The 121,265-nt window shown below is 56.6% G+C and overlaps 8 protein-coding genes across 17 annotated transcripts; 5 read left to right on the plus strand and 3 right to left on the minus strand.

The window, feature by feature from the left end:
- Nucleotides 1-4,052: 4,052 nt before the first annotated feature.
- Nucleotides 4,053-9,755, minus strand: POLR3D (RNA polymerase III subunit D). 2 transcript variants are annotated; one of them, XM_037152788.2, is made up of 9 exons: nucleotides 9,629-9,755; nucleotides 9,226-9,395; nucleotides 7,839-7,882; nucleotides 7,125-7,276; nucleotides 6,839-6,963; nucleotides 6,200-6,368; nucleotides 5,573-5,838; nucleotides 4,978-5,130; nucleotides 4,053-4,807 (listed from the first exon to the last, which is right to left on the minus strand). In XM_037152788.2, exons 2-9 carry the CDS (start codon nucleotides 9,388-9,390, stop codon nucleotides 4,685-4,687), a joined length of 1,197 nt encoding a protein of 398 aa, XP_037008683.2. In that variant the 5' UTR covers nucleotides 9,391-9,395; nucleotides 9,629-9,755; the 3' UTR covers nucleotides 4,053-4,684. The 2 variants fall into 2 exon arrangements, with proteins under 2 accessions (XP_037008683.2, XP_037008682.2); XM_037152787.2 differs by having other exon boundaries at nucleotides 9,619-9,755.
- Nucleotides 9,756-16,977: 7,222 nt separating this feature from the next.
- PHYHIP (phytanoyl-CoA 2-hydroxylase interacting protein) lies at nucleotides 16,978-28,776 on the plus strand. Of its 2 annotated transcripts, XM_037152823.2 has the most exons (6): nucleotides 16,978-17,072; nucleotides 17,999-18,273; nucleotides 21,702-21,895; nucleotides 23,028-23,202; nucleotides 24,953-25,070; nucleotides 26,672-28,776. In XM_037152823.2, the coding sequence occupies exons 3-6, from the start codon at nucleotides 21,731-21,733 to the stop codon at nucleotides 27,204-27,206; spliced, it is 993 nt and encodes a 330-aa protein (XP_037008718.1). In that variant the 5' UTR covers nucleotides 16,978-17,072; nucleotides 17,999-18,273; nucleotides 21,702-21,730; the 3' UTR covers nucleotides 27,207-28,776. The 2 variants fall into 2 exon arrangements, with proteins under 2 accessions (XP_037008718.1, XP_037008719.1); XM_037152824.2 differs by lacking the exon at nucleotides 16,978-17,072 and having other exon boundaries at nucleotides 17,935-18,273.
- Nucleotides 28,777-33,928: 5,152 nt separating this feature from the next.
- Nucleotides 33,929-72,203, minus strand: BMP1 (bone morphogenetic protein 1). Of its 3 annotated transcripts, XM_037152638.2 has the most exons (20): nucleotides 71,767-72,203; nucleotides 64,185-64,307; nucleotides 61,810-61,974; nucleotides 61,568-61,685; nucleotides 61,075-61,253; nucleotides 60,388-60,493; nucleotides 58,783-58,907; nucleotides 58,121-58,236; nucleotides 50,515-50,617; nucleotides 48,691-48,807; nucleotides 48,321-48,466; nucleotides 47,997-48,192; nucleotides 46,949-47,074; nucleotides 46,092-46,252; nucleotides 45,523-45,703; nucleotides 41,669-41,794; nucleotides 38,611-38,738; nucleotides 38,005-38,218; nucleotides 36,203-36,453; nucleotides 33,929-34,444 (listed from the first exon to the last, which is right to left on the minus strand). In XM_037152638.2, exons 1-20 carry the CDS (start codon nucleotides 71,918-71,920, stop codon nucleotides 34,310-34,312), a joined length of 2,970 nt encoding a protein of 989 aa, XP_037008533.2. In that variant the 5' UTR covers nucleotides 71,921-72,203; the 3' UTR covers nucleotides 33,929-34,309. The 3 variants fall into 3 exon arrangements, with proteins under 3 accessions (XP_037008533.2, XP_037008534.2, XP_037008535.2); XM_037152639.2 differs by lacking the exons at nucleotides 61,810-61,974; nucleotides 64,185-64,307; nucleotides 71,767-72,203 and having other exon boundaries at nucleotides 61,075-61,290; nucleotides 61,568-61,683; XM_037152640.2 differs by lacking the exons at nucleotides 33,929-34,444; nucleotides 36,203-36,453; nucleotides 38,005-38,218; nucleotides 38,611-38,738; nucleotides 41,669-41,794 and adding an exon at nucleotides 41,801-42,429 and having other exon boundaries at nucleotides 71,767-72,202.
- A 703-nt stretch (nucleotides 72,204-72,906) lies between these two features.
- Nucleotides 72,907-75,572, minus strand: SFTPC (surfactant protein C). Its single transcript, XM_037152798.2, has 6 exons — nucleotides 75,516-75,572; nucleotides 74,645-74,803; nucleotides 74,176-74,298; nucleotides 73,807-73,917; nucleotides 73,278-73,425; nucleotides 72,907-73,083 (listed from the first exon to the last, which is right to left on the minus strand). Exons 1-5 carry the CDS (start codon nucleotides 75,555-75,557, stop codon nucleotides 73,288-73,290), a joined length of 573 nt encoding a protein of 190 aa, XP_037008693.2. The 5' UTR covers nucleotides 75,558-75,572; the 3' UTR covers nucleotides 72,907-73,083; nucleotides 73,278-73,287.
- Nucleotides 75,573-80,830: 5,258 nt separating this feature from the next.
- Nucleotides 80,831-88,188, plus strand: LGI3 (leucine rich repeat LGI family member 3). Of its 2 annotated transcripts, XM_037152706.2 has the most exons (8): nucleotides 80,831-81,210; nucleotides 82,078-82,149; nucleotides 82,947-83,018; nucleotides 83,327-83,398; nucleotides 83,534-83,605; nucleotides 84,257-84,426; nucleotides 84,588-84,752; nucleotides 86,139-88,188. In XM_037152706.2, the coding sequence occupies exons 1-8, from the start codon at nucleotides 81,005-81,007 to the stop codon at nucleotides 86,954-86,956; spliced, it is 1,647 nt and encodes a 548-aa protein (XP_037008601.2). In that variant the 5' UTR covers nucleotides 80,831-81,004; the 3' UTR covers nucleotides 86,957-88,188. The 2 variants fall into 2 exon arrangements, with proteins under 2 accessions (XP_037008601.2, XP_037008602.2); XM_037152707.2 differs by lacking the exon at nucleotides 83,327-83,398.
- Nucleotides 88,189-93,070: 4,882 nt separating this feature from the next.
- REEP4 (receptor accessory protein 4) lies at nucleotides 93,071-96,720 on the plus strand. Its single transcript, XM_037152779.2, has 8 exons — nucleotides 93,071-93,595; nucleotides 94,423-94,495; nucleotides 94,861-94,937; nucleotides 95,030-95,150; nucleotides 95,523-95,636; nucleotides 96,048-96,183; nucleotides 96,322-96,476; nucleotides 96,561-96,720. Exons 1-8 carry the CDS (start codon nucleotides 93,564-93,566, stop codon nucleotides 96,624-96,626), a joined length of 774 nt encoding a protein of 257 aa, XP_037008674.1. The 5' UTR covers nucleotides 93,071-93,563; the 3' UTR covers nucleotides 96,627-96,720.
- A 4,248-nt stretch (nucleotides 96,721-100,968) lies between these two features.
- HRURF (HR upstream open reading frame) lies at nucleotides 100,969-103,727 on the plus strand. The gene is made up of 2 exons (XM_053668175.1): nucleotides 100,969-101,064; nucleotides 103,294-103,727. The coding sequence occupies exon 2, from the start codon at nucleotides 103,623-103,625 to the stop codon at nucleotides 103,725-103,727; it is 105 nt and encodes a 34-aa protein (XP_053524150.1). The 5' UTR covers nucleotides 100,969-101,064; nucleotides 103,294-103,622.
- A 93-nt stretch (nucleotides 103,728-103,820) lies between these two features.
- Nucleotides 103,821-118,577, plus strand: HR (HR lysine demethylase and nuclear receptor corepressor). 5 transcript variants are annotated; one of them, XM_037152792.2, is made up of 19 exons: nucleotides 103,821-103,906; nucleotides 105,106-105,756; nucleotides 106,436-107,225; nucleotides 108,497-108,647; nucleotides 108,725-108,912; nucleotides 110,302-110,469; nucleotides 111,151-111,240; nucleotides 111,416-111,531; nucleotides 112,376-112,457; nucleotides 112,832-112,995; nucleotides 113,092-113,331; nucleotides 113,518-113,683; nucleotides 113,854-113,923; nucleotides 114,111-114,241; nucleotides 114,361-114,480; nucleotides 114,578-114,693; nucleotides 116,492-116,656; nucleotides 117,031-117,159; nucleotides 117,340-118,577. In XM_037152792.2, the coding sequence occupies exons 2-19, from the start codon at nucleotides 105,145-105,147 to the stop codon at nucleotides 117,400-117,402; spliced, it is 3,561 nt and encodes a 1,186-aa protein (XP_037008687.2). In that variant the 5' UTR covers nucleotides 103,821-103,906; nucleotides 105,106-105,144; the 3' UTR covers nucleotides 117,403-118,577. The 5 variants fall into 5 exon arrangements, with proteins under 5 accessions (XP_037008687.2, XP_037008690.2, XP_053524149.1 ...); XM_037152795.2 differs by having other exon boundaries at nucleotides 110,305-110,469; XM_053668173.1 differs by lacking the exon at nucleotides 103,821-103,906 and adding an exon at nucleotides 104,879-104,884.
- Nucleotides 118,578-121,265: the final 2,688 nt, after the last annotated feature.

Genomic DNA, 121,265 nt, shown 5'->3' on the forward strand with positions numbered 1-121,265 from the left:
ACCCCGGGGGCTGGTGGAGCAGAGCTGCCACACGAGCTCATACCGTAACTCTTCAGGTTTTCACAAGAGAAAACAAAATAGTATCTGTTAAAGTCACTTATTTGGGGCTTCTATTTCCCATGGCTGAACCTAATCTTAACTGATATTTTGGAGAAAAATTTTTAACAAAAAAAAACCTGTATCTGTTTTAAGTATTTTCTTTCAATTGAACACTTATAAATGGTCGTGCATCCACCGGTCTTTTGTGTAGGGACAGTCCTTTTCTCTGAGTGTGGCTCCTCGGACTAATACTCCACGGAAACCACACACGCCCACAAGGCACTGCTAAGGTCACCAGTTTGGAGTTCTCCAAAAGTAGAATGAGAAGCAATCTGAATGCAGAATTGCCCTGGATGTTTATGATTTCCACATCTTTACATTTATCTCGCCTAAACTTAATGCCACAATAGTTTTGAGCAATTCACTTTTATTAAGTCTCTCCAAAATACTGAACCTTAGTTTCCACAGAAATAAGAACTTCCATAAATTTAGCACTTAGTTTATTGACTTATATATTCAATTAAAATAGGTATTTATCTCATTTTCATCAAAAATACTTTCTTTCTGCCCTCATATCTTACTATTTCATACAATGTTTTCACTGAACTATGCAATTACGATCACGAATACAACCGGGAAATGCGAGCCTGGGAAAAACACACCCGGCTTTGGACAGCACGCGCTGACCAACTGCGGGAGCAGAGCGCTTGTTGCACGTCAGCGCCTCTGAAGTCTGACAGAGGGATGAGAGAGAACACTACCTATCTCTTCAGAGGGGTCAGTGAGTACAGGACAGGCCTCCTACTCAGCATCTTTTTATTCGATGCATTTATAGTTTAAAGACAACGAACATGGTGATGACACAGCTACCCTCTGGTGCAAGAGCAACTCCTACACACTGTGGACGGGCACGTGAACTGGGGCAAGCAGTCTGGAGGTGAACTGTCACAGGGTGTGACTCAGCAAAGCTGTTTTTAATGAAGAATCCTAAGGTAGTAATTGAGGATACTGGCAACAATTTAACAATGAGTGTTTATCACATAACTTACTAAATAGTGAAAAAAAAAATATGGGAGAACCAAAGCGCCCCGAGACTGGTGATTGTGGGGTGAAACCGGACAGTCCACAGGTGGACTCCAGCGGAGCTGCCACTGCTGTGATGTACAGCGCAAGAGCCATTCCTGACCATGTCCACGATTACCCCGCCCCGGGGGAACGTCTGAGGTCAAGTGGTTCAATTGGACCACATGGGGAGGTCAGTAAGAATTAGAGGACGTGGTCCCTTTCAGCTCGCTCACAAGCATCTGAAGTGCAAGGTGCTCCTTAACATGGGAGCCCTGTTATTTTGGGGTGAGATAAGGCATGATAAAACTATCACGCATAATATACAGTTTTGGAGTCTGAAAGAATGTGCGCTAAATGTTAAATCTTGTTTTATAGAATAAAAGGTAATTGAGCGTTCCCAAACATTCTATCTAGACACACTTTGATGTTACTGCAATGACAGTAGTTTCTGAACTACTGAATCACAACAGCTCTCATGGACTGTCCATCATCCCTGCTTCTTGCAGACGAACAAAACCCCATGTCAAGCAGGAGGATGCCCAGTGACAGGGGAAAAATGTGGTCCACCCGTCCTTCTTTGCCGGTGCGCTAAAGGTGGGTATGAGGCTCGGCTGTCAGGGAGACACAGGGGCAAGTCCCTTTGGGCTTCTGAAGACTATTCCTCCCTAATAGGGTCACAGTGGGAAAAATTCCTTTACTGCATTTTGCTTTTTTTCCTGCTGTGACTTTGGGCACTGTCATTGGAAGAAATAATGCTGGGCTGTAGCAGCCACTTTGCAACACCGAGGATGGCAGAACAAATGGACCCAGGAAATTTTGTATTTTTAAAAATCCTAACCTGAGGACATTTTTCTCATTGCTTCTAGAGACAGGAAGGGGTGGGAGAAAGAGAAACATGGATTGGCTGCCTCCCACCCCGCCCCACCCCACATGCACCCCAACTTGGGATCAAACGTGCAAATCAGGTATGTGCCCTGACTGAGAATAGAACCTGAAACATTTTGGTCTAGGGGACGATGCTCCGACCAAACCACACGAGCCAGGGCAGATCCAAGAAAACCTTGATGAGGATTTGGCTACTAACCAATTTTTTGCAACCACCTACCTGAAGACTTCTCGTTACATGGGGTTATGAAGCAGCTGATGTTCCCGTCAGCCTGGTTTCCTGTTACTCGTGCAGACCACATCCTGATAGGAGCATTTTTCTGTCTGGCACCAAATAAATGCTTTAAGCCCACTCTAATTTAAAAGCAACCCTATTAAAAATGCTGCTGTTATCTCATTTTTGTGGAAAATAAACTGAGCTTAGGGAAAGTAAGTGGTTTTCTCCAAAGTGACTGGTAGAGCTGGATTCAAGCCCAATCCTGACTCTACCACATCATTAAGAAATGATCAAGCCTATAGTTCCCCCTTGCGGTGTCTGAACGAAATGTACACATGGACGCGGGAAGTAATACTTTTGCACCCACATATGAATGTGGCTTTGGGATTTTTACACCCGTTATTTGCATTCATTTGTTGGTAGAAATGTACGTTTCAGACTCTCAGCCAAGAAAGCAGACTTGCCTTGGACTTCTTCCACACTTTTACTGACGACATCCGATGTGCGTATCAGGGGACAGACACAGGTCATGCAGACCTGAAATGGCGCAATGGTGAGGATGAAAGTGGCACATACTCCTGCACAGTTTTCTGGGAAGAGTCAAGAACTGAAGACTGAAAAACACCAAACATCTAAGGAAGCTGGGCCTTGGCTTAGCCTAAGAAAGCAGAAGAGCTATTTTTGAACCACAGAAACAGGAGAGAGGACTACGAGAAAAGCCCCACCGGCAGGGGGTTAGCTATTTAAAAAAAGAAAGCATCAAAGACCAGGGAACAACAGCAGTGGGCTCCTCATAGCTCAGCTTCAGACTGAACAGGGCTTCTACACACCTGTCTGCAGGGAACCTCCGCTCTAGTCCTCTGCAGAGAGGAGCCCAGACCACCACACCAGTGCTCCTGTGAGCTCTCGGCTACAGAAGGAGAAACGGGGTGACTGTTCAATCCCCTCACAGCTGGCTAGGCAGCTTAAGGGGCTCCATGTAGGAAAAACCCCAGCCATGACCGATGACACTATTGGCAGGCATATCCATCCAAAACCCCTGAGGTTACCTGTAAGGCAGGAGGATGCATTCTTATTGTGGCCCACCTGTTCCCCAGGCGATCTGCCAGGCTCACAGCAAGGGGAGCTGCTGCTGTAGGCTTACCCTAACCACTAAGATGCCCTGCTGAACCAGGGAAAAACCCCGCCCTGTGGACAATGTGGGGTGGAGAAGGACCGAGTATGATGACCTGGTGAGAACAAGAGCACATACCATGCACTAAAAGGCCAGCATGGCTGAGGGGCCTGGGATCCAAGCCAAGCAGGCAAGCCTGGGGGTGTTAGTGCAGGAAACAAGAGGTGTGCCTCTCAAGGATCAAAGCTTTTGAAGGGGGAGGTCATGTCAAATGCCAGAGGCCATTATTTAATACACCTGACTTCTGTCTTGCCAAGGGCTGCTCTCCAGCAGTATTTGACTTAGGGTAGTGATAACTCCTTAAGAGAATGATTAATTGCTCTTTTGAGAAATACTTCAGTGGAAGCTAGAGTGCTGCTACTTATTGCAGAGGTGCGGGCAGGGGAAACAAGTCCTGGGACCACTGTGTCACCTGAAGCGTGCTGAGAGGAGTCGCTGACTTCTTATTGTGGTAGAACCGACCTGCAGCCAGCACCCCACAGCAATGCACAGCAAGGACTCGGCAGAGTGCTCAGGAGGGAAAGGGCATAGAAGGATGTGAACCTGCACCTTCAGTCTCAGGCCTGGGGGCAAGTGACTTAAGGAAGAACGTGCAGACAAAGCCACTCTGTTCGCTTCCTCTAACAGATTCTTAGAATCTCTATTTTGTTTGAAAACAGACTCAGGCAAAGGGAAGGGAAACGAACATTTATTGAGCGTCTACTGTGTATGTCTGGCCTTGTGCGAGAGCTTTCATCTACAACATTCCATGTAATCCTCACACAACATTCCATGTAATCCTCACACCAACCTCATGAGGCAGGTATTATCCTCGTTTTAGTTGGATGAGGCATACGAGGCTCAGCAAGGTTAGGTAGTTTGTCCAAGGTCACACAGCTAGTTACTGACAGAGCTGGGCCCAAGTGTGGAGTCTCAGACATGAAGACTCCCTGCTTGTTCTGTGCCCTCTGCCACTGCTCTCAGCAGGGAGGAGGGAGCGAGAGCAGCAGCAGCAGTCCTTCCACCACTTCCCACCGAGGGAAGGAGCCTGTCCTCCTCCACAGACCCTTCCCCTCCCCAGGGGAAGATGCAATCAGCTGAAGAGATAAAACATAAATATAAAAATAAATAGAAGGGACAAGTCCTCCAGCAGCGAGGACATGCAGTAACCACACTGTGGGAAAAACTGGGACAATGGCTGCCAAAGACCAGAGTGAGTGGGTGGGCTGAACAGGCCCCTTCTGAGCGACACAGATTTTACAGCAAAACGTCTGGAGCACACAGCAGCCTTGGGCATGGCCACCAGCATCCTCCATCTGCTCTTCTTACCGGTGTTTGTGATCCAAGAGGGATTCAAAATCGGGGGAACAAACAAGTTTGTGCTTTATGTGTCCCAGCACTGTCATGTCCCCAGTCCTACTGTCTCCAAGGCCCACGGACACCAGCTCCTGCCAATCCACAGAGAAGGTGATGAGAGCCAAAACTGCCACACAGCCCACCACCCAGTCCCAATTTTAATGTGATAATCTCCAAAACCCTTCTCCCTCATTCAGCACTGATTATTCAACAAGCCTCAACCTCTTAAAGAGCCTCCGCCCTTGACCTTATGGGCTCTCACCTGCAGGAAAGAGCAGGCAGTTCCCATCGTTACATCCAGAGTCACCTTGCCCAGGAGCAGCTGCACCTTTCCCGACTTGCGGATCAGCAGCTTACCAACCTGCCCCTCTGTCAGGTCAGCCAGGGTACAAGTATTCTCTGCCAGCCTGGCCTCCTGGGAAGAGTCAGGGGATGGAAATGGGGTAAGGAGCTGTTTCCCCATGCTTCATGAATGAACCCTTTCTCAAAGGGATCAGCAGCGAAGGCTAGTATGAGCTTCTCAAAGACAGCCTTTCCCTAGGGCTGCTTGCCAGTGGTTAAAAAACAAACCCCCCAGCAAACCAGTAAACAAACAGACAAGATATTAGTAACTGCTGGCACTGGGTAATGACACTTGAGGGTTTCCTCATTTGTGTGTGTTCCAGTATTTTACTGTAGAAAGTAAACACACATATAATGGAGGCTAAAGCACAAAGCCCTTAGCCCTTCATGAGGAGAAAGAACAAATACCTATTATTCTTGCAATTCAGCCTGGATGGCACACCCTACAGGTCTCTGCCTCCCTTCCTGATCGACTGTCCCACACACAATTTCACAGAACTCATTCCCGAGCATACCCGGTCTTTCTCCTGCTTCACAACCATCATCTGTCCATCCTCGCTCTGCACCTCTGTCTTGACAGGCTTGACGTCCTGAGTTGGCGGCTGGCCCGGGAGTGTGTCTGGCAGCTGCAGGAACAGCAGCTCGTCCTCCTGTGTAAGGCTCAGCTCCCTGAGCAGCTCTGCCACAGATATGTCCTTCGGGAGGCCTGGGGTCTTTCTGGCTGCTCTGGGAGGAGCCTTCATCTTGGCCTCTTCCTCTTCATCTTGTGGCTCCTCTTTCACTGCCCGAGGTAACACAAATGGAAAGGCTATTAAGTGGCCACCTTCAATGTCATCTCATTGCACCCATCCGTTCACCCCCGACTGCTCCACTGTCACTCAGCCAGGAAGCTGGAGAGAAACACAGGTTGCGCAGAGGAGTTGCGTGACTTCTGTAATGAGGGGTATCTGTGGCTAGGCCTACCAGTACCTGTCGGCATGAACCTTCTGAGAGCGCAACTTTAGCATCTTTGTTCAGGCCATGTATTTAACAGCTGGAATGGGAGGGAACCTGCTTACCAGCAGTAATCCACGTGACCTACAGGCAGGATGGGGGTGGGAAGCCAGAGAGAAGGAGGTGAGGTAGTAACTGACACAGAGTACCTTTCACAACAGGCACGTCCACCTCCATGTCGTCTTCCTTGGAGCCAGCCAGCCAAGGTTTAACATCTGGTTCTTCACTGTCCTCCTTGAACAGCCACCCGGAGTGAGCCAGAGGCAGCTGAACAGGCATGTTTCGAGTGTCATTCCTCAACCCAGGGTCATCGATGAACTGCCAAGGAAGTCAATGGTTCACATGGCCTGGCCAGCATACACACACACCGGGACTGCACTTCACCTCAGCCCGCAACTCTGTTCTTATTTTTAATCCTGACCCAGGACAGGTTCATTGATTTTACAGGGTGGAGAGGGGGAAAGAGACAGAGCTGGGGGAGAGGGGGTGGGAAAAATTGACCAGCTGCCTTCCATACATGCTGTACCTGCCCCCGATTGAGGATCAAACCTGCAACCTGGTTATGTCCCCTGACTAGGAATCAAACCCACAACCTTTTGGTATACGGGATGACGTGCCAACTGAGCCACCCGGCCAGGGCCACTTTAGTCCTTTGTTAACTGAAGATTCCTGCTGCTCACCAGGCTTCCAGGGTATCAGAGAGCAATTCTTGCCCCAACCCTGGCTTCCTTGGGCCCTTTCCACCGCCACGTAGGAGGCCCACTCCCCCTCAGTCTGCTGGTACCTACATCATCCTTCTCCAGCATGCGCAGGATCTGTTTTGTTTCTTCATCTGTCTCTCTCTTCTCTTTTTTGATGTTGATGATATGAGAAGGCCCCATGTCCGACACATCCACCGTCTTATCCCAGTTCCCTGCAGGAAATCACTCGGGTCACCGGGGGTAAGGAAGAGGACAACAGCAAGGAAAACGAAATTAGGAGCAAGGGCTATCCACTGCCCTTGCCCTTCTTCTCGGTCAATCTGAACTGAAATCCACTGAGCCCTTCCTCCCGGAGCCCCAGCGGCTTTTGTACCCTTTTTCTTCATCATTTCGGCTGGTCCCTGCTCAAAGATAGAATGGGACTGGATCACTTCTGGGCGACCCCGGCCCCGCCCATGACCCTCTCGCTGTCGGTCTCTGTCCCTTTCACGCTTTTCCTTCTTGACGGTTACTTCTTCCTTGGGCCTGGAAAAGAGAACGGACTAAAGAAAACCACTCACCCTGCCTCCCACAGCGTTCCACTACACCTGAGCCAATAACTATTGTACATTGAGAGAAACAGAACCTGATCCTACAGCTACCACCTTTTTCACTCCATCTCTGGACAGTCCTTCCACTTTGCTTTACTTTACTTTCTTGTTTGAGAGTCTACATTGGAACTATGACTCAAAAGTTGAATTCTACAGACTGCCCCAAAATGTTTTTTCTTTTATTGATTGAAAACAGGAAGATTGTACTGTAAATGAACTTAAGGGAAAACATGGTAAGTCTTTTTCTAAACTACTGGCTCTCAACTGTGACTGAAAAAGGCAATCACTCTGTTTCATTAAAAACAAGTTACATCACAATTTCTGGGAAGGACTCCCAGGCATTAGTATTTTTTTTAAAAACTTGCACATTACAATCAGCTGGGAATGAGAAGAACTAAATACACAAATTTCAAAGCCCTATACCTAGTTATTTCCCAAAAGGCCCAAATTCAGAGCAAGTAAATAAGGGGTGAGTATTCACAATACCAGCTACTTACTCTTCTTTGATCTTCCGACTAATGATATTTGGGGTGAAGGTTTTCTGAAAGTGAAATACAGGAGTCACTGATTTGGTAAATTCTCATCCCAAAGCACAGAGGAAGAGGAAAAACTCCCCATGGGAATCTTTTTTTTTTTTTAAGATTTTATTTATTTATCTTTAGGGGAAGGAGGGGAAGGAGAGAGGGAGAGAAATATCAATGTATGGTTGCCTTTTGTGCATCCCCTGCTGGGAACTGGCCTGCAGGGAACCGGCCTGCAACCCAGGCATGTGCCCTGACTGAGAATCGAACCGCGATCATGTGGTTCGCAGGCCCATGCTCAATCCACTGAGCTACACCAGCCAGGGCCCCATGGGAATCTTTTACAGACCAAGAACACCATGCCACTCTTTTGCACATTCCACACTGGAATCAGAAATTTATACGGACAGGTAGGTGCTTGAGAAGGTAGAACGGGACAGTCATGGTGACAGCAGTTACACACACAAAGGGGCACCAAAGACCATTTCAGCAGTAGCCTCAGTTTCTGCCCTCTGAAAGGAGAACCCTCAGGCCTTCTAAAAGCACAGGTATTTAGCTAATCTCTTTTCTTTTCTCCTCAGTCAGTAACATAGGGAAAGAACTAAAGTAGAAAGACAGAGATCAGCTAGGACTCACAGATGACATGTTAGCCTGTCACCAGAATTTAGGCAATTAAGTCTTTAAAAAAATTAGTGGCCCGTCCCACCCAGGGATGCTCCACTTTGCTCTGGCTGGTGTGGAAAATTGAGTGCCCACCTGAGAACCAAAGGGTCACTGGCCCTGATTCCCAATCAGGGTACATGCCTAGGTGGCAGGTCAGGTCCCCAGTAGGGGGAGCATGAGAGGCAACCACACATAGATGTTTCTCTCCCTTTCTCCTCCCCCACCAAAAAAAAAAAAAAAAGCCTGCTTTATGCTTGTCATCACCCTCCTTCCCCACTTTAAGGGTTACTCTTCACATGTACAGTCATAAACAGAGTAAGACTCAGAGCCTCTAATGTCATGCCTAGAATTTGTTCCACTCTAGACCGGAAGTGTGCGCAATGGGATCCCTGACAAATTGGAACTCTAAAACTGACGGCGGTGACTTTCATAAGTTTCTGAACACTGTCCAAACACAGAAAGTTAATAAACACTGCTCAAGTTGCTTTTATACTAATTAGAATTCTCTGCCCCTCAGCTGTCTCAAACAACCATGTCAACAGCTTGCAGGCAGCATCTTCAAGGTAGGACGGGCTCCCCGGAATGTTCAGGCAGAAAAGTCTGGGGGCTAGATTCGCGAGATGCAACACCAAGCCTGGTGCACGTGAAGACTTAACATGGTCTCAACCCCAGCGGCCTGGAATTCAAGGTAGTCGGGTACCTTCTTGACTCCGCCGAGGGTGAGGTCCCTGGAGCGGATGGAGGGAAGGCGGCCGGGGGTGAGGGGAGGCGCTGGCCGGCGGCCGATAAGCCCCCGGGCCCCAGAGAGGAGGGTTCGGGGCCCTCCTGGGGCGCTGGGCTCACCGGTAGCGTTGCCTTCCGACATGTTGCCTGGGAGAGAAGAGGGAAGGGGGAACAAAGTCAATACAGAAGACGGGCACGCACACCCCGGGCAGATCCCCACCCACCTGGCCGCCCGCCCCCGAGTCTGTGCGTCCCACCCGCGGAGTCTCAGCTCCTCCCATCCCACGTGGCGACTCCCAGGACCATCCCGGCCGAGGCCCTTGGAGAGCCCTCTTCCCAGACCTCCGCCAGGCACAAAGCAGACACGCACCCCAACGGACCCCGATTCCACTCAGCGCGAGTCACAACTTCAGCTCCAGCGTTTTCCGCAGCGTGCCCTGGGTCTCGGCGTGGGGCGGAAGTCTGCGTGGCGGGGCCTAGGCGCTGCCATCTTGCCGCCGGGCGGAAGTGAGGTAGGTGGGCGGGGCGGGCTACACTATTTATCCGGCGGCTTCTCGCTCGCCTCCGCCTTCTCTTCCCGGTTCTTCCCGGAGTCGGGAAAAGCTGGGTTGAGAGGGCGAAAAAGGAAGAGGGGACAGGTCATAGTTATGCCTCAGGGGTCTTAGGCCGGGGCAGGGAGTGTGTAGGGGTCCAGCTCAGGCTTGGGGGCCTCGGCGGCCGCCATCGCACAATGTGAGCATTCTCTACGGAAGAGCCGTGGGGCACAGGGGTCGCGGCTCGCAATGGGGAGAGGGGCGCCCGCCAGAAAGCGGGACTCGGACCCACAGTCGGGGATCCCTGGGCGACTGGAAGCTCGGTGGTGACCTTGGAATGGTCACTATATCGCTGAGCAAGCGGCCTCGCCCTCACTCGGGGTCCTTTCCAAGGATTCTAGGTGGGGTCCTGGGGTGACCCTGTGCTGGCAGCGCTGGAGCTTCTGTAGCGGACCAAGCGAGTACTTAGTGGTACCCGCGCTGGGCTCAGGACTGCGGGTCCTTAGGTGGGCTCTTGGTCCAAGCCTGCAACCTGAAAAACGAAGTATACTCTACTGGAAGGGACGAATTTAAAGAACTTTTATTGTTACTACGACATTTGTAATTTAACAAAAAATATCCTTTACTGTTCCTCTCCACCGCTCCACGCCCCCCACACACACAAATACATACCGTGAAAACCATGTAACAGGAAAGGTTTGAGGGAAGGAAAAAATTTCTGCTAGAATGCCACATGGAATACTATTAAAACTTGTAATATTTTTCAGTCTTCTTTACAAAGCTGTCGTATTGTACTACACAATTTTGAATCCTCCCTTTTCTAATAACATTTCTTTGTTGCTGTACCTAAAGACTGGGTAATTCTCAGGTGGCTCTGTCATGATCTGCCTATTTTCCTGTTTGGACACTTAGAGCATTTATTTTCCCTCTTGTGAATAAAGTTGTAGAGAACATCTGGTGCACTTGACGTTTTTTCTTCAAAAAATTATATCCCTAGGATAAATTTCCAGACTTGTGATAACTGGCCAAAAGAAGATGTACTTTTTTCTTCAGTAATTTTTAAAATCTTACCTGAGGGTATGTTAATTGATTTTAGAGAGAGAGGAAAGGGGAGAGAGGGAGATATCGGTTGGTTGCCTCCTGTACGTGCCCTCACCAGGGGTGGATCTCTTAACCTTTTGATGTGGGGGATGATGCTTCAACAGAGCCACCAGGCTAGGGCTGAACATGCACATTTTATATATGTTTGTCCATGTTGCTAAATTACTTTCAAAAAGGGTTGTGTTAATATTGCATCATCACTAAGAATGTACATGTATATGGTACATAAGAATATGTATGTTTTTCCACGTACTTAGAATAGTGCTCTTAAATTTTTTGACAATAATATATTAATATTTTAGGGTTTCTAACCAGACTTTTTTCAACTTCTTCTCTTCTTACTGGTTTTATGATAACCACACCTAATCGAAAACCCTTCCCACCCCATGCAGAACTGCACACAAGGGGCCTTTCGCTTCTGACTGGAGCTCTAGATGAAATTGCTTTGATTTCATTCTCTGGGGTTTGAGGTCCACCAACCTTGTGGCAGCTCCTCTTTTTTTGTTTTGTTTTTGTTTGTAGAAAATTTGGAGAATTTGCCCTGGCTGGTATGGCTCAGTGGATTGAGAGCTGGCCTGAGAATCCAAAGGTGGCAGTTTGGATTTCTAGTCAGGGCACATGTCTGGGTTGTGGGCCAGGTCCCCAGTTGAAAGCATGCGAAAGGCAAGTGATAGATGTATCTCTTGCACATCAATGTTTCTCTCCCTCCCATCCCCTCTCTCTAAAATTAAAATAAAATAATAAAGTCTTTATTAAAAAAAGAAAATTTGGAAAAAAATTAAAAGCACCCAGAAGAAAATTAAAATCACTTATTATTATCCCATCAACTGTTTTGTATACTTGAAGTTGTTTTTCTATGCATGTAGAAAGTTGAGGTATTTTGCATATAGTTCTACAATCTTTTTTCTCTTAACAATATACTGTAAACATTTTATGAGTTATTAAATATGTTTCTAAATCATGATTTTTACCACCTTTTTTCCTGTGATGCTTATTGGTTCCCCCAGGATTTTTCACCCAAAAAGGATAACAGGAGAGAAGACTTAAACCAAGTATTCCACCTTTAATATTTGGGGAGTTACTTCCTTATAATGATTATTATAATTTCTTTTTAAGAAGATTCTTCAGCCCTGGCTGGCTGGTATAGCTCAGTGGATTGAGTGCGGGCCTGCAAACCAAACAACCATGGTTCAATTCCCAGTCAGGCCACATGCCTGGGTAGCAGGCCAGTTCCCAACAGGGGACGCACGAGAGGCGACCATACGCTGATGTTTCTCTCCCTGTCTCCTTCCCTTCTCCTCTAAAGATAAATAAATAAAATCTTAAAAAGAAAAAAAAAAAGGAAGATTCTTCAGCCCTTGCCAGTGTTGCTCAGTGAATTGAGCAGCAGCCTGTGAACCAAAGGATCGCCAGTCTGATTTCCAGTCAGGGCACACATCTGGGTTTAGGGCCAGGTCCCATGTGTGAGAGGTAGCCACACCTCGATGTTTTCCTCTCTTTCTCCTCCCCTTCTCCTCTGTCTAAAAATAAATAAATCTTTAAAAATTTTTCTTTTTAAAAGGATTCTTCAACCTTTCCTCTCATTAGGCTAATATATTTTCAGCGCCATTCTTTACTTGTTCCAACACCTCCCTTTCCATTTTCACCCAAAGAGTGTTCATTCATTTAGCCTCAAAAGAAACTTGTAAGTCATTACTAGTTGAACCCCATATAATCACATCTCTGATTCTAAAAGATCTCAATTTGTTATTAACATTTTATTTTTACATATTTTACAACAAAAAATCTCATTTTTTTCTGGTGACTTAATGAAACTGAGAAACTTTTGAGAAGGGTCTAAGTGCAGGTTTTCAGGAGGTATAAAAGTTTCTGTCAAAAACCTGTTCCTGTGAATTCCTGATGGGCGTTGCAAATACTAAATGAATAAGGAACTGTTTTGAATACATATCAGTAGAGTAAGAGGAATGTGTGGTATGAGGATGCTATCCAAGTTCAAGTTCTAACATGTTCTCTATGAGTAATTTGTCCTAATTTGTTGCCACTATTTTGCAAGCCATTTATTTACAGGTTCCTCCTCATCTCCTTGAGCTCTAAATATTGGAGACCTCTAGGGTCCAGTCCTCAGAACTCTTCCCTTTTCCCTCCCTACTTAACTCCCTAGGCTGGGGGGGGTGGGGAGGTGGAGGGTGGGGTTCAGTTTCTCAGCTTCAGACCTTGCGCTTATCTCAGTCTGGGCCTCTCCAAACTCCGGGAGTGTATCCCTGCCCATCCCACCCTTCCATTTGGATGGCTGTTCTCATCCAAACTTTTGATCTTCCTCCTCGAACTCCTCAAAGGTTCCTTATCTCAGTACATGGCAACTCCATTCCTTTAGTAGTTCAAAGCAAAAGTCATAGAGTTACTCTGGACTCTCTTTCTCTCATGTGATACATCTGTCTGCTCTTTCAAATGTACCCAGAATCTTGCCACTCCTCACCACCTTCATTGGCATCCTGCCTCATTTTTTGCTGTGATTATTCTAACAGCGTCCTAAGTGGCCTGCTTCCCCAGGTGCCCCCGCAGTCTGATCCCAACACAGCGTGATTAACAGGTCAAATCTTTGCTCTAAACCTCCCAGAGGGTTCCCGTTTCAGAGTGAAAACCAAGAGCTGTGGACTGGCCTACACAGTCCTGCATCATCTGTCCATCCGCCCACGTTCTCTCTCCTTGGCTCTTACCCTGCTTCCCTCGCTCGTGCTGCTGCGGCCACACTGGTCCCTTTACTGTTTCTGGAACAATCTGATGTGCTCCCACTTCAGGGCTTCTGTATCTGCCGCCTGGAACACTCTTCCCCCACATAATTCTGCACGGCACCCTCATTCCATGTAGTCAGGTTTGTTTTTTTTAATCCTCACCCAAGGACATGGGTATTGATTTTTAAAGAGAGAGGAAGGAAGGGAGAGAGAGAAACATTGGTTGCCTTTTTTATGTGCCCTAACTAGGGACCAAACCTGTAACCCAGGCATGTGCCCTGACTAAGAATTGAACCCATGACCTTTCAACAACAATCCAACCAACTGAGCCACACTAGTCAGGGCCACTCAGGTGTGTGTGTCCCCCAAAGTCACCTTTTTGAAGGAGGCCTTCCCTGATGGGCTGTATTGAAGATTGTAACCTCTCACTTCCCCCACAACATTCCTTATCCCTAGTTACTGACTTATTTTTCTCCTTAGCACTTACCATCACCTAACAGAGGGTATTTATTTGTCTCTCTTTCCCTTACCAGAAGGTAAGCCCCGGAAGAGCACACATCTTTCTCCTGCCCCCACTACAGTGTCTTCATTGTCTGACACAGTGCTTGAAGCACCCAATAAACTTTGCTGAACGAGTGAATTCCTGTTTGTCATAAGACCAAGTCATAAATCTAGATGCGTATTGGAAGAAGGGCGGCTTGTTTCCAGGTGGATTGCATCACTAATTTAACTTTGGCACCATGGATGGAAAAGCCATCTCTGTGTTGTATTTTCATATGTCTTCTCCATAGGTTCTTCCGTATGCAAGTCTCTGAAGAGGGGAAGTGTGGCCAGTGCTGTGTGAGTGGGGGGAAGCCTTTCCAACGTTCAAAATAGGTGACTGCTGAGGGCCATAGGATGTCTACACATAATTTCAAAAAAATCAATCAGCATTGAGGAATTCATCATTGCTCGCTCCTGTCAGTGCTGGCACGTGTAAATGCCCAGGCCGGTGTTTCTGGGCAGTCCGATGTGTGTGCACTCATGGGCCGGCGGTCCCCACACTCAGCTCGACAGGAGGAGATGAGTGCACACAGTTGGAGTCTATGAAGTGCACAAGCAGCAGTAAGACTGTGAATCTTTTCCACTGACAGCCTCATCTCTATCATGTCAGACTCTGTGCTTGCTCTGCGCTCTTCTACCATGAAGAACCAGCCTTTGTGCTCACACCTGAATTTAAATCTAATTTTACTTCTTTTCTAAAAAAATATTTTATTTTTAGAGGGAAGGGAAGGGAGAGAGACAGAGAGGAAGAGAAACATCGATGTGTGAGAGAAACATCAATTGGTTGCCTCTCGCACACACCCCAACTAAGGACGCTGCCTAACACAATCGGGGCTCCGATTTTACTTCTTGTGGACTCAGTCTCACTTTCCACCATCAGCCTTTTTAAAGTAGGGTTGATGGCTCCCCTCTCAGGGTTATGAGAATCGCATGCCCTGCACTGTGTCTTGGTGCTTAATAAATGCTTTTGTTGTGATTATCATCATAGCTTGGCTAAAAATATTTAATATGGAAACTTCTGAGCATGCACAAAAATGGAGAAAATAGCTTTTTGAATCTCAAAGCACCAGCTTCCACAGTTACCCACTCCCGCCAATCTTGTCTCCTCCATCCTCTCTCCTGCTCCCCTCAGACAATTTTATAACAGATCACAGATACCATGCTATTATCCACAAATGTGATATAAATAACATAATCTGAAGGATATTCTTTTAAAACAATAACCATAAAATATCGTCAGAGCTAATAGTGTCTAAATATTTTCAAATATCCAGTTAGTATTCAAATTTCCCGATTGTCTCACAGGGTAATTTTTTTTCCTTTGGTGACAATTTGTTTAAATCAGTATTCAAATATGGTCCATACCCTTTAATACTTTACTGGAAATTTAATTAAGGCACAGGAAGAGGTTTTGCTGTAAGAACATTCATTGCAGCACTATTTGGAATGGCGGAAACGTCAGGTAGTACTCACAGAACAGTAGGGAATTGGCTCCCCGGAAAAGGGCGCCTGACCTGACAGTAGAACACATACGGCGACTGCAAACAATATTGTGGGGAGACTTTGCAATGAACAGAAACAGTATTGGTAGCTGAGAACAACAGGTTATAAAGCAGTATTGCTACCTTCTATTTTTGTTATAAAGCATATAGTTCACTTGCCTATATCCGAATAGTAAGGACATGAGCGACTTTAATTTTCTCTTAAGCTTAGTGTTAAATCGCATCATTCTACCACGATTGCATACTTTTGTGCAATAAAAAGTTACTAAAGGTAAAGACGCAGCAGCAGCACCTTTTGGCAGTGGTCTGGCTTCACATGGAGCGAGCTCTGTTTGGCACACTCGGCTTTCTTCCTATCATGTGTTTCCTCATGTGACCTGCTGAGAAATCCTCTGAGGCAAGAAGAGGCAGAACCCCTGAGAGGGCTGCGCCTTCACCTGACGCCCGCACGCAGCTCTGCAAAAGCGCCCTCAGAGGGCCATTGTTCACTGCTCGGGACCCATGACCTCATGCGCTCTCCACATGCCATCCGGCCGAGGTAGGAGGCAGGGACATGTGGGGACTAGACTGCCTTTCCCAGAGGGGGAAACCGAGGTGCCGAGAACTTGACCTTTTCCTCACACCAGCCATCAGTGTGGTCCTAGGGACAGAGTGTGGCCCAGCTGTCTGGTGCCGGCCATCACCATAAGATTGTTTGGCATCTCTGCGGAGTTTCAGCATCTCTGTGTAGGTTTGGCTGAGGGAGGGCTGAACCTGCCTCCGCGTGACACACCGCACCACATTCTGTGGTTCGGGATCTGACCAAACCTGCTTCGGTTCTCCACACCCATTTAGGGTGGGATCGGCTTCCACTTGTCTCTGCTTTCGGTGAACTCTTCACTCTCTGTCCACTGTCACCACCTCCAACCTGCTGCTGATGTCTGCAGCCCCCAAGTCCTTCTCACTGTGTGTGCCTTATGCTCAGCTCATGCCTCCTGCAGCTCCCTGAGGCCCCCACCAGGGCCCGCCTGCATAGGCTGTTGTCTCCTGACCGCGGTCCCAGCGCCAAGCCCTCCCCGCCCACCACCCTCCTGCTTCCACAGTCTCTACCTGGCTTGGCCCCACCTGTGCCCTGGAGCTGGTCCTGACTCCTCCATCTCAGAATTCTTGTCTGTACCCTGCAATTTAGTCGTCTACTTCTTGTTTCCCAATCATGTCTCTAAATGTTCATCTTTTCTCCCCTAGGAGACTGTGGGCTCCTCGCCGGCAGACACTGTCAGTAGGATGGCACTGATAACAGCGCTGCCAGGTGGCCGGCACTCCTGGTGCACCAGGCCCAGAGCTGAGTGAGCCACGTGCTTGTCTCAATCAGGGATGGCAATAAACCTGTGTAATGACTCCATCTGACAGATGAAGACACTGAAGCCCTGAGAGGTTGAGTACCTAGTCCGAGAGACTGTATTTTAACTGTATCTGTCTGCAGAGCCCACGCTTCTCCACCCTGCATGTACTCCCTGTTGGTTGCTTGGTTCAGATTTCCCTGAGTGTTCTGCATGGCGCCACCCACAGGGTCCTCATTTCTTGGTGGTAAAAAAAAAAGCCTCCTGCAGATATGACAGCAAACAGTGCACTCTCTCCCTGGCCAGTGTGTTCAGGGCCGGGCTCCTCTGAGTCCAGATGGTCGGCTAGAATACTACCACTCCAAGCTGTGCATGTGCCTTCCACCCCCACTTCTGTGCCTCTGCACACCCTTCCCAATCCCGAAACTTCTCTCTGTGGTCCCTTTTCCCCCGGGGGCATCTAAGCAGCCAAAGGGCTCGCCCTAGACCACCAAGGATCCTGGGGCTTCTGTGTTTTATGTCTTGATAGAGTTGATAAGAAAAGGGAGCACCCAAAGGTAAGAGCCCAGACCAAGACAGACACTGCCTCCCACCCCACCCCAGCTCCCAAACCTGGTCTGGATCCTGCCTCTTCATGGCCATCCCCTTCCCCAATCAGAATCTTCGCTTGAGGTTCCTAAGCCCTAGGGCTAAGCCCCACCCCTCTCCCAGCATCCTAAAGTTTGGGGGCTACATTCCACTGAGAAATTTCCAAGTAGACGTGTGTTGAAGGGACTTCTGCCTGGGGTCCGTGTTCTGGGAAACCTGGGGAGGGCACCGCCACCACCGCTGTCTCGGAAGACATCCACGTAGCTCCCTTGGAGACCTTCTGCCCTTTCCCCCTCCCACCAGCCCAAGCGCACAGGGACCAAGCTTGCTAATCGTCACCTGACGCTGGGCAGCCACTGATCCCATTGGTGGAGCCAGATTGGGTCTGGCTCTCCAGTTCCTTCTCGCCTTCTCTGCCTCTCTCTCCTCCAGACCGCTTTGATTCCGCTCTAGCCTCCCCTTGCGCTCGGCTGGGAACGTCGCCTCTCCCGGAGCTGCCGCGCGCGCTGCGGAGCAGGCAGGGGCTGCCTCTGGGGCATGGAAGCAGCCTCCTCGGCAGCTGCGAAAGGAGCGAGAGGAGCCAGCGAGCGCTGCTGCCTGTGACCCAGGCGTCCCGGTGGCTGCCCCCAGCCCGGGAGCCCATCCGCACACAGCCCTCTCCCTTCCTTCCCCTCCGGGTCTTCCTCTGCAGAGCCTGGTGGAGCCAGGTGAGTGCTCTTCCTCCCGGAGCGTCCCTGCTGGTCATCCCGAGGGGGACTCCGCTGGCCAGGGGCTAGGAGCTGGGGGCCCGGGGTCCTGCCGCTGCCTGTGGTGCGCGCCTACAACGACCTTGTCCCCTTTCCCCCGGGGGGAATTTGGCCAAGGGGTTAACAGCTGGATCCGATCCCCGGGGCACCACAGCCAGGCACCCCGTGACGATTCTGCTGCAGTCAGCAATGCCAATGGGGACAGCGGGATGGGGGCCGCTTTTCCTCTGGTGCGTGGAGGCTCTTCTGGATGGACACGGGCAGAGCGTGTTGTATCAGTGTGTGCACCACATATGCAGGCTTGTGAGAAGACTGGAGGTTCGCTTGCGTAGATAGTTCTGTCTGCGCGCACTCATGTTCAAGCGTGGGTTTTGACTGCTGTGTGGCATGTGGGGGAACACATGTTTCTTGTACATGTGAAGCACATGTGTCGGGGATCACTTATCTGAGTAGCCTCTCGGTACATGTTGGTGGGGACAGTGTGAAGCAGTGTATTTATGGGGTGGACATATCCCTTGTCATGTGTGTGGGAGTGGATGATGATGGACGGTTTCTATGTGGCAGGTGCGACTTGGAGCAGGAGAGGGTAGGTAGGTGGAGAGGGTGGGCAGAGCTGTAGAGGCTTGCAAACCTGTTGGCATGCGGAGGCTCGGGCTGGCGGAGCACCGCCAGAGACAAACACATTTTCAAAGGCTGTGTCCTGGAGCCTAGAGGAGACTCGAGAGCAAATACCAGAACACGGACAGAGGCTGATGTGCATGTGAATGTACATGGGTGTGCAAGCAGGCCTGTGGGTTGTGAGCCTTGTGTGGAGGTGGCACACATGCATGTTGGTGCCTGCGGCTTTCCTTTCCCCCAAACTGTGGCTTTGTGAGAAGGTGTGACTGCATGTGTGTGAGCCCGTGGACGTAAACATGCGTGGGTCTGTGTCGAGGTGGCAGCTAGTGGAGGGGACTGCGGGACAGCCTGACAATGCGGAGGGTGGCGGAGGGTGGCGGAGGGTGGCGGAGGGTGGCGGAGGGCCCCTGACTGCGCAGGGGAGTGTGTGGGAGCGAGAATGTCCAAGGAGGCGTGTGCAGCCTGTGGGTAGCCACACTTGGTGTGTGTGTGTGTGTTCGCATGTGTGTGCCTGCCTGCATGTGGGTGTGTGAATGCTGGTCTCGGGGTGGATTCGCTCAGGAGTCTGGGTGTTTCTCAGGTGCTGTCTCGACCTGCCTCTCACACCCTGCCCCTCCTCGGTCATCCAAGCTTGCAGAGCTGGGGTTCGGGCCCACCGCTGGCCCGCCCCGCCTTTACTGCTCTCCCAGCGCTCCCAGCATCCCTCACGGCCACTCTCCCACTCTCACGTGGGAAGCAGTCTGAGCGCTCCTCGAGGTGTGCAGGGGAGAGGTGGCCCAGGTCCTGGACACTTCACCAGTGAGAAGGGCTGCCCTGCCTCTGGAAGACTGAGGGGTCCTGGGCAGGGGGAGGCGCCCCCGCCCTCGGGGTACATGGGGGGCTGCACCCCATGTGGGTGGGAAGAAGCCCCTGAGGCCCTGCCCAGGGCGGGAGTATGTCTGTGTTGGTGTGTGGGGTGCATGTGTGAGTGTGTGTGTGCCTGTGGGGGCACACAGGTGTCTCCCTGGGCACTCCTCATGGGGACTTCAGGGGTGGCAGCTCCCCACTGCTCCATACCTGTCCTCGTGAATCACAAACTGGTGTCCTGTATGGTTGTTTCCAGACACCCTGTCCCGTTCTGTTTTATTTCGTGGTGTACCTAGTAGCACCCCTGTGCTTATTTACTGTAAGATTCAGGAAGCCACTGGTGTCTGGCCGAACCTACGATAGGCAGCCATGGGCTTTAGTGTGGGAAGCTACGATGTAACAAAGGCTCGGGTAATACTCCAGGACAGGGAAGGGCCCTCGCCCACATCCTTCGCCCTGCGCCTGCCACCCAGGCAGCCCACAGGTTAATCTAGAGGTGCCAGGCTCCAGAACAGCCTTAATTGACAGGGAAGTGTGGGTTGGAGCTTTTGGAAGCTATAAATAGAAGTACCTGCTTTCGGAGGGACAGGGTACCCTGACCCTTAGTGTCTGGGCGAGGAGAAGAGGGAAGGAGGAGAAAAGGAGCCAACACTACAGAAATTTGAGGCGTGCTGCGACGGGGCTTGAGGAAGACCGGGGGGCGTGCGCTCTGCCTGGTACTGAGCCAGATGCCCTGGAGAACGTCCCGCCCACACGCATGCTCTTGCCCCAGAGAGGGTCCCTTCCCTCCCCTCTCACCCCCCAGGCCCCCACCCCACCCTGTCTGGAGCTCCAGGGAGCCAGGCTGGAGTGAGGGCCCGAGTCAGCACTTCCTAGCTGAGCGCAGGTGACAGAGCCCGTGCGCTCACTCCTGGGGGGGCAGCCAGGGGCAGGGGCGAGCGGGCAGCTGGGAGGAAATGCCGTTGCTTGAGAGAAAAGGACCAAGAAGGAAAAATAAATAGTGGTGAAACCATGTGCACCTATTCGCACACATGGCACACACGTGACTCACATGACACATGCACGGGAACACAGCCTCAGCCTAATGATGAAGGGCCTGAGCGTCCTGGAGTCAGACATACCTGAGTTCAAATCGTTTCCCAGCTGTGACGTTTGGCATCTTAGTGCCCCCACCTCAGCTACCGCGTGTGTAAAATGGCAGTAATGACAGTGCCCACCTAACAGTGAGCTCACATGAGATGACCTTTGTGAAATGGGCACTTAGTCAGCCTGCAACAGCTGTCAGAGCTAAAACCAATTGCTTAAGCGTCAAGCGACAGGAGATGCTGGAAGGGAAAGAATAACAGTGGGAAAGTCACAGGTGGGAGAAGGGCTGCGGCTTATGCTGCCTGCCCCCCACCAGTGGCTCTGCGGCCTTGTCTTCCCAGCCCTGCTGAGTCACCCCAGCGAGGAGGGACCCCAGGGTCCTGGCACCCCGGCCCCTTGGCTGCTGGTGTCCTCCTGCCTGTACCCGCACGCCCATCTCCTCAGTGGGTGCTTCCTGTCTCTCCTACGCCTCACAGCATTCTCTCTACCCCACTCCCTTCTCTTTTCACGCCTACTGGCTGAGGGCCCCCTCCTCGGCTCCATCTGCTGCCAATCTGTCCCGCCTGGCGTCTGCAGCATCCCCACTGCCTCTGCCACCTGTCAGGTGCCGTCTGCTCTGCAGACCCCTCCTAGAAAAGCCAAGAGCCCCTGGGGGGGTGCCCCATCCCACCTCCATTCCCATGCCCCCAGTCTTCCCTGGTGCAATCTTTCCATCAGATTTGATGAGGCAAGTACAATCAGTGGCTCCTCGACATTCCACCTCGCAAGGGATGTTGGGAGCAAGATGTTCCAGAAAACACGGTGAGGAGGAGGGTTGCTGATTCTCCCTCTCCCCTTAGTCCCCACAGAAGCCAACCCGCAGGGGAGCATGGAGCTGCTGTCCACGCCCCACAGCATCGAGGTGAACAATATCACCTGCGACTCCTTCCGCATCTCCTGGGCCATGGAGAACAGTGACCTGGAGAGGGTCACCCATTACTTCATTGACCTCAACAAGAAGGAGAATAAGAACTCCAACAAGTTCAAGCACCGGGTGAGTGAGGGGGCCCGAGCAGTCTTCCCCACCGCTGCTCCTGAAGGAGGCAGAGAGCGCGCACCGGGAGGCGACAGGGTGGTGTCGGAGAGGCCTGGCTCCGGTCCAGGCTCCTCTCACTGTGTGATCTGGCTGGAGTTACCCAACCTCTCTGAGCGGGGAATCATAATAATGCCCGCCCCGGTAGGCCTGTCGGAGGATTCTGTGGGGTAATGTCTGTGTGGTGTTTGGCTCGGGCCCAGCACACATTGAATACCGTTACTGTGACTAGGGTGTCGGAGGGGCGGGAAAACCCGGGGCAGGGCTGCGGCAGCACACCTGGGGTCGCCTTGGTGACCCGGTGGGGGCTGTGGGCCACGGGCAGGGGTGGAGCTCGTTGCTGGGTCCTTCGGGCCCCCGAGGTCTTCCCTGCCGCCTGGCCCTCTGGCCTGTTTGCTGGGTTTAGAAAATGAATGTGAGAGAGTCCCCTGCTGGCTGGGGTGTCCTTTCCCTGGGTTAAAGCTGGTGTGGGGGTGGGTGGGAGGAAGGCTCCCATCTTCCAAGCTGGCAGAGAGGCAGAGGGAAGAGTGAGGGGGGGAAGAAGCTGGTTCCCACGACGACACGCCATGTGGGTTACTCACCCTCTCTCTCTTTGGAATTGGCTCCCCTGATCTGGGTGTCTTTTGGCAGGCCAGTTGCCACGGTGACGTGAATGTTCAACACCACCCCCTTAACCTCCTCCCAAAAGAATAAGGCATGTTTTCCCTTCCTCCCTGGCTTCTCAGCATTGGCCGTTGCCGTGGAGACGGCACTGCAGTGTGCAGAGCTCTCGAAGTCTCCCTCGAAAACGGAGGTCTCACCGCCCTCAACTTGGTGGGCCTCCACCCCAGTGGCCTTTCTCCTCAGTTCCCAAGAGAACTGGCGTCAGGGAGTTGGGAGGGGTGGAGGCTGGGATTGTCTGGTGGCCTTGCTGATGGCCACCGCTGGCTTCTGTGGGAAAATGGCGGCCAGGACACCGCACCTAGGGTCACTGAGACCCTGGCCCCCTCAGGAGGCGTGGGGCCACCTGGACAGTGGGGTCTGAGGGAATGCCAAGATCGGGTATGACCCCCCAATGTGACTCCTGGCTGTCGGTCTGCACCCCATGTCTCAGGATGTCCCCACCAAGCTTGTGGCCAAGGCCGTGCCGCTGCCCATGACAGTGAGAGGCCACTGGTTCCTGAGCCCCCGCACGGAGTACAGTGTGGCCGTGCAGACCGCCGTGAAGCAGAGTGACGGGGAGTACCTGGTGTCCGGCTGGAGCGAGACGGTCGAATTCTGCACCGGGGGTGAGGCCCTGCCGCCCTGCTGCCCGTGCGCCCCTGGTTCGGTTGTGGTCGGGAGGGGGCTCCGCCCTGCCACGGCAGACGCCGTGGGCCTGCGGTATGCCAGCTGCAGGCTTAGGCCTCCCACCGGGGAGGCGCATGCCCACGAGACCCGCCCAGTCCCCCAAAGCCTGCAGACTGGTGACAACATCACTTCCATGACGGGACAGAGTCACTTTTCTGGCCTGGGGCTAGCATGGGTTTTGAATTGTGGTAGAATACACATAACATAAAAGTTACCGTCGTAGCCATTTTCAAGCATATATAGTTCAGTGGCATTAAGCACACTCACGTTGGCACGGAACGTACCTCCCCAAACCGGAGCTCCGCACCTGCTCGGCAACAGCTCTGCTCCCCTCACTCCAGCCCCTGGCAGCTGCAGCTCGCTTTCTGTCTCTGTAAACGTGACCACTCCTGGCACCTTATGTGAGGAAATCACACAGTGCTGTTCCTCTGTGACTGGCTCACTCACTTAGCAACTCAAGGCCTGTCCACGTGGTAGCCCGTCTCAGAACGCCTTCCTTCCTCAGTGGAACAGCAGCACAACCCGCAGGGGATGTTGTGCAGCTGGACCGCAGTTTGTTTATCAATCACGGGCGGGTGGACCGGTCATGGAGCAACCACATTCTGCTTGTCCTGAGCCTCCAGTTAGCCTGGAAACGCTCCTTGTTCAGTGACCCCACAAACTCTCAGAGAACTCAGCTTGGAAATTCCAGAATGAGCAAACAACACCAGGCTCACACGTACTTGTCACTGATGATGCAGGTTCTGTCCCTGCTACAGGCCATTCTTTTAATGTCCGTGGTGAGAACTGTCCCAGATCTCCCTCTGTCACAAGGGAGGGGCAGGGGACATTCTTAGCCCCAGGCCTCCCGGACTGCTGGCTCCACCCTCGGCCAAGGTCTGTGCCCTCTGCTGCGTCCTTGACCTGTTGTTTTCTTTTGAGTGCCACCCTCTGAAGGTGCTCCCTCTCCCTATGGGAAAGGCTGAGTTTACCCCAGAGCTCCGGGTGCAGTGGAATTTACTTCCAACAGGAGAACCGGGGATGGCTGCATTCCAGTCCACATTCCTCTGGCCAAGCCCAGCATCCTGGCTGGGGCCGCATCAGCAAGGAGGAAAGGGCACCTTTTTCTAATCTGTGCAAAGGCGCTGCCTAGGCTAGCAGCAGCCCTGTCCCTGCCCCTGGCCCCGGCCCTGGGGAGGGTCGGATTTCACTGCCCTGTTTTCCAGGCTCCGCTGCTTTTCCTGGGATGCTGGAGCGCAGTCATCGCCCCAGACCTGGTCTGCCCAAACGCTCACCTCAGCTAGAGAGCTGAGCCCCCGCCTGTGATGACAGCTGGCATCCCTGAGGGTGGTGCGGGCAGCCTCCAACCCGGTGGACTTGAAGGCTCTCCCTGAAGGGCCTCAACATCTCCCCTTTCAGTCATTCTTACAAAGATGAGGACAGCCTGGGATTGCAGCACTGGGGGGGCCCTGGCACGATTATATAACTAGGCAGCCCTGCCCCTGTCTGAGGCAGAGGTCCTGAGCCTCTGGCACAGAGGGCGCAGAGGTGATGAGGACAGACAGCATCCAGCTGGCCCATTCCCATGTGGTCCAAGGTGCTGCTGATGTTTGGTGTCCCCTGCAGCTCTGAGCACAGAGGTGGGTGTGGGAGGGGAAAGGGGCTGTGATCCCTGCCTAGCCCGCAGCTCACTCACCTGCTCTCTTGCAGATTATGCCAAGGAGCACCTGGCCCAGCTGCAAGAGAAGGCCGAGCAGATCGCGGGGCGCATGCTGCGCTTTTCTGTTTTCTACCGCAACCACCACAAGGAGTACTTTCAGCACGCCAGGTGCGCGCAGACCTGGGTGGCCCGCCAGGCCCCGCCTGCCTCCCCCACCTCAGCCTCAACTGTCCAGGCTGTTTGAGGTCACCCTGACCTTCCGCCACAGGCTGGCTTGGGACTGAGCTCCAGGGAAGGAGAAGGCTCTCCCCGTGGGGCTGCCTGGGGCTCCTGGGTGAGCACGGTCCCAGTGGGATCCTCCCTGGAGGGGTTCCTATCACTGGTTCTAAGGTGGCAGGCCAGCCTTCTCTCCAGCTCAGGGCCTGGGTCAGAAGGGGAGAGAGGAGGGGGCACAGAATGGAGTGGATGCTGAGCAGAAAGGGTGTGGTCTTCACACCATCTGCGGGGGAGCCCGGAGGCTCTAGGGTGAACGTCAGGCAGCCCTTGGGGGTGCTGAGGGGTTGCTGAGGAACACTGAGGATGCGGCTTGGTGGACCTCACCCCCATTTAACCTGAGCAGCTTCAGTTCTATTGCCTATGGCCCGTCTGTGTGTAATTCCCTTTAGGAAGAAAGAGAGGGGTTCCACCCCCCAAAATTCTTGATCCCTTCACTGATGTCATTCAGCACCCTCAGCAGACACATGAGGAGCCTGAGACCCAGAGGGCCAACAAGTCACTAGTCACCTCAGGACAGCCAGGACCAAGGAGGAGGGAGACTGGATCAGGGGCTGCCCAACCCCCTGACTCCACTCCAAGTCCACGACCTTCTAAGGTTGGGCCAGGGCAAGCCACCGCCAACACTGTCTTCATCACTGCGTCACTTTGACTCCACCCCAGGGCAGTGGGGGCCTGGAGGGTCTTTGGTGTTTGCACTAAAGAAGAGACGCAGTGAGCCGAGTGGTGAGGGCACCAGCCCAGTCTGGGCTTCTGTCTGAAAGCAGGAGACACAGGGAGCATGCGTGTGTGCCGGGTGCAGAGATGGGTGAAGGCAGGGCTCCCCCCAGAAAGCTCAGAGTCTGTTGGAGGGCAATACTGATAGATGGAGGGTGGTAGGTGTGTGTGATCGCTGAGTAGACTTCAGTGTCCTGCACGTAGTAGGCAGTCAAAAGTTTGTTGCGTGCCAGGGCCTGATGTTCCTGGAAGGTGTTAAAGGGGAAGGGACACCAATGCCGGGCCTTGAAGGGTGAAGAGGTGAACCTGTTGCAGTTTGCCAGGCCAGGTGGGAAAAGGTGGGGAAAGGTGGGGAAAGGTGGGAAGGGTGGTCCAGGCAGAGGGCAGAGCACTGCAAATGCAGAGGCAGGAAAGAGCTGGGGTGGGGCTCCCACTTGGCCGGAGGGCGTCACCTGCGGGTGTGGGGGAGGTAGGAGGTGGAGCCAGAAAGACCAGATTGTGATGCCTTGCTTGTCACTCAAGCTCCACCGAAGCGTTTCATGCTGAGGAACAGCAGGTTCAGGCCTCTCCGGGACGAAAGAGTGGGCTGGATCAGCCTATCTCCAGGGCCCTCCCTGCTCTTGCATTCTGGAATGTACTATTTGTGACAGGTGGAGGCGGTGGCTGGTGGGAGAGCTGGGAGCTGGGCTGGCTCCCTTCTCACCACATGTGGCAGCCAAGCCTCAGCCCAGCTAACCAGCAGCATTTTCTCCCTTTTGGCCCTGCCCCGGGGTGGGTAGGACCCACTGCGGGAACATGCTGCAGCCCTACCTGAAGGACAACAGCGGCAGCCACGGCTCCCCAACCAGCGGCATGCTCCAAGGAGTCTTCTTCAGCTGCAACACGGAGTTCAACACAGGCCAGCCCCCACAGGACTCCCCCTACGGCCGCTGGCGCTTCCAGATCCCCGCCCAGCGTCTTTTCAACCCCAGCACCAACCTCTACTTTGCAGACTTCTACTGTATGTACACTGCCTACCACTACGCCATCCTAGTGCTGGCCCCCAAGGGCTCTCTGGGGGACCGCTTCTGCCGAGACCGCTTGCCCCTCCTGGACATTGCCTGCAACAAGTTCCTGACCTGCAGTGTGGAGGATGGGGAGCTGGTCTTCCGCCACGCCCAGGACCTCATCCTGGAAATCATCTACACCGAGCCCGTCGACCTATCCCTGGGCACCCTGGGGGAGATCAGCGGCCACCAGCTCATGAGCTTGTCCACTGCCGACGCCAAGAAAGACCCCAGCTGCAAGACCTGCAACATCAGTGTAGGTCGCTAGGGACTCCAGGGGAGCTGGGGGGGCTTAGGGAGAGATGGCTGGCAGAGCGGTGATGGGTAACGTAAGTTCAGGGAGCCAGCTTTCTCTCCCCTGCCCCTGGCCCCCTCCATGCCATGCAATTCCCCCTCCCCCACCCCTCAGTTTTAGAGGCAACAGAGAGTGGTCCCCTGGGTAGGCATGGCCCACCCAGGCCTAGTAAGGCTCTTAGCTTCAGTGGGGGGGTTGGACTTCTGGAGACTTCCCCTTTCCTCTGGCTTCCCTGTCCCGCTATTTCCTGCTTCATCACAGACCCCCATCTGATGGAGACTGTGCCCTCCAGGCTCCCCCCCGGGAAAGTCTCTCCAGGCCGCAGCCCACCTGCAGGTCACCTGCCTCCGTGGGGGACCCAGAGAGCTGTGGGGTGCTCTTCCTTAGCCCACCCACCCCACGCAGGACCACCACAGGCTGCCCCTCCCTGCTCAGCTGGGCCTGGGGTCTTCCCTCTCCAGACCTGGCCCCCTCCCTCTATAAATAGTCTCCTGCACTGCTGTGACTTCCTTCCCCACAGCGCCTCCTCCTGCCTGGGGAGAGCGGTCCCCTCTTCTCACCTCTGCTCTAGAAAGGGGCCCTCTTCCTCCTGGCTTTGGAGCATCCAGGCTGTTGGAGTTTTCCCTTTGTTCTGAAGATAATACAGACCCCAGAGGACCTTTTCCCTTGCTCAGAGCACTGAGGCACTCAGAGCACTGGCAGCCACTGGGGTCGAGGAGGGGGGAAGAGACCCCTGAGACCCAGAGGGACCCCTTTCTCAGCCAGGAGTGGGCTGCTGCTCACCCTGAGGCCACCTGGTGTGGAACGAGACCTGAGGGCTTTCCCGCAGAGCCCGTCACGCCCTGGCTGTGCAGTTTGCTCGCCCTCTCTGCCTCGGGGCTGGGACTGCCTTGTGCCTGTGAGTGACCTGGACTGTGGTTTCCCTGCCACCCCAGCTGCCGTCCCCGCCCACTGGCACTGTCTACACTCCCCCTGGAGCCTGTGGACGGAGCGTCCCTTCCCTGGGAGCTCCTGTCAGAGACTTCGCTGGGCCTAACAGTGTTTTTTACCTAGTTCCTACTTTTGTACGGGTCACCGGGGTGGAGAGGGCAGGCCTCCTGAGACAAGCAGACCAGGTGGAGTGATGAAGAGAGGTATCGACGGAGGCAGCTAGCTGTCTGGGGATGATGGAGGTGATGTCAGGTGGAGGAGAACAGCCTCTGCAGTGACAGCCGGATTTCTGTGATGAAGGACAGAAGGGGCCAGCAGGCCAACAAGGCCATATCTCAGTAAGGGGCAGGTGGGACAGCTGGTCGTCTCTTCTGTAGCCGCAGGGAGTAGTGTGATCAGCTGTTTCTGTGGCTTGGATCAGGTCTGGGGCCCCGGGAGATGCATGGAGAAGGAGAGGACATGGGCCCTCAGGCCCTTTCCCCCCGCCTCTGCTGGCAGCATTGCTGTGGGGGTGGCCTGCTGCCCTCCCCTGGCCCCATGTCTGCCCCCGGCTGGGGCACACCTGCCTGTGCTGTGCTTGCGATGTGTACCAATAAACCACCACGGCCTGAGAGCCTCGCCTCTCCTTGGGCTGGGAGTGCGGGTAGGCCAATCAGACACGCGGGGATGCCCCCAGCCCGGCCACCGGGAATTGTGTCCAAGTCTTGCTATGAGATTCAGGGCTCAGGAAGCAGAGCCAGAAGGGACTTTGAAGGTCATTTGGAGCCACCCTGCATTTTGCAGGGAAACTGAGGGCTCTTAGGAGAGAATCTGGAGCGATCTGGAGGTGTAACCCAGGTACCCAGGCCCCTCCTTCGGAGCTCTTCCCACTGCAGTGTCAGAACCAGAGGCCCCTGAACCCTCTCCAGCAGGGTGCCTCTGGCAGGTCTGAGTCACCTCTGTGCCTATTATTATGGACTTATTAAAATGATCCTCTTCTGGAGTGGAAAAGCTCCAGAAAAATCAGTCACCTCCCTGACACCAGCTGGCTCAGGGCCAATGAATATGTGTCCCCAAGAGCTGGGGCACAGCCTCCCAGGGCTAGGGAGGAGACCTGAGAAGCAAAGACCACTTCCTGAGGGTCTACTATGTGCCGGGCATCACAGTAGGTGCTTTCACACATCAGCCCTTTCTGCCTTCTCAAAGGCTCTGCTGCGGTCACATTTAACAGATGAAGAAAAGGAGGAACAAAGGAAAGGAAAGGCTTGCCCATGTCTTATAGTAAGTAGGTGACTGTGGCCAGGATCTGAATCAGGAGCTGTAATCTTCCCGTTTCACTGCCTGGTGTCCCCCAGTATGTGCCAGACCCACCTGACACTGTAAGATGCATGCAGGGCCAGTCTCAGACTCAGGGACCCTGGGAGGGTTTCTGGCTGGCCAAGGTCCTTCCTAGCTCCTGAATAACACCAGGGGGCGCTGTGGAGTCATGAATGCTCAGGAGGCTTATTTAAAGGGGTTTGGGCAGCAGCTGGAGTCCAGAATTCCCAGGACAGGGAGTGACCACCGGGGTCTAGCTTTTCACCTCCAAGCTGGACCCCTGCCTCCTGCCACCAGCTGAGGGCTATTCGGAGTCCTCCAGAGGGAAGTCTTCAGTTTTCCTTCTGTGGATCCTTCTGGGTTTCGTAGGAGGAGAGTGTGGCTCCCAGGGCCCCACTAGTGGGAGATGAAGGCAACCATCTGAGGCAGGGCAGACAGGGCTAGGGGCTGTGCGTGCGGGTCTCCTCCAGAGAGCTGGCTGCTCCTTCCTCGCTGCAGATGGCCGCTCTCTGGCACATGCCTGCGCTGGGCTGCTCAGGGCACCCAGCAGGCCAAGCTGGGTCAGGGCATCAGGTGGAGTCTGCCCTGGGACTCCTCCTGGCCCATGTTCCTCTGGTGGAAGGAGAGAGGTCTGCATGGGAACACACACATGTGCGCACACTCTCACACACCCTCCTCGGGCTGGAGTTAGAAGACAGCCTCAGTAGCCACAGAGCTGAAAGGCGAGGGAAACCTTGGGCTGTGGTTGCCACTGTGCAGAGCGGGCCCCCGAGTTAGCCCTGCTCCACTGCAGGTAAGGAAGGAAGATGAGGCGGCGGCCACCCAGGAGCACCCCTGAGTTACAGGTGGGTGTTCTGCTGTACCGGCACAGACATGCAGACAGAGCCAACATACACACATAACCCCATGCACTAACGTGCCAACACACACACACTCTTTCCCTGCACAGGCACCTACTTCCCTGCCCATTCCTCTCCTCCTGGGCCAGCATCTTTCTTTGAATCCTGGATGGGTGACAGCCCCCACCCTCTGGGGGGAGGAGAGGGGCCCAGTCTGAGAACCCTCACAGTTTCATCTGGCTTCAGTATGTGTCTGTTCTCCATGTTGGGAAAAGAGGTGGCTGGGGTCCCAAGGAAAGGGACAAGAAGGGACCTTTCCCCGAAATGGAGGGAGGCCTTCAGGAAGCTGAGCTGAGGTGATTGGCCATAAAATGGCTTGGCCATAGCATCTGGAGGAGATTAGAACCAGATGTTCCCGGGACAGGGGAGGGGGAAGGTGTGGGGCTGGGAGGGGGCTGGAGCAGGAGAAGTGGCCTGGCCCACCAGAGGCTGGGTGAGGGGCCTTGCGGTGCTCTGGGGAAAACATCTGGCCACTCTGCCCTACTCCCCGTCAGGCACTACTAGTTTTGCAAACTGGAGCAGCAAATCTTTTCACAGATTCTAGAGTCAGCCGTGTGTGGAGGGACAGTCAAGCACAGGGTGTGACTTGGGAGGTACCCAGAAAGGCTACCAGCCAGCCAGAAATCCATCCCCTGTTCTGCAAGCTCCTCCCTGCTGTGGGTTAGGCATTGTCCTTTCTGGCAGCAGTCTTCTGCCAAGCTCCTGATGCCTGCCTGCAAACTTGGGTACCCAGAAGTTGCCTTTTGCCATAGGCGGAGAGCAGTCCAGGGGCTGGGAAGTGGTCTGGCAGAGGAAAGGATGAGGAGGCCCATTCATGGACAGCCTCCTGTTTGCCAGCACTGGGATAGGTCTCTTCAAAGGGCATCTCGCGGTTCATGGAAACCCTGGGAGCTGTCATTACCCTATGTCTAGAGAAAGAAACTGAGGTTCAGGGTGGTGAAATGACTCACTTCAGGACACATGTCGCCAAATGGTAGAGCTTGTGTTTGCACTCAGACTTGCTAAGGGGGAAGGAAGGGAATCAGAGAAGGAGCAAGAGGCAGTGCAGAGCATCGCCTTTCCTTCTGCAATGGAGCCGACAGCCAGCCCTGCAAACCACCGCAGCTGCTGAGGATCCCAGCAGCTTCAGTAGCTCGGCCAGCCCTCTGGCTGCCTGGAGACTAGATGCTGGCTTTTCTTCTTGCCTGTGTACAGGAAGGGCTGCTGGGCAGAGGCACCAGGGAGGGGCAGCTGGCCAGTGTCACAGGGCCAAGCAAGGCAGAGCCAGGCCCTCTTGCTGCCAGGCTGGTGCTGTCATGCAGTCCTCCTCAGGGCTGGAGAGGTACTTGGGGTGGGGGGGGAGACAGAAGCTCTGGGGGGAGTGGGTATCTGAACCTGTTACCAGGGTTAGGGGCATGGTCTGGGGCAGGCCCACCCTAGCTCTTCCACCGCTGGCTCTGTGCTCAGGGTTTGGGGAAGCCCAGGGGGGCCTCCAGCACTTGGGGACAGTGGAGGAGCAAGGGTGCAAGGGTGCCTTCCTCTGATGAGGAACCACCCAAGCTGATGGACGGCTGCACTGGGGTTGGTCTACTGTAGAACCCAAAGCAGGCAGGAGGTGAGGGTGGGCTGGGCCCTGAAAACACACTAGAACTGGAATATGGATCAGTGGCCTGCAGCCAGCTTCTAAGCAGCCTCCCCCACCTGGTGGCACCTCTGCAGATGGGCCCAGAGAAGACTGGGAGAACCGGCCAACATGGGTCCCTGAATCAGGATGGGGGGTCCCGACCTATGGTGGTGATGGTCTCAGGACAGGTGTCCAGGGCGGCCGCCTGGGGTGGCCCTGAGCTGCCTCCAGCTGTGGCATTTATTCGCAGAGGCCCTGTTCCAGGTGGAGAAGCAGGTACTCTCTGTGGGCAGAAGCCCCATAGTCTAGATGGGGTTATGGCCCTGGTTCCTTCTGGACATGTGGCTTGTGGACTGGGAGTGTGGCCCATTGGGCTTCAGAGAAGCCTGGAGGGCTGGTGAAGTGAGCCAGGACCACTGACCACAGATGCACCGTGGGGAGCGACCCCGAGTTGATTGGCACAGTGCCTGGGTCAGATGCCCAGGCGACTCTGAGAGCTTGGGGGCCTTGCCATTCTGCTGAAGGCACTCCAGACTGTCCTGAGCACCCAAGTCAGAGGAGCTGAAGGCATGAAGAGGTGGCCATGACATCACTGCCTGCGACCTTACTGGAGCAATAAGCAGTTACCCCCGTGGCCATCACCCATGGCCTTGCAGGATTCAAGGCCTCACCTGCAGTCAGGACTGGAGGGCAGGGCTGCAGCTGGCCCGTGGGAGGGGGCTTTGCATACAACTCAGACAGTAGCACTGTGTCTGGTTTCCACCACTGCTTTCTGCTTCAAGGGCCACAGGGCATGCACTATGACACACTGCTTCCTGGGGGTGGGTCCCCCCACAGAGTCCTGACAACCTCTGGCACAATACCTGCCGGCTGTAGGGAGGAACTGGGGCCAGTAAAGCACTACAGTCCCCCTGAAGGCTCCCAGGGGCCCTGGGGCTTGGAGCAGGCCGCCGGGCTCGCTGGACTCTGGGAATGGCCAGCCCAGGTGTAAGAACCCGGGTTCCCCCTCGACCTTCTTTCCTAGTGAGACCCATGTAGAGGGAAGGCAAGGCAGAGAGAGGCTCCTTTGGAGGGAAGGATCAGGAATGTGGTTTCCCTCCTCCCAGCCTTAGGGAGACAGGTCTGAGCCTCCCTGCTAGCTGGGAGGCAGGAGGCGACAGCAGGACGGGGAGGCCAGACAACGCACAACCTTGGGTTGCCTTGGGAGAGGGGGCCAGCTGGAATGTTTGCTCAGCGTCTGGCTCTTGTCTCCATGACAAGAGAAGGACCCACAGGGGCCGGCTCTCAGTGCCTGACCTTCAGGAAGGCAGGCACCGGGGCCAGCTAGCAGGTCTGCGCTGGTCGATGCCAGTTTTCTGGCCCTTGCCTCAATGCCCTCTCGGCCCACCCACCCCTTCCTTACACACAGACACTGGAAACCCAGGTGGACACCAGCTGGACAGACGTACACCTATCCCCTTTTACATACCTCCTCCCTCCCCACCAAAGGGCCTTTCACAGAACGGCCCACCCGTCCCTTTGATGGGGAGGGCTGTGCAGTGTGTGCGTGCCGTGCACATGCCTGCGGCTGAGTGTGCAAGGTGGCTGTTTGTGTGTGCCCAAGTGTGAAATTACACCCTCAGGGCTCCTGAAACAGAAGGGAGGAAGGGCAGCCAGTGAGCCAGGTGTCCTGGCGATGGGCTACTCCAGACACTGCGAGCCTGCACATCTGCAACAAAACACCCCCGCCCCTCCTACCACAGCCCAGACAGCCTCTGGCACAGGATACTGGCTGTAACACTTTCGGTTTATTGGCTGGGATGCCCTGGTGTGGCTGGCCAGCTACTGGGCCTGAGAGAAGCCCTGCCTCCTTCCCCACCCCTCCCTGTCACCTCCCAACCTTGGCTCCTGTGGGACATGTATGGAAGCTCATGCCCCAGGAAACAGTGGTGAGGGGGAGGTCAGAACAAAACCAAATGAGACTGGGGAAGGGCTGGAACATGTATATTACAATGAAGATACGCACCAGCCATATACAATCCAGTGCGTAGCGATGGGCAGGAAAGGTGGGAGGGTCCCACGGACAGACCCTCCCCCACTGGCCGGCCCCCATGGAGGAATGGCCACTTCAAGTGTCTCAGTGAAGGCTCTGGCTCCCTGGCCCTGGCCCCTCGCTCTGGAGGAGGCGAAGGAGGAAGGGCCTGGGGAAGTGGCTCATGAAGGAGTCCAAGCCCCTGCCTCCTGAGGACAGCCTCACCTGGACCATCAGGGACAGGGGCGGGGTGCCACGGCCTGCCCGCCCCCACTGTCCAGTCCAGGCGACTGAAAGCAGCAAGCCTCATGTCCCCACCGACATGCAAGGGCAGAGGTCACTTCCTGCTGTGCAGTGTGTCCTGGAACTTGGTGCTGGTGTAGCGCAGATGGAAGCCTTTTTTGGTGATGGTGTCGTCAGAGTGGAATCTCACCAGGACAGAGTCTCCTGCCGAATACACCTCCTCCGGAGGCTGGCGGGGAAAGGGTGCGAGAGCCTGAGAACAGGTGCCAGGGCTGCCGCCTTCCCTCCCTGGGGTCCCCTGCTCTGAGGAGGGTGGGTGGCTCCGACTTCCACCAGGTGCCCCAACCCCCTGACGCAGGAGGAAGACTCCTCTGGCAGGTGTTTAACAGGGTACCCGGTAGCGGAGGGGAGAAAGCAGGGGCAGAGCAGCTTAAGTCCCGAGAAAAACTTCCATTCTCAACCCGGCTCTGCTAACTAGTCAGTTGTGAGGCTTTGGCAAGTACTGCCTTTCTGAACCTCGATTCCCTCCAGGGCAAAGGGGACCAAAGTCTGCCCGCTCTCTGGGCCTAGGGCTGGGGACAGGGCCGTGACTGAGTGGCTGTGAAGTGGTGGGAGGAAGCAGGTTCTCGGAGTGGCTGCACTCTAGCCATTCCAGCCATTTCTCATCTCTCAGAGAGGACTGGACAGCCGAGTCCCCCAGACCTGGACTTGGCCTTCCCCCACTTCTGGCCACAGTCAGCTCAAGGGGACACCCCTTCCCAGGCTCCTGCAAGCCTTTCCTTACCTCTGGGCACAGGCCCTCAAAGTGAGAGCCACCCGTAAAGCACCAGCACACAGACTCCCTGGCCAAGGTGTGGAAGGATCATTTCTGAGAACCTTGGGGACATGTCCAACAAACATGCCAGGAACTAGGGCTCCTTCTGGCAGTCTCAGGAAAAAGACACCTGGGACACCCGAATGTGCCAGATCAAGGGAGTTAGTTGCCAAGGTCAAAGTGGGGAGCGGGCATGCAAGTTTGGTACACAGGGGGCTCCAGAGCCACCAAGCAGGGCAGGCAAGGGGCCACACACCACACTTCCCCCTGCCTCCCCACCTCTCACCCTGCCCAGCCCTTGCCACAGGCTGAAGCTCTGCTCCTAAGGGAGACTGACCAAATGCTAGGTCCAGCAGCTGCTGCCGCTCTGGGAACCTCCACCCTTCCTGGGGTGCCCAGGCTGCCGGCAGCACAACCATCAGGGGGTGGGGACCGGGAGGTGATGCGAGAAGGGACATCTGGGTAAGTGCGTGACTGAGTCTGTGTGGGGGGTGGGGAAGGGAAGACAGCATTCTCTGAAGGAGGACACGATTTAAAATAGAAATAAAAAAAGGAGAAGCTACATGAAGCTCCTCTAACTGGGAGAAAAACAGATCCACCTCCGAGGTTTTCCTGAGGCCTTAGCTAAAACCCTATCAGGCACAGTCCTCTGGAAGGCCCCAGAGCCATGCTCAGGGCCTGGTTGGACGCCCGGGGCCACTGGCCTCTCGCAGAGGAAAGACGCTGGCCATGCAGGGCTGAGGGTGTTTATCGGGTCAGCCAGGACAGCTGGGTAGCGCAGCTCAGCTTAGGCGCTGGTCCCTGGCTCTGGCCCTGACCCCCACTCTGAGTCTGGTGAGCTGGGCTGGGGCTGGGGCAGGAGAATGGGGGGCAGGGGGGCAGGGGGACAGAAGGTGTGCAGTCCTTCTCCCAGATGCAAGCTACCCTGCAGGCTCCACCTTATGGGGGCAGGACGGGCCTGAGTCAGGGAAGAGCCCACTCCACAGGCTACAGGAACCTCTGTTCTGCCTGAAAACAGTTTCCCTGGGCACAGATGGCCCAGGGCAGAGCAGGCCTCTGTGAGCAGCCACCCAGGCACGTGCTGCCACCCACCACACCAGCACCCAGCGCCTGCAGAGGGGCTGGCACTGGGTCTCCAGATCGGGTGAAGGGTGGGGTGGCTGAGGGCCTCACCCCTGAGCCACAGTAGCGCCCCAGCCTGGGGGCTGTGCTGTCGTAGCCATCGAAGAGCTCCATGTAGTCATAGCCACAGTCAGTCTCCTCTTCCACCTCGAAGGTCTGAAACACCAGCTCCACGCCGTAGCCTTCCTCCGCCACGATGAGCCACTCGCAGTCCACCCCTCCGGGGTAGTTGTTGTCGCCAAACTGGGCGTGGGAGTAAAGGTCCTTGGACTTCACCTCGGCTCGCACTTGGCCTCCGCACTCTGTGGGGACATGACAGGCCACTGCTGCCTGAGCGAGGCGGCAGGCAGGAGCTGCGCCTCACCACACGGGCCTTACTGGCTGGCTGCGGCCCTGGGAGAGGCCACGTGGCTGGTGGGGGCAGGGCTTGTGCCTGGCTCAGGACTCGGCCCAGAACACATGGGCAGAGGCTGGGCCTCTGGAGAGAGGCCCATGGAGGCCTGGACATACGGGGCGGGGCAGCTCCAAGCAGGAGCTTGGAGGAGCGCATGCTTGTTAAAAGGGGACGTTGCTAATTTGCTCCAGCCCATAACTGTCATAAAAGAATGTGGACCCTGCGCTGCCAGAGGTTCCATTCTTGAGAGCAGATGTACATCTAGACTTTGTGTGAAGACTCCTCATTTTTAAATGTTGGCTCACATTTTTTAAAAACACAGTGTGGGCCAAACACAGCAGGCCTGAGGGCCAGATGGAGTTCCGGGCCTCCAGTCTATCTATGTCCCTGTGCTAGGAGGGGAACAAGAACATGCAGGGCGGGATGTCAGCAGCTGCCCTCCTCCTAATGCGTCTGGCCTCTAGGATACCTGGGGCTCACCCTGCCCTGGAGGGGTGGAGATGGGGTGGGGCCTGGGCAGGGACTGAGCAGAAAGGGAGAAAAGTGAAGAGGGGAGGCTGTAAACACATCAACTCAGAGTCCCCAGCAGACCCACAAGGAGCCTGTGGAGCCCTCATCCGACACCCAGGGTCTGCCAGGCGGTCCAGGCCTCCCAGGACTGGCCTTTGGCCTTTCTCTCTAGCCAAATGTTCCCACTTCACGGCTGGCCTTATACACCCATTGCTCTGGCCAGATCGAGTGATTAGCTGGCACCTGTCACACTCGGAGCTGTCCCAGGGCTGCGGCTGTGCCGGCCTCCTGCCTCTGCTGGAATGGCCCCGAGTCGCACCCGAGCTAGATGGAGCTTTGTCTCCTGCTGTAATTACGTGTGCACGTCCTCTCTCTCTCCTGCCCTGTGTGTTTCCGGGGTGAGTAAGGTGAAGAGCTCAGGCCTGAAGCAGAGCTGTTTGCCCGGACAGCCTTCTCGCACAGAACTCAGTAAAGGGTTGTTGAATGAGTGAGCAAACGAACACCAGGTAAGTTGCTCAAGGGCTGAGGTGTTCGTCTGCTTCGTACATTTTGTGATCTGCACTTAGAATGCTGCCTAATACATGTTACATGTTAGTAAACAGGCATCGAATAAATGAAAAGTGAGTTTTGGGGACACAGTCAAGTGACCTGGCAGTAGAAGCTCTGAGGATTCCCTACCCATGTCATCACGGCCCTCTGGAGGGCCACCTCCAAAGCCCCTAATCAGTACCTGCCCTCGCTAGCCCAGCAGGTTCCCCCACCTCGCCCTGGGCCCAGCCCTCGGCACACACCGTCTCTCCAGCCAGGCCTCAGGACCATTCCTCTGTGCCTTCCCAAGCTCTCTGTAGCCCCCACCCAAGCCCCGCCTACCTTGGAGACCAGAATTAGCAGATGCCCCCAGAACAAATGCTGGCACAAGGGCCGGGTGCCTGGTGTCAGGGGGCCTCACCTGTAGAGTGGGAGGCCTGGAAGCCCTTCCTCTGGACAGAGTTGTCGGAGTAGAAGCGCAGGAACATGCGGCTGCCCGAGGCCACGACTGGCTCTGGCTTCTTGCTCCCGCAGAAGCGGCCCAGAACCGGGGCCTTGGCATCTCGCCCATCATACACCTCCAGGTGGTCGTAGGCACACTCGGGCTGGGCCTCGATGTCCATCTCCAGGAAGGTCTGTGGGGCACGGGGAAGGAGAGTGAGTCAGGAATGTGGCGGGGGGCCAGTGGGGTGGGCAGCAGGAGGCCCCAAGCCCAGGCCTCCTGACCCTAGCTCACAGACTCTGGGGGGAGTGGCCACAGGGGGAGTTAGCAATGGAGGAGGACCCGGGATGGGGCAATGGCAGGAACACCCCCAGGGTACACTGGGGAAGGGCCCGTGTAGAGACCAGACCAGGGTTCCCTCGGGCTGGCAACTCTATGGGCTCAGCCAGGCCACCAGCCTGCAGCCTGCCTGGCTCTGGGCAATGCCTTGGAGTGACCCAGGGCTTGGGAGCTGACAGGAGGTAGGTGACGGCTACATGGCAGGGGCACAGGGGGCCTGTGTGGGCCGGGGTGTAGGCACCTTACCAGCCTGACCCTGTGCCCGGGGGTGCTTGAGATAGCCCAGGTACACTCCTTCTTGCTGGGGTATTTGTCAGGCCAGTTGGGGCTGGTGATGGTGCCGCTGGTGGATGTCACCTTGTGGTCACAGCCGGCTGTTGGAGGTGAGTTAGGGGAAGGGGACCATCAGGAATCCCAGTGCGTCGACTCCCCCTATGAAGGAAGAAGGCCGCTCCCTCCTGCCTGCCTCCGTTCTTTCTGGCATTTCCCATGTGGACGGGGACTGAACTTGTCTCCCTTCCTCCCGTTGTTACCCACACCTGGGAAGCCAAGGTGCTTGGTTCCAGTCAAGGCTCCACCAGGCAGCATCTGTGGGACCATCCTCCCAGATGCCCCCGAGGGAAGCCCAGGACTTCGAGGCCACCTGGCCTCGCCTTCTCCGGACTACGAGGCGTCATGGCACCAGACTCAGCCCTCCCCACCTATCCCACCGCCATCCTCAGTGATGTCAAACAACATGCAGACGGCCACCCACCATGCCGGCCTCTCGGGCCCTCCCTCGGTGCCATCCCTGGGGCACACTTGCTCCTGACTACACCCTAGCCTCTGCCATCACCCACCTTGATGCTGCAAACACACCGCCCTCTCTACGGCCACCTGTCACTCTTCCTGGACACTCAGGCCCCCACTTCCCTGTTGCCGCTTTGCCAACGTTAGAGACCCCACAGCTCCGAGTCTTCTGGTTTCTCTCCATATTTCCCCCTTGGTTGATTTAACTTACTTCCCTATCTAGCTGGGCCACACAGCTGAGCCCCCAACTGGTCACCGACACGCTGTCCTCCTTCTGTACCAACCATAAAACCCCACCTGTAGTCCCCAGCGCTGTGGGCCCCAAACCACTGGACACCCTTGGATCTGTCCTTCGCCAGCACCATCTCTTGACTCCTCAGCGATGGCTCCGAACATTTAGCTCTCTTCTCAGCTGCCAGCAGACCACCTCACTTCCTGCCTCCCTGAGAAAGTCCGGGCCTCAAACACAAAGGACTTAAACCTCCCGACCCTACCTGCAACCTCACTGTCCTCTCCTCCACCTTCCCTGCTTTCCTGTCTCAGAGAAGGCGTCCCCCTATCTGGCAACGATTCTCCTCTGGGAGCTGGAGCTGCTTGATGCCCACAACCTGGGGACTCTGGTCCCTCAAACTGCCCACGCTCCCTCTCCCTGCCGGCCCGTGACCCTTCCTGAGCTGCACCCAGCCTTCCCACAGCCCTGCGTCCCCTCCAGCTGCCATCCGGCCTCTCTCCTTTTCTTCTCAGCCTATCTTCAGGAAAACGTGTTACCACCACCTCTTCCCTGCTTATGGCTCCTCGACCCACTGCCATCTTTCTTTTGCCCCACAAACAAACTTAAAAGCTCCTGCTCATCATCCATTATTATCGTGCAATCTCATAGGTCCCTCTAGGAAATGTGGGCAGCCACCATGCTGCTGGGCTGGGAGGAGAGAGCGGGGTGGGGTGGGGGTGCAGGCCGCATAGCTGTGCCTACGGCAGAGGCTCATTGGGTGACTGCACAGCAGGCTGCCAAGTGACCCTGGTGGAGGCAGGTGGGGCTCCTGGCCCTCTCGTTTGAGCTGCACTGCTGCACTGCCCCTCTGGGATCACCCGTGACCACAGGCCCTGCCTCCCCCCTTTCCTACCCTGGTCTCCCATGCCCTCTAACATCTCCTTGGGAGCTGGGGGCCCCCGGAGCCTTGCACAGCACCACACCTCTGCAGAGGTTCAGGAAATACTGACTGGTCCCTAGTTAGCCTGTCCCTGGAGTAAGGAGCCCTGACACTTCCCAAGTGAATCAGACCCACTGAATACTGGCCATCTTCCCAAGGAGCTGAAACCCTCTCCCACTACCTTGTGGGTACTGATGCTGAGGACTCTTTAGCAAAACCCTTTTTTGGAGAAGGAGCAAAGATAAAAAAAATATCAGAATTCAGTCCCTTCTAGCTAAAAGATGTGGGGGCCTCATGAGTCAGGAACTTCACATTTGGGGAGCCTGACGTGACCAGGTTGGAAGGCCTTGCGTGTCTTTTGGGTCACTGTGGAGTGCTTCATGTCTGTTTATCTGGTCAGCAGCTTGTTTATACCCTGGTCATCCACCTCACCATGGTGAGAAAAGGTATTTGCCAGCCACTGTGCTCTGTTCCAAACAAGATTTATGAAGCTCTGCACCTTCACAGAAGGCACCATATTTTACATCATCTCACAGGTGAGGAAACAAGCTCAGAAAGATGGAGTGACTCACACCAAGTCACAGCGACATGCAGTGGCAGGGGCGTTGTGCTTGGGGACTAGTACGCCTCTAGCGGGCCGGCACAGGTGGAATTAACCCCTGGGACACACCAGTGTTGTGTAGTGTCCAAAGGCATGTCAGATGACATCAAGGATGGCGTGGGAGCTGTTTTCAAGTATCTGCAGGGCTTCAGTGTCTAGGAGGCGGCAGCCTGTGGTGGGTGTCCCTGGGGCCAGCGGTGAGACCAATAACGGTGATGTGCATGCCTGTGCTTGCGATGAGCCAGGCACCACTCAGAGCCCTTCATAGCTCCAGATCCTTACAAGGTGGGTGCTGTCACCATCCATATGTCACAAAAGGGCAAACCAAGGTCCAGAGAGAGCAAGTCTGTCGCTCAAGGGCACACGGCTGGCTAGGTGGTGAGACTGGGCCAGGCAGCCTGACCCTAGTCTACGCTCCTAGCCGTGGTCCCATCTGGCCTCTCTGCCACAGGGAGGTCATTACCAAAGGGTTCGAAGAAACACTAACCACGAAAACAGCCTAAAGCCTGGAGGCGGCTGTGAGCTCCACCTTCCCTGACCCGCACAAGGAAAAACCGGAAGTTCATGAAACCAGGGTGTTGCTGGGGCTGGAGAGATCCATGCGCCAGGCGCAGAGTTAAAGGAGGTGACCTCGGGGGTCACGAAGCTCCTTGTGTCTAAACACGGAGCCCAGCGGGGACAACACCTCTGGCCTCGGGCCCCCAGCAGCTGCAGGGGCAGTGGGAGGTGCCCGCAGGCGCCGGGGCACAGGGCCCTCACATACCTTCCTTGCAGTCGTGCTTGTTGTCGTGGAGGACAAAGCCGCTGCGACACTGGCACTCGTAGCTGCCGAAGGTGTTGACGCAGTCCTGTTGGCAGCCGCCGTTATCCTTGGAGCACTCGTCCTTGTCTGCAGAGGAGCACACAAGGGTGGACCCGGGTCTGTGCAGGGCTGGGCCGGCCCAGCCCCCCAGGTCAGGTGGGAGGCCTGGCCAGGCTTCCTCCCCCGGGGAGCTGGGTGGGGAGTGAGGCCCCAGCGCTGATGGGGTCCAGCTGTGGGGAGAGAAAGCGCAGGTGGGGTGGAGGGAGGGCTGGGTCTGGAGCTGCCCGGCATGGGAACCCTCTACCATTACCTGCTTACTGGACAGACGGACAAGTGGAAAAACAGACACACGGACAAGCAGACTGCGAGAGAAAGGAGCAGGACGCAGGGGTCCCTCTTTTACTTCACAACAGGAAATGTCACAGACACCATCAAAATGGGAGGAGCGGGGTGGGGGAGGTGCCCTGTCCACGCCAGGGGACAAGGGGCGGAGGAGAGCACCAGTTCTGTCCGGCCAGAGGGCGGCAGGCCGGAGTGGCAGAGCGGAGGTGGGGGTGGGCAGCCCGGGAGCCCCCATCCCATTCTGTCCAAGGTGAGGTTCCTGAGTAACAAAGGGTCCGGGAGGCCTGGCAGGCCTCACTGGGGGGTCCGGTTTCTTTTCTGTACTCGGAATTTGAGCGGCTGGGGTCGTCCCCGAGGGGGCTGCAGGGCTGGTCTCTTTTCTGAAACGAGAAAGAGAAGGAGAAAAGGGACCAAGGGGTGGGGGTGGAGGGCAGGGACCAGAGAGGGAGAGCAGTGAAAACCAGACCCGGGCCTCGCGGCAGATCCCCAGGGCCCTGCAGGGAGGCAGCGGGCACACACATGCAGGACGGCCATGTCGGTGCAGCCAAGTCACGGAGGGGCAGCGGGCAGGGGAGCACAGCAATGAGATGGAAGGAGGGATGGATGGATGGATGGATGGATGGATGGATGGATGGATGGGGAGAAAGCCCGTTGCAGGGAGAAGGCCTGCAGGGGGCGCACTGGAGAGAGAAATAGTTTCAGGCAGAGAGGCGGGGTCCACAGAGAGGGATGGCTCAGGGATAGCTCTGCTCTCATTCTGGCTTCTACAGCTGCAGTTAGACACACACACACACCAACACACACACACACACATAAGACCCCCTCGCAGATGCACTGTCGTCCCCGCATGGCAGTACAGAGAGTGACCCACAGGTTCACACCTATGTGCACAAAGGGTACACCCCCCCACACAAACAGTATCAGCCATCCACTCATCGGTGCCCATGTACACACACCTACAGCTGCTCAGGTGAGGGTGGGCCCTCACAGGCACTCTCCCGCAAACACAAACATGTGCACTGACACCACAGACCCACGGTCACAGAGGCATGGGTACGTCACACCCACATATTCTCCTTGTCAGCGGTCACTCTGGGGGCTGTGTGCCCAACACGGAGGCAGGCGCTCAGGGACAGAATGTGGATCGAGTGGGCACCCACAACTCCAGAGTTGAGCCACCAGGTGGAAAGATGCCTGCCGCTGTTCATATGGCCCAGTGGAGTCTCTGACAAGGGGAGCCCTGTCTCCATCAGGAAGGGGACTAGAGTGCTGGCTCTCAGAAGCACCTGCTTCTCCAACCCCTTCTCTGGTGGGCCAGACCTCCCGGGGCCTGCAGGAACCCAGGGCCAACAGGCGGGGTGCCCAAGTCCCTTCACAGGGCTCCTCAGAACAGAACAGGGACCCTGACTGAGGACCTGTGGGAGTTGCCTTTGCATGAGTCCTGCAGGAGTGTGGGAGTGATGGGCACCCCATGACCATCCTAGGGTGTCACTGAGGAACTCACTGGCGACTATGCCGGGAGCTCACGGACTGAACCAACACTTCCTGAAGTGTTTGGATCCTGCCTTTCTTGTATCTGTACCTCAAATACCCAGTGTAGGGCCTGGCACATAGTAGGGATAAAAAACACTTGCCCAATGAATAAGTGAATGGCTGAATGAACGAATGAGAGAAAAGTGAATCCTGTGGAAGGCCTGCACCAGCATCCGGGGTGGGGCCCTGGCATGGCGGGGGTGTACGCCTCCCCTTGGAGCCGGGGGCAGGTTGCAGGAGGGGCAGGAGTGGGTGGGGGGAACAGGGGCTCAGACAGGAGACCGCACTCACCCTCCAGTGCCAAATGCCCCGGAAGGTGGCTGAGATCAGACTGAAGTTCTTCAGGCTCTTTCTTCTCCTTCTTGGCTTAGAGTTTCCTTGCTTGATGTCCCAAAAGTCCAAAGAGCCCCCTTCTGGGGGGCCAGAGTCAGATGCCCCACGCCCTGAGGGCTGGACCTTGATGGCCATTGCCGAGGGTCCTCTGCAGGTTTCTTGTGCGACGGGGCAATGCATGTGTGTGCATGCACGTGTGCACGTGTGTATGCGTGTCTCTGCGCAGGGCTAAGACGGGGCGGGCACGGTGCCATGCCAGGGCGGGGCGGTAACCGTGAGTGGAGAGCCCCGGGTGCTAGGCCTGACAGAAGTGGTTGGTCCCCATCCCCCTCCGGGACTGGAGCAACAGAAGGGCAGGAGAGACGAGAGTAAGCAGGTAACGGTTTCCATGGGAACAAGCCCACACCTGAGTAGGTGTTATGTCCCCTCAGCCCTCTGGTGAGCACCTTGTAAGAGTTCTAGGTGGGCGCAGGGAAGAAAGAGGGTGCAGTGAATGGGGAGGCCTCAGCAAGCAAGGGGCAGGGGCTGTGGGCACTTTCAGCAAAGCAGGGCGTCTGGCAGTGCCAAGCAGGGGACCCGGGCTCAGGGCAGTGCATGGCATCCAGCTGGGGCAGGCAGGGGTGCAGGGCGGCCAGAGGGTCTGGAGGATGCAGGACCCTGGGCAAAGGAGGGGAGAAGGGAGGCAGCGCGGACAGGCCATGGGCTTCCTGCCTTCCTGCTGCCCCGTGCCCGGCCCGCCAGGTGTGCTGCAGAGGATCCCTGGGCTGCGCCCCCCAAAGTCCTCCCACTCCCCCACACTCAGTCCCATGAAGCCGCTGTCCTGCACTGCCTGAGTCCCAGATCCTACTGGGATCAGGACCACCAGTGAGGAAGACCACCGGCCGCCTCCCGGCCTGGCCCCAGGGCCAAGGACGAAGGGATTAATAAAGCAGGGAGAGGTCTTCTGGGACCCCTGGAGGTCAAGCTCAGAGAGGCCTGGCAGGGGGCTGCCAACTACCCTTTAGGTCACCTGAAGAGGGGGACATCAGGGGACTAGACCTCAAGGCAGCTGTCAATCAACTGACTAAAGAATACATAAATAACCATAAATGTTAAGTATAATAATAATATAATAAACCATTTTAAGTGAATAATTAATAAATTAGGTAAAACAAATGCTGGTTGAATCTGAGTCCCCCACCTGCAGACTGAGGGTCCTGCCCAGGCCCGGACCCACCTGCAGCCTGCAGGGTCTGATGAGCAACCTGGCTGCCGCCAGACACTCCGCACCACATGGTACAGTGCGAAGCCCTCCTGTCCCTGCACACACCCTGTGTCCTCCTGCCTGTGCCCAGGGCCTGCGTGTCTCAGGCTCCTGACACCTGGACCACCCTCTCCGTTCACTTCTGCAAGTCTGTGTGCTACCTATGTCCTGCCTGTCCTCAGGCCAGCCGCCAGAGCCCCGAGGGCTCAGGAATAAGGGGGCTCAGGGTAAAGGGGCTGGCCTGGTGGTACAGGGCTAGCAGGGGACAGACCCTGCTGCAGGCACGGGGTGGGGGCTGCTGGGGAGTGCAGGTTGAATCGGCAGGAAGCAGGAGAGCAGCTCGGAGCTGGGGAGTCCAGGTTACCTGAGAAGAAGTGGGCCTTGAAGCCCTTTTTGGAGACCGTGTTGTCGGACTTGAACTCCACACGCATGTTGTTGTACTGAGATGTGATGACCTCGGGCTTCTCAGAGCCACAGAACTTGCCGTGCAGCTTGGAGTCGGCCGTGAGTCCACTGCGCACCTCCACGAAGTCGTACTTGCACACCTGCCGGGCAGCGCAGCTCCAGACCCAGCTCTGCCTGGAAGCCTCTCCTGACCACCCCCACCTGCGGGGCCTCCTGTTCCATGGGTCCTTTCCCCTGCAGCTCCCTGCATTACCAAATCTAACAGCTCCAAACGGTGCCACCCTGCTGCCATCAGATGGATCTTCTTGTGCTCCCCACACAGGACCCAGCCCTGCCCACTCCACAGGCTTCCAGATGCCAAGTGCCAAGGGCTCCCGGGTCTTCAAGACCCTTCCCTCTGAGCACCCCACTTCCCTCTCCCCTCTATATTCTTAGAGTATATTTTTTTCAGGGGATAGGAAGCAGGCATCAAGCTGGGCTCCATGCCTCAGACCTTCTTGCATCTCCTCAGCTCCAGGCAGCACTTACGTCATTGCCCTCAGTCTCGAAGAAGTCGAACTGCAGGGAGATGCGGTATTGGGTGGGTGCCACCAATTGCCAGATGCAGTTTTTGTTAGGGGGGTACTCCTTGGGCCAGCCCGGGCTGGTGATAGAGCCGTTGAGCTTGGTGAGGAATCCACCACAGGCAGCTGGGGGCACAAAGGAGGTGGCGTTACCCTCCAGGAGTCCCTGCTCTAGGGATGGGCATGAGACATGGGCTGGGGCACACTAAGGGGAGATGGGGCTTGGGTCTGGTCCCTCCAGGACAGAGGGAAGGAGGCAGAGGGTGGGGGTAGCATCAGAGTATGAGTGGAGATGTGTGTGCGTGGCCACTTCTGTTTTATGTGGGTCAGGGCATCTGCCAAGAGGAAGAGCAAGGGGCTTGAGGAAGGCAGTGTCAGTGGGCAGTGGGGACTGGGAGGAACCAAGAGGAGCCACTCAGGAAGAGCAGGCTGAGCTGGAGTCAGTGAGCCACAGCACACTGCCACCAGCCTCTCGGGGACATTTACAGGTAGAGGCTAAAACTCAGTGCCTGTCCAGGAGCAGTGGTTTCCAAATTATGGATCAGGACCTTCTGGTAGGTGACGACATCAATTCACAGGTCAAGATAAGCATTTAAAAAAATAATAAAATGGAGAAAATGCCCCAGAGTACCATACATCAGTCCCGAGAACCTCGGAACCTTGTGCCACTGGGGTTGGTGGGGAAATAAGCCATGAAACGTGCTCCTTACCCACGGGTGGTGAAGGCCATCCTAGGAGCCCTACCTGTTCCAGGAAGGGGGACTGGCTGGGGGGTGTGGGTCAGGAAGGGAGCAGTGTCTCAGGTGGTCTGGGGGTCCTCACCCTCGCAGTGGCGCTTGTCGGGGGCCAGCTCATACCCGGGGTCACAGCTGCACTTGTAGCTGCCCAGGGTGTTGAGACACCGCTGCTCACAGCCCCCACGGTTGGGCCTCGAGCACTCATCCACCTCTGCCAGGATGAAGGAGAGGGTGTCAGGGGCTCCTGGGCAGGGGCCAGGGTCCTGGCTCCTGCTTCTGCTTGAGAGCCAAGTCCAGGGTCCCCGGGGGCTCCCCATGACAGCCACAGCCCCATTCTAGGCAGTCTGCTGTGAGCCACTCAGCTCCGAGGCCATGGCCTCCTGGCCCCACCCATGGCTGCTCAGGACCCACCCAGTCCCCAGGGGATCCTCCTCAGGAGAGCCCCAAAGGGACAGGCAGTGACCTGAAGGATGGGACGGGCAGCTCAGAGCCTTCTCTCTGACCATGCCCTTTACAGGGGCCTCTTCTCTGCCACTTCAGAACTATTCTTTCATCCCTGATGGAGGGCTGTTACCACCCCGACTCCAGAGGCGAGGAAGTAGGGTTCAGGCAGAGCCTCCTGTCCAAGGTCATGCGGATATGTTGTCCCCGCCACCCTGCTCCCTCCCTGAGCTCCTTCCCGCCTCTAGGCCACACGCAGAATCACACAGACTTCTGGATGTTAAGGCAGCTCCTGCACTGTCATTTCAATCCCTGGCTGCATACCTACCATGTGTCAGGTGTACTTAAGTTTGTCAAGTTCATCATTTGTTCAATGAGCTACACAGTTTCTCAGTGGGGCTGCCCTTTTCTCCCCGTTTAGGCCACAAAGTCAAGGGCGGGGCGCTAGGGTCTATGCATTCCTACAGTCTGGGTTGAACATGTGAATGAGGGAGGGAGGAAGTCATCACGCCCGGTTTACAACAACCACGATGCGGAAACAGGCAGTGGTGCCGCAGCTGGCAACCGTGCACGGTGCACTCGCAGGCATGTTCAGAGGGTAGTTCGCATGCTGAGAGTTCTCACCAAATAAAACAAGATGAAAAAAATAGAAGAAATGGAGCAGATGGGTGGGGGACTGGGGGAGGAGGCACCTTTGAAGAAGTTGACAGCGAAACCAGCTTTGTTAATGGATCCGTCGGAGACGAACTTGAGCCAAAGGCGGCTGGATGTGCTCTTGATGTCATCAGGCTTCTCGTAGCCACAGTAGCGCCCGATGAGGGTGCTGCTCTCACTGTGCCCGTCTCGCACCTCCAGGTAGTCATAGGCACAGCTGTCGTGACGCTCAATCTGGGGGTCAGGAGCTCAGTGAGCGGGGATGCTCTGGTGGCCAGGGCCTGACACCTAGAAGCCCGTGGAGAGGTAGGCCGTCCTGGGGGCAACTGGGGCATGAACGGATCACAGGGTGCCTGACCTACCTCGAAGGACTGGAAGGTGAGGCCCACGTGGAAGCCCTCGGACACCTGGATGCGCCAGATGCAGACTTTGCTGGGCCGGTAATCATCTGGGTAATTGGGCGACTGGATGTGGCCATTGTCCTTTTTCACATCTCCCCCACAGATGGCTTTGGGGACATAGTGTTAGGTGGGAAAAGGGGGAGGTCAGTGGGAATGCTCTGCCTCGCTCAAGAGTCCCTCTCCCCCCTCCTCCAGCCCTTCCCACGTGCCCCCGGCTTCCCAGTGTCCCCCCTCTCAATCCCACTGGAATCTCTTCCGGTGCCAGGAGGGAGTGGTTCTCGGATGCTAGGGACCCTGGGCTAACTGCCCACCACTGTCTCACCCTTCGTACCTTCATAGACCGCAAAGAAGCCCTTCCCCACCCAGTTGCTGCTGCTGCGGAACTCAACCCACAGGCGGCTGTCAGTGGAGACGATCGGCTCGGGGAGTTTGCCCCCGCAGAAGCGGCCTGTGGAGACAGTGGGGACAGGGGGACAGTGAGGCCCAAAGTGAGTCCCCATCTCCTTCTCGCACCAGGCTGTCTCTCCAGGAAGCCCACGCCACCTCCCTGGGGGACTCAGGGGCTCGGGCCCTGGTCTGTACTCGGCACACAGTCTCAAGGCTCCATACCCCCCAGCGGGCCTGTCTGCAAGGTCCAACTCGGCCTTGCAGAGCCAGACAGAGATCCCTTCTGTCGTGCATTTGAAGGGTAGGATATGAGTCTGTTTCTGGGAGCAGAGATGACTCTTTGCAATAACCAACTGTACATGTTTTCATTTACTTTATTTATTTATTTAAGTTTTTAAAAACTTTTTCCTAAGAGCACTTCTTTTTTTTTTTTAAGATTTTATTTACTTATCTTTAGAGGGGAAGGGAAGGAGAGAGGGAGAGAAACATCAATGTATGGTTGCCTCTCATGAGTCCCCTGCCGGGAACTGGCCTGCAACCCGGGTGTGTGCCCTGACTGAGAATCGAACCGCGATCCTTTGGTTCATAGGCCTGTGCCCAATCCACTGAGCTACACCAGCCAGGGCTCATTTACTTTTTTAAAAGAGCATGTTACCATTGTTACTTATCTTTTCTTATTTGATCTCCATGTAAACAATAACCAAGAGCCAACACGATTTTCCTTGTACATACACAGTGTGTTATTTGGTCACATGCAGGGGATGCCACAGGGCCCCAGAGAAATTGCAGAACCCGGGACTGGTTCAGGAAAATGTCCCCTTTGAAATAAAACCCGACAAGAATCCACCCACGCAGCTGAGGCCAGCCATCTGTGGAATTCTTTGTCGTCAGGGATCCACCAGGGACGCTTTGTGTGTTCCTAATAAGATGGGTGTTTCCCAACTTTCAGCAAGGGACAGAGGGGCTGACCTCGGAATGGAAGCCACGAAAATAGACCTCGGCCTCGGAAACGCTCGCTCATCAGCAGAGGAAGTGTTGTGGTAACAGCTGCTTTAGGCAACTAATAGGAAATCTCGAATGCCAACAACCAGGGGAGAAATCGGACGAGCAAGGAGTTGTCCGCCTGCTGCAGCACAGGCTGTGGGTCAAAGGCCCGGATGCCAACGAACAGTCCTGAGTGACCTGGGATGCTGCCCACACTGGAGGAGAATGCACAGGGCTCCTGAGGCTTGCTGCCAATATGCTCTTAGAACTCCCCTCTTGGACTTGACCCTGTGTCTGTTAAAGCACCTTCTGTCCTGCAGGTCTGACCCACTCATTCCCTACTTACCGCCCCCTGCCCCCCACGGAAACCAGTGCCCTGAGCGAACGAGTTTGGGCCATGGTGCCCTTGTGGTGTACCAGACGGCTCTGCGGCCACTCTCAGGCCAGCCCTTGCCGGAGGACACAAAGCCTCTGAATGTCCCAGATAAGGAAGAGCCTGGAACTGTGGTTGCGCAGAACAGCTTGTCCATTTCTGCCGACTCAGGTGGCTCCCCCAACCTGTCCACTGACAGCCCCCAGGAAGAACCCTGTACCAAGGACCCTGAGGTCCAGACCGGGAAAGGGACCTGCCCAAAGTCACACAGCTAGTTAGTGATGCAGCTCGCAGGCATGGCTCCCACAGCAGGGTGTCATCCTTGGCCAAGCCTTGTGTCCCGGGGGGAGTATGAAGTTGTTCTAAGGAGGAACCAGCTGCGGAGGAGGCAGGGGTGGGCTAGCGCCTTACCTCGGAGAGGCGCCTTCCTCCAGAAGCCATCTCGGACCTCCACGTAGTCGTACCAGCACAGGCGACTGCGGTACAGGTCCATGGACGTGAAGTTCAGAATGATCTAGGGGGAAAGGGAGGAGGAAAGGGGTCACGTTGCTCCCCACACCTCAGGGGCCTCGCCCTCCGGCCCCGTGACCGCTGTCCTGCTTTGGTGAGGCGGTTTGCTGTGGGTAATAAATAGTTAAGGGCTTCAAAAAGGAGTTCCTGGCACAGAAATGTCACTCCTCCGGCCGTCTGCCTGTTCCAGTCAGCAGGCTTCCCGCTACCCCGGGCCAGTCCTCACTTGAAACGCATGGCTTTGTGAATGCGTCACTAGACCAGGGGGTTCACTGCTCTGCTTCCACCAGCACAGTGGAGCCGTCGCTTCAGGTCGCACCCAGCCCTCTGTGCTCAGCCTGACTCATAGAAACCACAGCGTCTGACAGGGAAGCGGAGGGGGAGAGGCAGGCCCAGGTGGCAGGTGGTACTGGGCATCTGAAATGGGAACCAAGGGTCCAGGGGGAAGAGGCAGAGGGGAGACCGGCCAAGCCCCCCCTCACTGGGTTTATTCAGCACCGATTCTGGGCAGAGGGCCATGATCCCGGCACAGGGGAATCATCCTCCCAGGTCCTCATCCTTCCCCTGAATGAGCTTAAGATACGTGCCTGTTAAGGAGCTTAGCACTTAGAAGGATAAAACATATGCGTGGAAAGATCACTCAGTGAAAACGCTCGGGCTCCAGTCACGTGGACTAGGTTTGAATCCCCTTCCACATTTCCTGCCGTGAGTCCTCAGGGAAATCACCCAACCTCCCTGAACCTCAGCTACCTCGTGTGTAAAAGGAGGAAGAACATCTCACCCGACATGCTGCCTCACAGGGCGGGCACTGCCAGGAGTGTCTCCCACCCGTGAGTTCATTTCAGCCTCTGAACGCATCGCACGTTCACCAGATCCTGGAGGAACGTCTGACCTGCTAAGTACCAACTCTCCCAGCAGGTGGGCACATTAATAGGTAGAGAAGCACACTGTTCTGGAGGGAAACTGCTCCCTTAGTAGTTTCCAGAATGAGCCCTAAAGCCTGTTGTATGGTCTCAGTCTAACAAGCAGACGCTCCAAAGAACAGGCCGCCGTGAATGGTGAGGTGCGTGCTTGGACACGAGATGGCCCTAGGGGCACCGCTATTAGGTGCCAACTGGGTTCCCTGTTGGAGGAGAAGCGGACAAGAAGGTCTGTCTCTCCTCAGGATCACTGCAGAGTCACGGGCAAAGGCAAAAAGAGGCCAGAGTAAAAGGGACCCCAATGCAGGTGCTGGTGATTGCCGTCCGCAGCCGCGGTCAGTGCCGCAACCTGCGGCCGGTCAGGAAGAGCTTCTGACTCATGGTCACTCTCTAGCACAGGCCCGTCAGAACTCTGGGTGATTTCACTGTCCACTAGATCAGTGATTTTCAGCCAGTGCGCCCCAAGGATTTTTCAAACATGCAGCACCTGGCTGTTTAGTCGGGCCCTGACCTCTGTTCCCTTAGGTTGTCAAATAAAAAAGTGACAATGGCCAACACAACAGCTGTCTGGTGTGAACGAATCAGTATTATACCTGTATTTTTGTCAGACTGGCAAAAAATGCATTTTTGCTGTGTCAGAGAATTTTAATTCTTTTATATTTTAAAATATTTACTTATTAGATTGAGGGCAAGGGAAGGAGAAAGAGAGAGAGAAACTTCAGCGTGAGAGAGAAACATCGATAGGCTGCCTCTCATGCATGCCCCGACTGGGGACTGTGCTCCGACCCAGGACCAAGCCCGCAACCTACACGTGTACTCCGACCCGGGATCGAACCTGCGAACTTTTGCCTCGCAGGACGATGCCCAACCGAGCTGCACCGGTCAGGGCAGAAGGGCAGTAATTAGTTTATGTGCCACAAGACGCGAAAGGTTGAAAATCGCTGACCTAGATGATCCCTCCCATTTCCTGGCCTCCCCTCTCCCTCTCCATCCCTTCTTAGCTACACATAGCACATTCCCTAGACCTCATCATCCACAGTCTCAAGTTCAAGGGCCCCATTCTCCATCCACACGCCCCCATCTTTCCTCGCTCACTCCGTCTGCACACCAAGCCAACACCGTTCCAGTTCACTAGGACCTGCAGTCCACCGAGGCTCCAGCGTCTTCCCTGCCTCTCACCCCCTCGTCCTCACATCCCTCCTCACTAGTTGGAACTCTCGGTCCCCTTTTCATCTCTCCTTTGGCTTCTGAGCTTAAGTATGTTTGTGTTTGGAACACTTTATCAGCTGTGGTACTCAGAGATGTACGTCATCGAGTGAGATCATGTTCTGCGACACGCACTACATTACTCTGGATAATTATTAATCATCATTGAGCGTGTTGTTGTAAAAATACAAGTCCTAGCATTTGGAAAAACCGAAATGGAATGTCTGGTCTAGCTATGGAGCCCGAGTCTCACCACGCATTTTATCTTTTTAGAAAATGAGTGAATGTGAGCACAGAGGAAGTCTCCTGCACTGCGGTACCTTCATAAACATTTCTGGGAGAGCATTTTGCTTTTAACAACCTGTTCTAGACACACTAGCTGCAGTGTATAAAGATGTCAGTTTCAAGATACTTATGGTAGCATTTCTGAAAACCTGGAAAAACCTAAATTAATATCCATCACTAGACAGCTGCAGGTGCTGTCAGATAATTAAATTAAGGGAAGTCGAGTTAGTGGCGCGCTGAGCAGCCACGGAAACTAAGGCAGACCTGCCGGCGCGGACAGGGACTGATGGCCACGATGTACTGCTGAGCGAAGGGCACATTGTGGAAGACCACACACGTACCCAGAAGGTTCTGGAAGGGTATCCTGTTACCAATGCTTAGTTGCCTCTGAGGAATGGGATTTGGAGGAGGATCACGAGGACAATATTCGCTTTTTACCCAATTCCTAGATTGCTCAAAATTTTTACAACATGCTTATGCTATCTTATGTCTAAGAAAGAACAAAAGAACCTTTTAAAGAGTTGCTGGATGCAAGAAGAAATGCACAGGGCCGAGTGAGGGCACTGTGGCCTCCAGGCCCCCACCCCTAACCACTGCTTCATGTTGCCCCTCTGGGCTGCCAATCACTTTGCTCAGCAGCTGCACTAAGAACAGCAGCAACTGCCCCTCCTCCTCAGGAACAATCCTGGCTCTGTCCAGGGTAGATCCGCTCTGACCCTCCGGAGAAGAACCCGCGCTCGCCCGGCCGGTGGAAACCCAAAGGGCCCACCCAAGATCCACGTGGCAGGAGGACCCAGAGGCTGCCTGACTCCGGAGGAAGGGACCTGTGCTGGCGGTTGGGGCATCTACAGGGAGGTGCGGCAGGGGCTATATTGAGACCGGAGGTGTCTAATTAAATGTTGTAACAACTTGTCATGTGGAAACAGCTGTGCTCTAGTGGCAGGGACACGACCCGCTGCCAAAGAAAACCTGGCCAGCTCCACCACTTCCCGGCTAGTGACTCTGGGCCGGTGGCTTGATTCAACTCCTTCGTGCCTCAGTGTGCTCATCTGAAGAATGCAGGTGACCCTAATGACTGTCCTGGGGGGGGAGGGTTGGGGGGGTGAAGTCTCTGGGTGCCCTCCGCATGCGGGAAGTAATCCTCCTGTTTGTCGGACACTCTCAAGGAGGAATGGGGGGACACGTCCACCCTTGGGCACCCAGTCTGGCTTCGGTCTGGCCCACCTCTAACCCCTCTGTGCCTCCACGGCCTCATCTGTCAGATGGTGATGATGACAGGACCTGTCTCGTGAAACTGAGGGGTCATACCTCAGTGAGGGGCCATCACTATAGGTGAATTAAGTGTGTATAGGTGAAGTTCACGACACTGTCTGACACGTGTGTCACACACACAATGCACATTATGTTGCACTTACAGACCACAGCGTATGTCACTCCATCAATGTTAATTTCACGACTGGACTTGAGTTTGCTTGAGACAGTTGGACATCTGAAGTCCTTCAGACCAGGATCCTGGAGGTGAGAGGGAGGCACCTGGGCCCCAAGGAGTGGGCCGGGCCTCACTCATTTCACAGACGGCCAGCAGAGAACGGGCACCGCAGCCAAAGGCCGAACGCCCACCACGGGCTGGGCAGGGCTCGACCCATGTGGCGTTCCCCAACTGGCTTAACCCCCCTGTCAGCCCCGTGAAGGAGGGGCTGTCGCCAGGCCCGGTCACAAGTGGGAAACCAAGGCACAGAGAGGTTAGGCGGCTTCCCTGGTAAAGAGCGCCGCTGGGTGTCAAACCCAGGCACTCTGTCTCTTAAACCTGCACCCTCAACCACGACTCCATGGGCCCCCCCAGGCTGCCAATCAAGTTGCCAACCACTGTGCAAAAACCAAATGTCAACTTTCCCTCCATCCTCAGTGCCCACACCCTTCAGCGCCTGAGAAACAGGGCAAACAGGGTCTGGCTCAGCCTTGCCGAGGAGAGGTGGGTCCTCTCTGTCCACTGGAGGTCAAGGCGAAGGGCAGGGAAAGCATCACAGAGGAGTAGAATCTGGTTTGGGCCTGGAAGACTAGGCAGGGTACCAGAAGGCAGGGAGGGAACGAGGGTGGATTCTGGTAAATCCAAAGGCATTTTAAGTTTTTATCTTCTTGGCTCCTCTGCAACATTCGACCATGACCTCCCTCTGAAATCACTTTTGTGGTCATAGAGGCTGGCTTCATCGCCTGGGAAACACTGTACATCCTCAGGGAAGCTGCTCATTATGCGGAACCCTCAGAGAAACTGGGGGACCCTCAAAGAAACCTTCCAAAGTGGCTCTTTCTCTTGTTTGACATACCCCTGGTTTGCACAGTTGTAAGCTGGATAGTTCGCATTTGTGGCAATAAGCTGAGAACTAGGGACCAGTGGAAAACAACCTCTCATCAGCCAAAGAGATGTCAAAGTCCATCAGCTCGCACAGGTGGGTTTATGTAAGGTTCGCTGTTGAAAGAGCGTAGACTTTGGAACCAGGTGGCCCTAGAACTGAGGCTGGTTCCACCACAACTACTGTGTAAACTCAGGCAGACTTACTCACGCCCTCCGCCTCGGCTCCCTCATCTGTCCAGTAGGGACATCCTACCCACATCACAAAAACATTGCGAGGAATAGTGAATCACGTACGTAAGATGCCTGGCACACAACTGTTAAACAAAAAAGAGTGGCCATTATTATCGTGTGATGTCACCCGCTTCCGGCTCCCCAGTCTCTGCAGGCTCTTTAAATGTCCTGTCCCCAGGGTTCATCTTCAGTTCACTTACAACTCTACAATTTCATCCAGGACCCTGGGCAGCCTTTATGTTTTGCATTTCTACAATCATGCATTAATTAACCTGGCATTTTAAATTAGCCTGGCATGCCTCCGAAAAAGGATGGGGGGTTTTCTGGGAATTATGGAGGGTGCAGGCAGGGGCAAAGAGAGGTTCCCTGGGGCGAGGCCACGTGCCCACAGAAGACGAGGGCCAGCCCACACCGGCCCGGAACGACAGGGAGGAAGCAGATCCTAGCTGAGGTTCAGGACCTGCGAGGACTCTGCCACCCCCTGAGCAGGAAAGGAAGCGGCGGCGCGCTACACTGCCCTCCGCTCCTCAGGGCTGCGGGCGGTCTCCTGTCCCTTCTCACCCCAGGGCCGGGTGCGGTGGGCACCCGGTTTTGCTGAAATGGGACAGGGCTTTGTCCCATTTCACGTCATATTGCAAGTGGAGCCTTTTGCCTCATCATTAGGTTCGAGGTGATCGTGGGCCAGTTACTCGATTTTTCCAAGTTTATTTTCTCATATGCAAAATGAGGGTATCTTTAGCGTCTGGCCTATAATGTTATTGTATTAATCCACAGATACAACACATGGCCCTGGCCAGATGGCTCAGTTGGTTGGAGCATGGTCCCATACAGCAAAGGCTGTGGGTTTGATCCCCAGTCAGGGCACACGCCTAGGTTTGGGGTTTGATCCCCAGTTGGGGTGTGTTCAGGAGGCAATGCATTGATGTTCCTCTTTCATGTCGATCTCTCTCTCTCTCTCTCTCTTTCTCCCTTCCCCTCTCTGTAAAATCAATAAACATACCCTTGGGTGAGGATTTTTAAAAAAAATTTTTTAAAGATATAACACATAAAGATCTTAACACATGACTGGCCAATCATAGGCCCCACAATCATTAGTTGTTATTAATATTATTATCTGCAGTAGCGTCTGCAGAGGCTGAAATGGTGAAGGCCCTCAGCAGAGGAATGCGGGAAGCCACAGGCAGGACAAACCAGCAAAATGGACTGTAATTTCTAAGTTAGATTCAGAACAAGAAGAAGAACACAGACAGGATGAGTTCACTTTTGAGGGAAGGTAGTAGAACATTAATGAAGGCAGATGATGAAATGATTCAACACTCAGCAGAAGTCTGTCATTAATGAAATAATCTTCAAGTTACAAAAATAAAGTCAGCATCCTTCGGAAAGGAAATGGAAGCTCAGTAGCACATAAGGGAAGGCAGTGAGCCCCTCTGTAAGTTAGCCCCTGTGTCCAGGCCCAAAACTGACAGCAGAGGACAATCAAACAATTTGCGGATGTGATTAGCGTCTGTAATATTAGGAACTCAGAATGAAAGCTTCCCTAGTTTCAGGAGAGGTGTACGTGGTATGTGCGTGTGCTGGGAGAAGGGGTTTGGAGTGAATTCTGGGAACTGCGAACCACTGAGCTGAATGTCAATCCCCAATTAAACAGATGAGCTGTGGCCATCTGGAAAATAAACACTTGATTACTAGGGGCCAGCTTGGGTTCACTTGAAATAAGGCATGTCGCAATCTCATTTCCTTTTTAAAAAGGGGGAGGGTTTACTAACTAGTGGATCAGCGGACTTGATTTGGTAAGGCAACCCATCTACCTGTGAGGCATATTAACCACTTCCTACCACAGAAATACAAAGATGGCAAAGGTGTGGTTTTGGTCAACCAGGGGGTGAGACGTGGCTGGATGGTAGTGCCAGTAAGTGGTGTCACAGCAGGTGGTTGACTCTGCCTGAAGCCTGTGTATTAATGGGTCAATGTCCATTCAGAGGGAGATCTTAGATCTGCTTTGAGTCATGTCCTAGTCAACAGTTTGATCCCAGACTGAACCGGGTTCCAAAGATCCAGCGGCATGCTCATTAGATGAGCTCATGGCAGGACAGCTACCTGCTGGCGGGTACAATTCTGGTTCAAAATGGTCTTGAGCCAGAAGAACAGTGTGACCAGTAATAAAATCTAATTCAGCTCAAGGCTACTCAAGGCTGCACTAGTACATTAAGTATGGTGTTCCAACTGCGGGAAATAAAGTCTTAAAGCTAACTCTTGGGAACAATAAAAATATGAAGGACGTGAAGGGCCAGGGGTGGGTGAGAGGTCCAGACTCCGCAGGAAAAGCCTCTGAATGAATCTCAGAAACGCTTAGAAACATGCCTGGCACACAGTGCATGGCGTTTGCGATTAGCCTTCATTTACAACTATTGGGGGAAGCCCCTCCACACTGGGTTTCTGTCCCCAGGTAGGTCACTCGCAGACACACTGCCTACATGTGGTCCTGGCAGAGGAGGGGATGCTCAGTTACCTTCTCCCCAGGAGTGACGGAGATGCGCCATACGCAGTGCATGTGGGCAGAGTAGCCATTGGGGTACTCAGGAGAGGAGAAGTTGCCTGTGCTGTCTTGCAGGGTTTCTCCGCAGGCTGTCAAGGAAACGGAATGACTGGGGGGCTGGCTGCAGGAGGCCAATCCCCCCAAACTTCTGGCTTCCCCACCCTGAGCCCTGGCATTCTTGCGGGAGGGGAAAATGGCTCAGGAGAGGAGGGGAGTCTGGGGTGGTCCTGTCTCTTTAAGATCCACCCACTTCTCCTCAGATATAAGCTCACACCATCCTACCTCCCCGCCTAGTGCTGCAGGATGCCCTGTTGTCAAGGCAACTAGGATCCTGAGCTAAGGTCAGCCTCTTTGGTGGGCCTCACTCCTCCTCCTTCCCTGAGAACTGCTCTGCTTTCCCTACTTCCTGCTCCTGGTACCACTCACTCATCCAGATCCTCAGAAGGTGGGGGGCTCACCAACCCGATCTCAGCCCGTTTGGTCCGTAACTTGAACACTGGCCCTCCCTGGGGGCCCCGTCCACCCGGCCTTCTCCAAGGCTCACAGTTTTAACTTTCTTGGTCCCAGGTCCCGGCCTCTGCCTGCCTAGGGCCCTGCCCTCCTCTCTTCCCTGGCCGGTCCCTCCCTGCCCTGACCTGGGCACTTGTAGAGCTTTCGGGCCTGGGCAATGTCACCCTTGCTGAGCCGAGTCCTCTGTCCAATGGGAGGTTTCACGCCATTCACCTCGTACTTGGGAACAATGGTGTCCAGGAAGATGCCCCTGAAGAGGACAAACCGGACCTGGGTGAGAATCTGACGGAAGGGGGGCAGTGTGCTTGTGTGCACCCAAGGTCACGACCCTGCCAGAGCCCAGACATTCCTCAGCAGGGTCAGGGACGGGTGGAGATGTCTCACCATGTCATTATACTGCCCACTGACCAGCAGCCACCCTGCTCCGTGGCAGCCACACCACCAGAGGTGGGGGTGCCCCAGGAACACTTTGGGAGGTCGGGAACACAGGCCCTGGATGCCCTGGGGACCCACTGGTGCCCAGCTCAGTCTGGCCCTGACTCCCAGCACCAGGAGAGCTTTGGACGTGTCTCTAGCCCCACCCAGCCCCTGCTCCTGCAGCCCCTGGGCTGATTCAGCCCTGGCTATACTTGTCCCAGGATGACCTGGCACCAAAGCGTTTCCCTGTTGGCACAGCTGCTTCTGACAAGGCCAAAGGGCAGGTTCCACCATGGCCAGGCCAGACCCTGGGGACAGCCCCACCAGCTCCCAGTCCATCAGTGTCTCCTGTCTTCCTGTCCTGCCTTCGAAAGCCTGGGAGGTGCCATCTGGGAGGAGGGGAAGCAGGCAGCCCTCCACCTCCCCAGGGCCCCTGACTCACACCGGCTGGGTGGGACTCTGCCCCGGGTGGGGTGGGATGTGGTGGGAAATGTGGTGGGGGGGAGGGGGCTGGAGTGTGGGGGCAGGATGACCTCACCATCCTTCTTTGGTCTCTGTCCCTCAGGTCTGGAGACAGAGCAGTGGGTCTAGAAGTAGGACTGAGAGGGGGCAGGGCCGCTGTCTGGGACAGATGAGGAGGCATTTAGAGGATGAAGAAAGAGCCAGGCATGGAAAAGGCCTGAGATAGGAAAAAGCATGAGGAGGACAACAGTTGGTTGCCACACTAGGCTGATGGGAAGCTGGGGTGGGGGAGGCTGGCTCATCACCTCTGGGTTCCGGCTTTGACTTTGGGAACCTGGGCCCGGGATAAAGAGTAAGTGTGTAGTGCTTGTGAGGTGGTAAGGGACTGGTCCAGGGTAGGAGTTGGTCTTTGTGCAAATTAGCCAATTATGAAAAAGGCAGACAGTTCAGATGAGGGTATTCCCAATTAGAAAAATATGTGCCCCTGCAAATACGTCCCCCTGTGGTTTTCAGAGGAGGAGTACGCTCAGTCCTTTGGGCGGAGACTGTGCCAGGACCTTGGTGCAGCACCACTAACAGAGCAGCTGGGTTTCAGCCTCACGGTGCCCTCAGCATACACAGCTCTAGTGAAGAACCTAGGCTTTCCGAGTCTCAGCCCTGCCACCGGCCCATGGTACAACAGGACAGCAAGACAGGCAGTACCCGTGGGTCCCCTGCACGAAGTGGGGGCTGTGGATGCTCAGGACTCTCTCTCGTCCTTGCTAACTACCCAGCAGGGAAGCCTGGCGCAAAGTGGAAGGCCCACAGCAGGCAGAGCTGGGCATCCTGGCAGGGGCAGGCCCACCTCTCACCTGGAGAACGTGTTCCGGGCGTAGTGCATGATGCTGTCGAAATCGTAGGTCTCCCCTAGAGACTCCACTTCTTGGACCTCCATCTTCAGGAAGTTATACTCCTGCCCTGCGGAAGACCAGGAAAAGGGGGTGGGGGTGGGAAACAGGGTCTTCCCTGTATTTGAGAGGTGCCCCCGACCTGAGGGTCAGGGGAGCAGCCAAGGAAAGCCTGGGGGAGGGGTGGAGGAGGACTTGCTGCAGGGAAGGCCCAGGGCAGCATGGGAAGGAAGTGCCCATTTCTAGAACCACCCGGAGAGGAAAGCAGTGAACAGGGAAGGAGGCCTGGAAGACAGAGCGGGAACAGGAAGGGAGGGAGGGAAGTGCAGCTAGGAGAAAGGAGAGAGAAAAACCCTTAGAGAACAGAATAGTCACAGAGCAGAAAACTGGGTTAAAGTGAAGAGAAAGGCTGAGGCAGCACGGGGTGGTGGGCTGACCCCTTCCCAAACCGCATCCTGAAGACCAGCTGGGTTTTGGCTGCTCCGGGTCCTTGCTTCTAGGACCTGGACCTGGGGGTGGGGGGCGGGGTCTGCACCGATCCGGGCGGGCAGGGCTGGGACTACGTGCCACCCCAGCAGGGGCCCCGGAGAGGGCGTTGGCGCAGGAGCCACAGCGCCCGACCCAACTCCACCTACCAAGCAAAGTGCATACCTGGCTGGATGTTCTCTCGCATGATGGAGACGTGGCGGTCCCGGTCGGGCCGCGTGTGCTCATGCCAGAAGCCGATGACGTGACCCAGCTCATGGACCACTATGCCAAACTTATCGCAGTTCTTGCCGATGGAGATGGCCTGCGGGCCCCCACCACGGCGACCCACGTAGGAGCAGCACCTGGAGGGCGGGGCCAGCTCAGGGGGGCGGTCCCGAGCTGGGGGAGTGCATCCACTCAGGGGCCGGGCTAGGCTGCCAGGGGGGCGGGGAGTGGAGGGACAGGGGCGGGGCCTGAAGTGGGGACGCTGGAGCTGTGTGCTGGGGGTTGGGGGGGTCACAGCCACATTGGGGGGGGGGGGTTCCTGGGGAAATGCCTCATGGCAAGAGGGAATAAATGACACAGGGCTGTGCCCAGATGGGGCAGCTGGAGTGCCCAGGGCAGAACAGGGTTGGGGCCATGGCCGGGAGTGCAGTGCCCAGGGGCCCCTGCTCACCCGCAGGGTCGATAGGTGAATACAATGTAGCTGTCCTCATCAGTGCGCTCCAGGAAGGTAACACAGGTATGCTTCTCCCAGTGCCTCATGGCCTGCCTGAAGACTGCCCTCTGGCTGCCTGCCAGGACAAGGAGGCCAGGCTGTTGCACTGTCCAGGTGGGCCTGCCTCCCCCCACTGACCAAGAGTCCCTGCCTGATAGGCAGAGGGTACCACTCATACCACCAGGCACAGCAGGGCTCACCTGTGAAGTTTCCCCCAATGACAAAGGGGATGACCCCATCAGGCCACACACGCTCAGGTCTGGACGTTGCTGCCCGCCGGCTCCGGGACCTGCTTCTCCACCTCCCTGGGCTTCTCCTCTGAGGCTGCCCACTGGCGCGTTGGCAGCTGGGGACAGAGGAGTTTCCTGGAACCAAAAACTAAGTCACTGGCAGCAGGTGAATGAAGGAAGGAGAGGGAAACAATTATGATCAATCTTCGTTTGGGGGGACTCACATTTATCCACTCATTACAATTTATTTGTAACCCCAAAGCAATACCCTTAACTCTTTCTTTTTTAAAGTGTCGATGGGACAGCTTTACTTCAAATTTAACTTAAAACTGAGTTTAATGGTAGAGAGTTAGCCACCATTTAGACCACATTGAAACTTAACTTTTATGAATAATAGTTCTTATTTATCTCCTAGATTGAGGTTCAGTGTTTTCATTTTATTTGCAACTCTAGGGTTTAACATTTATTACATACCCCCCTTTTTTTAGTCACTCGGCTTTCACAGGCATTTAAGATCATTAAAAATATGCAACTGAGAGTCTCGTAAGAGCAAAGCAGTGCATTAGATTCTTAGGGTGACTCAGCTATGACCAAGACTTTGACCTTGTCACACACAAGAGAGTTTGCAATCCGCTAGGTGATGGAGGAAATGAGATGGGTACACAGGTAGCAACAAAACAAGTTAGGAGATACGAAAACCAGCCTCAGCGTGGCTTCCCCAGTACTTCCTCAGCTCCCTCAGCCCTGGCGGCCACATGCTGACACGCATGAGCAGTGGGAGACGGGAGTCCCCAGCAAGGCTGCCGCAGCTCCCCGGCTATAAAAGTAGCGAGTTTTTCAGTCTACTTAGCACCGTGTTCTCTGCACTGTTGCGCTTTTTCTGTTAGTGATTTTGCTACTTAAAATGAGCCCCCTGCTCCCCTTCCCCCGCCCTGCAGTGAAGTGCTGCCCAGTGTTCATACGTGTAAGAAGGCTGTGTGCCTTATGGAGAAAATACACATATGAGGGAAGCTTCACTAAGGCACGAGTCACTGCGCCGTGTCAGCCGTGAGTTCAGCGTCCATGAATCTACTGCCTACTACAAAGCTGTCTATCAACAGAAACACACATAAGACAGGGCTGCGAACTGAGGAGTTACAACCATTTTGCGATGAGAGGCTGGCAGAAACGTAATGGCCTTTCTCTGAGGAGTAATGGCTCGGTACTGGCTAAGTCACAGTCCTCAGTGACTTTATGGAGACCGTAAGGTTACTCGGTAGCTCCCTTCATAGCTATCATGAAGGGGCGGGGTGGGGGTTGCTGAACAGACGAGAGAAAGGTGGTGCGCTCGTCCCCTAGGACTGTGGGGCCCGAGACTGGGAAACATCCCCTCCTCACCCAATAAGCCTTCGTGCCGGGGGCGCACACAGAAATTGGTATCTCCTTTAAGTGTTCCCAAATACACGTTTTCATTGGGCACAGTAGCTCTCTGGGACAAACTGGGTGAGTGTCACCATCCGCCTTTGACAGGTGATGAAACTAAAGCCAAAGACCGGCCCAGAGGCCTGTGGTGGGTTAGCAGCAGCCCTGGGATCCAGCTCCACCACGCTGCCCTTCCCTTGGACCACGTCTGCTAGTGCCCGCTAAGGCCTACTGAGCCTTGCTGGTTACCAGGCCCCAGGTCACCCTCAGTGCCAGCTGCCCCCTGGGGTAGTTTGACTTTCACTCCATGGGCAGCCCGTGCCAGGGCAGATGGACAAGACAACTGCCCGGCGCCACCAAAGCATGCCCAGAACAGGCCCCGAGTGAGCTCCTGCGCCCTTAAGCAATGGAAACCTACCCATAGGCAGGACCATACTGCAGGGCAGGGAGGAGGCTGGACAGAGCTGAGCTTTCCCGGGCCTCGTTCTTCCCGTCCATTCACAAGTGCTTGGAATGGTCCAGTACTGATTATGGTGCTGAAGGAAGAGCCCCAGATTTGGAGGGAGAGCTTGGTTCCTGTCACAGCTCCACCACCGACTGGCTTTATGATTTTGAGCAAGTCACATGATCTCTGTGAACCTCAGTGTCTGTGTCTGTAAAGTGGGACTTGTCCTGACACCTACCTTTGAAGGCGGCTGGGGACAGTCTAGTTAGATAATGCATTTGAAAGTTCATGGTAAACCATGAGCAAAAAGAATGGCGGTTCTTAGTTCCCAGGAATGACTACACCTGCTGCTCCTCTGGGGAAGGGATAAAGATACCCTAAGGGAGGACAAGCCTTTACACTGGGTTCAAGCTCGTGGCCTCTACCCCAGGAAGCCTGGAGGGCCCCTGTTTCTCCAATTCTAGAACCCATTTCGGGGACATTGGAGGGCCGTCCATACCTGGTGCACCTGCGGCTCGGATGGAAGACCTGCGGATTGCACGCTGTCTGAAATCCGAGGCCCGCTGCACTTGGAAGGCCCTCAGATCCTCCTCGTCCAGCGCGATGTCGCCGAGGAAGGCAGCTGGAGAGAAGAGAAGAGGCCAGGGGCTGAGTTAGTCCTCCCACCCAGCACTGACAGCCTCAGACCTGGGGCCACAGATGCAGCCCCTACTGCAGCTTCGCTCCTAACCCAGAGGGAGGAGGGCGGCGGGGCCAACTCTGGGGTCTCTCTGGAGACTCACACTTCCTTTTCAGTTGGCATCCCAGCACAGCTGATGCCCAGCCCCGACCAGACCACTAGTTCCATGAAGACACGGTCATGTGAATTATTTCCCAGTTCTTCAGCAAATACTCAGAAAGCACCCACTATGGGCCAGGTGCCACCGTAGTGACTGGCAAGAACGGATGGGGTCCCTGCTCGTGTGGAGCTGCCCTCCCGCAACACACAAGCAAACAAACACCAAACTCAAGAATTCCAGACAGCGATGGGTGCTACAAAGAAAACAGAAGGTCAGATGGCAAAGTGTCTGTTTCACGGGCCCATAACCTTGGCGTGGTGCTGAGCATGTGGTACTCACTCCACAAGTGCCGTTGCAGTAATAACTCGGGGAGGCCAGGAATAAAAAGCGGAAGAGATAGGAACTTCAGGAAACCAGAACACATGACAGAACAGCTGGGAGGAAAAGGTTTAGCAGTGCTCAAGAGACTTCCATGCGACGTCTCAGGGTCCCCTCTGGAGGAAGAAAGGACTGAGGGAAAAGAGCCCCCGTGGCAGTTTTGATTTCTGCAGCTGGGGGGAGGTTTCTGGAGAGATGGGCCATCTGCTTTTCTGAGAAGTCGGGAAACAGAGGCCGCAGAGCTGTGTGCTCTGGAAGGAGCTTGGTGTGAGCCTCATGCAGGGCCGGGGGGGGGTAGGGGTGTGGGAGGAGGAGCGAGAGCAGCTTCCTACAGCTCCACCCTGGCAACATCTGCTTCTCATCCCGGGCCTCACAGGCCTGGCGGGCAGCACAACACAAGTTGTTTTAACCTTGAGGCCTTGCACACACACAGGTTCCTCCTCTGCAGCTGGCCAGCTGGGTGGACACACACACACACACACACACCACACACAATCAGACCCAGGGGGACAGACATAGGGTGACATCCACACCCATGCCATCAAACAGAGCTCTGCGAAGTCCCAGAGACATCCCTGCATGTGTGAGCAGTGCCCGCACCAAGGCAGAGGCACGAGACAGCACTTGCCTGAGTGACGTGTCACGCTGATATTCTTTGGGCCTGCGGACACGTGTTCACAGACACTTGCTCTTCAGGGGATCTGCAGGATGTGGGAGTCATTCCAGCGGTGACCTAGGCCCACTGTCCCTTTCACAGATGCAGCAACTGAGGCCCAGAAGGGCAATGACTTAGCCAAGACCACACCGCTAGGCACTCAACAGGCTGGATTCATACTCAGGCCTCCTGGCTCACAGTCCAGTGCTGCCTACACTCAAGTTCATTACTGCTGTAGAAGTTATATTGTAAATACGTACACACAAAAATAGACACTCAGACACACATAACCACCCAAGAACACACACAGTCACAGACAGTCCTAAACACAGACACACAAGCTCCAACACACACAAACCAGCTGTGAGATCCAAACACACTAAGCTGATAATAGCAGCAGTAGTGATGCCTTGTGTAAATGTCTGTTGAAACTTACGTGGTGTTTTCTAGTCGACCAAGTACTTTCATGTTAATGAATTCATTTAATCCTGGCCACCCAGTATATGCCGATTATACCATACTGCACCCATGCATTTACCTATGGCACGTTTGCATTTGCCATTCCAAACTCGTGCAGACAGAACATGGTGCCTAGATCCCGGCCCACCTCCCTGACTTGAGAGATGAGAATACTTGGGCCTAAGGGGGAAATGACTCACTGAAGGTCGCGCATGGGTCAGTAAATGGCCCAGCATCTCTTCTACCACATGAAAGAGATTCTCTTACTGAAAACATCACCCTTCGGTGGCCTGGGCTCAGCAACCGATGGGACGGCAACAGAAGGTGCTTCTCAGCTGACACGCCAAAAAAAGTGGGCTTAGCAAGGCTATGGGATGGCAGGGACACCCAAGGGGGCGGTGGGGGGGTCTCTATGTGCCAACCTTCACTCAGGCACTCACACACCACACGAGCACCCCCTACCTCTGCACAGACACTGCGCATCCAGGCTCACGCACCCACACCCACGGACAGCACCATTACACACGTGGCTGGACGCTGAGACTCCCCTTTGGACACAGAAGCAAAGGGCAAGGTCTTTGGAGTCGGACAGATCTGTCCTTGAACCCTGACCTGGCAACTTCTAGCTGACAAGTCATACAGATTCTTCATGACCTTCACTTCAAGCTGTCCACTTTCGAGGGCACACTGGTTCCCCACAGCGGCTTCCCGGCTGAATGACACCCCAGAGTGCTTGGAAGCAGAACCTCGAATTCCAGGCACAGAATGGTGCTGGCCAGTGGGACCAGGGCACTGTGGAGGGCAGGGCCAGTGGAAGGCTGGCTGCAGAGTTCATCTGCGAGCCGGCGCCCTGTGGTGGGGATGTCATGACTGAAGAATGCGTGGGAACCATGGGGGTGGGGGGAGAGGAGGTGGGCAGGAGGGCCTTAGGGCCCCAGCTGGCCCGAAGGCCCGGCCCATTCCGATCCCCCGCGGGGACTCCAGGAAAGCTGGATGCTGCAGAGTCAAGGACTCCCTTCCTTATGTGGGAAAGGCCCTGGGGTCAGGTCAGGGTAGTAGTTATTTTCAACATGGAATCAAGTTTTAGTTTTGTTTTCTGGCTGTAAACCAGCCAGGAGCACTCGGGGCCAGGTCCCAGGAGCAGGAGAGGAAAGAAGAGAGCCCACAGGTCAGCGTGTGCCCACCCTTCGGGTGGGCCTCTGGAGTTCAGTCCCCTCCCTGGCCATGCAGCAAGACGTCTCCTCTGGGCACAGGGAGAGGAGCTGTCTGGTGTGAGGAAACCCCAATGCCACATGCGCCCAGCATATGCAGGTCTCAGCACCAAAATGCAAGCTCCTGGCTGGGGCAGGACAGGTTCAAGGTCCCACAAATGTCTGTATGTACTTCATAGCGTACGGACACACATGCAGACAGCTGAACAGACCTGCCCCTAAAGCAAAGGCACAACCACAAATGTGCAAAAACACACTCAAATTACTTCCCTGCCTGAGCCCTAGTATTTTCATACACACAAATAACTGTATGTGCACACCCCATTTCACAGGCCAGGCCCCCAAAGGTGAAGGGTGCCTTTAGAAATGGTGGGGGAGGGGCGGGGGGATGGACAGATACGCACCAGCGGAAAACTGTGATGGTGGGAAATTGTAAACCACCCACCAGTCTTCTGACCTTGTTTCTGTGAGTGCTGACTCTGACTAATATGAAGCTTGTAGATGAGCAGCATGTTTGTGCAAGAATCCTAGGAACTAACTTAAAAACATACAGACTCCAGCCTTCGGGCATCCCAGCTCCGGGAGACTTGCTGACCTCCAGCCCTGGAGTCAGCGTGACAAACCAGGATGACACATACTGGGACCGTCACTTGTCTTATCAGAACGGACTGTGCTTGTCTGCACGTAGAGAACATCTCAACCCCCTCCCTTGATCTCTCTGTTCTGTTCCCCTCCCCCTCCTTATAAAAACCCCCACCTCCACTGAGAGGGGGAGATGGGCTTTGAGACCAGGGTCCCCTGTCTCCCCAGGAGATGGACTTTGAGACATGAGTCCTCACCTTCCAGGTGGCCGGCACCTGAAAATAAACCAGTTGCCTTTACATCAGCACCTGCCTCTCCAGTATTGACTTTCGTAGCGGCAGGCGGCCAGACCTGCGTTTGGTTACAGATACAGGTAGATAATTAGTCTTTTCCTCTGGATATCCTCAGGAGGTCCCTAGTGGCCTAAGGACTAACACATTCTACTCCCTCTTCCCCCCAAACCTCAGAAGAAACTAGAATGTTTGAGAGTACCTTCTTCCTAGGGAGTCCCATTGGTCCCCTCTATCTGGAGCCGAAGGAGATTGTCTTTTCCTCCCCTCTTGGGACACCTTAAAAGAGGTGACTCAGGGAGCAGGGGCATAAGTGGGTAGGTGACTCAGAGCGTCTGGAGGGGGAATGTGGTCTGGCAAAAGAAAGGCCTGCTTCTCGAATCTTGAGCTCAGAAACTATTCCCTGGAGGTCCCTTGAAATCTAAGCCTGGGCCTCAAGGTTCCTGTGGTGAGGCTGGTGATGAGGGCTGTGAGCTCCTGGCTCACTTCACCTTCCAAAGCAGGCCTCGGAGCTGCCTGTGAAGCTGAAGAGAGGTCCTCGATGGCTGGGGAGCCATCCATTGGCTTCTCTGCCTAAGGGAACTGGGTCCCAATTCCTGTCTCCAAGTCTCTCCCAGAGCCCTCAGGGTCACTGCCAATCATCAGGGCAGCCACGCAGAGCTGGGGGAGGGACCCTCTTGATGGTTTGGCAACTAGCATACAAGAAATCAGGACTTGCAATCTCTCTGGGCAAGGGGGAGAGAGAGGGGACGGGGCTCCATGCACCCACTCCCAGAACACACACACACACACACCCTCTGGGCACCCTGCCCATTGCTCCAGCCTTGCCCAGGATGGCCAGAAACCTCTCCAGCATATCAAGGGTCTGAATGTTGCCCTTTCTGCCACTGTAACCACAATTCTGACAGTAATAACAAAAGGGGACCTCAAATGAAGCGGCCTGGCTATCCTGAGAGAGCATAGGTAAACCAGGGGAGTCGATAGGGCGTTCTTTCTTGGTCCTCGGTGTGCAAGGAGGAGGAGAAAGAGGAGTTGCCTAGGGTCGAGTGAGCGGAGGCTAGTAAGCAGGTGCATCCAGAGGAAGTATAGTACACACAGACCTCGGAGATACTGCAGGTCTGGTCCAGATGACCGAAACAGTGGGGGCCACGTGAATTTGCTGGTTTCCCAGTGCCTATAACAATTATGTTTACACTACACTGTAGTCTATGGAGTGTGCAATAATGTGTCTAAATAATGCATATATCTTAATTAAAAATACTTTAATACTAAAAGATGCTAACCATCACCTGAGTCTGTTGGAAAAACGGCACTGACAGACTTGCTTGACACGGGGTTGTCACAAACGTTCAATTTGGAAAAAACGCAATATCTGCAAAGCACAGTAAATGGAGGGAGGCCTGGAGGGCCAGGCAAGCTGGCCATCATTCCCTCCAACACCTGGAGGGCAGGGACCAGAGGGGGCGCAGGGCAGGCCTGGGAGGAGAAACAGAGACAAGAGCCTGGGGACCTGAGGCTTGAGGATGCAGCTGTGGGGTCTCCAGGAGTCAGGGCGGAGGAAGGCAGGGCTGCCCCAGTCACACCCAGGAGGGAGGCCTGGTCTGACCCCGAATCTTGGCCTTATCGGGCTCTCGGGCTCTCTCAGCCACCCCCAGGCCTGGCCTAGCTCCCCACCAGCCTCACTTCACCCTGGTGGAGAGCTTTCTCCAGAACCCTTGTTTGAAGTTCCAAGTCAGCCGGCCCCACCCTAACATGAAATCTGAGACTGGGGATAAAGCCTTCCGCTGCTCTGAAAAATCACTCCAACTTCCATAGAAGTGAAATACATCAGATTGGCTTCCTAGCATTCTTTAAGGCCTTGACCCAGCCTGCCTCCTCCAGGAAGCCCCTCAAACTTTCCTAGCCTGCCATGATGACTGTTTCTCCCTTCAGCCTTTGGGGCCCTTCCCTCCAAGGTGGCACATATGAATCTTGGTTTGTGCTGTTGGTTACTTCCCCATGTGATGTCCCCTCCTGGACTGTAAGCTCCCCGAGGGCAGGAGCCATGATTACATTTCTCTGTATCTCCCACAACATCAGGCTCAGGGCCGGACACATATAGGTCAACTGAGTGAATAAGTGTCACGGAGACAGGGTGAGGGAGACTCTCTTCTCCCGAACCTGAGTCTGTGCTCTCAGAAAACATGAAGTGAGAGTGTAAGGAACAGAAGTCAGGGGGTAGACAGCTAACATTTATTTGGTGATCATTTATTATTCATTTAGTGTGTGTTAAATTCTCCTAAGTATAGTATACATGTTCTCAAATTTAACCAACTCAATGGAAAGGTGTATTATCAGTTCCACTTTACAGGTGAGAAAAGCAAAGTTCACAGATGCTGGTTAACATCCCCAAGGTGGTACAGTTAATGACTTGTGGGTCCGGGGCTGACAGCCTCCAAAGCCCAGGCTCTGTCTATCAAGCCTCACACCTACCCAAGCCCAGTGAGAACGATGACAGCTAACGAGGTTTAGCCACAGCCCAGCAGGGGTGAAGAAAGAGGGGCAGAGGGATTTGGTTTCTCCTCCTCCCGCAGGAAGGGGCTCCTATTCTGCAGTTTGCTGTGATCCATCCACCCAAAGAGGGGCTCCTTGGGGTCACAGTTCTAGCAGCCTGCCCCCCCCACAACCCCATGTACCACACAAAGGCACTTCTAGGACCCCAGGGGCTGTGCCACTGCCTCTGGCTCTGGCCCTGGCTATCTCCGGACAGGCTGAGGTCAGAGACAGGAAGTTGAGGAACTGTTCTGCTATCTTTTGCCCTGTGTGTTCTCTTGTCCCAGGCCGCCTGTTCAGGGTCATTGGATCAAGCAAACAGTCAGAGCACCCAGCCATCTGGTCACTGCAGGGGCAAGACCCCTCTGGGCCTAGCAGGAGGGAAGGGGTTACACAGGGTCTTCATGGAGAAAGAACACACACATGCACCTCAAGGCCTTGACCTCTGCTAATAACCCTCCAGTGTCTGTGGACTGAGGGAGCCCATACACAGCATCTGAGTTCTCTGTGCTTCCCCCTTTTCCCCCAATTTGGTGGCCCACAAGGGCAGAGGTGAGTCCCCCTCCTGCGCTGGCTTCTATGACTTTGACAGCTGTCTCCTCCGTCCTAGAAAGCCACTGCACTGGTGGGGACTACGAGACACTTAGGGAGCATGATCTCAGAGGACTTCTCAAAAAACTTTTTCCTTCCACTTGGGTGGGTGGGGTCCTCCGGAGACCTGCTCCTTGGAGATGCAGGCCACCCGCGACCCGGGCCGCCCAAATAGGCTGGAAACCACCAGTGTCCTGGAACCAGACACTAGGGAGAAGGGAAACGCTTGTGCTCTCTCTGTCTGTCTCTCCCTCCCTCCCTCTCTCAGGGGAGTTTGGCCAGAAAAGTTTCCTGCAGGAGGAAAAGCCTCCTTGGCCGCAGGTCTCTCTCGGGACCCAGGGAGCTGACCCCCAGGAATCCTCTGGGAAGACAGGAGGCAGAGGCTTCCACAAGCAGCGCAAAAGTTCAGTCCTGAAAGTCCCCCAAACTTCCCCTCCCTCTTTCCCTCCTTCTTTTGTTCCCCACAGCATTGCCAACCAGGCAGCTCCCGGCTTCCCACACCGGACCGTCCTCCCCCACCCGAACCCCGGCCGCTCGCGCCTCCAGCCCGGCCGGCCCGCGCCGGCCCTCGCGCACCGCAGGCCGCGGGGAGGGGGATGCCTACCCGCCTTGCAGGGGTCTTTGTAGTTGAGGGGCTCCGAGTCGTCTTCCTCGCCCAGGTCGTAGGTGTAGTCGGCCAAGTCCAGCGGGCGCCCGGGGCGCGGGAGCAGCAGCAGCCCGAGCAGCAGCGGCAGCGGCAGGCGGGCCACGCCGGGCATGCTGGCGGCGGCGAGCGCGCGGGCGGCGGCGGGCGCGCTGGCAGCGGCGGTGGCGGCGGCGGGTCGCGCCCGGACGCGGGAGCGGGCAAGGGGAAGCGGAGCGCCGAAGGCGAGGGGGCGGCGCTCCCTCCCCGCCAGCCGCTCCCCCCGCGCTCCCCACCTCTCTCTTTCCCTGCGCCCGCCGCCCTCCTTCCTGTCCCCCGCCCCTCGGCCGCCAGCTCCCGGCCCGCTCCCCCCTCCAGTCTCTCCACTCGCTCCCTTCCCTTCTTTTTCTCCTTCCTTCTCTCCCTCCCTCCGTCCTTCGCCCTCCCCCCCCTTTAGGGAAATGAGCTCGCTGGGGGGCGGGTTTTCTCCGGGAGCTCGGCCCCCTCGGAGTCGGGATGGAGATCGGCCGGCTCCGGCCGCGCGCCAGCCAGGGCGGGGAAGGCGAACACCGGGCCCGCACTGGGAAGGGGCTTGGGCCGGGGCTCGGGACACGGGACGTGGGCCGGGAAGGGGTGCGAGCCCAGAGATGCCGCCCGGGCCAACCGCCCTCTAGCGGCGCCTCTTCTGTGCGCGCCCCGCCCGAGCTCCCCATGGTGCGGGACACGTAGTCAGGTCGCTCGCGCCGCCTCTTCCTCGCTCTGTCCCTAAGTGTCTGCCTTCGCTTCTCAGCTTGCTTCTCTCTGTCTCTTCCTTTCTCGGCCATCGCTCTCTCCCCCCATCTCGGTCCCTGTCCTAGAGTTCTCTCTCTCTCTCTCTCTCTCTCTCTCTCTCTCTCTCCCTTCCTCCCTCGGGAGACGCCACTGGGGGGCGCTTAAAGCCCATGGATCCCTCCCAGGCCCCCTCTCCCCCCAGCACCCTGAGACTGGGAGACCGGGAAAGCCCCCGTTGCTCCCCAACGCCCTGCCTTTCCCCTAGCCCGCCCCCGCCCAGAGCAGGACCGGTGGGGGTTTGGGCGGAGGGAAGAGGCACACCCTTTGTTTTTCAATCAGGCTGCTTTATTGTTTTGTGATAAGGCCCCCCTGCCCCCTAGGAGCCACCTCTCTGCTGGCTTCCACCTCTCCCCACAGCTCCCATTCCCCAGGGCTAGTGCCACTGGGGTGGCAGGCACAGCTCCCTGCTTGTTTGTCAAAGACCCTTTGCACAGGGAGCTTTCTGTCCCTTTTAGGCTTCCGCTGACTCTGTGAAGCAAAGAAACACTGTTTATTCTGTGAGGGAGAGGAACTGGGGGCGGGGGGCATGTCTGCGGACCTTCCCTCCCCTAACCTCCCTAGGCGACTAGCCTCAATGGATCCCCCTCGGCCAGGCCAGCTGACAAAGCAAGGTGGCCCAGGCCCTCCTGGGCACTGGTGCCCCGGTGGTTATACCTGCTCACCTGAGGGGTCCTAGATGTAGTAGAGGGTCACTTCACCACATAGGGTGCTCAGGGCGGGGCCCAAGAAGTCCAAGTTCCTGGAGGACACTGAACGGGTATCGCGATCCTCCTCCTGGCCCAGCTTAGAGGGAGGTGCTGCAGGCTTGACCTGAAAAGAGCACCTCGTCTGGAGACTGGGAACTGAGTTACTGTCTCACGCACAGTCCTTAATGTAGGACTTAGAAGTGTCAGGCAATCTCTCTGAGCCTCGATTTCCTCACCCCTTGATAGAGGCTGTACTGAGGTCAGAATCCCCCAGGTGGTTGTGAGTCCAGCTGAGGCCCGCAGCTTGGTGGAGGGAGGGGCGTGCTGAGGCAGTGCTGGGGAATAGGTAGGGTAGGTGTGGTACAGATGAGTCTAGAGAGAGGCACTTACCTGGCCACCTACCAGGAGCAGTGCTTTACAGGTGACGAATGGCCACCCTCTCAAACGCTCTTTCCAGAGGCTGGACCTGGGAGGGAAACAGCCCACTCCTCACCCTCACACCCACCTGGAGGTTCTGCAGCTTTCTAGTGAGAGCCTCCAGGTTGGGGATGCGGTCCGGAGCCATCTTCACAATGTAGCAGCAGGTCCCCGCCGCCGGCTTGTAGGCAATCAGGAGCTGGGCACAGGGACCCCAGGTGCATTCAGGAAGGCCCTGCCTCGCTCACTCTCTAACCCTCATCCTGGGCCATCTCCCTCTAGATTGGGCACAGGCAGGAGTCATATTGGAAGCTGGGGTGCAGGCACATCTGGGGGAGGCAGGAGGGCTGGGGGATGAGGAGAGATGGGTGTGTGTGAAGTGGCACAGCCTTCTGGGTCTAGGAGCATCTTGTCATTGGTCCCCCAGGCCCCAGGTCAAGGGTTCAGACATACTCACCCGCTGGTAGTCGTACACCGCGATGCCCATGGAGCCAATGGGGAAGGTGGCGGTGGTGCCTGCGCGCTCACTCAGGGCCACACGTTGCTGGGTTTCCGGCCCTGCGATGCTCATCTCTAGGACCTGGGGGAGGGCACAGTGCTGCCTGTCATTGCTTTCCCCACTTTGGTGCCCACGCTCACACTCAATCCTCTGTACTCAAATGAAACTCCTTCTTCCCTTAGAGCTCAGAGGCTGAGTGGAACTAGCGTCTGGAGGGACCAGGCTGGCCCAGGTGGGGCAGGGCAGGGGCCTGGTGGAAAAGCCCAGGCCAGGTTTGCCACCCTGTCCCTGCCTCTGTCCTTCCATGAGGTGCCCCTGGCCTCCTCCTTTCCTTCCTCTTGGGCAGTTTTCTATCTGCCCAACACCCCCAGCCAGCCTCTCTGACACGTCCAGTACCCGCCGCCCGCCCCATCCCAGGCCTGCTCACCATCTCGGTGTGTTTCTGGCTCATGTGAAGACCCATAAGCAGAGCCCCCACAATCACCACGACGACAAGGACCACTACCACAACCACGATGAGAAGGCGTTTGAGGTGCACAGGGCAGCAGGGGATGCCAAACCGGCCCCGGGGGGCTGCTGAGTAGTCCTGATGTAGTGGGGCAGGGAGGAGACAGGGGTAAAGTCATGGGGATGCCCCTTCTCCTCCCTGCACACCCTTCCAGGGCTGGGCAACCAATGCCGCCAATGCTATGGGTGTGCAGAGGAGGGATAAAGAGATCAGAGAAGGCTTCCTGGAAGAGATGCCCTGGATTCCAACATACTCATAGATGGTTAGAGCGGGGTCTAGCTTGGAGAGACCCAGAAGAGCCTGCTTCACCAGTCATACCTCCTGCTGTTTCCTCCAGACCCCTGGCTCCCCAGCCATGCCCGGTCCCTCTCCGTACCCTGAGTGATCCATGCTCTGTCATGTCTCCATGACTTTGCACCTACCACCCCTCTTCCCGCGGTGCCGTCCTCCTCCACCTGGGAAGGTGGCTCCTAATTCCCCTTCTGGAGTCAGCTCGAATGTCAATGTCATTTTCTCTGTGGAGCTTCCTGTGACCTCCCAGGTCATGGCTCCCTCCTCAGTGCCCTCTTCTGCTCTTTCTGCCGACCTGTGTGGTGGCCCTCAACCCCTTATACTGAAATCCTTGGTGGCCACTTCTGTCTCCCCAGGGGACTCTGTCTTAATGGTTGATGTCCCTGCCCTCACTCAGTGCAGTCTAGGTGGGTCGGGTGAATGCATTTGGATGAGGAAACCGGTTGGAGGAGGCAGGGCCCACCACCCACAAGTATGCGTACACACACATCACACTCACCGGCGGGCTCTCCATTAAGACCTCTTTGCTGCCCACATCCATCTTGCTGTAGGCACCTTCCCCTCCTCAACTCCCAAGTGTGACTAGGGTCTTATATATGCCAGTAGGCAGAGGGGACAGAGGTGAAGGACTTGGCCCCCATCTGTCAGCCAAGCCCTAGGCTTTGAAGCCTGTTTGTTCCTGGCCCTCAGGACCCAAGGCCCTGATAAGCCAGCTGCAAGAGCACCTAAGGGCCCTTGGCCCTGGCACATGAGTCCTCTTGGCCCGAGCAAGGGCAAAAGCTGGGTGAGCTGAGCAAAGTTGCCCTTGGGCAATCTGTGCCTCTTGTCATTGTATCTTCCTGGTGTGCCTGCCTTTCTTGCTGGCACCTGTTCCTGAAGTTCTGTGGCTTTTCTTGTTCTTCTGCCAGGCCAAACCTCTCAGGAAGCCAAGAGTTGGACCTAGCGGGGAATCCATCACTTCTCCCCACAGCATGTCCCCCAAACATAGGGGTGAGCTCCAGGAAGGGGAGGGAAGGAGATAGTACTGGGGACCCAGAGAGGGCATTGCTGAAGGCATCGGTGTGGGGGTTCCTCAATGGTCCCTAAGCTCTCTGGGAGCAGCAGGTTTCACTTCAAGCACCCTACCTGCCTTTCTGTCTCCCACACTTCTGTCCCGACCTCAGACCTGCCCCTAGCCCTGCTTTTCGGAACACTGAAAATTCAGTCCCCTCTGGTCACCAATTCTTACTATTGTGAGGTTTTTCATTCTTTGCTATGAGGTCGTTTGAAAGCTGAAGGCTTTTTCCCTCTGCTTTGATTTCATTGACATTTATTTTATGCTGAGTTTATTCCTGGGCTAAGTTTTTGGTTCTTCCATTTCTTCTGGGATGTTCGTTGTTGCTGTTGTTGTTTTTCTGGGCAATCTCCTCTTCTGGTTCAGGGACAATCTGCTCTTTTTCCGGAAGGATCAGCTCTGTGTGGCGGGGGAGCTCACGTGGGGGTCCACCTGCTCAGGAGCTCTGTGAGTTACGTCTCGTCTCGGGGGCTTCATTCCCGCGGATGTGCTCCATGAGCAGAGAAGCTACACCGAAACCCTTCGGCTCAGCATCACTCTCTGCATGTGTCGGCATGTGCAACACAAACTCAGCACTCTGTTTGGGCCACCCCCGTGTCCAGCCCCACTAGTTCGCCTTGGCATACCTTCCCGCTCCACCACTGTGAGGACGGAAAGGCACACATTGCTCCTGTCAACTGACACCCTTCAGATCCTTGGTGGCTTTTGGATGTTCGTGCCCATGATGGCATGAGCAGCATCATGAACATTTTTAAAAGTAAACGTGAAGATTTGAGCTTCTGATCTGCATGATTTTATGGGGTCTCCTGTGTCAAGTGAGTGGCGAACAACTCAAAGATCAGGCTGAAGGCTCTTAATAACAGATTCCACGCCTGACACTTCTTCCTCTCGCCCAGACAGCCTTGCACGGAGCTGGGTGTGGGGGCTGAGGGCTCTCAACCTCCTTGCCCCGGAATCCCCAGCTCGCCGGATGCTGCCTTCACCCTCCTCCTTGCACTCCTCCTTTATGCCCTCTGACCCTAAATCCACTCTGAGAACAGCTCTCCCCCAAACAGGACCCACTCTGCGTGCCTCTTCTCCCCTCTGTTTCCTCCTGCTCTTCCCCCAAAGCCATCTCTGTGGCTTCATGGGACTAAACGAAGCCTGCTAACGGCAGCACCCTTTCCCTCAGGTTCCTCTCTGCTTTCGGGGCCAGGAGCACACTCTTTGGCACTTTCATCTCTAAATTTTCCTGAGCGTAAGTCAGAGACCCACACCTTGCTCCTCTCTTGGTCTCACTCCCTTATCTCCCTTATGTAACTCCAATGCTTCACCTCAATGCCTGTCACCTGGGGGCTCTCTCACACGCTGGCCCAGCCCTTTAATCATGAGGGTTCCCCTGTCCCCACAAAGGCCCCCTCTACCCCTGGAGAGCCTTCAGCCTCCAGGTTGCACAATAGCATGGCATCTGAGCTGAAAGCCCCTGAGGAGCTGGAGTGGGAGGAAGAGAGAAGGAAGGAAATGTTTGCTCCCACCACCCTCCTCACCCTCCAACTGCCCCTTTAAATATTTGCCTAAGCCTTAGCAGCAAGTGTGCTAGGAGTGAGAGAGGAGGAGGGAGTGTGTGTGTTGGGGAGAAGGATCCCCTCCGCTGTGTGCAGCCTCAGCTTTGTGCAGGTGCCAGATGCAGGAGACAGCCGCCTGCAGTGCCCACCCCTGCCCACCCCCAGGGCCCCCCTGCTGCCACCCCCAGTCGTCCCGGCAACACTGGGATTGATGGGCTGACTCACCCGTTCTGGGCCTATGCCAGGTGGGCAGCAGGCCATTGGAAGAGCCAAGGATAACTAGAAGCATCTCAGGGTCCCTGTGGCATCTCTGGGGGCCACCCTGTCCAGCTGCAGGCTTGCTCAGAGCAGGTCCTGCGTTAGGGGTCGCTGTCCTGACTGGATGAAAGGAGACCGGGCTCTTTCTTGAAGAGAAGTTGCTGCTCTTCGGTCTCCAGTCCCCCTACAGGCTGCCCTCAAGCTCTAGTTCCCATAAGCCCATAGTTCTTTTTTTTTTTTTTTACCTGTTTTTGCCTGTTGGGAGGTTGGAAAGGAATGATGCCTTCCAGCTTCATGAGGGACATTCAGAGGCTGGCACCAAACTGGTAGAGGTCTTGGGAACCTTGGAGAAGGAAGGTGGGAGGGACCTTTCCCTGGGCAAGTATAGCCGTCCCCTTGCCCCACACCCCGGCCCTCTCTGTGGCCTTATCATCTTTTGGCCTTTACTTAGGCCATTTCTCCTTCTTGGAGAGCCCACCCTCAAAGCCTTTCCAACTCTCGGAGTACCACCTACCCTAAAAGGCCAAGCAAAACCCAAGGATGCCCACTCTGTGACCTCACCACCCAGCCCACGGGGCCTCATTCCTCCTCCAAAATCTCCCAGGTGTCCTGCTGCACACTCACCTGCCACTTAGCATGCGCTGTTGTTTTCATCAGCTCCGTGGGTGCTCTTATCTTCCCAACCTGGCTGTCAGCTGTGTGACCCTCCCTGGGATCAAGCGTTCCTGAGGCTTCCGTGTACCTGCTGCTGGGAAAGGAGCGTGCACACAGCCGACGAGTGATTATAGTCAATGATAAGGCTGTTGTCAGCCAACATGAGGGGAACTGTCATGGCCCAACATGAGGGGTTCCTCGAAAGGGGCCAGTGGTTCATTCATTCAGTACGTGAAGGTCTTAGCGCATCACTGGCCGACTCTGGGACCCTGAATGAGACATTCTGCCTTTCTAGGCTTTTGAGCGTTCATCTGTACAATGGGACTGGTACCGCCTGTCCTGCCCCCCTCTCCACGCTCTTGTGAGGATAGGATGACATCTCGATGTGAAAATCTGATCGTCAGGATTATCATTATCTTCGCCTCCCAGGGCACCTCTCCTCCCTGGCTAGGAGCAGGGCCCAGCCCCCTTGCTGTCTGGGTCAGTGCCTCCGAGAACCCTGACAGTGGAGAGCCCCATGGGAGCCACTGCTTTTGTGTGTGTCCCCTCAGCTGCAGGGGTGGGACAGGATTCACTCTGCTCTTTGTGTCCTGGGCAGAGCTGTGCCAGGGACGAGCGGGGATGGTTGCCCAGCTGCCCTGGCCACCCTCCCCGCCCCCACTGCTTGTCTTCCCACAAGCTGGAGTGGGAGGGTGGCCTGGGCAGCTGGACAGGCAGTGGCAAGTGGGCATCAAAGGGCAAGGGCATCCCTGGCACGAACTGAGCTCAGACCAGAGAATCCCCTGCTGGCAGAGGCTGGGGACGGCAGGGAAGCATCTCGCTCCCAGTGGTCCAGGTTTCTGGGACGGACGTGGAAAGAGCACAGGACAGAGAGCCCAGCCAGCGGACCTCCAGGCCCCCCTGTCTTGTACCCAGGGGGCAGTTGGGACAGTCATCCCCATGGCACCGCACCCCTCCCCCAGAGGCGACGTGGTAAAGAGCGGCTGCTGTGGCACTGTTTGGTTTCAGGGTCCCTTAACACCCTTGAGAAGCGTTGAGGACCCCAAAGAACTTTTGTTTCTGTGGGTTATATGCATTAATATAACGTCGAGCATACTGGTATTTACTGAGAAATTTTAAAATATCAATAAATTAAATTAAAATGGCAATAATAAATCCATGATGTATTATAACATAACATACATTTTTAATGGAATTAACTATTTTACAAAGCAAAACAAAATAGAGAGAAGTGTCATTGTTTTACATTTTTACAAATTTCTTTCATTTCTGGCTGGATAGAAGATCCCTCTGCAGCCCCTGGAAAATTCCAGGGCACTCTGTGAGGACATGAACGTGAAAAGGGCAAATAATGTCTTCACATTAGGAGGATAATTGACTTGACCTCCAACAGTCCCTGGAAGCTGCTCAGGGCCTGGGGCTGCCTGGACCACTCTCAGAGAAGCCGGTGCAGGGACGACTGCGAGTGGCCGGGGCAGGTGGGCAAGACGGTTTAAACGCCTGCTCCGCCACTTTCTTCTCCTGGTACCACAGGCCCTCCCTCTTCTTATCTGTAAAAGGGGTGATATCATCCACCTCAAAACGTGGAGAGGGTAACTAAGTAGAGTCCGCAGCACACAGTAGGTGTGCTGTCAAGCTTGGCTCCTTTCCTCTAGGCCTGGGCCTCCGTTCCCTCGTTTGTTCAGCCAGGCTCTGGGTGGAACACTGCGGAGGCTCCTCCGGGCTCCAGCAGGCTGTGGTCGGCCCTGCGACATGCCCCGGAACTCCGCACATTCCCGCTCCAGCTGCAAGGACCACTGTCCCTTTTCAGCTCGCTCGGACACAAAGGCGCATTCTGTTCATGGGCCGTGGGAACACATGTGAACAGATACACTCCTGTCACCTATGGCCCTAGACTCTGCCCAGAGGGTGTGTCGCCTGAGGACCAGCCTGGGGCGCAGAGGCACTTGGCTCCCGAAGCCGACGTGCCTCACAAGTGGATCGGTGCCTGCACCAGCAGAGACAGGTGTGCACACACGCACACGGCCATGCCACCCCAGGATGCACACGTCACCTCACACACGTGCACTCGCGCACAGACGCTCTGGGTACCGGACACACAAGCAGATGGCCCAGACGCCGCCGGCGGGGCATGCAGCCTAGAGCGGCCAGGGCCGCAACCGCTCTCTTCTCTGACACTCCCTGCAGGGGACTCCCCCTCCGCCCTGCGCGCCCCCGTCGCCGCAGTCCGCGGCCACCCCAGCCCTACAGCGCTTCGCTCCGCTCCGCTTGCTGCGCGCATCCATCTGCGTCGCTCGCGCGAACGAGCAGGGCAGGGAAGCGCAGGCGGCGCGGAGGGCTGGAGTTCGCTCTCCGAGGCGGACAGCCGGTTCCTCGCTGCCGCAGGGGCTGCCGGTGGCCTGGCGGTGCCAACTCGCAGCCGGGCAGGGAGCGGCGGGGCGGGGACGGCCGGGCCTGGAGGCAGAGCTCGCGGGCAGCATGGCGGGGCTGCGGACCAGGCGGGGCTCCGGGCTCCGGTTGCTGGCGCTGTCCGCGCTGGGCTTCTGCCTGATACTGCAGGTCAGTGCCAAGAGGCCCCCCAAAACGCCCCCCTGTCCACCCAGCTGCTCCTGCACCAGGGACACGGCCTTCTGCGTGGACTCTAAAGCAGTGCCCAGGAACCTGCCCGCCGAGGTCATCTCTCTGTGAGTGCCCAGCCCTGGCCCCGGGGGGAGGTGGGGCAACATGGTGAGCCCACAGCGGGAGGAAGGCAAGGACCACTCTGGGAAACGACGGGAAGAACCCCATTCTCCCTCACAGAGTGTGGGGGCCAGGAGCACCCCAGGGGTCCTCAGGACCGGAGACTCAAGGTATCAGCTAGGCAGGGAGTTGTGCAGTCCTGCAGGCTCAGCAGCCATGGCTGGGGAAAACAGGAGTTCGCTGCCAAGAATGAATCATCAGCACCAGCAACGCCAATAAGACCTACTGTGTGCAGAGCTCTGGACTTGGGAGGTGGGGATGGGGGGATGGGGGTTGCTTACCCCAGCATTGGGGCCCCCGCCTGGGATGTCACGCCAAGGACAGAAAGGCTTGTTGGGGGAGGGAGGGAGGCAGTAGGGGGAGGGGTGGGACTGAGATACACCCACACAGCACCCTGGCTTGGGGCAGATGCCTGCCACTGAGCTCTCAGCCACTCTGCACCCAGCCAACCAGCCTGTCTCACTTGCAGTGGCCTCTGGGGACCAGACATGCTGTGCGGTTCTTGAGAGCAAGATGCTAATCCCCAACCTAGAGCCCCATCCCAGCGGATCTGCAAAGTGTGGCTAATGGCACCTTCTTCTGGCTGAGGGGAAAGCTGGGCCGGGGGCCACTGGTGCTGGGGAGGCAGCAGGGGAGGGCGATGATGCAGGCAGGCAGTGAGGAGAAGTGAAAGACAGCCCCAGGTGGAGGGCAGGCTGGAGACAGGGAGTTTCCAGGGCGAGTGAGTGCAGCCAGAAGCCATTGCCTGTCCACCGCATTGGTCCAGGGGGTCCCTGCTACCTCCGCAGCACTGACTCTGATCACCTCCGCAGGACGCTGGTGAATGCTGCCTTCTCCGAGATCCAAGCCGGAGCATTTTCCCACCTGCCGCTGCTGCAGTTCCTGTAAGGACAGGGCCTTGCGGGAGGGGTGGTGGCTTGGCGAGGGCAGTGGGAGGGGACAGACAGATCCTGGATGGGGAGAGGAAAGCCCATGTAGGTAGCCTTTGGAGATTAGCACACAGGTCCCCCCTACTGTCTCCCCTGATGGGATATGCCACAAAAGGTGACACAGCCTGGAGTCTAGAAGGGTGGAAAGAACAGCAGGTGGGAAGGAGGGCAGGGTTTGCACATCAAAGCCAAGAAGTGAGTATTTGGGGCTTAGATAGGATGGACTTACCTCCTCTAGGGGCCCAAAGGAATTGGATGCAGTAACTTGGACTGGTGCCAGGGGGTGGACACTGCAGGGGAGAGGGGCCGTCTTAGAGACAGGTGATCCCAGGGCTTGAAGAAAGAGCTGAGGGCCGAATGGAGGGAAGACTAGGGGGCTAGAACTCTAAAAGGGGCTGTTTACAGTCGAAGCCCCAGCCACGGGAGAGTGTACATGAGGGTTACCCCACCTTCTCACTGTCAGCCCCAGAGGGAACGGACAGGGCCTGGGTGGGAGCGGGAGACAGAGCAGAGGTGCCACGGGGAAGGACCTAGCTTGCCAGGAGAGATCTGCCCTGACTGTTTTCACCTCAGGGGCCAACATGGACCCTGGGAGTTTCTGGAACCAAAGCAGCCTCCTGCCTGGTCTTGCTACTCCTGCCTGGTCTTGTGGGGTTCTCTGCTGGGGTCCCGCGGGTGGGAGGCAGGGCAGGCAGGCTGTGAGGAAGCCTGGGGTGGGGCAGGAAGCTCTAATTCTGCCTTTGTCTCTCCAGGTTACTCAACTCCAACAAGTTCACGCTGATCGGAGACAACGCCTTCACAGGACTGTCGCACCTGCAATACCTGTGCGTGGGAAGGAAAGGGGAGGGTCTGGGTGGGCTCAGAGAGAGGCTGAAGGAAGAAGGCTGAGGAGGTGACAGCTCTTGAGTCTTCTGACTGCAGGACCCAAGGCAGGCGGAGGTCATTGCCTCCGTCCCTCTGCCTAAACCATCCTGCCTGGATGTTCTGTCACCACAGGCTTAATGTCACCAGATTTGGAATGGAAGCCTGTCTGGGGACCGTGGGCCGGGAACCAGGCGTGGCGTAGGGAAATCAGTGAGGGAGGGCGTCCTGGGATCCCAAGTGGTGGCTGAGTCAATTCCCATCCCTCCAGCTTCATAGAGAACAATGACATCTGGGCACTATCCAAGTTCACTTTCAGAGGGCTCAAGTCTTTAACACACCTGTAAGTACCTCCCCCACACATTCATTCATGGAGCCAAAACACCACCCCACCACACCCCAACCACCTCCATCCCTGGCTCCTGCGGCCTTTGGCCTCAGTCACCATCTTCAGGTGACCCACAGGTCTCTCTTGCAGCTCCCTGGCCAACAATAACCTGCAGACACTGCCTAGAGACATCTTTCGGCCATTGGACATCCTGAGTGACTTGTAAGGCCTGAGTCCTAGCTCTGTGGACAGTGCCACGGAAGGGGCGCGTCCCTAGAGGGGGTGGTGTGGGAGCCAGGATTGGGAAGATCATAAAGTCTTGGGAGGCACTGAGGGCTTGGTCTGGGGTGGGGAGAGGGCTCCAGAAGGTTAGGGAGAATTACATATAGATTGGCAGCCTTCCAAGTTGGGGTTCCTCGTGGCATCTATGGGCCCTCTTAAAATTCACATGAGACACTCTGTGTGTGTTTTTTAAACTTGTGCTTTCTAAATGTAAGTTCGATGTGAACCTACAGTAAAGTCCAATAGCATAGCCACAGTCATCGATCAGTATTTCCACAAGAGACCTGTCTTGCGGAAGGGTGGGGGGCAGTGGGGTGCAACACAGGGCTGAGCATGTTATACACTGCAAAAGGCACCTGGCCAAGGAGGCAGGGAGGGGCAGCACCCAGCCCCCACTCCAGTGACCGAGTCCGAGTCCCCAGGGCTGCATGCACCCTAAGGGGAACATCTTTCTAATGGGTACAAAAACGCCATGTGAGCAACCAGCAGCAGCCTTGACAATATCTACCTGTGAAACCTTGAGGGCCTGGGTGGACCGAGCAGCTGAGAGCCTGTCCCTCTTTAAGTGCCCTCCATCACCCTCATGATCAGGGACCTGCGGGGCAACTCTCTCAACTGCGACTGCAAGGTCAAGTGGCTGGTGGAGTGGCTGGCCCACACCAACACCACGGCGGCCCCCATCTACTGCGCCAGCCCGCCCCGCTTCCAAGAGCACAAGGTGCAGGACTTGCCTCTGCGGGAGTTCGACTGCATCACCACAGGTGGGAGGGGCCCCCCCTGCCTCTGGGCTCAGGCTGGGCCTCCCCAAAGCAGCGCCGCAGGCATGGCCAACCCCCCAGCCCCCTGCATTGCCTGCTAAACAGCCCTTACCACCCAAAAAACTCTTGCTCTTCTTCCTTCCCACACCCCACCATCCCTGCAGATTTTGTGCTGTACCAGACCCTGTCCTTCCCAGCGGTGTCAGCTGAGCCCTTCCTTTACTCAAGTGACCTCTACGTGGCTCTGGCCCAGCCAGGCGCCAGCGCTTGCACTGTCCTCAAGTGGGACTACGTTGAACGGCAGCTTCGAGATTATGATAGAATCCCAGGTACCTGTGCCCGGCCTGGCTGTGCTGGCCCCAGCTAGGAGAATGGGGGTGGGGTGGGGTACTCCATTGAGGCCCTTTGGGGAGAGGGACAGATAAGACATGGCCTGTGCTCATAAGAATGTTCTAGTCTTTGGAGGGAGGCTGATACATACATAGATAACATCTATATAATAGGTTGGTGCTAGGAAGGAGATAAGAACACCGTGTACTGGGAACACAAACGAGAGGCCTACTGAGGGCAATCAAGGAAGGCTTCCTGGTGGAGGGGATGCTTACACTGAATCTCGATGGGAGAGGAAGGAGTCAGAGGTGATGCCTAAGTTCCTGGCTTAAGAAACCTGGTGGTGCCTTTGAAATGAAAAGGAGGAGATACTGAGTTTAAGCTGAGTCCAGGAGCCTGAGGGAGACGTAGCTAGGAAGAAAAATATGGGAAGGATATTCTGGCAGAGGGAATAGCATGAACAAAGTCAGAAAAGTATGCAACAGTTTATCATGTGAGTTCAGGCATGTATACATAATAAGCACCTTATTTGAGGTTCAAGCACCTATAGCATGAGGTTCAAGGTGGACAGTGGCAGGCCCGAGAGAGATGAGGACCAGGTCATTGTCAAGCTTTGAGAAAGTGTGTGAGCCAGTCCAGTCTATATTTTAGACAACTCCCTCTGTGAGCATTGTGGAGCATGGCCAGGCATGGGGCTGGACACGTGGGCAGACTGGCGGGGGAGCTAGCTGGAGCCTGGACTGGGGCAGTAGCAGTGGGGATGGAGACATTTAGAAAATGGGTTTACATGTAGAAAAGAGGATCAAACTGAGACAATAGGAAACAAAATTGAAATCGTCCTGTGTCTACGAAAGAACTTGAAGTCATTATTAACAGTGCCTCCCCCCAAGACTCCAGATCCAAATGGTTTCTCTGACGAATTCTAGCAAACACTAAAGGGAGAAATAATGCCAATCTTACACAAACTGTTCTATCAATGGGATACAGAAGGGAGGGCTGACAGAACTTGGGGACCGATCAGCTGTGTGCGAGTGCGGGACAGGGCGGTTCTGGGATGGCTCCCAGGTATCTGGGTGGGATGACTGAGTGGAGCCACAAATTGGCATCAAGAACACGGGGGTGGGAGCAGGTTTGGGGGTAGGTATGAGTTCGGTTTTGGCCAGCTGGAGTTCGAAGGGCTTGAGGGTGTTCAGCAAGGAGAGTCTGAGCGCTGTGGTTCAGGAGCAGGCTGTCCGGAGCTGGGCGGGCAGCACGGAGCCTGAGGCTGTGTGTGGGCTTCCCTTGGGGAGGGGAGCGGTTGGGAGGGCTGGAGGGTGGGCACAGGTGATGACCGGAAATGCCAGGACAGGTGAGGAATGTGACACCGCATCCCTGCTTCCCGGCAGCCCCCTCAGCCGTACACTGCAAGCCCATGGTGGTGGACAGTCAGCTGTACATGGTGGTGGCCCAGCTGTTTGGTGGCTCTTACATTTACCACTGGGACCCCAACACCACACGCTTTACCAAGCTGCAGGACATCGACCCGCAGCGCGTACGCAAGCCCAACGACCTGGAGGCCTTTCGCATCGATGGTGACTGGTACTTTGCCGTGGCCGACAGCTCCAAGGCGGGTGCCACCAGCCTCTATCGCTGGCACCAGAATGGCTTCTACTCCCACCAGGCCCTGCACCCCTGGCATCGTGATACCGACCTGGAGTTCGTGGACGGTGAGGGCAAGCCTCGGCTGATTGTGTCGAGTAGCTCCCAGGCACCGGTCATCTATCAGTGGAGTCGCACCCAGAAGCAGTTTGTGGCCCAGGGCGAGGTTTCTCAGGTGCCTGACGCCCAGGCTGTGAAACACTTCCGTGCTGGACGCGACAGCTACCTGTGCCTCAGCCGATACATAGGGGACTCCAAAATCTTGCGCTGGGAGGGCACCCGCTTCTCCGAGGTGCAGGCCCTGCCCTCCCGGGGCTCACTGGCCCTGCAGCCCTTCCTTGTGGGTGGCCGCCGCTACCTGGCACTGGGCAGTGACTTCTCCTTCACCCAGGTTTACCAGTGGGATGAGGGGCGGCAGAAGTTTGTCAGGTTCCAGGAGCTGGCCGTGCAGGCCCCTCGGGCCTTCTGCTACATGCCTGCAGGGGACGCCCAGCTGCTGCTGGCCCCCAGCTTCAAGGGACAGACACTTGTGTACCGGCACGTGGTGGTGGATCTCAGTGCCTAGAGGGCTGCCAAGCCTCTGGATTGGAGGCTGAGGGAGAGGCTCTGCGTGAGCAGCGTGTGTGCCCATGTGAGGATACATGTAGCCAATCTCACACACGCCCCTGGTGAGCGCGGGCACCACGTGGACTGGCTCCGAGAGCTGCTTGCCATAGTTGTAATCAGCATGAGGACTTGTATGTGCACCAGGCAACCCAGTGCCTGGGGCCCTCCCATCTGTGGACACCTGTGGACCCCACAACCCATCTGCAGGCCCCCTCCACTGCTGCCTTCCACAAGCTCTGGCCTGGGGAGGGGGGAGGCTGTTGGGAGGGAGGGTCTTGGGCTGATCCTTCTGATGCTCTGGTCTCTCCTTGTTGGTGCTCCAGGGGTCCATTTCACCTGCTCGTGCCGCACACTGCAGCCACAGCCTTCCACTGCGGGTACACTCACCTACTCGCCACTCCTCCTGCATGTTCACCTGGGATCTGACCCACACCCTCAGTCACACACACACATCTGTCCACACCCCCGTTTCCTAGTGCAAACCTGCAGATTCAGCGCTGCCAAAGGGTCTCTCTGCCATTACATTATTGCCTCTCTGCTTGGAGGGGGCACACAGTACTGCCCGGCTATGCTCATCCTGGTGTCCCCACCCTGCTTCTGGGCACCAGCTTGACCTCCTGGGGGTACAGCCCCTCTGCCCAAAGCAATAACAGCAGCAGCCCTGGAAGACCCTTCCTCCTCTGTCTTCACTGGGGCTTTGTGCCCTGACCCTGTCACCCGAACTGGAGACCACCCAGACAAAAGCCTTTCTATTTTTCCTTCCTGTAGCTGTCCCAGCCTAGACCCCTGCCCCTGTCCCCTGGTTCAGCCCCTTCTTTGGGATGTGGCTCCTCAGCTGCACTGCTGGCTCCTCTGGTTAGGTCCCAGAGCTGGCCTGGCCAGGGACGCTGCAAGCACTTGGGGCATCTGGAGGGTGCAGGAGTAGAGCTGGGCTGGAGAGCAATTTGGGATCTCTGGCGCCCCTCCAGCCCACAGATGCACAGTCCAGGAGCACTGCCTTCCAGGACAAACTGGGTGGTAGAGGGCCAAGGGCCCTGTGGGGCGGCACCGGGGAGCCAAGCTTCTGCTGCCCTCTGCTGTAAGCTGGGGACGGACAGCCGTGAGGTAGGAGGCAACGCAGCAGCCATGGGAGGGGAGGCTCTTCCCTGGCCCAGACTGTGTGAGGGGCGTCTGGTGGCAGCAAGAGGGTCTGGGGGCAGGGCTGTAACTCACTTGCTTCAAATAAAAAGTTCCCACCCCTTGCTGGCTCTCAGGTGTCCAGTGGCGACGGTCAGCAGTAACTGCTCCATGAAGAACAGAGTGTGTCGTCTGTCCTTCCTGCTCACAGGGGACAGCGTTGGCTATCAGGCCCTGTTTCTGCCTGCTCCCTTCCCTCCGAGGAGGGAGTGGGCACCCCCAAGGTCAGCTGCGGCTGGGGTCAGGAGTTCATGGTGATGATACTCAGGTGATGGATGAGTGTGATTAGTCCCCACCACCTGGGGCTGACTCATGCCCAAGTGCTCCTTCCTGGAGACCACGATCTTGTCAATTCCAATCAACACGGCCAAAGACAAGCTCAGCAGCCCCTCTCCTCCTCACCCCCTCTGCTGGGCAAATGCCTGTCATCACTACCACCCTCTGCCCTGGGTGTGGATTGATTCTGGAGCCTGAGCTTCTTTGGCAACACAGATGACAAATCCTACTTTGTCGAATCCTGACTCCGCCACTTACTCACCAGGCAGCCTTAGCCACATTACTTAGCCTGTTTGTATTTGTTTCCTTGTCTGTGAAATGTGGATGGTCACAACACCCACCTGGCAGAGTCGGTGTGAGGTTTAAATGCATTCAGTATCTAGACTAGTAACATGTGCAAGGTACTTGGAAGGGTGTGTCTGCCTCAGAAGTATGATTTTAAAAAAAAGATTTCATTTATTCATTTTAATTTTTTTAATTTATTTTTTATTGATTATGCCATTACAGTTGTTCTATTCCCCCCTTCATTCCCCTCCACCCTACCCACCATTACCCCCCTTTAGTTTATGACCATGTGTCTCAAGTCCTTTAGATTCTATATTTCCCATACTATTCTTGCTCTCCCATCTATTTTCTACCTACAGTCTATGCTACTTATTTTCTGTACCTTCTCCCCCCTTCTCCTCCTCCCACTCCCCTGTTGCTAACCCTCCTTGAGATCTTCATTTCTATGTTTCCACTCCTGATCTAGCTGTCCTTTTAGTTTGCTTTTGTTTTAGGTGTGGTTGTTAATAACTGTGAGTTTGCTGTCCTTTCACTGTTCATGTTTTTTTAACTTCTTTTTCTTAGGTAAGTCCCTTTAACATTTCATAGAATAAGGGCTTGGTGATAATGAACTCCTTGAATTTGATCTTATCTGAGAAGCACTTTATCTGTCCTTCCATTCTAAATGAAAGTTTTGCTGGATAGAGCAATCTTGGTTGTAGGTCTTTGGATTTCATGACTTGGAATACTTCTTTCCAGCCCCTTCTTGCCTGTAAGGTCTCTTTTGAGAAATCAGCTGACAGTCTGATGGGGACTCCTTTGTAGGTGACTGTCCCCTTAGCTCTTGCTGCTTCTAGGATTCTCTCCTTCATTTTAATCTTGGCTAATGTATTTATGATGTGCCTTGGTGTGTTTCTTCTTGGGTCCAACTTCTTTGGGACTCTCTGAGCTTCCTGGATTTCCTGGAAGTCTATTTCCTCTGCCAGATTGGGGAAGTTCCCCTTTATTATTTGTTCAAATAAGTTTTCCACTGGTGGCTGTTCCTTTCCCCCTTCTGGTACCCCTATAATTCGGATGTTGGAACGTTTAAAGATGTCCTGGAGGTTCCTAAGCCTCTCCTCATTTCTTTGAATTCTTGCTTCTTGACTCTTTTCTGTTTGGCCATTATTTGCTTTCTTCTGGTCCACTCCATTGATTTGAGTCCCAGTTTCCTTTTCATCGCTATTGGTTTTCTGTGCAATTCCATTCATTTCAATTAGTTTCGCCTTCATGTTTGTCTAATTTGTGACTATAATCAACCAGTTCTGTGTTTTAAACTGTGCGTCTGAGAGTTTTGCTATTTCTTCATCGCTTAAATTTATAGGCTCTGGGGCTTTGAGATCTTCTTGAGCCATTTTTGGTCTGTTCGCACCCGTTAAATATGAGGAGCGGAGCCTTGGACTCCCAGGTCGCTGGGTTGTGACGCTGTATGTGGGGGCGTGGTCAGAGCGGGGAAATGGCGGCCCCTCTGCTGTTTCTCGCCGCTGGGTGAGGAGCAGAGCCTCAGGTGGTTCACCTGGGCCGGGCCACTCAGAGTCACTGGGTTATGACACGGTCAGGCTGAAGAATTTGTTGTTAACCGACTTCCAAAAAGTTCAATTTTCTGTGTTCTGGCTGTGTTTTCTATTGCTAATATTTAGTTCTCTCTAAACTTGGTTGTGTGAGAAAGCACGGCATCTCCACCTATGGCTCCATCTTGGCGGAAGTCTCTCATTTATTCATTTTTAGATGGAAAGGAAGAGAGGGAGAAAGAGAGGGAGAGGAACATCAGCGTGTGGTTGCCTCTTGAGTGCCCCCAACTGGGGACCTGGCCCACAACCCCGGCATGTGCCCTGACTGGGCATTGAACCAGTGACCCTCTGGTTCACGGGCTGGCGCTCAATCCAGAGCCATACCATCCAGGGCAGAAGTATGATTTTTATTGGTCTGTAGGATATACGGGGCACAAGTGGCTCAGAGAAGGCTGCTTTGTGGGAGAGGAGAAGGGTGCCTTTTGGGGAGAACTGATATCCCTGGTCTCAAGGCCCCTGTGCTTCACATCTTACCTGTGGCCTCAGAGGCCAGGCCTGCCCCTGACCACTCCTCACAGTGGGGAACCTCACAGGTGATGTGTTGGAGTTTCCACCTCCTCCAACCACATTTCTGTGCTCTTGGCTTGCCAGGCGCCCCGCAGGCCCCCCAGCTGCACTGTCTTGGGAATGCTTGCCCTGATTTTTTATGTGGGGAATGGGCCCTTGTACTGTGCCAGGGACAGGTTGCCAGGCAGAGCGTGTCAAGTCTCCCAGACCCACTGGCACTCCGTCGCCCAGCAGAAAGATAAACACCACTCTGTTGTCCCTCACCCTCTCAGGGCTCCTCTCAAGAATAGAGAGACTTTTCTCCCTGAATGTCCAGCTCTCTACTCCTGCCCTGGGGGTCATCCGTGTGTCCAGAGAGCTGCTTAGCAACCCAGTGTAACTGGATGATTATGTCAACAACTCAGGACCAAAGGCCGTGAGAGGCAGAGTCCACTCTCTCTGCCGAAGCTGAAGAGGTGACCCCCAGCTGCCAGCCTCATGCCCCTCCACGCTGAGCCCTGCTCTCAGCAGCAGGCTTCTCACATCTTGTCCCTTAGACTTCCCAAGCACAGTCATCTGCATCAGGAGTCTCCATCTGAGAGAACGTCCCAGCTGGCAGGGCTTAGAGTGGGTGCAGGGAGCTCTTCCCCAGCAAATGAGGGTAGAGAGAAGCACGTGATGCTAAGGTCCCATTCATGACTCTGGAAGGTGGCTGAAATGGGGGGGAGGGAGGGGAAGAAAGCTGCTCTTCAGCAGGTACTGGAGAGCGCAAGAGTCACAGGCGCTGTCAGCCCAGGCACCCTTTTCTCCTGAAGCACAGACACCTCTTCCCTTTTCTGCAACCCCCTCCCTCACCCCGTGCCCGGAGCTGGTCCCCTATTATGTCGGTCACATCCTTCCTCTCCAAGGACTGTGCCTAGGAATGGATGGTGGGATACCAGCTACTGGCACTTCTTGCTCCTTCACTGTAGGGGGAGCCAGGCCCAGGGAGAGGGGGTGGAGAGGCGAGGTGAAGCAGTAGGTCCTCCAGGGAGCTTCCCCTGTGGGCCGGTTTCACTGCTAGCTCTCACACCCAGCCACACCAATAAAAATGATGATAATAATTATGTAGAATCACGATATGTTTTTATTTATTTACTCCCAAGAAGCCTCCTTTCCCTGGCCCCCTTCATTACTTATTTCATCCTTTTGAGGGGCAGTGGGCGTTAAATGCGGCTCCAGTAAAAAGTAATAACTGCCCATTTCCCACCCCCACAGCTCTGCGCTGTCCCAGCACAGTGTGGGAAGACACTGGGCTACCCAGTTTCACAGGGAAGGAGGCACTAAGCAGGAGAATGCAGCCCCAGGTAGAAAGTTGTAGAAGCAGCACCGTTCACCTTTTCTTTGGATCCTTTTACCTTCTTCCAGGTGTACACCTCCCTCCCAGAGGAGCGTCTTTATTCCCTGTCCCCTCCCAAAGCCACCCGTAGAAGACTGATCAAGCCCAGCATTTATCCACCTGCCACCAGGTGACATTGAGCATGTAACTTTTCACCCTGAAAGAATTTCCTAAATGGTTACGTATATACATACATACATACATAAGAGGACCTTTGTAAAGATCAATACCACGCACATAAAACTGCACTGCAAATGTCAGTCAGTGATATTAAGCTCTCAAGGATATTCGTGTTCTTGTCTCAAAGAAATAGGTGGAATTTCAAACTTCTGGTGAAGATGACATGGGGGCTGGAGGTTCTGCCCAGAATCTCTCAAATCCTCACGGTCAGCCTGCGCAGCTCTGCGGGTTCTGACAGAAGTCAACAGATGCGGGTGAAGGGTCCCTCAGGCTCCCTCTTTTCATTTCCTCCCGGTTTTCCCTCCGGTCAGCTCGGCATCTTTGAGGCCATCCTGAGCTCTTGACCCAGTGGAGTAAGACCCGGATTTGCTGGCGCCCAGCCAAGCCTCCTGCCAGTTTGTGCCTGAGCCTCAAAGGGCACCTCCACCATCTCCTGCCCGCTCCCATTTTACAGACGGGAATGGAGGCAAAGGGGCAAGCCCGTGATGAGCCCCGGAAACTCTGGAGTCCAAATCTTCGCTTCCTCCACCTTCTCCTCCTCCTCACCCCACTTTGTTTGTTGCCGCTTCCCACCCTTGGGTCTTTCCAATTAGGCCAGCTTCCTTACCACCCCGCCCCACCCGCGAGTCCGAGACGCCCCGCCCCTTAAGGTGAGGGACGTTGGCTCCCGGATCTCGCCCCGCCCCTCTCTGTCCGCACTGCGCCTGCGCCACGCGCGGGAGCTCTGGGGTTGGGCAGATCTAAGTTCCGTGCAACTTTCAAGTGAGTTGCAAACTCCGCCCTGAGGCCTGGCGCCAGGGATCTGGAGACTCACAAGAGCGAAGGCCACGACCCGCCCCGCCCCCCTCCCAGCGGCCTGGAACCCGCAGCGGCGCCGAGGCGAGGGCCGAACTCCTGGATCTCCGAGGCAGGAAGCGCAGGTCGGAGCCCTAACTGCCCAGGCAGCGCGGCGTGGCGGAAGAGCGCGCCTTCCGGCACAGGCAGCGAGTCGGGGCCTCAGTGCCCCCGCCTCCTCGCCCGAGTCAGCTGGTCTCCTCGCTTTGAGGAGTCAGGGGCGGCGGGCTCCAACTCCGCCACGGGGCAGGACGAGCGCTCGTCTGGTTCCCGCACCTCCGCTGATTACCCGGTTCCAGCCCCGCGTGAGCGTGTTTCTGGCCGTCTTCTTGGGGGTCACCCTTCGCCCCTGAGGCTGCAGGATGGTGTCCAGGATGATCTGTAGCCTGGTGGTGTGAGTATGACAGCTCTCACACCCCCTTCTCCCCGGTTGCCAGCCCGCCGCCCCTGGGGTAGAGCCTGGGAACATCTGGTAGGAAAGGGGACTTTCTGGGCTCTGTCACACCAGCCCCTCCCCCCAACACTCGCCGCAATAGTTAACGGATCTGCGGGACTGCACGAGGCATCGGGCACCGCAGGCTTATCGCCCCAGCCCCCAAAGCCTCCTTGACTGATAGCAACCCTTCTAGGACTCACACACACTGCAAACAGGTGCGTGGGGTGGAGGACCACAGGCTGGCTCTAAGCCCCTTGGCAAACACAAGTGTTGTGGCATGTTGTGGGCGGAGAATCCAGGTGCCTGCTTCCCATCTGAGTAGTCACATGACTCACCACCCTGGCCTCACCTTCCTACTGTGGCCTACTCATCACCTTTCAATATACTTCAGTACCTGGCTTGCAAATCCCTGTCTGCAGCCTGGCACTGCCAAGTCTGGTGGCCTGGGCCTGATCGCATGTCCATGGGACGGGGCAGCCTGGTGCTCGCTCTCACCAGCTCAGAAGGCTGCCTCCTGTCCCCCGTCCGTCCACTTTGTTCGGTGGCTGTATGTGCCCTTCTACCCACGGGCCACTGGACATGCCTGGACAGGCTGGGGATGTTTGTAAACAGCAGGGTGGGGAGGTGGCCTCCAGGGCACTGACTCAGATGCAGGTTGTGCAAGCCAAGCGGGAAGAACAGGGTAGGCACTGTCACCTCAAACCCGTGGGGGAGGTAGCCACCTATGGGGGGTAGGGCATGGTGCTCCTCACACTCTCCCTCTGCTTTTCTGGCTGCTCCTCCAGGCTGGTGTTTGGGATGCTATACCCAGCTTATGCTTCCTACAAGGCTGTGAAGACCAAGAACATCCGTGAATATGTGAGGGTGACAGTTGGCTAGGGTGGGGTGGGACGACAACCTTGGGGACTTGGGGAGGTGGGGAGGGTCTGAACTGGCCTCCTCCTCCTCTAGGGGCATCATTGGCTGGCAGATCCTGAGTGCAATGAGTGTGGATGGAGGGCGAGCAATTGAGATGCCTGAGTAGGAACTTGGGGGGTGAAGCCTGCTGGGGCTGGGTGCAGGTATGAGTGGCAGTTTCTCAGAGGCAGCTCTCTAGGGCCATCCAGGTGCCAGGGGAATGCAGCGGGACAGGCTCTCTGGCATCTCAGGGCTGGGTGAGCCAAGGACAGGGGTGTTGCTCAGCAGGCTCAGCCTCTGACCTCTCTACATGACCCCCACCCCAGGTCCGGTGGATGATGTACTGGATCGTCTTTGCACTCTTCATGGCAGTGGAGACCTTCACGGACATCTTCATTTCCTGGTATGGGTCCAGGGGCTCTGTAGGCCACGAGAGGGGATGCCCCACCCTCGAACTGGCTTTCTGGCTGACCTTGTCCCCCTGTGCTCTGACAGGTTCCCTTTCTACTATGAGATCAAGATGGCCTTCGTGCTGTGGCTGCTCTCACCCCACACCAGAGGGGCCAGCTTGCTTTACCGCAAGTTCGTCCACCCGTCCTTGTCCCTCCATGAGAAGGTACATAAGGGGAGGCAGGGAGGGAAAGGGCCCTGGAGCTTAGGGCGTGGGGGGACACCTGGGTTCTAACCCGAGTCTGTGGGATCTTGATAGCCTGTTCTTCTTCCTCTCCTGGGGTAATCAAATGGGGGTACATGTGAGTGGCCTTTTGAGTATGTGAAAAGTCAGCTAGAAGTTGGTTTGCAAATGGGGAGCTGGAGCATGGCTGTTCACTGAAGTGTGGGATTGGGGGGCAAGGGGGGGACTGCTCTTGGTGTGATTGCCAGCCCATTGTGGGTGGGCTGGGAGGCATGGTACCCAATGACTTCTATGGGTCTGCAGAAGAGGAACAACTCATACTGTCCCCTGAACTCTCTGTGCCCTGCTCCGTAGGAGATTGACACCTACATTGTGCAGGCCAAGGAGCGCAGCTACGAAACAGTGCTCAGCTTTGGGAAGCGGGGCCTCAACATCGCTGCCACAGCTGCTGTGCAGGCTGCCACCAAGGTGCCCCGGGCCCCAGCCCTCCATCAGACCCTTACCCCAGTGCCTTTTGGGCAAGTCCAGGTCTCTCTGCCAGTGCAGTGGCAGATAACAGCTGTCCATACCAGGGAACAGGGGTAAGAGGTGACAGGTGGGATGCTGGCAGGAGAGTGGAGCTCGAAGTTCACACTTCTTGGGCTCTGACACTAACCGTGAACAACTGCTCCTGTTCTCTGGGCTTTAGTTCCCTGTTGTTTCCACGAAGACCCAGAGCTAGAAGGTTTCTGAGTCACTCTCAGTTCTGAGACTGTTGCCCCAGTGAACACCCGAAGGTCCACAGCCCTCGACTTCCCTGGGCAGCTGCCCTGGCTGAGGCCGCTTCCTGCGAGGAGCCTGTCCTTCAGGCAGGTGATGCAGCATCCCTGTTCCTTGCAGAGTCAGGGTGCATTGGCTGGAAGGCTGCGCAGCTTCTCCATGCAGGACCTGCGCTCCATCCCCGACAGCCAGGCCCCTACCTACCAGGATCCCCTCTACATGGAGGACCAGATGCCCCGCCACAGACCACCCATTGGTGAGTGGGCAGAGGGACCTAGAGTTGTCCCAAGAGGGCTGGCTTCCTCCACGTGAGCTGTGGCTTCCCCCAGAGCTCAGGCCCAGGCCTGCAGACTGAATGTCCTGCTTTGCCTCCTCCATCCCCTTCTCCACACAGGGTACAGAGCAGGGGGCCTGCCGGGCACTGACACTGAGGATGAGTGCTGGTCCGATACAGAAGCAGTGCCTCAGGGGCCACTCAGGCCCCGAGAGAAGCCTCTGAGCCGCAGCCAGAGCCTGCGAGTGATCAAGAAGAAATCGCTGGTGCGAGAGGTCAGTGGTGAAGAAGGTGCGAGACGAGGGCTGCTGTGGCCCTTCAGCCTGGACCTCTCATGGTGTATCCACCTTTTCCCACAGGGCACCTCGCGCTCCCTGAAGGTCCGGACAAGGAAGAAGACAGTGCCCTCAGACATGGGCAGCTAGGGTTTGAGCAGATTGCCCGGCTTTACCTCATGCCCTGGGGGCTGTGGGAGGGGCCCTCTGGCTGCACTTTGGGCCTGCTTGCACCAGCTGCCCAGGCTCTGACCTCCTGGCACCTGCTATTGGTTGAGGGTCAGGCACAGAGATGACCTGAAATATACCAAAGCCGGCTGGGCCGAGGGATCTATTTATTGTCTTTCTCATCCTTCTGCCTTTGCAGGCGTGGGACCAGAGCCCTCCCCAGGCCCCTGTGAATGAAACCAAAGCCCACTCTGTTGTGTTCATTCCTTCCCATCCTTCAAATTACTTGACAGCCTTCTCCAAGGCCTTGTGTGTGTGCCCTGGTTGTGTGTTTTGTGTTGGTGAATGAGGTCAGGTTTGTGCAAGTTTTGATAAATAAACACATGAAAGTATTCTGTTTCTCCTGGTTTGTATTCCCAGTCCTCACATCACACATTTTTAAACAGTTTAGGATGAGGGCTAAAGGACAGACTTCCAGAGGGGCCCAGTCTTCAGGGGGAGACACCCATTGACAAATAAGTGTGATGTGGCAAGTGCTGTCACAGAAAGTTCTTGGGGACCCTTGAGTTTCTGTACACAGGTAAGGGAGCATTGCATGTCGGCAGAGTGGCCGCAAGAGGGCAGCAGGTGCCAGGGTCTGGTCTGCCCCTAGCTTCCAGGTCAAGGAGGGCGGGGTTCAAAGAGGCTGGCCAGAGCCAGTGCCCTGCAGGGACCTGGCTGCTGGTTGGCTGGAGGGAAGACACGGAACTCGGGTCTGGTCTTGGACAGCCCTCCCTGCTGCTTATGGTCATTGGTCCTCAGCCTGCCCCATCCACGGAGTCTCCTGTGTCGGCCTGCGACTCAGGCTCTGTGCCTGGGCTGGCTCCACCCACCCCCTGCCCTAATCTTGGGGTAGCAAGTCAGGCTCTGCCCTCTCCTGCCCCTGGATGCTGGGCTCCCTGAAGCGTTCCAGGGCTGCTCCCTTCTCCCACCCCCATGCCTGATTTTCCTTTCCTCTTTTGATTAAATGAAGAAGTGGGGGAGAGTGTCAGGTGGAGAAGGCTGGGCAGTAACCCGCAATGACCTGAGGAGCATGGATTAACTCTTGGTGTGGGATTACCTGGGTTTTATTTGGGGAGGCGCTTAATCTGCAGAGGGGGGGGGAGGATGGCTCCTCACATCTTGGTGTTCAGTGACTTTCTAGCTTGTTCTCTTGCATCATGGTGTTGTTGCCTTATCTCTTCATTTATTTATTTTAAAAAATTTGTATTCAGCATCTACCAGGTACCAGGCATGTTGCCAGGTACTGGGGACACAAACCCAGTAATAGCTAGTGCCTGGGGCGTGACTACTCCAGCAGGTGCTGCTCTTAGCCCCTGACATGTTAACCTGACCCTCACAGCAACCCCTGGAGGTACAGGCTATTACTATAATCTCCATTTTACAAATGAGAAACTGGGCACTGAGGGGGCAAGTTCATTTGCCTGAGGCCACATGGCCAGTAAGTGGCAGAATTGGGCTCTGAACCAGGCTGCCTGGCTCCAGAGTCAGTCAGCATATTTAAAACACAGTGCAGGGCTAAAGTAGATGAGACGCTTCTCGTCTAGGAAGCAAGGAGGATACTAGGATGTATCAAACACTGGTGTGCCCCTGACCTTGTACTGGGCGCTTGACAGAGATAATGTCCTTGAATCCTCCTGTTGAGTCTGAGGTCATAGGTTACACCAATGTTACAGATGGGAAAACAACGACTCGGGGAAGTGAGGCGACTTGTGCACTAGGTGTGCAGCCTGTGGGTTGGGGTCCCGTGTCCTGCGGCAGGCCTGCCCAAGAGTGGCCTAGGTAGAGGTAGAATGACAGGTCCACACCCCTGAGCTCATGCAGGAGCTGGCCTTCGTGTGACTTCGTCCCTAGGATGGGGCCCTAGAGTGAGCTGGTGATGCTGTCGCAGGTCTGTGGTCTCCTTGCCCCACAGCCAGCCCTGGCCCTGAGTCCCCTGCTCCCGTTTCAGTGGGTGAGCCCGCGGAGCTCAGCACAACAAACGACAGCCTCCAGGCCTTTGCTCTGACCGTGGATCGCTGGCCCTCTCAGCAGTCTCTTTCCCGGCCTGGCATGACCTTCCTTCCAGCCCTGCTTTTTCTGAGAAGCCTTCCCTGACTTGCCAGCCTTCCTTCAGCTCCAGAGTCAACCGATCACGGCCTGCTTGCCCTGTCCTGGGAGCAGGATGCTGGGGGCTGTGCTGCCGGGGCCTCACCCACCCCTCCCCTCCTTCCCAGCTGGCCTCCCCTACACCCAGATTGCTCTGAGCGCCCCACCTCTGTCAACCTGGACAGTTGCATGGCTCCATGCTGTCCCCCCTCCCCCACCCCACTCACTATTCTGTCGCCGTTTGCCCTCTGAGGCCCTCTCACCGCCTCCCCCAGGCCCTCTGTAGGCCCCACCCCTTGGACTTGAGTGCGTCTCCAGCCCACGCCACCTCTGCTCTTGTACTGGCCTCTGTTTTTGCCTTGAGCACATCGTACTTTCTCCCCCATGGCACTGTGACTTCATAGAGAACAGGTTGGCATCGTATCTGTTTCTGTATCCCAGCCAAGGACAAATGGCGGTTTAGCCAAAGTGAAGTACCATAAAGTCCCACTTATTTACCGACGTCTGCGCTTGAGTGTTGCCTCCTTCAGGAAGCTCCGCTGACTTCCCCACAGTGGGACCAGGAGCGCCTTGTAATGGTCAGGTGGGTGTTTGCGGGTAAAGGAACAAACACAGGCACTGAGTGTGAGCTCCCCGAGGTCCAACGGCCTCACTTTCGCCTCTGTGCCCTGCATCTCTGCGAGACCCATCACAGAGCCTTGAAAATGCCCAGGTCCCTCTGACACGCCGTTGGCAAATGGCAGCTGCAGTTGCATGGGTTCCAAGACATCTTGGGGCCAGAGGGGAAGGGCGAAGAGAATTCCAGGTTCTGGGGCACTTCTGGCCAAGTCCATGAGTGTCCCTGGGACCGTGGCGTGGTGTGTGGGCTGGCCTTCCCCCGGAGCCTGCTCTGTTCTCTCTGAAGGCCACTAGACATCTGCCAGTCCCGCTTCCCTCTGCATGGGGCTCCTGGCCGGTCCCTCGCCCTCTTTGGCCTTGCCCCTAGGGCCTGTGCTCTGGCCTGCCCACGACCCCCAGCCTTCCATTACCTGCCAGTCTGCCCACTGCCTCCCCAGGCAGGAGGCTTAGGGCTGGGCTGCGCTTCCAACTGGCCTGAAGCGCAGCTGTGCGGGGTTCCATGCAGGGCACCGAGTGGGAGGATGCGGCAGCCTAGTTCAGCCCCCTCAGAAGCACGCACCTCTGCTTGGCCCAGGTGCCAGCCCTGCTGGATCAGGGCCCTGCCCTTGCTCCTCCACCTCCTCATCTGCCCTGCCTGCCTCTGAGGGCCTCCTGCATTGCCACCCAAGCCCCCAGGCTCAGCAGCCTCTCTCCTTCCTGCCTCCCCTGTGCTCCACCATCCCTTGGACCTTCCAGGTGGCTCCTCTGTCCCCCTGCCTCTCCACCCATCTCTACCTTTAGCCCCACCCCATGCTGGTCCCCCTGCCCAACTTTGGCCTCCACAGGCAGTATTTTCCCCTGCCACTCTGGGTGGTGGCTGCGTGGTTAGCCCCTTGTTTCCACACAGCTGTGGCCCAGGAGTTCAGTTGGGGAGCCCTGGTTGGCACTGCCCCACCCTTGAGTGGGGTGGGAGAAGAGCACTTAGGCCCTTGCCCCTTGTCCCCTTTTCTGGTGCCCAGCATCAGGGACTGGGACCCCCAAAACTGAGGAGGGGCAGAAGCCTGGCAGGAGGCAGATGCCCACTGCCCAGGAGTTCCTGGGGGCCAGAGCTGAGGTTGCTAGGGTCCTGAGCAGGGGCAAACTAAGGTAGCTCTTTCTACCAGGTGGTTAGATTGTTCCAAGGGAAGGTTGGGGGAGAGGGGGAGGGGCGCCGGGGAGGCAAAGACTGAGAAGAGGAATTGGGTCAGGGATGTGGGTGGTTGGGTGAGAGGGGAAGCGGGCATCTGCTACAGGGCTTCCTCCTGGCTCCCAAAGCATCTCCAGGCTTCTCTTCCTCTCCCCTCTCCCCTCCCCGAAGGTCTTGGGAGAATTCACCCCGGTATTCCCCCTCCCCCATGCCCCCCGCCCCAGGCGTTGCCACAAGGGTGGGGGGTGGGGGGAGGCCAGCCTCAGCTGTCTGAAGGATGGAGGGGCTGGGGAAGTAGGGCTAGGTGCCCAGACGGCCGCGTGTGTGGGAGGGGATGTCCTCAGATGCCCTCCACCCGGCAGTCCCCGCTCTGACGTGGGTGCCCCCCCTCTCCCCGCCCGGATTAGTGGCAGCTTGGCCTGACTCTCCGGGGCTTCTTCCCCCGCCCCCGCCTGCTGCCCTCCCCTTGGCAGGGGGCTGCTCCACCCGAGGGGCACTGTGCTTGCCCAGGTAAGGGGCTCTGGGGACAGCGTGAGGGCAGCTGGCTCGAGAGTGCTGCTGTGCTTGTCAGCATGAATGTGTGTCTCAGTGCGTGTGTGTGCGTGTGTCAGTGTGTGAGGGGTTACCGTGGGGCCGGGTGGGCCCACGCGTGTCTGGGGGTGCCGGTCAGCTTGCCTTTGTTCACGAGCCCAGCACTGTGTCCACACATCGTGTGGCTTCCCTTCGGTGTTTGTGTTGTTCGTATGTCTCCTCAGCTCTGCTCCGTCCTCAGGCACAGAAGAGCCGGCTACCAGGGCTCCGTGGGCCTGTGGCTTGGGCTGTGGAACAGGATGGGGAGTTGGGTGAGGGTGGAAAGGGGCTCCTTCCCCTACCCCACCTCTCTGACCCCCTGGGCATTTTTGGAGTCCTGACCCCCTGTCCCGAGAGTCCTGGTCTAATCCAGAGCCTGTGACCTGACAAAGCAGACATGGCAACTGGGGTGGGGTGGCGGGAGGTGCCTGTTCCTGCTCCTCTAGTACGGTCCCCATCCCCTTTAGGGATGGCAGTGACAGGCCCTTAGGGCCCTGGACAGCCCAGGCTCCCACCCTGCCCCACCCAGCGTGTTCTAGACCCCAAGCCGCAGGAACCTCCCCCCAGACTCTCCAGCAAGCTCCAGCTGCCCCCAGGACACAGACAGGGGACCAGGGGCACGCCCCAGCCCCCATCTGCAACCTGGAGCCAGCGTGGGAGTGGGAGGCTGGGGCCCGAGTCTCGGGATTGCAGTCCATGGTAGACCCTCCACAATCACCGCCCCTGGCACACTCAGGTCTGGCCACCCCTCAGGGGAACTGGGGGAGGAAGGCAGCGTTAATAACTCAGTCACGTAAACAACCCCTACCAGCTTGCCCAGCCGCAGAACTGGCCTCTGGGGGGAGGTGACGGGCCGGAGGGAGTCCACTCCAACCTGACCCAGGTCTGGCCCAGGGCGACCCCTGCAGACCTCCTCTTCTCCTGGACCCTCCTCTTTCCCTCAGCTGGTGAGAGGACCCCCCACCTCCCCTCCAGTCTTGTGAAAGGAAGGCTCCCTCCCTCCGGGCTCCCTGGGCTCCCCTCTCCAGGGATGGCACTGTGACCCGGGACGCAGCCGGGCACCAGAGGACACCTCCCTGCCACGGGATGGGGTGGGTGGGGTGCCGCTGCCTCCGTCAAGTCACGGGCTGGGTGACGGCAGGCCAGGGATGGCTTCCGCAGGGGAGGCAGGGGAATCTCGGGGTGGGAGGTGGGCGCCTGAGGGGAAGGGAAGCGCCCGTTGGGCGTGTGGGTTTCTGTGTGTGTCTGAATCTGCCTGTGTGTGTTTGAATCTGTCTGTTTGTGTCTGCGCTCGGGAACCACCCCCGCGGAGGGGCCGGGATGCTTCCTCGGGTGGAGGGCGCCCTGCTTTCCCGTTTCCTCTCCTCCTCTCTGTTCCCTCCCAGGAGCCACTCCCATGGGCTCCTCTCCAGTGCCGGGCCCGGAGCACTAGGAACAGGGATGGGGCAGACCCCCGGGATGTGAGGCGGGAGGGAGCAGGCGGTGGAGCTAGGCTGGTCCCACCAGACACTTGGTGAAACCGAGGCCCCTGCAGCAGGGGCAGGTCAGGGCCCAGGCCTCCCAGAACCGTGAACACGGAAACCGCGCCACTGGGCCTCAGGAGGGGGCTTGGGTCAGGAGGTGAAGAGCAGCTCACACAGGTGAGGAGGAGGCAGGATAGACACCGCCAGCGGGGTGTGCCCGTGCGCCAGAGCTGGAGAGGACCAGGAGCGAGTGGTCCAGCAGGCACAGGGCCGGCTGGCGTGGGTCAGAGCGCCCATCACTGACCCGTGAGAACCCGACTGCCCCTGCCAGCTCTGGCACTGTCCCCTCCCAGCCGCCTGCTCTAGCACCCCAGGGGGGCACCCCGCCCCACCGTGGCCTAGTCCGGCCCCTCCCGCCCTTTGCTCCAGTTCCCGGGCTTGGCACCTAGAGTGGGGGTGCTGCCCGCCTGCTAGGCTCCGGGGCCGGGCCCACGGGAGGGTGGGGCGGCTGGGAAGCTGGCACGCTGCCCCCGGGGAGCCTCTCTCGGCAGGCGCCCGGGTGCCGCGGGGGGAGGGGGGAACAAAGGGCTCATTCTCCCCGTGCGCAGCCGGTGGCATCGCCGGGGCGTTGGCGGAAGCCCCCGGGGCCTTGGAGGGGGGCAGGCCCAGGCGGGGCCGCCGAATCACGGGCTCCTGTTTCCCGCAGGGTGCTGGAGGAGGAAACCGGCGGAGCAGCTTCCCCACTCTCAGTTGCGCGTCTGGCGATGGCGATCAGAGGTCCTGCCGCGCTCTCCCTCCATTAGCCGCGCTGCGACGCTTTGCGCCCTTGCTGGTGCCTCTCTCCTGGGTCCCGGGATCGGCGCCCCGTTCCAGGCACGACCCCCTCCCCCGGCCCCTCGGCCTTTTCCCCACTCGCCTGTCTCCGACCCGGGGCGCGTGTTCCCCCCGGCCCGGCTTCTACTCTCCCTCCGGGGACACCGCTCCCTAGCCCCAGCCCGGCCCTCCCCGCGGCGCAGCACGGAGTCTCCGCGTCCCATGGCGCAACCCACGGCCTTGGCCCAGAAGCTGGTGCGGCCGATCCGCGCCGTGTGCCGCATCCTGCAGATTCCGGAGTCTGACCCCTCCAACCTGCGGCCCTAGAGTGCCCCCACCGCCCCGGGGGAGAGAGAGAGCGCCAGCGCTCTGAGCACGGAGCGCCGGGGAACCAGGCCTCGCCCGCCGGCCGGGAGGCCCAGGAGGTCGGCCCATGGGGAGCGGGCGCCTGGTGCCGGTCCCGACGCCCGCAGCCGCCGGTGCTGCACCCGCCTTGTGAAACTTAGGTAAGTGCCGAGAGGGGGCGCCAGGAGCGCGCCTTCGGGACGCTGAGCCGAACCCGAGCCGCAACAGGGAATGAGCTCACTACGCTCCTCTGGGCTGGGCTACACATCCGAAAGTTAGGATGCCGGACGGGCCCGGACCTCGTGGGAGTGGTGGCCCCAGAAAACCACCTGCCTTCTGGGGCTTCGCCTAGTCCGCCGAGGGGGCCACGGAGAAGGAGTGCTGTGGCTCTGGTGCCACCTGTCATCCTAGTCCTTTGCACGCACGTTCAATTTTCCCTCCTTTGCCTGTCTCCGGGGCGCAGCCCGCTTTCCCCGCCTCCTTCCCGCTCCCCGCCAGCCTGCAGTTACTGCGGGTCGCCGGCGGTCCTGAAACTGCCGGCAGCACTGGGGTAGCTTGACCCACCGCCGCTGAGGCCTTTCAGGCCCCTCTCAGTGCTGGCGCTTTCCTTCCCTTGGGGGCGCGGGGCAGTCCCCTGGGACTCCGCTTCAGCAGCGGAGAGACTGTAGAGCGCCGGGAAGAGGCAGAGATGGGCCGCCCGGGTTTGGGAAGCAGTACCAACCTGGCCCCGTGGTTTCCCCAGGGACTCCAGCCTGCCCAGCCCAGACTTCCCACCACTATAATAAGCCTGGATGAGGCTGAGGGGGTGGGTGGGGGCAAGCAGCACCCCCAGAACGACAAACTGCAACGTGGGAAGAGGCCTCTGAGACCGCCACTTTCCAAGCCGTGTATTTCACAGTGGCACACCGAGGTCCAGAGTGACATGACTCGCCCAGGGTGACACAGCAGGTGACTGAGGCAGGGCCAGGATCCAGTCTTCTTGTCCCTGGTGCGGCGCCTTCCACCAAGCTCATCTTTTGGGGTCTCTTCCCATCCTTCCTCGTGGCTCGTGACCAGCTTGCAGGCTCTTCAAGCCTCGTCACCCCAGAAGCAGCAGTCTCTGCTGAGGGGCTCTTGCCCAGGAAGCTGCCGATTCCCAGGTGTTTGGGGGAAGGGGCGACCTTTTGCACTGCAGCATCCCACCCAGGCGGGTCCTCAAGCTGCATGTGGGCTGGCAGCGTGGAGCCCAGCTGTGGGTTGGCACTTGCCGTACTGGTTCGAGCCGCCTTGATGTTGCCAGGGCGGTGCCCACTCCGTACCAGGCAGTAGGGTGCTCGGGGCAGGTGCCTAAGAGGCTCATGTTTTGGTGGTTATGCTCCAGGGCCCCCCTCTGGGAGAGCCCCATGAGGGCAGAAGAGTGATGGAGAGTACGCCCAGCTTCCTGAAGGATACCCCAGCCTGGGAGAAGACAGCCCCTGAGAACGGCATCGTGGGACGGGAGCTGAATGCCCTGCCACCAGAGGGCCTGCGCCATGGGGCGTTGTGCCTGGGAGAGTCCGCTCCCTTCTGGAGGGGTGTCCTGAGCACCCCAGACTCCTGGCTTCCCCCTGGCTTCTCCCAGGGCCCCAGGGACACACTCCCAGCAGTGGAGGGTGAAGGCCCTCGGAATGGAGAGAGCAAGGCCAGCTGGCTGAGCAGCAAGGAGGGGCTGCGCTGGAAAGAGGCGATGCTCACCCACCCAATGGCATTCTGTGGGTCCGCATGCCCACCTCGTTATGGCCCCCTGATTCCTGAGCATAACAGTGGCCATGCCAAAAGTGACCCTGTGGCCTTCCGGCCCTTGCACTGCCCCTTCCTTCTGGAGACCAAGATCTTGGAACGAGCTCCCTTCTGGGTGCCCACCTACTTGCCACCCTACCTAGTGTCCAGCCTGCCCCCAGAGCGTCCATGTGACTGGCCCCTGGCCCCGCATCCCTGGGTGTACTCAGGGGGCCAGCCCAAAGTGCCCTCTGCTTTCAGCTTAGGAAGCAAGGTGAGTGCTGAGCAGGCCATGCAAGGTAGCTCACGGGTCCTCAGGCAGGCCTGTCAGGGCCACGCCACACTGCCCCTCCATTCTGATGAGAAGACCCAGACACCAGAGCCTGTCGGCTTAGACAAAGTCAACGCCAAGCAATTCTTCTAGGCCTCCCCTGCCTTCAGGCTGTTTCCGGGGTTGACTCATCCAATGTCCACTCAGAACAAGGCCCTGGGGATTGGGCCTCAGAATGCGTGATCTTGTTCTGAGAAAGGGGGACAGACAAAGCCCTCTGTCTGGGGGAGGGGTGTGCAGGCAGCCCTGTGGCCCACGTCTAGGACCCCCCCCCCCAACAGGCAACTCCCATGGCCAGGGATGAGCTCTAAACTATATTAAAACCAGTGTGGTACAGGGCACCAAACAATCTGGCTGGATCCTGGCGGCCCTTTGGCAGCGGCAGACATTCCCCCTTGGGTTGCTGGATTGTGGGGAGGTCTGAGAATTCCTGGGGGGTGACCTGGGGGTGACCAGGGCAGGCAGGTAGCCCATGGGAGTAGTGACTATTAACCAGTATGAGAGTTCTTCTGGATGTTCACAATCCTTAAGGCTACCTGCTGGTGGTCAGTTTGCTCTTTTTTTTTTTTTAAAGCAACGGAACCAAAGTCGGCACTAGCTGAATCCTTTTTCCTCTCTTCAGGGTTTTTACCATAAGGATCCGAGTATTCTCAGGCTGGCGAAGGAGCCGTTGGCAACTGTGGAACCAGGGTTGCTGGGCTTAGCCCCTGGCGGGCCTCTCCAAAGAAGTGGGGAGGCAGAGTGCCCCCCACTCCACCAGAGGGACAGAGAGACAGGCCTCGGCCGGCATCAGAATCTTTGCCCCCTTCTCCTGGAACATCCAGACACTGTTCCCCGGGCCCCCTGGCCCACTTGCCCCCCAGGCCTTGTTCACACTCTTGGCAATGTCTGGACTGTACCGGGGAGTGGGGGCCTTGGGTACCAGCTGGGGTCATCAGCCACACCAAGGTGCCCCTCTCCTGGGCCTCCTGCCACCCGGAGGGCCTGTTGCTCTTCCCACCTGCCTGCTGGAGATGGAGGCCTCGGCCCCTGTGGGAAGTGCCAGGAGAGCCTGGAGGGGGGTGCCAAGGGGGCCAGCGAATCCAGCGAGGAATCAAACAAGGTCTCCGGTCCCAGGGCCTGCCTGCCCAGCCACCACACCAAGCTGAAGAAGACGTGGCTCACAAGACACTCTGAGCAGTTTGGGTGCCCGGGCGACTGCCCCGGGGATGAGGAGAACCCAGCTGCCCCTCTTCGGGCCCACAAGCGGGCAAGTAGCCCTGAGGTCCAGGGAGTGGCAGGCAGCCCAGCTGCCAAGCGCCCTCCTGACCCTTTCCCAGGCAGTGTGGGGCAAAGGGCCAGAGATCCACAGGACGTCCCCAACTTGTCACTGGGGAACAAGGTGGAGGCACAACAGCGTGAGGACCACAGAGGTAAGGGGGCAGGGGAGGGGCTGCCGGGGATCTACGTGGGAGGGGGCAGCTAGGCTGGGAGCTTTGCAAGGAGGCGGGGTCAGCAGGTCCTTCAAGAGCAGACTGTACCAGCATCTGTGGCGAGTTCCTCCGCATCTCCAGGCCAGAGCCTTCAAGCGAGTGGCTTCTATTTCTGTCAGCCTCCTCCCAAGCCGTGGTGCGGGCGGCAGTGTAATGACACGGTTCGGAGCCCGGACTCTGGAGTTCCAGTGGCTGGCTCCCGACTCTGCTGACTGGTGGCCGCATGACCTTGATCTTGGGTTGGTCACCTCACCTTTCTGTGCCTCAGTTTCTTCATCTGTAAAAGGAGGTAAAGGGGACACCTACATCATAGACTGCCATGAAGATTAAATGATATCATCCATGGAAAAGGCTTTGAAGAATTCGCGTTCACCTTTGTGGTTGTCTGCACCACAAACCCTGGCCTGGAGGGCTGCCTCTCCGGAAGGGCCCCTGTCCTGCCTCAGGAACAAACAGCTGCTCTCCTAGCCAGCTGGATCATGGGCGCTCAGTCGGGACTCTGTCAGTGTTAGGGCTGTGGGCACATCCTGTGCCCCTCTGTCACCTTGTGCCCTTTGCAGGGGGGCCTGGCACTGCAGGCCTTGGCCTCAGTCCTTCGGGGTCACCTCAGGTTCTCGGTTCCCCAGAGAGACCCCTCGACTCAACTCTGGATGCGGACTCACGACAGCCTCGCCACAGTACCCTGCACCTGGTTGTGGGTCTGTCCACGCTCCCCGAGGCCTGTGCCTGGACTGGGAAGCTGTTGGCCCCTTAACCGTCTTGGGTTACCGCACCTGTGGCCTGTGTTGAAACTCTCCAGCCTGCTCCCCTTCCGGCACCCTCCGTCCACGCTGGGATTGTCTCCTCACGTTGTCACACAGCCAGTGGCATTGCTAAACCCACGGTGGAGCTATCCAAAGTCTGCACTGGCTGGACCCCGCACTTGGGTCAGGACCAGCACCGCTGCTGCCCTGGCCCCGGGCTCAGTGCCCCTGATGCTCCTCACGGCCCATCAGTCACGTCAGGCCGTTGCCAAGCTCCTCTTGCAGCCTTTTTTTGTGAAGCTTGTAGCTGCCTGGTCCACTCTCACTGGTTCCAAGTCAGGCCTTGTGGGCCTGGATCTAAGGATTGGGCTGGTTCTGCATGTGGACAGCTGGGTGCTAAGGCAGGGCCTGGGTTTTGCATGAGCCCAGAGAGGTCTGGACTCCTGACTAGCTGCCTTGTTCCCTCAGGACCCCAAGAATGCAGGGCCAACCTCCAGGACCCAGGGCGTCAGGATGCACCCTGCTCAGCGCCCACCGCAGGCACTGCCCAATGCCCGAGCTGCGCCCAGGCAGCAGGAGAGGTGGGAGGGCTGGCCGGCCACTCCCGGCAAGTGCCCAGGTGAGCCCTTGCCCGCAGATGTCCCCGCATCCTCCCACTCGGGCTTCCCTCCTCACCTTCTGCCTCCCTGTCTCCAGATGGTCTCAGGGAGGGGAGCAGCAGCAGGAGGAGGACACGGCAGCCGGCTTCGAGGAGGGAGGAGGGTCTGGCTCAAAGGCCGGGCTCAGCATAGGCCTCGCCAAGCACCTGCTGAGTGGCTTGGGGGACCGGCTGTGTCGCCTGCTGCGGAGAGAGCGGGAGGCCCTGGCCTGGGCCCAGCGGGAAGGTGAGCAGCGCCCACAGGGCACTGGGGGCCCCCGGGAGAGCCTGCTGCTTTCACAATGGGCATGGAGGCCTCTGAGTGTGAGCCCCTGCCTCCCACCAGCACTGTGGGTCCTGCTTTGCTCTTATTCTGGCTAAGGCTCTTAGGCACCATGTTTTCTAAGGTTTCTGGCCTGGGTAGGGGAGGTTGGGAGGGTGTAAAATCCGGTCCAGCCCAGCCATCTAAGAGCTTCAGGGCTTGATGGGGAAACAAGACTGAGTGCCCCGTGTCTGTAAGAACACTTGAAGGTGGCGGAGCTCCCTGCAAGGGGGCATGAGGAAGGCCTTTCAGGTGGCGAGGCTCACTCAGGTGAGGCTCAGCCTGGGAGGCTGCTGGGCTTTGGGCTGCTGTTTGAGACTGTGGAGCCCCTCTGGCTCCAGGCTCTGCCTCCATTTCATGGTACCTGGAGGGCGGTGTGTTTGGGAAAACTCGACCCTGCGGTCCCTCACTTCTGGGTGGAGGCCTGTTGGTGCCTCCTTCTTGTCCCAGAAAGTCCAGTCCCTGTCCCCTTTCGTCAGCCCCTGCCACTCCCTGAACCCGGATTCCCGGCACACCACATCAGCGTCCGGCCTGCACATCCTTCCCGGCTCACGCGGCAGGTCCACCCCCTCCGGCCTTGGTGCTCCTGTTCCTTCTGTCTGGAAGGCCCTTCCCCTCCCTTTCCACCTGGTGAATGAAAACTTACTCATTACTCAGGCCTGTTTGTGAGCCTGGCCTCACACCCCACCCTCAGCCTTCCGTTTTATTCTCACGCCCCGGCACCCACCCTGTGGTGCTTCGTCATTACTGTGTTTATGGGTCCATCTGCCCTTGGAATGTGAGCGTGGGGTGGGCAAGCGCCAAGTCCCAGGTAGGCTAGTCCAGGACAGGACACAGTGTTTACTAAATGAATAAATGAACATTGGCTCACTGGCAGCCTTACACCTACCAATAAGAGCCCAGTTGGAAACTCTGGTTGAGGAAAGGCACGACCTCTTAAGCTTTCCTCTCCTGATGCAGAGTCCCTTGAAGAAAGCCAGCTTGGGAGGGACAGGGTGGATGCAGAAACGTGCTGGAAGTGGCGTGGGTTGGTAATTTGGGGCCAGAGGGGAAATCCATGGTGCAGGAGCTGGGGAGGTGGGGCCCGCATCATCCCTGTGAGGGGTTTCTGGACACAGTGTTGCTTCTGGGAGGTTCTTGACAGGGGCTGTCATGTCAGGGGCTATCTGTGAGGGGCCTGGCCCCTTTCTGGGATGGTGCTCCGGAGAAACCACTCCTGCTTCTCCCCAGCCCTGCCTACAGGCCTCCCACACAAGGACCTCGATGGGGCCTGTGGCGTGAGCCCTCTCTGACCGTGTTCTCTCCCACGGGCAGCAGGCCAGGGGCCAGCCAGGACAGAGGACAACCCAGGCATTCCAGGTTGCTGCAGCCGCTGCCACCATGGACTCTTCAACACCCATTGGAGATGCCCTCGCTGTAGCCACCGGCTGTGTGCAGCCTGCGGTCGAGTGACGGGTGCTGGGAGGGCCAGGGAGAAAGCAGGTAGGGAAGAAGCAGGACCGAGAGTGGGAGGGCAGGGACTGGGGCTCGGAAGGGCTGCTCTAAGGTCTGTGGCGGTTGTCGGCTGCCTCCCTCCCCGGCCCCAGTGTCAGCGCCCCGCCCAGTGCCCCCTAGAGCAGACCTTTCCCTCTCCCTAGATCACAGGGCCACGCCCGAGTCCTTGCCCACCCTTAAACGGAGTCGAGTGCCTACTCTGTGCCTCCCACTCTGTCCGCTCGCACCTCTTTAAACCTTACAGCGCTGTGAGGTGGGTATTTTTGCCTCCATTTTCCAGAAAAGAAAACTCAGGGAGGTTAAGTGACTCATCGAAAGTCACAACTTCCAAGTGTTGGGCTCAGGATTTAGGCTTGGGGCTTTTCTGTTCCAAGTCCTGTTCTTTTCATGGTTCTCAGCTTTCTTTTCCTTGGCTCAACTGGGCCACCTTAGGGCTTGAAATTTCCCATTGTTTTAATAGACATGGCCAGAAAGAGTTCCAGGGGCAAAACATTCAGAACGTTGTATTCTACGTTTTGGAGTTTTACAACTCATTTCAGCATATTAAAGTCTCTGCATTCCGCAAGCAAAGGATCCTGTGTCACTTGAACCCAAGTGTCCGGGAAAGGCGGTGTTTTATCAATTGTCAAGCCCCCTCCGGACCTGCAGCCTCGCCCTTTCTCCCCACAGGCTCTCCTGAGCGGTGCGCAGAGGAGTGTGCCCCCGAGGCTGGGCACCGGGCCTCTTCCTTGGTGCTCACTCAGCTTGTCTCCAGCCAGGGTGAGCCATCTCGGAGGGCTGGAGGCGAGCAGGGGCAGGTCCTGAGGGAGACCAGCTTCCTGCTGGGATGTCCCTCAGCCTGATGTCATGCCCTCCTGGTTGTCGAGTTCAAGCAGCACAGGGCTGCCTCCTGCCTACGCTCATGGACACACTCCATCTCCCCTCCCGCCTCCAGCACTGGCGGAACTGAGCACTGCGATGCACCAGGTGTGGGTCAAGTTTGACATCCGGGGGCACTGTCCCTGCCAAGCTGATGCCCAGATGTGGGCCCCTGGAGATGGGAGCCGGCAGGTAAGAAGCATGGGACAGATCACAGAGTACTAGCCCCAGGTGGGCCCCAGGTGCAGTGTGTCTGCAAATTCCATGCCTTGGCAGGCTTTGGCCCCTTCCTTTCCATATGGATGAAGTGGGGCATCAGGCTACTTCCCACCCTCCCCTGGGAGCGAGGATCTAGGGCCCAGTGCCAGCACGTGTCCCACTTCCCCGAAGCTTGCATCCTGCCCAGCAGAAGTCCTCGCTGTGCCTGCCCAGAGCTCCTCCCCACCCTGTGCGTGTGCCGGCTTAGCACCGCCACATCGTGCTGGAGCTGCTTGCTTTCCTGGCCCGTCTCCCCACAGCTCAGGCACAGGCTCCTGTCAGTGAAGTATGGGTTCAGCTTCGCAGTATCGCTGCACCTAACACATAGCAGGTGCTCAATGTGCATTTTCAAAGCTTTTATGAAGCTTGTGTTTTTGATATAAAAGGTAGTTATTCAAGAAATAGTTGCTAAATGCATTTTGCATGCCAGACACCATGCTACATACCCGTGGTGGAAAATTTGGAAAGTACAGACAAGTATGAGAAAGAAAACGGCAATGGCCTGTGATGCCACCGTGGCCATTTTGCCATCAGTAGTAGTTTGCCTGTCTGGTCATTCAAGTCTGTTCCAGTGCACCTTAGACCAGACCGCATGTAGAATTCCACCATCAACTTCTTTCCACCTAATGTTCTACTATATAACCTTTTGCTCCTTGTGAATACAATTTAAGACTTACAAGAGCCCACTATTAATATATGTGGGCTGAATTGGATTGAGTTGCATTTGCCATTTTTTAATTTCTGGTTGGATTGTGGGGGGGGTGGATGGGTTTAACAGAAGGAGCCGACAGAGAAAACCACCCCAAGTCCACAACCTTCCTGCAATGGGGACACCAACAGGACCAAGGACATCAAAGAGGGTGAGTGGCCCCCCCGCCTCTCTTTCAGCCTGAGGTGGTGATGCTGGGCCAGGGCGGGGAGCCTCAGGAGAGATTGGGCTTATTTTAATCACCCCCTACCCCCCATTGCCATCACTCTTCTCAAGTTGCTCTGGAGAAAATATGTCTAAATCAAACCTAGGACAAGCTTCTCAACCTCCCTCCAGCCAGACCCCTTTCTGAGCCCTCTTTTGGAGCGGTTCTGGATGCCAGGAGGAGAACTGGGGGTCGGAGCAGGGGGACCGGGGGCAGCCTGGTCGGGAGCAAGCAAGCGTGGCCAGGAGATGGGAGGGTGCAGGAGAGCACGTGGGCCAGGGGGCCTCCAGATGAAGGCCCCCCTGTCCTCTCCTCGTTAGAGACCCCGGACTGCACAGAGACCTCTACAGAGGGCCGTACCAGCCGCGGGTCCCTGCCTTGTCCTTCTCTCTGTGAGCTGCTGGCCTCCACTGCTGTCAAACTCTGCTTGGGGCATGAGCGGATACACATGGCTTTTGCCCCTGTCACTCCGGCTCTGCCCAGTGTAAGCAAGGAGCTGGGGGAGGGGCTGGGGACATGGGGCCTCCCTGCGAGTCCACAGGTCCTGAGCCCCTCTGTCCCTGCTGCTCACTGCCCGCAGGATGACCGGATCACCAACATCCTGGACAGCATCATCGCGCAGGTAGTGGAACGGAAGATCCAGGAGAAAGCCCTGGGGCCTGGCCTGCGGGCAGGGCCGGCCCTGCGCAAGGGTCTGGGCCTGCCCCTCTCGCCAATTCGGCCCAGGCCACCTCCACCAGGGGCTTTGCTGTGGCTACAGGAGCCCAGGCCTCGGTGGCGAGGCTTTCACCTCTTCCAGGAGCACTGGAGGCAGGGCCAGGTGAGGCTCTTCTCCCCACTCCCAGCTCTCCCTGCCTCGCTTACCCTCGGGGCCTCCATCCCCAGGCCCAGACAGACCTGGCCCATCACTTAGAGGGATGGCCTGGCGACCTCTACAAGATACCCCGGCTTCACCGTGTTGGGCAGCCCGTGCATTCTCCTGTGTCCCCATTTCCCCCCACAACAGCCTGTGCTGGTGTCAGGGATTCAGAGGACATTGCAAGGCAGCCTGTGGGGCACAGAGGCTCTTGAGGTGCTCGGAGGCCAGGTGAAGGTGATGCCCCCCCTCGGGCCCCCTCAGCCCACAAACCTGGGCAGTGCAGCCTTCTGGGATGGATTCTCCCGGCCTGAGAGTAAGTATCTTGGGTGTGGGGTGGAGGGTACTGGGAGCCAAAGAGGGTGGCAGTGGAGTCCCTAGTAACCCTGGGGGCAGCTGGAAGCAGAGTCTAGGGCAAAAACAGGACTGTGTTGCTGTGCAGGGGGCAGGGCCTCCGGGCAGTGGCCTGTCTGTGTCTCCCCCTAGTTCGACCCAAGTCATCCGAGGGCTCAGTCCTCCTGCTGCACAGAGCTCTGCGGGATGAGGACACCAGCAGGTGTGTGTGGTACCTCGGGCTGGCCCACCCTCCCTCGCTCCCACCCGCCACTGGCCCCTTGCCATTCTTCCTCTCCCACTAACCCCACCTGTGACCATAGGCACACTGTGCTTGCCTCTGGCAGTTACCCAGTAGTGGGGGTCTCTGGTGCTTGGGTTGAGCCTGCTGGGCATGACCTCCCCCACAGGCTGGAGAACCTGGCTGCCAGCCTGCCCCTCCCAGAGTACTGTGCCCTGTATGGGAAACTCAACTTGGCTTCCTACCTCCCACCGGGCCCCGCCCTGTGTCCACTGGAGCCCCAGCTGTGTGCAGCCTATGGTAAGTGTCCCCTCTGTTCCTTCCCATCTTCGGCCTTGTTCTCCTCCTCTCTGCGTCTGTGCGTCTGTGCCAGGGTTCTAGGACCTGTTCCCAGTTGTCCTTTCTCTGTCTCTATGCAGGTGTGAGCCCACACCGTGGGCACCTGGGGACCAAGAACCTCTGTGTGGAAGTGACAGATCTGGTCAGTGTCCTGGTGCGTGCTGAAGCCCCACTGCCTGCCTGGCATCGTGCACAGAAAGGTGGGCCCTCAGCCCGAAGCAGGGGTGGGGACAAGCTGCAGGTGGGGGTGCTGTGTCTGCCTGCCCTGGGCACCCCTGAGCCAGCTTTCTCCCTCAGACTTCCTCTCAGGCCTGGATGGGGAAGGGCTCTGGTCTCCAGGCAGCCAGGTCAGCAGCGTGTGGCACGTGTTCCGAGCACAGGACGCCCAGCGCATCCGCCGTTTTCTCCAGATGGTGAGGAGGGAATCTGGAGCCTGCCCCTTCCCCTGTGCGGACCCCTGCTTCCTGGCAGCGGGGACTCCTGCCCCAGATGCTTTCCCTGTCTGTGTGTGTCCTGTGCTCCCCCTCCCTCAGGGGAGCAGGCAGGTGCAGAGCAGGCAGGCTGAGGGCCGTGTGGTGGGGTGCACGGCAAGAGGGGGTTTGGGTGGGGAGCCAATGATGAAATGAAAGCTGGAGTGGTCGTAGGCTGGGCACTGCCTCAGTCAGTCGTCACAACCACTCCGTGAGGCAGGTTCTGCTGCTTTCCCATTTTGCAGATGGGAAAACTGAGGCTGAGTGCTGGAGCTGGGCCCTGAGCTTCTGTTCCCACCCCAGGCTACCACCCTGTACTCCTCCCTGGGGCAGGCAGCCTCCCCTTCATGGGCAAAGGGAAGTCTGTCTGAAACGCCCACCTTCTGCTCACCCTTAAGTCATCCATATCTTATCTCACAAGGAGGTGCTCCTTGGGGTGTTAGCAAGTAAGGGCTGAGGGAGGCCATGGGTATGCCCGGGGAGAGACTGGACCAGGCTGAGGGGCAGGAAGATCCAGGGGGCTGGGGCCAGTGTTGAGGTTAGGGCAGGTCCAGGGCTTCCAAAGTCCAGCTGAGCTCTGATTGTCCTTGGGAAAAGATGTTCACCAAATATCACTGCTGCTAAGGCACACACTCACACGGAGTCATGCGGACGTCGGCATGGCTGCCACCGACGCCCCACCCACAGGTGCACAAGTCTGTGGATGCACACGCAGGTGCTGGAATGCATCTGCAGAGGGGAACAGACAGAGGCACCCCTTCATACACACGTGGCCCGGTCTGGTCTGGGTGTGGCCGGCTCTGGGCAGTCCTATACGGACAAACCCCATGACTCACAGGGAAGGGCTGAGGGATGTATTCTCACTGGGTGGCCTGGGAAACACTCCTCTACCCCCAGGATGGGCTTGAACTTTGGGGAGCAAAGGAGCCTTGGCACCTGCCTGGGGCAACCCTTGGCTCCAACCAGGCTCAGCAGCCTCCCCTCTTCCCGTGGCTGTCCTGGAGCCCTGAGCCCTAAGCCCTGAGCCTGGGGACCATTGCTGGGGTCCTAGCTGGGGGTGGCCAGTTGGAGCGGGATGCTGGCAGTCACCTCAGCAGATGTCCCCTGCGCATCTCCTCCTCTGGCCTCTGCCAGTCCCTGTCTGCCCAAAGAGCTCCCTGCTTTGGTTTGGTTGGTAAAGTGCCCACCCATATCCACTGGGGATCAGAACTTCTGCGTGGCCATTCCTCTTTTGAATCCGGGGTCTTAGAAGAATTGGGATGGTCTCTCCAGGAACGTGCAACTACCTAATCACCTACAATTTAGGACACAGTTCAGGACGTTCACTAGAATCCAGCTCTTGGTGTAGGAAGTCCAGGAGTTGGGACTATGCAGGGTGTCTTCCTGGGTTTTGGAGAAAGGGGTATGTTTGAGTGAGGGAAGAGAGGGCCCGGGGCCGGGGACACGGGCTCTTCAAGGTTTCTGGCCTCAGGAAAAGCAGAGATTTAGATTCCCCGATTTCAGAGCCTTAATCCTTTCCTCTAAGCTCCTTTCAGCCGAGTTTCCAGTCTGCCAGCCTGAGTGGCCCAGCCCCTTACCACCCAGCCCCTTCTTTCCCTCCCAGACCCTCCCGTGCTTGCCCTTCAAGACTTGAACGCCTCAGCTCTTCCCAGCACCCTTGCAGTGTGGGAAGTCCATGTCCCATCCTACAGCCCTGCCCTCGCCACCTCTCACTTACTCACTCCCCTTTCTCTTCTTTGAGGTGTGTCCGGCTGGGGCGGGCAACCTGGAGCCTGGCAGCCCAGGCAGCTGCTACCTGGATGCTGGGCTTCGGCGGCGCCTGCGGGAGGAGTGGGGTGTGAACTGCTGGACCCTGCTGCAGGCCCCGGGAGAGGCTGTGCTGGTCCCTGCGGGGGCCCCCCACCAGGTGCTTCCGTGTGGAAAGCTCAGTGTCAGGAGCAGCAAGAACAGCAGCACAATGACAACCATCCCCCCCAACTGTTACAGCCTTGTTCCTTTTAGGGGACATAGAGAGCTAGGCAGGGCAGGAAGCCCCACTCCCATTTTAGCAGTCTTCTTGAACTAGCTTTGAGTCCCTGGGTGCCAGCTCTGTGCCATCTCTGGCATCCCCTTGGCCTGGTTTTGGCCACGCCCTTTGGATGCTGGTGTTGGATCCAGCAGTTTTCTGAGAGCTGGGTGGGGTCATTATGGGAAGTAGACCCCAGGGCCAAGCTGGGCAGTGGGCGGGGGCGTGATCCTGAGTCTCCGCTGACCCTCCTGCTTACCTCCTTCCTGGCACAGGTGCAGGGCCTGGTAAGCACAGTGAGTGTCACTCAGCACTTCTTGTCCCCAGAGACCTCTGCCCTCTCTGCTCAGCTCTGCCACCAGGGACCCAGTTTGTCCCCTGACTGCCGCCTGCTTTATGCCCAGGTGAGTATGAAACTGGCCAGGAAGCCAGTGTGCCCAAGGCCACCCGTGGCACAGCTGGCATGGCGAAGCAGACCTAGCCTTGCGCTAAGCAAGCAGCTAGCCCGGGCTCGGGAAGGGCATTCCGGGCTGGGGAGCCTCCGAGCGTGGCTATGAACTCCTCGTCCTCTCTCTTTCTCCTAGATGGACTGGGCTGTGTTCCAAGCGGTGAAGGTGGCTGTGGGAACATTGCAGGAGGCTGAATAGGGGCATCCCGGGCATCTGGGGAAGAGGAGGGGCAGGCAGACCAGGTGCTCAGCTTAGGCACGGCATAAGGAGAGAACGACAATGGGCACTTGGGGACTTTTGGTCAATTCCACAAGCACCACTCTGGGCACTGGCAGGGCATTCTGTTCCCTGGCCCTGGCCTGGGCCCTAAAGCCAACAACCACAGTGCCACCAAAGTTCCCACCTGCCCTTCGCAGGCTGGCATCTGCTCTGCCCCTCTGCCCTTCTCCATGGTACCAGGCCCACATTGGGGGCGACAGAGTCCCTCTAACCCCTGCCTCTCAGCCCAGGAGACAAACAGCCCTTCCTTGGGGTACTTTGGGAATCCCTCTGGCTTAAGCAACACTTTCCGCTGCCTCACCCCGGGCTGTTCCACCTGTGCCAAGCTCTTTCACGCCACCCACCTCCTCATTCGGCTCTGGGCGCCCACTGCACTGCAGGCCTGCTGGACAAGGGGCCCCCCTGAGCGCCTGCCCTCTTGCCTGAGGGAGAGCCGTGAAGTGTGGGGAGGGGGCGCCTCAGGACGATACCTAGGTTTGGCCAAAGGGAACCACCAGGGTGAGGCCCTGTCGCTGCTGCCTCTGCTCACCTGCTCACCTTCCCATTTTCCATTAAAGTCTGTTATTTTATGAAAGCTGCCAGTCTGGTTGGCCCTGCTCCTGCAGGCCATGTGGATTGGGGAGGGAAGGGAGACTTGGAAGTGGAACCTGGTGGGCAGAGCTGGGGCTGTCCCTGAGGGGGCGCACCCCCCCCCCTCCACTCTTCTTCCGGGGCCTGGGCCCCTCCCTTGCACTGAGGGGCAGATGAAGCCTTCCAGGGAGCTGCCCCCTGACCGTGCTCCTGATGCCACCACGACAGCAAGGCAGAGCCTTGGGGCACAGCTGCAAAGTAGCCTCAAGCCCCAACCCTCCCCAACCCTCCACAAGAACGCCTGGCCACCCCATCTCTCCTGTCTGATCTGACCTGCAGCTCCAGGAGTGTGGCCCGGGACAGCCCTCTCCCAGGGCTTGGCCTGCCTCCGAAGACAGTTGGCAGCCCCGCCCCCTCCCCAAGCCGTCTGGCGTCTGGCGTGGTTCTGCCCGAGCTCCCCTCCCCTGGTGCATCTTGGCCCCAGCAAGCTCCTGTTCATCATATCTAATTTTTCTGCAGTGGTTCGGGAAATGTGTTTTTTTTTTAATGAAATAAATTTTTTAAAATAAATTTAATACACTTTTAGAACGTTTAGAAAATAAGAGTCAGCTGTAAGCCCACCTCCACTCACCCCCAACTCACCCACTGGTAGTATTTGGTTGTATTCCTCCAAGGATCCGTTTTACACACAGTTGAGTTGGTGTGCTTTTACTCGTTTTCTTTTAACAAACACTGTTATGATCATTTTCTGTGTTGCTACTGAACCTTCATTATTAATGACTGCTTCTATTTCCTTAAGTGGCTTTGCCGTGATTTACATAGCCATCCCTCATTTTTAAAAAAATAAGATTTCTCCATTGTCTGCAAAACTAGGTTATTTCCATTTTTCCATGTGATAGAAAAAAAATAAGGCACTCCTACACTTTAGCATGCCACTGTTTTCATGTAAGTGACCTCATTTAATCCCTTATCATAACTCTGAAGTAGCTGTTATTTATCTCCATCCTACGGAAGAGGAAGCAGGCAGGCTGGGGGTAGGTGAGTCACCCAGGGTCACACTGCAGTTTCAGTGGTGGAACTGGGATTTGGACCTAGCATCCTGACTCCGGCCGCCTCATCTGCATTAGAGTCTTAAAGTGCAGTGGCCTCTGCAGATGGCTTCGTTGGCTTCTCTGTGCTCCGGCCAGTACAGGCACTTTATATCTCATCCTGTTCCAAGTGGCACTGAGTGGCCCTGCCTACACTTCACCCTCTATAGCCTTGTCCTGATGTCGCCCCAGAGCACCCAACACGGGGTCCTTCCTTGAGAAGATGAGGATGGCTCCTTTGTTCCCCACAGTTCTTTCCGGACCCTTCTCCTTCATGGAGGGTCCCAGCACCCTCCAGGTGGACCAAATGTCCCAGGTCTAGAGCAGGAGTGAGGCCAGTCCAGGTGAGGACTGGTCCTGAGACTCGAGGCACTCACTTGGTGGCCCTCTTCCTCACGGAGCTCAGCTGGTGCCCCGCCTTGCCTCGTGCAGCTCTGCCCTTCGGGTGCCTGCTTTTCCCAGCAGCCCCACTGCCCCCCTTCCGCCCAGCCCCGTTGCCACCCTGCCAGCACAGAGGCACGCTCTCGGTGCTGGAGGTGACCTCAGGTGTGTATATTCAATGCTACCTTTTCCTTTTTTCTGATGAAGTACATTTTTTAGGCTCATAATTTTGAGATGATTGTAGATTTACAGTCGAGTCGCAAAGACAGTACAGGTGGTTCCCAGTGACCCTCCAGCCAGCTTCCTCCGGTGTTGACATGGCGCACAACCATGACACAGTGATGGAAACTGAACACTATTAAGTAAGCAGCACTCTCTATGGGCAGTCACCAGTTTTCTGTGAATGTCCCTTCTCTCTTTTAGGATTCACCTATGCCTGCAACTTACTACGACCTAGAGGGTAGACAGCAACTTACTATGACCTAGAGGGTAGATTGTGTCCCCCAAGGGCACAGCAAGCTGGTGGCAGAGTGCAGATTGAAACCAGGTCTCCTCCCTACACCTGTGGCCACTGCCCTCCTTACCCTTCCCACTGTGTCCAGGGACAGGGTTTGCTGCTCTGTGACCGACTCTAGCATCACAGACACCCTTGCCCCAGCCTGCCTGCCCATCCCTGTCCCTGCTTCTGAGACGGCCCACACTGCCTTTCTGCACAGGGCTCACAAGCACACATGGGCCCTTGTGGCCTGGAATGGCTGGCTCAGGTCTTGCCACTATGCCGTGGCCACTATACTGTGTGGACGCTCTGGTCCACCCCGATGCACAGCTGCCCCCATTTAACCAGCTCTCTTTCCTCTCTGGGAATGGAGGGCGCAGAGCAAACTAGGTGGGGTTCTCCCTCAGCCCCATGAAGTTCCGCAGCTCTTCCCATTCTGTCTCAGGGCCTCTCCTGCCTCCATCTGGGGCGTGCTCTCTTCCTCCCAAAGACAACAGAACATCTGCTTTCTACTGTCTCCCTCAGCTCTCGGGAAGGGCTGGCACACCTGCCCATGCATCCTTCACGGTCGGCAGTTGGCTTTCACATGGGCACATGTGCTCCTCACGGCAGGGTGACTGGGTCCACTTCAGGGGAGAGGAGTGCTTTCCCCAGGTGGTCATGGGGGAGTGGGGCTGCGACGGTTGCAGTCTTTGCTCTGCTAGGTAGTCGGGCCGTCCGGTGTTTATCTTAGGCTGCCTCTGAGGCGCTCAGAGCCCTGCCCAGACATGACCTCATTCTCTCTCAAATCATCCCCGGGAGGCAGAAAGCAGTCTGGGACCAACGCTGTCCCCACTTCACAGATGGGAAAACCGGGGGACACACACACAGAGACTATGTTGACAAGGTGCTCTGTAGTCCCCCATGAGCTCAGCTGTTTGGGATGCAAGAGGACTGGGGCTGGGGGCTGCCGTGCTCACCATGTGCCTCAGAAGACGGTGGGCCCACCGGGAACCCCCCCATAGCCTAACACTGGGCACTGCCTTCAGGGATCTTGCAGTGCAGTGTGTGGGAAGGAAGGGCCTAAGCAGGCAGATCTAATGTGGCTGGATTTCCTGAGAGTAAAGTTAGTTCCATGGCAGCTCTGGAGGTACATTTCCTGTGAGTGGGCCTTTGTGTTGTGGCAACAAATGCTGTGGCCAGGGTTGCCCACAGGGGTTGCCAGGCTGCCCAGGGAGATAACTTATGCTGACCGGCCCACGGAGCTC

The sequence above is a fragment of the Artibeus jamaicensis genome, unplaced genomic scaffold (assembly GCF_021234435.1).
Source record: "Artibeus jamaicensis isolate MK-2021 breed Jamaican fruit bat unplaced genomic scaffold, CSHL_Jam_final contig_477, whole genome shotgun sequence".
NCBI classification, from domain to species: domain Eukaryota; kingdom Metazoa; phylum Chordata; class Mammalia; order Chiroptera; family Phyllostomidae; genus Artibeus; species Artibeus jamaicensis.

Coding starts and splice junctions, on each gene's coding strand:
- HRURF (XM_053668175.1), top strand. CDS start 103,623: ATGGCGCAACCCACGGCCTTGGCCCAGAAGCTGGTGCGGCCGATCCGC.
- POLR3D (XM_037152788.2), bottom strand. CDS start 9,390: ATGTCGGAAGGCAACGCTACCGGTGAGCCCAGCGCCCCAGGAGGGCCC. Junction 7,277..7,838: donor AGTCGGAAGATCAAAGAAGA/GTAAGTAGCTGG, acceptor TCTCTTTTCCAG/GCCCAAGGAAGAAGTAACCG. Junction 6,964..7,124: donor CGAAATGATGAAGAAAAAGG/GTACAAAAGCCG, acceptor GATTTCCTGCAG/GGAACTGGGATAAGACGGTG.
- BMP1 (XM_037152638.2), bottom strand. CDS start 71,920: ATGCCCGGCGTGGCCCGCCTGCCGCTGCCGCTGCTGCTCGGGCTGCTG. Junction 48,808..50,514: donor GAGGAAGGCGCCTCTCCGAG/GTAAGGCGCTAG, acceptor CTGTCTCCACAG/GCCGCTTCTGCGGGGGCAAA. Junction 47,075..47,996: donor CGCTGTCAACTTCTTCAAAG/GTGCCTCCTCCC, acceptor TCATCCTGGCAG/AGGTGGATGAGTGCTCGAGG.
- SFTPC (XM_037152798.2), bottom strand. CDS start 75,557: ATGGATGTGGGCAGCAAAGAGGTCTTAATGGAGAGCCCGCCG. Junction 74,804..75,515: donor TCTTAATGGAGAGCCCGCCG/GTGAGTGTGATG, acceptor CCACTACATCAG/GACTACTCAGCAGCCCCCCG. Junction 73,426..73,806: donor GAAAGCTGCAGAACCTCCAG/GTGGGTGTGAGG, acceptor TGCTCTTTTCAG/GTCAAGCCTGCAGCACCTCC.
- PHYHIP (XM_037152823.2), top strand. CDS start 21,731: ATGGAGCTGCTGTCCACGCCCCACAGCATCGAGGTGAACAATATCACC. Junction 21,896..23,027: donor CCAACAAGTTCAAGCACCGG/GTGAGTGAGGGG, acceptor CCCATGTCTCAG/GATGTCCCCACCAAGCTTGT. Junction 23,203..24,952: donor GGTCGAATTCTGCACCGGGG/GTGAGGCCCTGC, acceptor GCTCTCTTGCAG/ATTATGCCAAGGAGCACCTG.
- HR (XM_037152792.2), top strand. CDS start 105,145: ATGGAGAGTACGCCCAGCTTCCTGAAGGATACCCCAGCCTGGGAGAAG. Junction 113,924..114,110: donor CGGGATGAGGACACCAGCAG/GTGTGTGTGGTA, acceptor CCTCCCCCACAG/GCTGGAGAACCTGGCTGCCA. Junction 114,242..114,360: donor CCAGCTGTGTGCAGCCTATG/GTAAGTGTCCCC, acceptor GTCTCTATGCAG/GTGTGAGCCCACACCGTGGG.
- REEP4 (XM_037152779.2), top strand. CDS start 93,564: ATGGTGTCCAGGATGATCTGTAGCCTGGTGGT. Junction 94,938..95,029: donor ACGGACATCTTCATTTCCTG/GTATGGGTCCAG, acceptor GTGCTCTGACAG/GTTCCCTTTCTACTATGAGA. Junction 96,477..96,560: donor AGAAATCGCTGGTGCGAGAG/GTCAGTGGTGAA, acceptor CTTTTCCCACAG/GGCACCTCGCGCTCCCTGAA.
- LGI3 (XM_037152706.2), top strand. CDS start 81,005: ATGGCGGGGCTGCGGACCAGGCGGGGCTCCGGGCTCCGGTTGCTGGCG. Junction 83,399..83,533: donor CTCAAGTCTTTAACACACCT/GTAAGTACCTCC, acceptor TCTCTCTTGCAG/CTCCCTGGCCAACAATAACC. Junction 84,753..86,138: donor AGATTATGATAGAATCCCAG/GTACCTGTGCCC, acceptor GCTTCCCGGCAG/CCCCCTCAGCCGTACACTGC.